Source organism: Neovison vison, chromosome 1, assembly GCF_020171115.1.
Source record: "Neovison vison isolate M4711 chromosome 1, ASM_NN_V1, whole genome shotgun sequence".
Lineage (NCBI taxonomy): Eukaryota > Metazoa > Chordata > Mammalia > Carnivora > Mustelidae > Neogale > Neogale vison.
In genome coordinates this window covers 255,177,641-255,313,019 of record NC_058091.1, presented here as the reverse complement: position 1 = coordinate 255,313,019, position 135,379 = coordinate 255,177,641, and the positions used below count along the sequence as shown (strand labels likewise).

At 48.2% G+C, this 135,379-nt stretch overlaps 1 protein-coding gene across 1 annotated transcript; it reads right to left on the bottom strand.

Annotated features, from left to right (window-relative positions):
• Positions 1–19,695: 19,695 nt before the first annotated feature.
• On the bottom strand, positions 19,696–120,906 carry SH3PXD2B (SH3 and PX domains 2B). Its single transcript, XM_044229480.1, has 13 exons — positions 120,727–120,906; positions 88,918–88,998; positions 78,275–78,350; positions 72,032–72,108; positions 60,694–60,785; positions 56,710–56,735; positions 48,541–48,675; positions 43,108–43,212; positions 38,805–38,922; positions 35,872–36,098; positions 33,944–33,993; positions 32,933–33,058; positions 19,696–25,973 (listed from the first exon to the last, which is right to left on the bottom strand). The coding sequence occupies exons 1-13, from the start codon at positions 120,799–120,801 to the stop codon at positions 24,429–24,431; spliced, it is 2,733 nt and encodes a 910-aa protein (XP_044085415.1). The 5' UTR covers positions 120,802–120,906; the 3' UTR covers positions 19,696–24,428.
• Between the last annotated feature and the right edge of the window lie 14,473 nt (positions 120,907–135,379).

Below are 135,379 nucleotides of genomic sequence, written 5' to 3'. Positions count from 1 at the left end.
ATGCTATATACTACAACATGAATGAACCTTGAAGATACCCTAAGTGAAAACAGCTAGTCAAAAAGACCACCTATTGTATGATTCTTTTATTTGAAATGTATAGAATAGGTAAATCTCTAGAGACAGATAGTAGATTAGTGGTTGTCTAGGGCTTGGGGGAGTGGAGACGTGACTTCTAATGAACATGAGTTTTCTTTTTGGGGGTGATGAAAGCATCTTAAAGTCAGATTATGATGATGATTACACAACTCTGTAAAGCTACTATTAAACGTTGAGTTCTATCTTTTACATGGGTGAATATTATGATATACAGTTGACCCTTGAACAGCATTGGAGTTAAAGTCACTGATCCCTATGTGGTCAAAAATCTACTTATAACTTTTTTTTTTAAGATTTTATTTATTTATTTGACAGACAGAGATCACAAGTAGGCAGAGAGGCAGGCAGAGAGAGAGGAGGAAGCAGGCTCTCTGCTGAGGCTCGATCCCAGGACCCTGGGATCATGACCCGAGCCGAAGGCAGAGGCTTTAACCCACTGAGCCACCCAGGTGCCCCCACTTATAACTTTTGACTCCCCCAAAACTTAACTACTAATAGCCTACTGTTGACAACAAGATTTACTGATAACATAAGCAGTCTATTAACAAATATTTTTAATGTAATGCCTACTGTATTCTTACAATAAAATAAGCAAGAGAAAAAATATTATTAAGAAAATATAAAATTAAGGAGGGGCACCTAGCTGGTTCCGTGGGTGGAGCATGCGACTCTTGATCTCAGGGCTGCAAGTCTGAACCCCACATTAGGTGTAGAGATTACTTTAAAAAAAGAAGAAGAAGAAAATCATCAGAAAGAGAAAACATAGTACAGTTTCGTAAAAATTTGCATGTAAGTGGACCCATGCAGGTAAAGTCAGCTGTATAAATTATCTCTCTGTGAAACAGTTTTTTACAAAAAACACACTGAGGTACTATTTCTCACCCACCAGCCTGACAAAATTTCAACATATTGATAATTCACTCTGTTGGTAAGGGTTTGTGGAAACAGGCACTCTCGTATGTTGTTCGTGGGAATGCAAAACAGTTCGACCACTGTAGAAGAGAATACAGCCATAACTAACAATATCCCATATGCCCTTCCTCTAGAACCCTACACACACACACTCTTGGTGGTTTTCCCTGAAGATGTACCTCCGAGAGTAGTGAAATACGTGCACGGAAGGTTTACCATTGCCACGTTATTTGTAACTGCAAAATACGTAAAATGATCCAAAATTCTACACGTAGGAGATAAGTAAAATAAACTATGAAACATACAGTGGGTTCCCAGCAGCTGCAAAAAAGAATGAAAACAATCTTGTGAATTGATACGGAGTGCTTTCCAAACAACACTGGTCAGTGGGAAAAGCAAAATGCATATATAGAAAGAGGATACATAAGAGAAAGGACATATATCTGGTTATCTTTACTAAAACAAAACAAAAAAAACCCCACAGAGACAACACAACAGAAAGGAGGGAAGTTGGCTATCTAGAATACACTGGGCTGGGATGCCTGGGTGGCTCAGTCAGTTAAGAGGCTGCCTTCAGCTGAGTTTGTGATCCCAGGGTCCCAGGATGGAGCCCTACGTGGGGCTCCTTGCTCAGTGGGGAGCCTGCTTCTCTCTCTGCCTCTACCACCTGTCTGCCTAGTTGTGCTTTCTCTCTCACAAAAATAAATAAATAAAATCTTTAGAATACACTGGGTATGGGAAATGAAGTAGAAGGAATATGGAAAGAGTGATTTTCTTTCACTATACTTTTTGTGTGGTTTTTCTTTGGGAAGGAAATTAATGTTTTATGTACTCAAAGAATGACATTAAGTCAATAAGAATGAGGAGATCACAAACACCTAAAACTGAAAGCAAACCAAAACAAATGAACTCAGTAGCATTTCCAATGAATAATAAAATCACACAAAAAAGAAGAGAAGAACTGATTCAGGTGACTTATGTATACACCATTTGTGTATTTGTCCTCAGTTTTGGTCAAGGTTGTGGAAGAAATTGCAAACAAATCCTGAATTCTTTTTTTATTAGATTTGATTTGAATACTGATATGAGCAAAATAATTCAGAAACTGTCTATTATTTTTTTTTAATATTTTATTTATTTATTTGACAGAGATCACAAGTAGGCAGAGAGAGAGGAGGAAGCAGACTCCCCGCAGAGCAGAAAGCCCGATGTGGGGCTTGATCCCAGGACCCTGGGAGCTAACCCACTGAGCCACCCAGGCGCCCCAGAAACTGTCTTATAAGATTGAGCAAATGAGTAGATGTTTTGATATTGTTGGAGCCATTGCTCTCATTGTGTATAAAGAGAGATAAAATCAGGATGGGGGAAACAGAATGGAATCGAAAGTGTCGGTACAAGATCATGATTTCTTTTTTTTTTTTTTTAAGATTTTATTTATTTATTTGACAGAGATCACAAGTAGGCAGAGAGGCAGGCAGAGAGAGAGGAGGAAGCAGGCTCCCCACTGAGCAGAGAGCCTGATGCTGGGCTCCATCCCAGGACCCTGGGATCATGACCTGAGCTGAAGGCAGAGGCTTTAACCCACTGAGCCACCCAGGCGCCCCCAAGATCATGATTTCTAAAATAGTTATAAGAATGTGTGTGGGGGGGGGTGCCTGGGTGGCTCAGTGGGTTAAATCCTCTGCCTTCGGCTCAGGTCATGATCCAGGGGTCCTGGGATCGAGCCCAGCATCAGGCTCTCTGCTCAGTGGGGAGCCTGCTTCCTCCTGTCGCTCACTGCCTGCTTCTCTGCCTACTTGTAATCTCTGTCAAATAAATAAATAAAATCTTTAAAAAAAAAAAAAACAGAATGTGTAGGGGTGCCTAGGTGGCTCAGTTGGTTAAGCCTCTGCCTTCAGTTCAGGTCATGATCTCAGGATCCTGGGATTGAGCCCTCCATCGAGCTCTCTGCTCAATGGGGAGTCTGCTTCTCCCTTTTCCCCATCCCCCCCCCTTACTGCCACCCCCAGCTTGTGTGCTCTCTCTTGTTCACTCTCTCTCAAATAAATTAATAAATAAATAAAATCTTAAAAAAAGAATCTGTATACATGTATTTTGTACTATTCATGGTTCTCCAGGGGGAAAAAATACATTTGATATGTAATTATCTGCCTATATCTACATATAATCATTATAAAGAATTGGCTCATGTGATTATGGAGGCTGAGAAGTCCCTTGATCTATGGTCTGTAAATTGGAGACTCAGGAAAGCTGGTGGTATTACTCAGTTCAAGTTCAAAAGCCTGGAACACAGAAGCACTGATGGTGTAAATCCCAGTCTGAAGGCCAGAGAAGTGAGATGAGCTGTCCCAGTGAGGCGACAAAAGGGGCAAATTCCTCCTTCCACCGCTTTTTATGCTATTGAGGCTGTCAGTGGATTTTATGGTGTCTGCCCACACTGGAGATGGTCATCTCCATCACTGAGTCCACTGATTTAAATGTTAATCACATCCAGATACACCCTTCACAGACACCCCCAGAAACTGGGGTGCCTGGGTGGCTCAGTCATTAAGCGTCTGCCTTCAACTCAGGTCCTGATCCCAGCGTCCTGGGATCGAGCCCCACATCGGGCTCCCTGCTTGGTGGGAACCCTGCTTCTCCCACTCCTGCTCACGCTCCCCCTGCTTGTGTTCTCTCTCTCGCTGTGTCTCTCTCTGTCAAATAAATAAAATCTTAACAACAAAAAAAGAAAGAATGTTTAATTTGGTCATCCTGTGACCAGTCAAACTGACACATAAAGTTAACCATCACATATGTTTACATATGTATGTTTATATGTGTATGCATATAAGATGTTTTTCAAGTTTCTGTGCATGTGATTATGTATGTGTATGTGGCTAGAAGCAAAATAGTTATTAGCATGTCTCATACACAGATCTTTGGCTCTAATGCCATTCCACACTACCAGGAAGCAGGACTCCTTGCAGAAATGGGGTGTTCCAAGGCTGAAGGAGAAAAAGTATAAAGTGAGCTCAAAACATTTTGTTTTGCCACAAGATTAAAAAGTGCCAAAGAAGGAATGACGAAGACATGTCACAAGAACACAACAGTCAGCCTGAAGGGGCTGTCATTGGCCAACTCTAGGACAATTGGAGCACCAAAATAATTCAGGACAATAATGAATTATAAATCCTTGAAGATAATAGAAATCCATTAATATAAACACATAAGAAATAGACAGATGAGACACGGAGTGGGCTCTTGCTTATAATAGAATGCGGAGTACTGACTGGTGAATGTGAAGGAGGTGTCGGGGCTGGCAAGTCATCAGGGTTCAAGTGCAATGGTAGCAATGGATGAGTGTGTACCCCCCAAATTCATATGCCAGAGCTCCAAGGTGATGGTCTTTTGAAGTAGGACTGTTGGGAAGTTAAGTAGGTCATGCAAGTGAAGTCCCCATGGTGGGGCTAGTGTCCTTATTACAAGAGGAAGAGAGGTAGCCCTCTCTCTGTCTCTGTCAGCTGAGGATACAAAGAGAAGATAGCCATCTGCAAACCAGGAAGTGGGTCTTCACTGGAACCTGACCATACTTGCGCCCAATCTCAGACATCCAGCCTCCAGAACCGTGAGAAAGAGATGTATCTGGTATTTGTTATAGCAGCCTGAGCTAAGACAACAGCAAAGATTGGTTCAGGCAAAAATCATCAATGGATGCTAAATATGTGCAGAAAAATTTGATAAAGAGCTGGACATTTGCACTGTCTTAAAAATACCACCCCACCGATTGCTTACTCATTGCAAGTGGAGAAACAGTAATGATACAGAAGTTAAAAAAAACACACACACACACAATACCTCGACCAACTGATTAAATGGACATCATGTCCTCCACATGGGATTGTCTGAGAATGACAAGATCACTTCTGTGGTACTCTAACTGGAGACGTAGAGCCTGAACAAAATTATGAGAAAGTACTAAACACAAAAGAAAGACATTCTATAATAAAAAGAAGGGAGAGATTGTATTTTTTAAAATGTCAACATTATTACAGTCCAAGAACAGGTAAAAAACTGTTGCAGATTATAGAAAACTAAAGAGACATGATTCTATATAGAGGACATTATTGACTCAATTGATAAAATTGGAATATGAATGGTAGAGTAGGTAGGAATATTGTATCAATGTGAAATTTCCTACAGTTTACGATTGCTCTGTGGCTATGAAAGAGAATGTTCTTATTCTTTTTTTTTTTTTTTTTAGAATGTTCTTATTCTTAAGGAAATCACACTGATGGATTGATGGATTTAGGGATGAAAAGGTATGATACAGAGGTATCAGAATGTGTGCGTGATACAAATATTTCAGAAAAAACTTATATAGAAGGAGAGCAAATGACAAAGCAAATGGGAAAACATGTTAATGACTAGCATATCTAGATAAAGATGTTCTTTGGACTATTCTTGCAATTTTTTTGATATGTTTGAAATTATTTCCAAGTAAGTTGTGCATTTCCATAGGTCTTCAGTTCCGTAGAGGCTGGCTAATATCAGTCAGGGTCAACTGGACTTTGTTCCAGGTGGAGGGTTGAGTCAAGGCCAGCCTCAGATGTAGGTCATTGCTCTTGGAGCCATGTGTTAGACAGGGTATGTTCTTCTCATGGCTAAGGCAGTGGTTCAGGAAGGCACAACCAACTGCGCAAACACAGGCTGAGGTCTCAGCTTGTGGCACATCTGCCAACATCCCATTGGTCAAGGCAAGTTACATGGCCAAGTCTAAAGTCAAGGGGTGGAGAAGTCCACTCTGTCCCTAGTGAGAGAAAGTGAAAAACCCCAGGTGAAAAGAGTGGGTACAGGGAGGGGTGGACACTTGGGGCCAAAAATAATTTAAACTTTCACAGGTGGCCAACATGAATTGGTGGTCACTAGTTAGAAAAATACTTGTTAAAGTATAGCAAGCCAGGATGCAGGATGCTAATTAGTAGGGATGAAAATATTGCTTTTTCCCATGATTTCACCTCTGAAAAGGGCAACGTGACAGCTAACAAGTAGCAAAGAGAGAGGCTGATTGCTCCAGCCTGCTTTACTGACACATCATCACTACTTGTGGAGGCTTCCCTAGTTTAAGTACCTGACTTTTATCTTTCCATCAAGGAAGAAAGCATAGGGACATGACAAGGAATAGATGCCTACAGTGGAACGCCACACATTCATCTATGTCTGGAAAGACAACTATTGCTTATTTGTGCTGGAGTCTCATAGGGTTGCAGGTGGGACCTTTCAAGAGACCCAGTTCAGAAAGTTGCTTGTTAAGCAAATAATTCGAGCAGATGGAGCTGGTTCTTCCTAAGGAATGTTTCTCTTACTTTATGGCTTCTCTTTCTCAAGCCTGCAAATAAGCAGATGTTCTTTTCTCTGGATAATTCTACTAATCTGAAAACCGCAGTGTTCTCTCTATGTTGAAGAGACCCCACAAAGTCTTGACCTCCAACAGTTTTCTACCCCCATACGGAATACTGTATTATAGAGACAACAGACTTACTGCAACAGCTGAAGGAGGGTTAGATTTTAGTTTGTGGACTTTGTGCTTGCCCAGTATTCATGCATCCTTCCTCCAGTAACAGTGCACGGAATTCCCTTTGAAGACCCAATTTCCCCCAGTCATGACTCAGTCCATATGGTTCTCATGGAGCTCATTCCATCCCCTACTCCAGGGTGGTCCTGACACCCAGACTTGAGCCAATCAGTGTATTCCAAACCCATGACTGATTTATAAAGGGCATATGATTCACTTTGGGAGACAACCATAGTCTAGAATAGTCATAGATCCAGGGCTTTTTTTTCCAACAACTGTTTCATAGAAGAAAGAATCTCCTTTTTTTTCTGAACATGCCTGTGGGATGAAGTCAACTTGGAGCTGCTTGGAGTCCCCATTAAGAGAAAAATTGGGACCACTTCCCAATAGGGGAGAGTCTATCCAAGAAGGAAGCCAACATAGAGGGAAATACAGTGGAGAAGAGAAGAAAAAACTGAATCCTGAAAATCATCTGACCTGGATCCAGTGATGCCTAAATTTACTCCCTAGAACTTTCAGTTCTGTTAGCCAATACATTTTAATTTTATTCCCCTGTACATTTCGTTCCCTGTAAATCTATTTGAGTGGGGTTTCTCGTGCTTGAGAGGAGGAGCAGGTTTGATTTGTTTTTGTTTCCCAAGCACCTCAAGCAATCCCTGGCACACTTGGGAAGAGCCTTCCTTGCATGCCAACTTAAAGGGCTTAGACTCTCCTGGGCAGGTGAGGAGTAAGAGACGCAGCAGAGCTACAAGAGGCATTTTGTTTATCTGAGCTTTGGTCGGGGTGGGGGTGGCTGGGGGTAAGCAGAGCTTGGTGTTTTTACTACATTCAAAAGCAAGCAGTAGGAAACACAGTACCATTACCTCATAACACCCTAGCTGAAATCACACACCCTCTGACCACAAGAGGACACAGCCCTAACTGAGTTACATGCTCTGTCCATAGGCATGTGAGGGTTAGGGCTTCTGTTCAGTAATTCCTCATCAAACACCTCCCCCTCACTGTACCGGGACTGCTCTCAGGAGGAGGCTTCTAGGTATCACAAGGCAGGTGGGTCCACATTCGGAGCAGGCATAAAGCACTTCATTCCTGAAGGTAACATGAGGCCCTCGTTAAAGGAATACGCTAGCTGTGGGTGATTAAAAGCTAATTGAAATAGGCATCCTGTGAATGGCTACCAGAACCCAGGCAAGAGAACACTGTTAAATGTCTTCCAATTGTTTTATGGTAAAGTGTCCATACTTCCTTCTCTTCCAGAAAGTCCTATGGCAGAACTGGTCTTCCTCTATTTCCCGTTCTTCTAGGACACTCTCGTAGCCTCTCAGTTACAACATGTATTATGGTAGGACTGTAAAGTTTGTATTCCTTTGTAGCTGTGAACCTTGAAAGCAGGGACAGTCTTATTAATGTTTATGTTCCCTGCTCTCCCACACACCTCACAGTGCCCGTTTGGTGAACCAGATTGGTGAAATTCAATCTCTTAATAAGCCTGAAGCAAAAAAGTGATTGAAGATACACACATTCTCCCTGACTAGTTATGTATATGCAGACTCTTCTGAGACCACGGACAGAAACTCAAACCAACCTAAGCAAAACAAAAAAACAAAAACAAAACCCCAATCATCTGGGGTGCCCAGGTGACTCAGTTGGTGAAGGGTCTGACTTCAGCTGCGATCAGGATCTCTGGGTCCTGAAATGGACTCCCCAATTCAACTCTTTGCTCAGTGGGGAGCCTGCTTCTCCCTCTGCCTGTGACTCCCTTTGCTTGTGCTCTCTCTCTGACAAATATAAAAAGTGAAATCTCAAGAAAAAAACCAAACACCCACTCTTCCATTCACCTTCAGGCACAGCTAGATCCAGAGTTTCAAAGGGTGCCAACCAGTCTCTTTCTCTACCTCTTTTGGCTCTCTGCTTTTCTTTGCTTCGGGCTTCATTCTCAGGTAAACTCTGCACGTGAAGCTGCCAGGTGCGGTCACCAGCATCTGGAGGCTAGATTCTGCCAGTTTAGTAAACCCAGTATATAGGAGTTCCTCTTCTCAAAATCTCCACAAAGATCGAGTCTCATTGGCTTGGCCTGGGTCATGTGCCCATGACTGATTCAGTTGTAGCCAGGAGATTGGTTTCTCTTGATTGACCAGATCTGGGTCATGTGCTCATTCTTGGCCTCAGAACTGCCGCACCCAAATCACGTGGATGGAGAGTAGGGGGAAAATTTGTTCCCGGGAAGAAGATTAGGGTGGTACTACTCGAAGAAATGAAAGTAGATTGTGGGCAGCTAAGAGTCCCCATGTCTGCTCTGTAAAAGCATTTGACAGTTCGTGTGTGTGTGTACGTGCGTGCGTGTGTGCATGTGTAATTACATGAATTACCACAGTAACAATGATAGCTACCATCAGTTGTTTACTATGTACCAGCACTGTTCTAATCACTTTACATCTATTAGCTCATTTAATCCTTACACCAACCATGCTATTATATTTAATGGGCAAGAATTCAGGTCTAAACGAATTAATTACCATGCTACATTGCTTCTCATTAAGAAAACATTGGTCAGAAGCATACTGGAGTATTTGGGTCTTCTCTTCCCATCCCACCATTCTACCTGTGGGGCCAATTCACTCAGCAGACACTGAGGGCTATAATGTCCAAGTCTTCCCCCAAATACTCAGGAGACAGAGAAAAGTAACAGGACATCCCTGCCCAGAAGGATCCCAGTCTGGCTGGGGAGACAGACACATAAACACGGCATTACCGTGCAATATGGTAAGTGTTACAGCAACATTCCCTACAAAGAATTCTCCCTTTTGTTTCCTTCCACATAAAGGGAGTTTTAAAAAATCTTATTATGCTTCAGTAGTGAATGAAGAGAGGATCAAAGACTTCCAGTTAAAATAAAAATGATTTCTACCATGGACCTCATTGAGTGTAATTAGATCCAGAAAAGGTTGATCAGATCAGGGTGGTCCTGTTCAAATTACACTCTGCAATTATGAAAATGTACACACTGTTCCTGCTGCCAGCTTCCACCCTGCCAGGTCCATCCTTTCACATTTCCCCCCACCACCTCTAGTTTGTGTTCTGGTTAAATTGTCCTGTGGCCCCTAGACCTAACCTAATGAAAACATTAAAATTAATCCAGTATATTTTAAAGTGTGAGAAAGGCAATTTGGAGTGGTACTTTACTATGCATGAAACGACGGGAATTACTGTCTGCAAGTTACCACTTTCAGTACTCTTGCCATTCTTTTGTTTCAGTTAAGTATATAATCTCACTTTGGTGTTAGTTTGTCTCTAACACCTCCTTAATATGTGCTGATGTCCTGTTAGCAGAGAGCGAGAGCGAAAGAGAGAGCATGCAGGCCTCAGTGTCAGAACTGTGAATAGGTAACTAACTAGACCTAGTTGGGATTCAGTGACACTGTTTGGCTTTCGTTGTGTTTACTTTTAGAGTTACCTTCTGTTTATGTCCCAGTGTAAAGCGTCCCTTCAAAGAAACATATTTAACCTTTGGGTTGATCAATTTAAAGTAAAATATTAAGTAAATGCTGGTAGAGGTGGGATGTGGACATAGTACCATTTGTGAGTGTGTATTCAGCTCACGTTTTGGAAACATGGCCCTCACCTACTGGGTCCCCTGTTTTTGGCTTTTCAGATAGCTTTTCGTAATTTTTTTTTACCCCCAGGCGGGTTTCCTTTCCCGTTCCGTGCCCCTCAGACATATTGTCCAAAAACTCTCTTACAGTTCTCTCCAGAGTTCCCTGCTGTTGTCTATAGGTCAGTCTTTCCGGCTAGACTCTTCTTGTTCATTTCTCTGTGCCCAGCTCCCAGCACCAGGTCTGGCCCAACGAAGGCCCAGGATTAGGTTGCTTGCTCCTGTGCTTTTATGCATGAAAATGGAGCTTTCAGGACAGTCTTGTACAGGACCTAGGCTCACCTACCTCAAGCCAAGGCATTTCTGCTTCTTGAAGTTCTCTGTTAGAGGCAGAGAGGAGGCGTGGGAAGGAATTTCACCATGGGCACACTGGACTCTCCACTGATGTGGATGGCAAGGGAACCACACAACCCATGGTGTGTTCTTGGCTAATGTTATTGACCCACCATTGGAGGCGAGGGGCAGACTCTCATTCTGAAGGGGACACATCACTGCCATAGGCTGAAAGCAAGCATTTGCAAGAGTTGGCTTGGTTTGTCTTCTCCCTGTTGCCAGAGCCACTTGTTAGCCACCCCCTGAGCCCCTGTCTTTTCTGACATAGCAGGGACACTTTGGATGATGTTAGAACATCCAGCTTTCAATGATGAGTGCTAAGTGCAGAGGGGGCGAGCCCTCGTCCTGTTCATTGCGCTTATGTATGTGTGTGGGAGGAAGGGACAGGGGGTGGGGATGTAGGACATGAACATCCAACCTTGGTCTTGTATGAGTCCCTAGTCCTGATTCTGAATATTCGGGAACTCAGGAGTTCCCTTCCCACCCCATTCCCACCCCAAACTTGTACCCCTTAGCTGAAAACCTACCCAGTATTTTCTTAAGGTAATTAAGTACGGAGAGAACTGAGTAGTGCTCCCCACCATGTGACCAGAAGAATGAAGAGTTTTTAAAAGCAGGAGGTTCTCAGAAGTATTTGCTTTGACAAATAAGCCCTTTCTGCCCACACTCCAGAGCGCTATCACAGGTGTTATTTCTGAGAATCTCTATGGCTCATCCTCCATGGGGTGTCTGGTTTTGATTGATAATGAACCCAGTGAGAAGAGTATACCTGGAAGGAGTCTCCTAATTGGCTTTGCCCTACTTGCCAGTGGCAGGAGTGATAAATCATTTGGTTTCTCAAACTTTACTTACTTAAGTTCCCGCAAGGGATTGTGGCCTGGGGCCTGGCCCAAAGCAGTCCACTGAAGCCTATGTTTCTTTGAAGTCTGCAATTTTATCTTAAAAATGCAGGCAGTTTTTATATTCTACTGCATAACGTATCCTTGTTTGTTTCAATATGAAAATATGTAAAATAACTGACTGATTAAGGTGCTTAAATCTCTAATCCCAACTTTTTTTTTTCTATTACCAATTTTTGGGTAAAAATAAAATTCCAGAAGCAGCTTCGGGTATCTTTGAATACAGTGTTGTGGTGTGCTTTTGGGGAGTCAGCCCCAGTTGTGAAAGGAAGTCACTGGGTGATCCCAGCACTTTCCAAATCTCCAGAACACACACACAGCTTCTGTACACCCTTCTCCATGTGGAGGGTGTTCATGAGGAGTGGAAAGGCTGGTGGTACAAAGACTGTCCAACTGGGGAGTGTCTGTGTGCTCATCCCTAGGGGCTGGCACGGTTAGGGACAGGTTAGCGTTAAGTAGGAAGACCATGTTTCTTCACTCGGGTATAAAACTTCTCCAAAAGAATGCTTAAATTTTTCATTTTCACTTTGATGATTTTTTTAAACGATGGAGAAGCATAGTCTAGATTATCTGAATGTTGGCCTCAACAACTGAGCTCTGTTAGCAAGTAAATTGGGGTCCCAGGTTAGTACTTCCAATTCTGTGGGCTAAGAACCATGAGAAAAGAACCAAGTTTGACTTAATAGGGGCATCTGGGTGGCTCAGTCAGTTAAACATCTGCCTTCAGCTCAGGTCCTGATCCCAGGGTCCTGGGATTGAGCCCCAGATCGGCCTCCCTGATCACTGGGGAGTCTGCTTCTCCCTCCTCCTCTGCCCCTCTCCCTCCACATGTGCTGTCTCTTGCTTTTCCTCTCAAATAAATAAATAAAACCTTTTTTAAAAAATAGAAGAATGGATAAAGAAAATGTGGCATATAAATACAATGGAATATTATTCAGCTATAAAAAGAAGGAAATCTTGCCCTTTGTGACAACAAAAATGGACCCTGAGGGCATTATGCTAAATGAAATGTCAGACAGGAAAATAAATACCATATGATCTCACTTACATGTGGTATCTAAAAAAACAGCAGAACTCATGGATACAGAAAACAGGTAATTGTCAGAGGTAGGTAGTAGAGGGTGGGCAAGATGGGAGAAGAAGGTCAAAAGGTACCAAGATCCAATTATAAAATAAATAGGTCATGAGGATGTAGTAAACAGCATGGTGACTATATTTAATAATACTGCATTCTAGGGGTGCCTGGGTGTCTCAGTGGGTTAAGCCTCTGCCTTCGGCTCAGGTCATGATCTCAGGGTCCTGGGATGGAGCCCCGCATCGGGCTCTCTGCTCAGCAGGGAGCCTGCTTCCCCCTCTCTTGTGGATCTCTCTCTCTTGTGATCTCTCTCTCTCTCGTGATCTCTCTCTCTCTCTGTCAAATAAAAAAATAAAATCTTTTAAAAAATAATACTGCATTCTATATTTGAAATTTGCTAAAAGAGTATGCCTTAGATGTTTTCATCACAAGTAAAAAAAAAAAACCTGTGACTATGTGTGGTAATGGATGTTAAGTACATTGTGGTGATCATTTCACAATCTATATGAATATCAAATCATTATATTAAACCTCTGAAAGTGTTGCATGTCAGTTATATCTCAATTAAAAAAATGTGGTCTGGAAATTAACAAACTGTGAAGGTACAGCCACTACGGAAAAGAGTATGTCAGCTTCTTAAACAATTAAACATAGAATTACATACGCTCCAGCAGTTTTGCTTCTTGGGTATATACCAGAAGAATTGAAAGCAGAGAGTTAAACAGATATTCGTACACTCGTGTACATGGCAACATTTCCTATAGCTGAAAGACAGAAGCAATCCAAGTGTCCATTGACAGATGAATAAATAAAATGTGGTAGAAACATAATGAAATATTATTTAGCCTTAAAAAGGAAGGAAAGTGTCATGTGCTACAGTATAGATGAACTCCGAAGACATTATGTTAACTGAAGTAAACCAGCCACCAAAGGATAAATACTGTATAATTCCCCGTAGATGGGGTACCTAGAAGAGTCAAACTCAGAGGCAGAGAGTAGAATGCTGGTGAGCAGGGAGTCGGGAGAAATGGAAATGGGAGTTTTTTAATGAGTACAGAGTTTCAGTTGGGGAAGATAAAAAAAGTTCTGGAGATGGACCGTGGTGATGATTACACAATAGAGTGAATGTATTTAATACCAGTGAACTGTGCACTTAAAAATGCCAGAAACAATAAATATTGTATGTATCTCATTGCAATAAAAAGAATACATAGTGACAGTAGTTTAGCAAATCCTGGTTGTCAGATCTCCAAGAACACACTGCTGCATACTTCCTAAGGCAGGTGTTCTATCAGTGGTTTGATCCTTCTAAGAGGGACTTCCTTAAGGTTCTCCAAGTGAACAGTGTCGCGGTCCTAAGACAAACACAGGGAGAAAAATCAACAAAATCTATAGTTGATTCAAACTAGATACCAAGTTGGCCTAGTTACTCTGCTGACGATAGTAACTAACACATACGATCCAACTCAGATTCCTCAGATGTATGCATTACAGGGCACAAATTCAACTTAATGCAGTGAAATTCTGCATAATGACTAAATTCTAAGATGTATAGTGGAATTTTCCAAAATATGTTCTATGGGATATTCTTAGCTCTTACATGAGAAAGAGAATTCTGTTATCAGGTACATTTTGGAAATTCTGGCTTAAACCAGGGTAAACAGCTTCTTTACTGCAAGATTTTAAGAGCCTTTAATATGCGAGCGTGTGACACGGATCTCTAAGGAAGAGGCCTGGAGGATCCTTATACAAGTGTCTGCCAAATGGGTTTGGCCACATGATGTTTTTTCATGATCATATGAGGGACTGACGTTCTATAAACACACTTTGGAAAACTTCCATTTAGAGAAAAGTAATAAAATAGAAGATGAATATAGACTAGATCAAGGGTTGGCAGGCTGTGGTCGTTGGGGCTAATCCACTCAGCTTGGTATTTTTTTCACAGAGCTAAGAGTGGTTTGTACGTGTTCAAATGATTACATTTTAAATAGTTATGTAAGTCCTTGCATAACATTCTAGTTTTGACTCTTGGCTCCCAAAGCCTAAAATATTTACTATCGAACTCTTTAAGAAAAGGTTTGCTAACTCCTGTCCTGGGCAATGAAAACATCTGAAGACTGTTCATTCTTTTTACTCTTCATACAAACAATACTACTTAGGATGTGCTATTAGAAGTGCCTACTATGTGCTAGGTGTACTTTGTTTCCATTAATCTTTACAATGGCCTGAGAAAGGCATTGTTGTTCCCATTTTACAGATGAGGATGTTAAGAATCAGAGAGGTCAAGTGCAGATCAGAGCCAGAACTCAAACCTGGGTCTGTTTAACCCCAGAGGCCACGATTGTTCCTTTATTGGTATTTTACAAAATGGGGTCCACCCATCTTAGAAGGTGCTTAAAACAAGTCATTGGGGCATAGCTGTATTCAGAACTCTTCTTTTCTACCTGTGTTTCCTGTGTCTCTTTTTCCTATGTGTTTCCTTTCCTACTCACACAAAACACTTCCCTTCTGACATTTCTGGTCACCAAACGTAGGGGTTCTTTCCCCACACCAAGCAATTCTCTGCAACACCAGCTGGGTGTCCTACAACGTAAGTTGATTTTAACACTATCTATCCGGAGATACTATCAGATACTGCAGGTTAAGGATTCAGTCCCACAAGACTACCCCCACCCCATTCAGAGGCTAACTGCAAGTATTAAGTCCTCAGTTTATCCACAACTTCTGTCTGGTTTGGCTACAAATCAGAGGCTTCCACAACCCCCTCCTCAGGTTGGAACAATTTGCTCAAGAGGCTCCCGGAACAGGGAAGCACTTACATTGAGCAGTTTACTGTAGGATATGATGAAGGCTACAGAGTAACAGTCAGAGGAAGAGACACAGAGGGCGCGAGGTCTGAGTGGGTCCCGAAGGCAGGAGCTCCTGTCCTCTTGGAGTCGGCATGCATTTCCCACTGGGTGTGAGTGTGTTTGCCAACTTCAAAGCTCTCTGAGCCCCATACTATTGGGATTTTCATGGCCGCTATCTCACGTAGGCACGAACGGTCATGGACGCCATTTTGAGCCCCTCTCCCATCTCAAGAGAATGAGGGTGGGCTGGAAATGCCCAGCTTCTGATGGGGGCTTGGTCTTTCTGGTGACCAGCCCCCCCTCCAGGAGCCATCCAGGAGCTCCCCAGAAGCACCTTATTGGAGCAAGAGCTACTCCTGTCACCTAGGAAATTATAGAGGTTTCAGGAGCCTTGTGTCAGGAACTGGGGTCAAAGACCAAATATTAGAACAAAGGATGCTCCTGGAGCTCTTGTCACTCAGGAAATTCTGGACGAGGGTTTCATGAGCTTTGTACTGGGAACTGGGGGCAGAGACTGATATAAATCCTTTATCTCACAGTAGTGAAAAATTACCTTTTTTAATTATGTATGTTTTAGCTTATCTTTCACTTTTAGTTATAGTATATGTTTTATTATAATATATAAAGACTACTATAATAAATTAGTTAAAATTAGCCTAATCAGTAGCCACTAAGCAGTTTTTAAGGAGCCCAACATAGAGCTTGCCTTTCTCCACACCGGAAGTTAGACGTGAGAGAGACAGAAGGACCTGGGAATTGAAAAACACAGTCAGCTTTCCTTTTGAAAGAGCATGGGAGAATCTGGCTTAGGTGAGGTGTGGAGCCGTCATGGATTTCCTAAGCCTGCATCCCAGAATTTGACGTGCTCCCTGAGAAGCACAGGACTCACTCCTTTTGTGGGGCTCCTTTTACAACTAAGCCTCCCGCTGACTGGAGCCAGGTGGAAGAGGTATTCCTTGAGGACATCTGATCCCAAACAGGAGAGAAGGAGGCATGTGCTATGCTCTACGGTCTCTTGCTCCCCTCGATATCAATCATGGGGGAATTGCCTCTTCTCACCTAGGGAGAGAGAAGGCTGGAGTGTTATTCTCGTGGGGTCCCCTTCAAGTGGAAAAGAGCACCAAGCATGGAGGGTAGGCATTTACTACCTAAAAACAGAATACATGATATATTCATTTAGTAATACATATGCTTATATACCACATATATGCTACATTTTTTAAAAGATTTTAAAAATTTATTTGACAGAGATCACAAGTAGACAGAGAGTCAGGCAGAGAGACAGGGGGAAGCAGGCTCCCCGCCGAGCAGAGAGCCCGATGTGGGGCTCGATCCCAGGACACTGAGATCATGACCCAAGAGAAAGGCAGAGGCTTTAGCCCACTGAGCCACCCAGGTGCCCCAATGCTACATTTTTTTATTGACCAAACTCACTGAAAACTGTTTGATGATGACTATTGTAAACTATACTGTATGAGTGTGGCCAAGTTCCATGCAGTTGAAATGAAGCCAGAGAACATAGTTAATGGTAGTATCTGAGTCTGAATTGGAGGAGAACCTAGGCTTTATTAACTTGCACTGGAATGTTCTGAACACTGCTATTAATTTACAGGTCTCTAAAGGAGAATTTGTTTATAAGATAGAAAACAAATTGCATTCTTTCAGGCTATTTTCTGAAGTTTCCTACGTGGGGCAATTTCACTATGGAGAAACCCATTCAGATTGCTTCAGGTTGGACCAATAGCCAGCAGGTAACCTTGACGTTCTTGAGCAGCTCTCCAGTCAAGGAAGTATTTTGTACTGGCGATGCTGTGAAGGTTAGCCTTGAAGACTGGGTTGCAGTGAGGGACAGAGTCACAGCTGGTATCAGGGTAAGGAATCAGCTAAGAATGGTGGCTCAGACACAATTCAAGGGAGAGTTGAATCGTAGACCTTGACATTTTCCAGAGTTTATGACATGAAACACTGTTCTTGCTGGATGATCTGTGAATGGTTTCACCATCAAGTCTGTTTGAGGAACCCACTATAAAAAGCCCCCTCTCAGGTGTTCACACTGCATGTTATTATGTGAAGCTTTGAGATGTCCGGTGTGTCCACAGAACACTTACTTCAGAATATCTATGAATATATGTTCTGGAAAACACATTTTGAAAAATGCTGAATGGCGGGGGAATTATAAATTTGGAAGCTGTGATGGTCTATTAAGGTCACAGTCTTTGGAGTTAGATATCCAAGTTCATCCTCTTACTAGCTGTGACTATAGATAAACTTAATCTCTTAGACTATTAATTTCCATCCATAAAACAGGCATAACAATTCCTACCTGGAAGTGTAGCGAAGGTTGAAGAAAGAATATCTATTAAGTACCCAGCCGATAGCTTGGACTCAACAGAAGTTAGACGTTTTGCCCTAATTATAGAGTTAGGTGTTTGGAAGGGGAATCATTTTTTGAATAAGATTTTGAATCCAGGAGCTAATTATATCAGGATGAGATATAGATTTTGATTAGCATTTGCGAGGGGACATAGTATGGGATAAATGAGTCAGCTTTAGGACCAGACACTATCTGCTGGCTCTGTGACATGTTGGTGTGGTGCTTTCACCTTTCTGAAATGTACATAGTGCCTTCATATATAAAATGCAGGTATCTACCTAGAGCATTCTGAGGATGAAATAGGAGTGTCTGTAGCCTGGAACACAGTAAATGCTCTGAAAAATAATGGTGACATGGCTAATAATAGTATATGAAGCACCATTTTTTAAAGACTTTGCGGGGGCGGGGTGGAGAACATAAGCTGGGGGTTGGGGGCGAGAGGCAGAGGGAGAGGGAGAAATCGAGTCCCTGTTGAGCAGAGAGCCCAATGCAGGGCTTGATCCCAGGACCCTGGGATCAAGACCTGAGCCGAAGGCAGAACACATAACCAAATGAGCCACTCAGGCATCCCATATGAAGTACCATTTTGAACATTTAGACTACCCCAGGCAATGTGCTGAGTCTGGCCATTTCTCAAAAGTTGAATATGCAGACCACTTCCTCACAATGTAGTTTTAAAGGATGCAGATTTTTGCTGATTCTGACTCTCCGGAGTTGCAGCCCGGGAGTGTGGACTCTGACATGCTCGCTGCTAAGTTGTATGGTCACTAAAATTTGAGAGCCGTTGACTGGGAGGCACAGGTTGCAAGATGGTGAGGAACAGCCGGGCCAGATGGATACTAACTAGAGAAGCAATGGACATTAAACACCCTGGGTTTGGAGAAGAGTGGCCCCATGACCTGAGCCTTGGACACACAGATTTACCATGACCCCTTAGAGGGTCATGGTAAGGAGAGTGGGAGGGAATGTGTGTGAAGGGGTGTGTGACAGCTGGATTGTGTTTGGCCTGGCATTTCTGAAGCAGTATAAGGCGAAAGGCGAACATGTCAGTTCCAACTGAGACCTGAAGGTGATGGGTAAGCAGCCCCTGAGAGTAAGTCAGGTTTGGTTCCTGACCGTGGTCCTGTCCCCATCCCATCCCATCCAGTGAGGGGAGGGGTCAGGTGCCCCTGCATGCCTGCCTCACAAATTCCATGCCATGACCAGTTGCATTCTTAAGAATGACCACAGTTAGTTTGGAATATTTGTGAGAAAAGGCTCCCAAGGGATGGGGGGCTGAAGAGCATCATGATTTTTCCTTCTTAGGGGACCAGAGATTAATACAGGAATGACCATTATTCTTAAACAAGGTGGGTCAGCTCGTTGCATTCTTTGAAAGGGAGGGTGAATATTGAATGTAAATTTCCCCTATGTTCTTCTGTCCAGAGCCTCTGCTGGTTCTATTCTTCTCTCCCTAGGCAGGTGGGTGGCACTGTCATTTTGTTTAATGATTCACCTGAGGCCAAGGAGGCTCCACATTGGGGGTTGGTGTGGCCTTGCCTCTGCCCTTGGAAAGGTAATAACACATCAGGCAATGCCCTCTAGCTCCCCGGAGCAGATGGCTTGAGCAGTCCCGGCAGCCCAGCCATGGTTGCCCCCCTCCCCCCAACCACATGCTCTAGCCCAGCAGTAGGTAACACCGAGGAGAGGTTCAAGACACCTTAAATGTGTGAAGTTTTCCTTCTTCCGGCACAGAGCTGAGACTATGTGGGAGACACCCCGTGATCTAAGGACGCTTTCCCGTAGCTTCTGGACACCGCAATTCAAAGAATCAAGATGCACTAGGACCCAGAGAAGTCACCTCTACTCACCCTGGCTTCTGTTCTTTGATGCCCAAACTCAAGCCCAAAACACCAGGGCACAAAGCTATGCGCCTCTTCTTTAGCCAAATGAAATCCATGGACATGGCCTCTTCACAATGAAGCTTGAAACCAGTCAAGCATTTTTATTTAAAAAAAAAAGAAAAGAAAAGAAAAAGTCTAACAGTATATAGTCTATACATGCTACAGCTAATTGTTTGCCACCCCCTCCCCCCTCACATTCTATATCCTCATGTATTTTTGTGTGTTAACAGGAAACAAAAATCACCACCAGAATTTGCCAGTTTGCCGAGAGGGTATGAGGAGGGCCGTGATATTCGGAGGATCTCCAGCGTCACTCTATGAGCAGGCATGAGGAGGTAGGCCTGTCAGAGCCCCACTGTTATTCCTGGAGGGACACACGAAATGGCCTAGTGACTTGGTGGTGCTTGGAAGCAGGAAACGTAGGGATAGCTAAGGTGACCATAGTTTATCATCTCCCCTGTACAAGTGAAAGGGGCACTATTAACAGTTACAGGGGCACAGAGGCATAGACAGGCACACACGGGGAAAAAAAATCTATGGACACCTAGTTGTGTCAGAATTGCTTATTGCTGTAACTAGCCTGGTGGTGGTGGTGGGCGGGGGTACCTCTGTCTGTATGTTGACAGAAGGCCTGAAAGTGAAGGCTACTGGCTGTGGCACTGGGTTTGGCCTCCTTGAGGACAACAGAAGTTGAGTCATTTGTCCTGATTGGCGCTGAGAAGCCTACTTTGGAGTAGACGACAGAGATAGGAAGGAAAGAGGGAATGCCGACACATGATGACGGTAGCACCAGAAACCAGACATTACCCTAAGGAGCTGCATGTTTGAGTCTGTGGGAAGGGTCCTCAGCAGGTGGTCCCCAAGCAGGTGAAGACTGTGGAGCCTCTGGGTTTTAATTCTGGGTCTGTCACAGGCTGTGGTCCATCTGTCAGAACCTCAGCCAAGTTAGGAGCAATTCCTCCAGGCTGACGGAGGGCATCCTAAACCCTCAGGTGTCCATGCAAGCCAAGTTCCCACTCCTCTGGGCCAGAGTTTGACACTAGGTCATCTTTGGTCTATCGTACGGTATGGCTGGTTTGCAGCAAAAACTCCGACAGACGGGCCTGGACAACAAAGGGCGAGTGACAAGACTGCCATGCGTGGTTCAGGCTGTTATGTAGCCACTGCCAGTCCAAAGAGAAGGGCGAGACCTCCCAGGGAGCAGCCTGACCCAACCCTGACAGACTTGAGCACAATAAAAGGATGGGAGCCATGCCAAAAATGTTCCTGTTCTTGATGATGTCGAATTACCAGATGATGTTGAGGGCTGGAGCAACTTCTTTATCCCACTCAGTGCTTTGTTCTTGACACAGTCCATGCCTCAGCCTCAGGACCTTCCAAAACTTGGGGAGATTTGGCCCCTGCCCTTTCACGTGGCAAGTCGGTTTTCCTACACTCCACCTGGTACTGAGATCCCCAGTGGGCTCAGACACGTTTTAAGGCCAAGAACTTTGCCTAAGAAATTGGTGACAAGGGGAGGCCCTGTGGTGAAGCTTAAAGTGATCACTGGAAACTAGCTAAGGGCTCTAGCAATTCCTCAGTGAGGTAGGGCATTAAAAGTGGTTCAAGTCAGAGCCCAGCTCCTCCATCTCAGCCTGGGACAATGATGTAAACTCACCAAAGGGCAGAGATTTTGAGTGAAACATTTTGCGAAGGTCTATTTTGCCCAGTGGTGGATCCTAAAACTCAGATTTTCCAAAGATTTCTTGGCACTATAAGCTGTGGTTTTCACATGCTCGCCTTTTGGACTGGCATTTGGCCTGTGACCTACTGCCCTGGGATCGTGGGGTGAAGGGAGGAGAAAGCTCAGTCATGGCAGGGGGGTCACCTGCTTCCCTGGAAATGCCATGCACATTTTGCTGCCATTGGCAGAAGAAAAAACACAGGCACTGGAGAGAAGGCACCCCTGGGTTCAAGTCTTGGCAGAGTCATGATTTGGATGAGACTGGGCACATGACTTCACCCTGTGAACCTCAACTTTCTCCCCACAGCTCAGGGCTGATCCTAGGCAGCTCAGAGGGTTGTCATCAGGGTTAAGTTAGAGGAGGGAGTTGAAACACCAGGGACCTGCCTGGAGCTTGGCATGGGAGTTATAACTGTGGCCTGGGACATTCTCTGTGGGCATAACCTCAGGGGAGTTTTGTATCGCCTCCATCAGGTTGCTGACAAGATGGCGGCCACAGGGCTGGGTGCTGTGATGCTAAATTATCAGGCCAGGACAGCCAGGGAGAGCCACTGGCCACCAGACACCCGTCCCCCCTTCTGGTCGCTCGTGCAAGTGCCCACCATGTGGCACACAGAGCCCAAAAGAGGAGTCCTCAGGCCATGGATGTGTCCTGAGCAAAGAACGGTGAACAGAGAGGAATGTGGCTTCAGTACCTTCAGTTCACGTCAGGGTAACAATAACAGTAACAATAACAATAATAAAAAGGCAAGTTCTTTCATTTGCAGGAACACTTCTGCCCACAGAAAGGTGGAACTAGTCTATTCCCACGCAGCTGACCTTCAGGAGGAGGGAATGAGGCCAAAGACAAACCCTTTGTGTGGAAGCAGCAAACAAAAACCTCAGCTCGCAGAGCCAGGCAGGGAGCCACACGGGTCCCGGTCTGCCCGGCGCCGAGCACGTGGTAGGTGCTCACAAAATACTTGAAAAGGTCACAGAAAGCAGAGAGTGAATTGGGGGGGAAAATAAAGGCTGAGTTCTGTCTTTTGAATTTGACGCAGAAGTCAAATTCTGCGTAACAGTTTCATAAAAGCTGTTTAAGCCAAAGTGGGTCAAAAAACTTTGGAAAACATGCTATGGGCTTCCTTCCAAATGCGGGGACCTCGAAGACGTGGGTGGCCCTCTCCCAGCCTCCCTTCTTCCCCCAAATGCCATCTTCCCCCACGGTTCTGGGCACAGGGCCAAGGGGCAAGTGGGCACTGCTAGAGGCACCTCAGGGCCCTGCCCCCCCAGGGGCAGCTGAAGGAAGGAATAAAGATGCTCCCGTGAATCAGAGAACGCTCTTTCTCCTGTAGAAGCCTCCAGAGTCCGTGTGGCCGTGGGGGGTAGGAAGAGCAGAAGAGGGCTGTGTGCACTGAAATCTTTGGCACTGCAGGCGGACAGTGGGTGTCCATGGGAAAGCTGGCCCTGCGGTCCCCAAAGCATCATAGCAGATGGACATTGAATCGGAGATCTCCGAGCTGGGTCCTCTTCTGCAGGGCAGGGTGGGATGAAGAAGGGTTCTGCCCTCTCTCCCACCAGGCAGCCTGGTCCATGGGCAAGATCTTTGGGCTGGGAGCCAGAAACCCTGGGTCCTGATTCTAATTCTGCAATGTCGTTGTGCCTCTATGTGCCTCAGTGAACCGTGTCTGTCCAAATGGAAGCAAGAGGACAGACAGGGAGAGAGCATGCACAAAAAGGAAACAGAGAAGAGTACTCTATGAATGCCAGAGAGCAGGAAGCAGCAAGTCTTTGAGCCATCAGGGCCCCTGGAGGCTGGCATGGGAGATCACCTCAGCTTCACAAGTTTTATCCTCCAGAGGGGGCACCTGCACAGCAGCAGGAAACAAGGTCTTGTGGCAACCGCCAGAGCTCTGGGCAAACTCCCCCTCTCCCCACCACCCACCATGGAGGAGAAGCTGTGGAGGGTGCGGGGCAGGCTTCGGTGTGAGCTGCAGTGGGTCGGAGGGGTGGTGGGTGTGGGAGCAGAGACTAATGCCCCCTCACCTACACCACAAGCAAGCCATTTGGCCACCTGCTCTTGGCACTTAGCGTCTTCCCTTTCCCTGCCTGGTTAGCCTGCTACTGGGGGAAGGGCACGGGCATGGAAGTCAGGCCAGCTTCAAGTCCTCTTTCCTCTTCCTCCTAACTAGTGTACCCTTGGGCACAGAGTCCGAGGTTCTCTGTCCATCACAGGTGCAATATCCCAAGAGAGGATTGATGTGAGGATGTAATGTCAAGTACCAAGGACAGAGTCTGGCCCCTACTAGCTACCTAGTGAAGGGGTGGTCCCAAGGGGCGTGGATTGTGAACCGCTCCTTTCAAAGCAACTTTGAGATTCTTGCTCTATGGAGACAAATGTGAAATGGCCCAAGGTGGGGTGGACATTTCTATTCAAAAAGCCCTGTGCAGGACGGTGAAGCATGCTGGGGCTGGAAGCACCCCTTTGGGATCTGTCAGGGTCCCAGAAAATAAGAGGCGGAATGTCTCAGTGGACCTTCAGGCCCACTCCTGGGGCAGAGCTGCATCTGGCGAACCTGAGAGGCTCACAGGTCCAGAGCCTCTCAGGGTCCAGAGGAAAACATCTCTCTGGGACTGGCAATGGAGCCAACTCCCTGGGCAGGAATTCCTTCTGGTACCCACCATTTTGGAAATGGAGTAAATAAAGTCCCTGGACTTTTAGAGACATGGAGACGTTGGAGCCAGCCATCACAGCCTGGGTGGGGAACCAGCAATGAGACTGTTTCTGCAGCTTCCAGACAATGGGTTCTGGTCTTGGAGGCCTTGGAGAGTCACGGTCCTGCTGCTGGGTGGCCTACAGAGGGTGGCAATGCCACTGGCCTTAAGGCAGGGATGCTGACTTGGAGAGGAAGCAGGGGGTGTGGCCTCGGAGCCTCCAGGCCATGCTGCAGTGAGGCGGACTGCTCTCCACCCAAGGGAGGAAGAAACCACAGTGCTCCAGAGTCTTCCTTCCTTTGAAGCTGCATGAAGGGTGATAAATTAAATACGTGGGTAAAGCCAGCAGAGATGCACAGGACTGCCAGGCAGGGAAGGAAGTGGCTATGGCTTCTTTTTGAGATAGTTGGAAGGAATCCATCCTTCCCAGGAAGGGGCCCCGCTCAGGACTTGGCAGAACCACCAGCCACTGCTGTTCTTTTCCCGGACCTCGAACACTGTCCCCTCCTGGAAGCTGCTGGTATCTCCGTCTCCTTCAAAGTTGGCCACCGCAACATATAAAGAGTCCTTTGGGCCATCAGCGTTGGGAAAAGGGGTTGCAGCTAGTTTCTCTCTGTTTTCTCCGATCTTGCCCACCATCCGTGGTCCCAGACCACCTCTGCCTCGCATGTCATCTTGGCTGCCTGAGGAGTTAGAAAGAAAAGGTTTGGCTTTAGGAGGGACCAGCAGGGCCCGGCCTGGGGCAGGAGCTGCCTTGCCTTCACTGGCTTCCCGCTGTGGCCCTCTGACCTCTGGGAGGGGCCTGGAGGCTGAAGAGGTTTTCTTAGGGGGTGGTGGTCTCCGGGGCAGGACCACAGGTCTCTGCGGGGGAGCCTCTTGGACAGGGGTGGGTGCACTCTTTGGCACCGGATCTGTGGTCTTGGCTGGCCTTGGAGGGGCTCTGCAGGACATCTCCTTTGGGCTGAGCCCATCCTGTCTGCCCATCCGGTCCTGGGCATGGCCAGGCCCATCACCTGGGAGGAAACTCCGGCTGAAGGCCACTTCTTGGCCACTGGCAGCCTGGGGGCTGCTCTCTCCATCCAGTGAGGGCTTCTCTTGGGACTTGGCGGGCCTCAGCTTGCTCCTCAGGTTGCAGATATCCAATTGGTCTTCACCCTGAGGTGGCTCTGTCCTCGGGGAAGGAGCTGGCTTGGGCCTAACCTGAGGTTTGGACTTCAAGAAGGGATTCTGGGGAATAACTTCCGGCTTCTCCTCCGGTGGGTCAGCTTTGGACTTGGAGATGGGTCGAAGGTTGGGCTTCTTCACCTCCTTGGCCAAGACCTTGTGGCCACACTCTAGCCCCATCTCATTTTTCAGCTGGAACAACTTGCTTTTGTCAGGTTTGGGCTCTGGTCTCCTGCTGTCCCGGACCGGGGGCGTGTGTTTGGCTGGAATCATTGGCAAAATCATGCCTGGAGGTTTGGGCGAGGAGCCCCTGAGTTGCTCCATCCTCTGCCGCTCCCTCTCCTGCAGCTCCCCTTCTGACTTGATGATGGATTCTTTCCGGGGAGGGAGGCTGGGCTTCTCCTCCAGGTCGGGGCTTGAGATTTCTTCATAGCCGGCGCATGAGGACATGTCGGAAGACGCCTTCCTCAGGGCCTCCTTGCCGCCCTTCCAGTCTTTGGACCATGGCATCCCAGAGTCCACAGCAGCATGCGGTGCATCGGGCAAGGGCCGGGAGGGACCGATGGCCTCACTGCCCGTGTTGTTCTCCAAGGCTGCTGCATCTGCTGGATGGAGCTGGGTTAGCTCGTTGGGCAAGGGAGCCAGAAAGTTGGGTCTTGAGGCATTGCTGGTCTTCTTATACTTGTCAATGAAGGTTGCCGGGGCCCATCCTTCCTTATCTTCAATCTGAATGTACCACCAGCCACTCAAGTTCTTCTCAATCACCTGGAGGGGAGGAAAAAGAACACTTAGTAGCCAAAGCCTCAGGGCCAGCGGACCAGAATACTCGGGGAGAACCAAGAATCTAGAATCCTCCTAGAATCTAGAAGTGGGGATTTTTCACTCAGCAGATTCCCAGACAATGGCTGGAGTAGACCATCTCTGAAGACCTTCCTGTGTATTGGAAACAGCTTACGTGGGGGTAGGTTCTTGTCTAATTTGGGATATCCCCCAAAGCAATCCTGGAGACACAGACTTGGGTACAGGTAATTAATTTGAGAGGTGATTTCAAGAAGCCCAAGTAAGGAAATGGGAAAAGAGAGAGCGAATTCTAAGCTTATTTTTCTGAGCCATGGGGACTTAATCAACGAGGGACCCTTTAGGACCAAGCAGACTCATCCCAACTGAGACATTGGGCCATTTACCTCCTGATTCCTAGTCCCTGCCCCTCCACCCCAGGTCATTAACCCCCCAGCCTTTCTGGGCAGGTGGAAGAGATGGGAGGCTGCTGGATGCAGGGACCTGTAGCTGCAGGTCAGCTTGGGTGGGTCGGGATGCAGGGCAGGCCAGCAGCAGTGTCTGCTGTGTTTCTAAAGAAGTACAAGGCAAAATCCACTTAGCCAAAGCTAGCCTTGATCGTGGCTCTTTTGGTTGAGCACCAGACGACGCATTTGGCTGGTGTTCAGAGGCCATGCGGAATGAAAAATGCATACTTTAAAAAAAAATTTACTTATTTGAGAGAGAGAGAGATAGCAAGAGATAGCAGGAGCAGGGAGAGGGAGAAGCAGACGCCCAGCTAAGCAGTGAGCCCAATGTGGGGTTCGATTCCAGGACCCTGGGATCATGACCTGAGCCAAAAGCAGACCCTTAACCAACTGAGCCACACAGGAGCCCCAAAATGCATACCCTTGAACATGGGAATCACACTCAGCTCATGTTTAGATAGACAGGAACCCCTGCTGATGAAGGCAAAAGAAATTTTCATCTTCTCTCCTTCTCCCTCTGGGATATGCCCATTGAATGAACAGTAGGCAGAATCACCCACAGAATTTAAGGTCTCATGTATCCTGTCTCCTCGTTGTGCCGTACTGTCTGGCTGGGTTAACTGAAAGGTGTGTCTGCTGCGTGTTATGGGCTGAACTGTGTCCTCTTCAAATTCCTGTGTTGAAGCCCTAACACCTATCTTAGAATGTGACAAGATGTGGAGACAGAACCTTTCGAGAGGTAATTAAACCAAAATGAGATCATACAGGTGGGCCCTTAGCTAACACGACTGATGTGCTTGTAAGAGATCAGGAACCAGAGAACACACAGAATAAGAGACGACCACATATAAACACAGCAAGAAGGCAGCTGCCTTTAAGCCAAGGAGAGAGGTTTCTTGAGAAACTGAACCTGCTGCCACTCTGATCTTGGACTTCCAGCCTCTGAAACTGTGAGGAAATAAATCTGTTGTTTAAACCACCCAGCCTGTGATATTTTGTGATGGCAGCTGGAGCAGACTAATACGCTGGGATTCCCTGGCAGGCCCTCTGCGTAGGAGATCTTGATGAATGCTTGCTGCCACCTTATGAGATGGGGATTATCGTTCCATTTTACAGATGCAGAACTGAGTCTCAGGACAACCGAGGAACTGGCAGAGGGTCATGAGGAAAGTTAACAGCAGAGGCTGAGATTCCACAGCCCGGGATGGGGAGGCTGCGAGAACAGTAACACACAGTTGCGGGATTTTCACGATGACCACATAAGCTAATGCAGACAATAGCTCTTGATAAATGCTGCAAGGTAAATGTTCCCTATTATTATATCACAGGGCAGATCATGGACAAGGCAGGTTGCGTGTGATAGGTGTATACTTAATGTGTCTCACTGGTTTCCCAGAAGGGGTGCTGATAAAGGCCAGCCCCTTACATGACGTAACCAGTGTCTCACCAACACTCGGTAGCTCCGGTAACAAAGTGATTCTGGGCATACAAGTTACTGTCAGCACAGCCACAAATTCAACAACGCTGTGTATGTGAGAAAACGAAAATAGGACAATAATCACAGTGAAATATATGAAAGGGGATTTGCTGAGCTTACACCCTATGCAAATACTATGGCAGAAGCTCGAAACATTTGTGTTCTTGATCACAATTTCTGGGAGTTTTCGTTTACTAGAGAGAAGCCAAGAACTGTTATGAATAAGAGCAAATGCCAAATCACAAGAATGGAGGGGAAAGAAAAGAGCTGGGCTTTAAAACCAGAGACCTGGGTTCAAATTCTAGCTCTACCGCTTACCAGCTGTAGAACCCTGGGCAATGGACCTAACTTCTCTTTGTCTCAGGTACATCTGTAAAATGGGCTAAATATATCATAGAAGTCTTGGGGCTTCTATGAAGACCAGTTATCAAGCATGTATGGTCCCAGGCACAGAATTATCATCATTATCATCAACATATGTCTGAAACATACAAAGACCAGGCAAGGAGGACCTAAGCTTTTCAGCAGCTCCACTGCTAGATCACGGCAGATCCATTAATGAACTCCGAAGGCCAAGATGAGATTGAAATGAACCAGGAATCAAAAATGGGAAAGAGGAATATATTAGCAAGTACAGAATAGCTCATGAGAAAAGAATACTTGGTAAAGCCAAAAACTGTAGTGGTAACTACCTCCCATTTGGGTCCCTTGAGCTGCCACTGGCAGAGCCATAGGCTGATGTCATGGAACAATCAGCAGAGAAGTTTCAAGTTTTGGTTAAAAGAATGTTGGGTATGTAAGCTTTTTAATTGGATCAGCTCTAGCGAAGAGAGACAGGACAGAGCTAGAAATAAAAAAGGGACTGGTTCTCATTGAAGCGGGGAGGGGGCCAGGAGGGAGGCTCAGAAAGCCCCAGGGACCCCCTGAACTCCCTGTGGCATGCAGACTCAGTCCACAGCTTCAGGGCATTGTCCATGACATCCTGGGCTGCCTTTGGCTGATTTCAGAACATTCTGAGCCAGGGAGTGGTGATGCCTATCGGCAAATGTTCAGATTGCCAGCATGCATGGAACAATGGTGTGTGTTTGTACAAAATGCTGGAAACTCATTGTCTTAAAGGACAGGGTGGTTTTATCATGTTTTTCAGTGCTCTGAGGGGGTGGAAAAAAACCCCAAACCCTCATACTAAGCAAGCTGGATTTCTGCTTTCAGTGAGAGAGATGGAGTGAACAGCGCCTTCCCCTTTATGCAACACATCCAGGGAAATAAATGAGTACAAAGCCAAGCTCAGAATGGGGAGGTGGGGGGGGGAGTTAGTGGACCAGGAACTGTGAGGACTCACAGAGGGACAGAAGCAGCAGAGGGAGGCTGTGGTCCACGACTGTTGCAGGGGTGCCTGCTACAGAAGGTAGAGGAAGGCTGAGGTCCCCCAGAATCTAAGGTGGTGGAACCCGGGGATAGGGAGATGCAGGACCAAGTGACAGGGAATTAACTGACATACGGCAGCAGAAGCAGCCAGTTGTGGGTGTTCTATGCCCCTTATCCCATTCTTATGGGACAGGCAGAATCAAGAAGGTGATTTGCTCCCAAGGACATGCAGTGAACGTGGGATTATGCATCAGGGACACCCAACCCCGTTCAGTGGCTGGCTTGGATGTCCCCCCACCTGGTCCTGAGACCCATGGCAGGTGTCCAGCACCTACAGTACATACATGCCCTGGCTGGGCTGTCTGACTGCTGCCTCGCCTTGCACAGCCCAAGGCCAAGTACTAACACCATGAGAAGAACCGAAAGGAACACCAGCACCGTGGCAAAGGACATACAGCTGAGGAAGGAGATAATGGACCCTAAGAATAGGAGCTTAAATTCAATGTACTTAGTACAGAAGGTTCAGAAGGGCATTGCGTTCCTAAAAGAACAGCTTATGCTGAAACAAGAACAGGAAACCGGAAGAGGAATCGGTAACTCTCAGAAGTGGAAATTACAATTGCAGAGTTAAAATCGGCAACAGACTGAATGTTAAATGAGCTAGAAGGTGAAGCGGAATGCTCCAGGAATGCAGCACAAAGGCACAAAGATGGAAAATGTGAAAGGAAAGTTAAGAGATGTGGAGCACAGGGCCAGAAGGTCGCATAGCTGTGTAATAATAACCGGCCCGGGAGGAAAGAATAGAGAGAGTGAAGGGATGCAGTGTTTACAGGGTAAAAGTGGGGAATTATCTGGGAAGATCTCCTGAGGCCAGGATCGTAAAGGCTCACCACATCCAAGCAGGGTAAAAAAAAAAAGTCACACCGAGACACACTTCAGTGAAATTCCAGCATATTAAAGATAATGAGGAACTCTTGAGAGAATCGGAGAAAGGACAGGTACCTAGCAAGAGAACAAGGATTAGGTAGGTAGCAGCTTTTCAGCAGTGGCACTAGATGTGAGGGGAGAATAGAGGCTGTTCCAAGCACTGAGGGAAGAGAACTTTCACTTTGGAAGACAAAACCCACAAAGTCACTGAAGAAGGAGGGGAAAACCACACTCACTTCTCATGATGTCAAGAAATCATGTACGGGGGCACCTGGGTGGCTCAGTCGGTTAAGCATCTGCCTTTGGCTTGGGTCATGATCCCACGGTTCTGGGATTAAGCCCCACATCAGGCTTCCTGCTCAGTGGGGGGCCTGCTTCTCCCTCTCCCTCTGCCCTTCCCCTCTATTTGTGCTTTCTCCCTCACTCTCTCTCAAATAAATAAAATCTTATAAAAAAAAAAAAAAAAGAAAGCATATACAGAAGTCAAGGACTGCCCTCAGGTAAAGACTGAGACATATGGCCCCACACAGAAGCCAGACAGGGCAGGGAAGGGAAACCAATGTCAAAGGGGAGGCTTTGTAGAGGAAGCAGGGATTTGAAGAATGAGTTGGATTTTGAGATGCCAAGTTCAGTTCAAAAACTGACCTTGACTGCCTCCTATGAGAAGGCAGGTGGAGTGCTAGGAGCTGGGTTACAGCAAGGTCATTCCTGGCAGGGAGATTAAGAGAGCTGGGGAAAAGCCAGCTTGACCAGCAGGGACTGCAGAAAAGCAATGGGAACAGGCTTTGGAGGAAGCTCTTCGAGATGAAAAGACGTTAAGGAGAAGGCACATGCTTCATGTGAGAATTGGATGTATGAGTTTTACAACAGCAAAATGGGGGACCTGGGTATAGAATGATCTTATAGCATAAGCAAGATGCCTTGTGAGTTTTCTCTGTAGATTTGAAGTTGGGAAGGTCAGAATGGAAGGAAAATAAAAGGACAAGAGAAACAGATAAGAGGCCTTTTAGAACTTTGTGGGTATTTCTGCTCTACCCTCAGTCTGTCTACATAGACTGGGATTTGCATTTTATAGAAATTAGTTTGAGAGATTTTTAGCTCAGGCTCTTTAAACATCCCCACAGACAGCCCTCCTTCAATGGGTTGAAAGACAGTTGGCTTGAGGACAAGCTTCTGGAAAGGCCTGGGCGGAATCAGTGGTGGTGAGGCCCAGGACCCGTCTTTAGAAAGCTACCTTCTGCTGGGCTGACTGCGCTGGTCCTCTGGGGCATGAGGGTAAAGACAGAGAAAGGCAGGAGATGTCAGTGCTTTGCAGATGTGGTAGAGAGTGATTTAAGACCCTCAGGGCACACCACACTCACACACTGACACAACAGTCACCCATTTACTCCTTATTTCCTTCAGTCATCCCAACATTTATTCCTACAGCAACGGTTTGCTGAACGCACTGTGGACCGGCCCCAATGCTAGGGCCACAGTTAAGAATGAAGAGGACACTCCCTGGCCTTCTGAATGTTAAGCAGGAGGCTAGTGGGGAGACAGATTTTCATCAGTTCAACAATATTCTTTCCAAACACTGTGCTAGCTGTAAAGATACAAGAGAGAAAACCAGAAATGATCTCTACCCTCCTGGAGCTCCCAAATATCCAGCAGATAAGTAACAATAGGAATGTGAACATTCCTGGTTCCAAATCTGGAGACAGACATGGGTTCACATCTTGGCTCTGCCATGTTTTAGCTGGGTGATTTCGGACAGCACCTTTCTTCCTGAGCCAAATCTTCCTCATCCGAAAAATGGGGATTGTCAATGGTCCTGCCTCGCATGAGTAAAAGATTAAGAGAGAGGCTGTGTGTGAAGTGCTGAGTTCACCGTTCCTTACAGGCTCTCCAGGAAACACGGGAGACAGCCTCAAGCTCTAACTCTGTGAGGAAAGAAAAGAACTGGAAGGGCAGGAAGGATTTATGTCGGCCTTTGTGCAGGAACAGAGCAGACACGCAAAGGAGTGGGAAAAGAAAAAGAAAAGGAGAGAAAGAAGCACGAAGGGCAGTAGGTGGTGATAAAAACAGAATACGAGGCCGTCACAAAAGATCCCATAGTGTAGGATTCCACTTATATGAAATGTCCCAAACAGGCACAGTACTATAGAGACGGAAAGCAGATTAGCGGTTGCCTAGGGCTTGGGGCAGGGGGATTGGGAGGGACTGAGGGGAAACAGGGAGTGACAGTAAATGTGTACAGGGTTTTTTTTTTTTGGGCGACAAACATGTTCTAACACCGAATGTGGTGATGGTTGCACAACTCTGTAAATGTACCTGAAACCACTGGCTTGTATAAATCAGTGAATTGTATGGGTGTGAATTATACCTCAGTAAAGCTGTCATAAAGAAGGGAGGGAGGGAGGGAGGGAAGGAAAGAAAGAGGAAGAAAGAGAAAGAAATAAATAAATAAAGGGAAAGGAAAGAAAAAGAAGAGCAGAGACGAGCAGAAAGGAGGGAGGGAGGGAAAGAAGGAAACAAGGAAGGAAGGAAGGAAAGAGAGGAAGGAAGCAAGAAAGAAAAAGGAAGAGAAAAGAAAGAAGGGAGGGGAGAGGCGAGAAAAGGAGAGAAGAGGAAGAAAGAAGAGGTCAGAGGAGAGAAATGAGAGAAGCAAGGGATGGTACCACGGCTCGAGAATCACAAGTAGGCAAAGGGACACGAGGTCCACTCACCTCAACCTTCAGACCTGCCTGGAAGCTGATGCCATCAGGGATGGTCGTCTGGAATTCGGCAATGGTGTAATACTCTTCCTCCACTTGGGGTGGAATGGGAGGCTTGGGCAGGTTGAGACCACGAGGCTGGCACAGTTAAACACAGTGCTAAGTCCAAGGTAAATCTGTTACCATTGGCTGAAGGGGGAAGGTGCTAAGGGATTGGGGCACATGAACACCCTTGAGGGGTACTGCTGGACCCATTTGGATTCTAAGGGACAAAACACAGAGGATTGCTCAGATCCTTATCTCCTGGATGGGTCACTGGCCCGTCAGCTTCAGAGTGAGGAGAAACATGGGACATTTACCTATAGTCATGATAATCTGGGGTAGGCCAAGCGAGGGCTATGGAAAGAACACAGCTTTGCAGGTCAGACCCATCTGAGCTGGAAATACTGCTTATGTGTGCTGTGCACATTTGGGCAAATCCCTTCCCTTCCGGAGCCTCATTTTCATCTCCTGTAAAATGGAGAGCTACTTGGTGGGTCCCTGTAAGCGTTCAGTAAGTCAAGATCATGAAGCACCCAGCACATTGCAGGGTGCCCAGCGGGTGCCCAATAAATGGTCAAAGCCTCATTTTTCAATGGTTAGAAAGGTACCCGAAGAATTACAAACGGAGTTTGGCAGTAAATGACCAGCATGGTACTACTCACAATATTTGTGCCTCACCCCAGCTTTGGTTTCAAGTCACCCTCTTTGAGAAGACTGATCAAAGATAAAGCAAAGTGGGCTCAGGAAGCAGAGAGCACATCCTGAGACTTAACTATCCCAAAGCCACAGGTAACTTGTGTCCCTCTCCCCCTCCCCTGGGACCCTAGCCTTTCCCCTGTTGTGGGGACCAGCACGTCTCTGGCCTGCTTCATGAGGCAGCCATGTGGAGGGGAAAGAGAGCATCTCTGGAAAGGGCAAGGTGGGTGTGAGGGTCCCGTTTCAGGTTGGGGGCTGGCTTCCTGGCAGCAACAGTCCACTTACTATGGTCATATCCCGGCGCGGAGGTGGTCTCTGCCTCATCTTAGGTGATCCTACAAAGAGATAAGATTTTATTGCACACACATGCAGAATGCTACAGCTGTGACTCCTGAGGGGGACACCAGGAGAGATCCGTTCTGTCTTGCAGAGAGGACCAGGCATCACGCTCCGGGCAGTATTACTGAGCCACTGAGACCCTTCTCGTGGGAAGGACCAGCCTGACCAGGAAGGGGCGGCTCAGACTCAGCTCAGGACCCGCTTTCCAGGGAGGCAGAAAAGCGTAGGCTTCAGTGTAACATGGGGGTTGACTTCCCACCAGTCATCTGACTGTGACCCACAAGCCCCATTTGTAGAAGGGGGATGATGCCGGCCTCCCAAGGTCTGTGGCGGAGGCGCTCGGCACCCAGAGAGCGTGTGATACCAAAAAATTAAACAAATCTGAACTGATGACATCAAGGGCTCTGGAGTTGGGCTGTCCTCACTGTGGGTCTCTGGGTCAAGAGGATAAATGCAGTGGTCCAGGATCCCGGCTCAAGGCAGAGCATGGGTCACCCCATGAGCTGGCTCAGCATGGGTCCACACAGACGGCTAGTTTCGCAGTTGGGATGTGGAGAGGACTACTAATCTCTTAAATGCCTATCTCCTCTGTCTTCTGTTCGAATTCAATAGCAACAGTTCTAGATGGACACTCCGCTGCCTACAGAAAGACAGCCTTTCTCAGATTCCCTTGCAGCTGGGTATTGCTAGGTGATGACTCAGTTCTGGCCAGTGGGACATGGCAGAGAGCAAAGCGTGTAGCTTCTGGGTCAAGTCCTCTACTTCTCCCTGCCTTCTTCATTGGCTGGATGAGTGGGGTGCCATCTTGGACCAGAAAGATGAGGGCAACACAAGACAGACACCATGTGACAGGACTGCTGCCTCACGGAGCTGCTGGCTCTGCACATAAAGCAGGACCACCACTTCATAAGAAAGACACTAACATCTAAATTATTTGAGCCTCTGTTATTGGGGGAGGGTATGTGTTTGTGGCAGGGGGCAGGGAGTGTCTTTGTCTGAGTATCTGAACCTATATCCTCACCAAGACTTGGGTTTCAGATTCTCCTTTGTTCTAGTGTTAATGGGAATCCTCCTGGGTTCTTGCCCAAGACAGAACCACAGAGAGAAGGGGCTGGCCAAAACCAACCCCTCCACTCCCATGGCATGTCAATGTTTTTCTTCTGAGAAATCAGCTGAGCAAAGGATTGAGAAATTCTTGAGTTTCAAGAATTCACTGACTTCTAGAAGTTTGCTGAGCCACCAGAAATAGCTGGAGAAGCCCAACCAGGGGGAGGTCAGGGGACTTTCCCAGTAGTCAGATTCCTCCTGGCCCCTGTGACCAGGCCAGGGCCACGTGCCTGAGGCTAGGGTCCTGTGCCGGTCACAGACAAAAATAAGGAGCCCACCTCTTATGTGTGTCGGGAACATTAAAGAGAAATGTCAACATGGGAAGTGCTAGAAAGGAAGATGGGTGAAGAACTGCAGTTAGACTGAACTCAACACAAGGTCAACAACTTCTGGCTCCAAAGTGTGGCCATGCAGAGAGGGCATACGTGCTGGAGTCAGGTGGGCCTGGGTTCAAGTCTCGGCCCCACTGTTGACTAGCTGGGTGGCCCTTACGTCTCTGGGGGCTAAGGAGACTAATTTTAAGATTCCTGGCACACAGTAGGGCTTGAGGAACAGTAGCTCCTGCGATCACCACGAGATGGTGGAAAACCATGGTCTAGAATTTCTACCTAAGATGTCTGTGCATGTTTTCCTGTCTACAGGGTGTGGGGCAGCAGGGCTGTTGTGAGGATGAGGGACACCATGTGAAGAGCATGGAGCCTGGCACACAGTAGCCACGCAGCTCCCCGGAGCTTGGCGGGGGTGGGGCGGGGGCGGCAGTCACTCACTCTGTTTGATGTCGCCATCAGGCACTGGGCGGCCTTCAAGCCGGCCGTCCCGTTGGTTGTTGAGCAGCTCCCTGTCCCGGCCCATTGAACTCTGCTGCCGGGAAACGCCATCCAGGTCCAGAACGCCGGTGTGGGCGGATGAACCAGGGCCCAGCTTTGGGGGTAAGGGCTCCCCACTGTTCTTCTTCAGGTAGGAGGCTGGGGCCCAGCCCTCTTTGCCCTGGTACCTGAGAGGAGGAAGCATGCTGGACAGGCTGCTCCACCAGGCCCATGGGAAGAAGCTGTGCTCCAGGTCCCAGATGGCAGGAATGATGGGTCAGAGGCTGGCGCACCCCTTGCTGCCCTCAGCTTGGCATTCAAGGCCTTTCCAACCCGGCCTCTGCTGGCCTCCTTAGCTTCATCCCTCATAGCAACCTCATGTCCTTCCCACCCCAAAAGGCTTGTAGTCTCCCCAATACAATAACATCTTTCGTTCCCGCAGCCTCTGCTCTTGGAAACCCTGTGTTTGGAAAGCACCTTCCCTCTCTCCTCCTACTCTTCTACTTAATTAATGTCATTTCCTTTCTCAAGCCTTTCCTGAGCCTCACAGAGAATGAAGCCCTCCTTCCACGGTGCCCCACTGTCTCCCAAACACAACACCCCCCACCCAGCAGCTACGACACATGACCACACTTCGCTAGGGCCGTTCTGTGTCCCTAGTGACCACACACACACACACTTTGGGCAGAGATGGCACTGGATGGATCACTGTATGGAGAGAGCTTCGGGGCCAGTGAACTGAAGGAAGAAATGAAAGGACGAGTGGACAAAGTCCCCATGGGCCTGGCAAAGGCCAGCAGCCATGAACACCCACTATGCTCACTGTCCAGTTATCGTCACTGCAGTGATGACGATGACGACCATATAACTGGCACGTGGGCACCTCCCACGTGCCAGTCTGTTCTAACCACTTTATAGCTGGAACGAATTTCCTCCATCCAAGCCTGGGGTGCAGCAGAAATGGATGCAGACCTGGTCTGTGCTCCTAACCTCTGCATGTCACTGCCTCTTCCCAGCAGCCCCAGCTTCCAACACAAAGGCTGGCAAGGGCAGGGCGGACTCCGGTCACACTGGTTAACATGGAGGTTAAATGTGTTCCCTTCACAGGGGAGTGAAGCCTGTCAGGGGCAGGTGCCAGGGTCTGCTCAGAATCAGCTGGCGGTCCCTGAACTGCACAGTGACTGAGACCCTGACACAGGGCTCACTGAATTCCAAAAGGGATTCAGTGAGTGAGATGCTCACTTAATTCTCTGCACGACAGAGCTCAGTGTAACAGCATGACCAGAGGGGTTCTTGCCCATGACAAGAACTTGCGATCACCAACTGTGTCCATCTCTCCAAACCCCCAGTTACTGATGCTGCATGGGTGCCCTGAAGTCACCCAATGGGAGCAGTTACACTATAGAAACTGGCAAACACGCAACTCAAGGCTATCATTCCCTTGGTGTTAACTAGTGGTCGGGCCCACAAAACAGGTGCCCACACCTTTGGGGACAGTTAAGAAGACCTAAATGACTAGAGAGGACAAATCTCTTGTCAGGAATCACTTTAAGAACTAAACGACACTGTGTTTTGATAATAAAAGGGTCCTTGATAACTGGACGCCAATTTCTATGAGAGAAATCTGCAGAACTTGGTGTCTTTCAGTCTTAAAATACCCTCTGAGAGGGAATAAATCTTGTCCTTGCTGGAAACTGTCGTGCTACGTCCCATTCAAGCCCTCGGTACAAGACAGCTGACCATCTGCGCTCATGAAGCTGTAAGCAGAGCTAACACATGGAGGGGGAAGGGCTCTGGGGGAGAAAGGTACTAGTTTAAATCCCGGCTCTGTCCCTTTCTAGCTACAGTGGAACCTTCAGATGATGGCACGCCTTGGTAACGCCCTACAGCAACCTCATGAGGGACTGGTGAAGCCACACCTGAACTCTAGAGGCACAGAATTCTGGGATAATTAGTTAAATATCTTATACCATCTATACTTATGTTAGGCGTCACTGTCCCCACTCCTGCTTCAAGCCTCAGTTCCCCAGTCCCCTCTCTCAGGAAGCCTTCCTGACCCCTGGGCTGAGAAGCCCCTCTTCTGGTGTCTGGGTCCCCACACATCCCCATCCTGGAACTGAGCCTGACTTCTGTGCCTCCGCTGTGAATCAGTGTCTTTCTCATCGTTGACTCCCCAACTCCCAGAATATGGCTTGGGTCAAACACATTCTTGGTGTGTGTGTGTTGAGTGAACGGACAAAGTGCCACAGGCTCGGCCCCCGACGAGCAGTCCTAATGCCCTGCCTCACGTTGCTGACCAGATACCAGGTCTCAGGGAGCTCAGGCTTCTTTCCTTGTGTTCATTTCTTGTGGCCTCAGCCTGCCTACTTAGGGTGACCAAGGAGGGGTGCCCAGGACTTTCATTACCAAAATTGGGAAAGCACCATGCAGGCCAGAATGAGTTCGCCACCCTACAAACTTGTGGGGTGCTAATTCATCACAGCAGGCAAAAGTGCTGTGACAGAGAGCTAGAAAGCTGGTCTCTTGAGGGGAGGGCATGTGATCAGCCCAAGGATGAATTATGGTCCCTGTGGTGTTTCACACTGCACTGGTCTCAGAGTGAGGCTGGGGAGGGAAATCACTCACACTGGGCAGCACAGCTTCTCTTTATGAGAATTACGTGGAGGTGGAAACCAGTCTTGGTTAACCAGGTTATGGCCATCTGTGTGTTTGGAGATCTTGCTTATTATAGATTTTTAGAGAAGGATCTGGATAGGGAGGGAGGTCAAAGGACACCAAGAAGCATCTTTTTGTGGCTCAGGCGAAAACCTTACCCCAATCATCAGCAATCACAGACCTCTGGGCACCCAGAGACCGACCATGTGACCTGAAACCCACCCAGCTGCAGCAGGTACCTGATCTTCCACCAGCCTTCCAGGTTTTTCTGAATGACTTCCACCACGGCCCCTCTCTCTAGATTCATTTCATCCTGGTCACGAGCTGTGTATGGGTAGATAACAGTGTACTTCTCCTCTGTGGGAACAAAGGGATGGGGGTTTAAGTCAAGGACAGTGAGAGTCCTGGGATGCTGATGATCCCAAGGCTGTGATCCATGAGATGCCTTGCCCATCGGAGCTGGATTTCCTCCAGAAATTTCTGGGGACCTTCTAGGCCCTCATTTGGATCTGGACTGCCCAGTCCAAACAGAATGGGAAGCAGGACAAAGGTCAGGTCCCAGTCCTTCTGAAATCCCTCAGTGTCACACATTCATCCTCACCTTCCTCAAAGCTGTGTTTCAAAGTCACCTTCCTTGACCCTGCTTTATGCAGTATTCAGACCCATGGCAACCTCATCCCCTTACCTAGGTTTACTCCCCGCCCCCAACCAGGAATTCCCTTCTAACACAGCATATAATTTCTCATTTATTGTTTTGTGTCTGTGTTCCTTGCTAGAATATAAACGCCATGAAGGCAGGGATTTGTGTCTGTCTTGTTCACTCCCCTGCCTCTAGCACTGGGCATGGTCCCAGGAATACTGTGTAAGTTCAGTAAATCAGTTAATGTTTAGTAAATGAAGGGTCTGGTGAGAGCCACCTTGCCCAAGCCAGAGAGGGTCAACTCATCTGTGGCTCCTCTATAGTTTTGCTGATAGAGGGGTCAGGGAGTCAGGGATGAGCTGAATTTTTGGCAGCAGATGGTCTCAGGCTTAAATCACTATCAAGGAAGCAATAGCTGGCAATTTTCTTACTTCCTTCTTTCCTCCCTACCTCCCTCTCTCTTTTAAAAATTTTTAAAAGACTTTATTTATTTGAGAGTGAGAGAGAATGAACAGGGGGAGGAAGAAGCAGACTCCCTGCTGAGCAGGGAGCCTGACATGGGGCTCAATCCCAGGACTCCAAGATCATGACCAGAGATTAAGGCAGATGCTTAACAAACTGAGCCACCCAGGTGCCCCATCTTTATTTTTTAATTTTTAAAGCAATTTTCGTTACCTAGATGGTAACTGATCTTCGTTTTACATTAATTGTTTTCAAGCTCCTGGATCCAACCATGCCTGAAGCTTCAATTTTATTTTTAATGTTTTGGCTTTTTTTTGGTTGAGATACAATTGGCATTTAACACTGTCTTAGTTCTAAGTGTACGTCATCATGATTTTATATATATATGTACACACACACACACACATATGGTACAATCACTGCCTGCTTCGACTTTCATTAATGTAACTGGGGTCCCTTCCACCTCCCTCTTTGCGGTTCCCGACTCTTTCCCCTCAAAGCCACGGGACCACTGCTCAGGCTCTGCTAGGAGACTGCTTATTGTCACACTGTGGTAGGGCCCTCCAGAGAACAAGAGAAGAGCTTCCATGCTCCATGCTGTCAGCGGTGGAGAATGAATGAGTGTCCCAGGGGACCCTGGTGAGGAGAGAGAAGGGCTTTCCTGTTTTGGTTACATTCCGGCCCCTAGGGAGTGACTGAGCCAGCTGTGGGCTGGCGCTGACGGCCAGTGTGTTGGGGCCGACTCTCCCGCTTTGGGAAAACACCATGGGCTGTCTATGGCCTGTCCAACTGGTGTCGAGGGAGGCGGTAGACACACAGGGAGTTTATTTATTGATTGATCTAGCCCACTGACCTGCTCTGTGGGGGCCGAGCTGACTCAAGTTACACAGATCCTATGTATGGCAGTCAGCTGTTTCCCTCACTCATGGTGGCTGTGTGTGTGTGGGGTGGGCACTGTGAGGGGTGCCGGGGGGGTCATTCAAGCCCGCAGATGCACGGAAGTTCTATTTGGTTGGGTAGGAAGGGGTACTGCCTGGATCCAAGACTAAATGCAGGCAGTCCTATGGGCCCTGGACGCCCGTGGGGCCCCATCCTTCATCTGAATTACACAGGGAAAGTCTTTGGCACCAGGAGGCTCTCCCCAGGCTCCATGAAACACTCAGTGATCCCTAACAAAGCTTAAGATGGGGGACCACACAGACTGCTGGCAGGTGCCTGCTGACGCTGTTGTCTTCTCATCCATCTGCTCTTTCCCTGGCCACTGTGGTGGTGGGTTCCAGGAGAGCACGTGACCCAAGCGGGTCAGTCAGCCCCAGTCCTAGGACTTGTGTTGAGGGAGAAGCACTTCCTTGGGTGGGTATCCCTGAATCCCTGAGAGGGGCCCACAACTGCTGTCATGAGAAAACAGTGTCAGCAAAGCAGAGAGCAGAGCAGAGGTGGGGAGAGTGAGTACCAGGTGCCGACAATGTTTTCAAGCCTCTGGATCCAGCCACGCCTGAAGCTAGTCCTTCCCCAGCCTTTTCAGTGACAAGCTGGTGTACTTCCCTTTTTGCTTAAGATAGTCTGACATTGCTTTCTTTCCCTTGTAATGTGTCTGACAAAAGAAACAGGTCACCGGCTCAGCATTAGGCCCCAGGCATGATTTTTTCACCTGGGAGACTTTAGAGCCTCAGGCTGAGAAATACTGCCCAGGCCAACATGCCAACACACATACACAGTACAGGCAAGATCACTGTTTCTCACATGCAACAGGCATGGGCAGTCCCCAAGCAGGAAGGAACATGCAGATGCAAGGAACCGGCTCCAAACCGACCAGGCAAGAAAGCCCCAAGGTAGGCACCTTGACGCCAGCTGGTAGCATACAAGTCCCCCAGAGTCCGGCGGCGACCCACAGGCCGGGGCAAAGACCAGTACCTCCATGAGACTGGACAGGCAGCATGTGGAGGTAAAGGGCAGAAGGCAGAAGTGAGGACAAAGCACTTCCAGTGTTTGGAGGCAAAGGGTACACCGAGTGCAAGTTTCCATTTCGGAGTAATTATTTCTGAGTCTATGCCAAGCCCCTGGTGTCTTAAAAGGACCAAGTTCTTGATTATTAACCTTGGACTTGGGTGTAGAGGCCACCAGTGGACTTAATCCTATTCCTAGCGTGATTTATAAAGAGGCACTAAGAGAAGCCCTTGTGTCAGCGGGAAGAAAAATGTACAGACTCAGGAAAATGTATTTCTTCCACCTTCTAGCTATGTGACCCCAGGCAGGTGTGTCTACCTTTCTGAGCCTATCTCCTCATCTGTAAAATAGGGTTAATAATCAATCCCTTACAGAGAGATGCCTGTAATGATCATCATTAACTGTCTAAGGGAACTAGTTTCCATGTAGTATATCACAACTCCTGAATCTGAGTTTATTCTTTTAGTTGGCCCAGCCCCTAGTGCCTTGGAGGGTCCCCCCAAAACAGAGCAAACCCACAGACATTTTACTCTGAGGGGTGCTGGCCATAATAAAACTAAATGAAAAACCATTTACACATTTGTTAAGTTTTGGGCACAGAAATATCCCCCTTCTTCTCACCCTCTTCTCTGATAAACACAGACAGTAGTTTTGTGCTTTCCCCAAAACAGTCAGCTAAAAGCCCCAAATGTTCAGCTCTGGGTAAGGCATAGCTATTAACTGTTCCTGGTTATTTGTTGCTGAACATTTTGCATGTGGAATCATTTAATTAAGAAAAAAAATTCCATGATAAAGACATCACCATCCCCACTTTCAGAGGAGGGGGCTAAGGCAGGGAGAGGTGAAGCTGCTGGCCCACTCTCCCTGTAATGGTGCAGCTGATCCACGTTTAGGTCTGTCTAGCTCTCAAAGCCTTCTGCTTATTAGCTAAGATGAACTAGTCCCCTGGTTTCAGGAAAGCTCCTCCTGGGGAAATCAGAGTCAGTCGGATGATGGTATTTCTGGCATTGCAGGAACCACCCTTTGGGACACCTGGGGGTAAGTTCTCCTGGTAACGGAAGTAAGTGGAAAAGGTCAGCCCTAATCCTGATGCCTAGTCCGGTCACTGAGAAAGCACAGATGTTTCTAGAAAGCTTCAGATGTCTCACAAATGAGCTGTAAGGAGCCCCAGCATCTTGGCCATCAGAATAGCTCAAGGGAGGAATGGTGAGGTGCTGACAGTGATCAAGCTGGGGCCCTCCTGGGGTCCCATGGAGGTGTTAGGGTCCCAGCTCCAGCCAGGCTCACCTGGGTTGGCTCCCAAAACCCCTAAGAAAGCACAGGCTTGCTGTCAGCCCCAAGCCCATGACCTAGTTTTAGGCCAGTGAGCCATTGAGACTTGGGGGCAGAGGCTGAAGGGCAGGGAGGGGCGGGGTAAGGAGGTCCCCAGGTGGGTGTGCTGGATGACCAGCACACGTGTCTCTGGCAAGGGCAAGGTTCCAGCTCCTTCCTACCTTCTTCGGGCTGTAGGGAAAACTCATCCTGCACACCGTCCTGCCCCTCCAGGCAGGTTGCGGGGACCCAGCCTTGCTCTTCGGCAGTGCTGACAAACCACCAACCTGGGGAAATGAGAGTGCAGACTGAGGTTAGTTGCGCTGGGTGGGAAGTCTGGGGGTCAGAATATAGTAACGTTCAGCCCCTGCATGAGTCATGCTCGGGGTAGGGCGAAAGAGACACCATTTTACCGTGGAACCCAACTCCCCATTTTAGCTGCCTGCTAACTGCTCAGGGCAGCCTAAAAAGAAATCCACTCCTGAGTCTGGGACAGGGGACAGAAAGGTCATCCCGAGTGACCAGAGTAAAGAACGTGGCTATCTGCACTAAGGTATGCGCTAACTCCTTCACTTGCACTATTTTATCTCATCTTCACATCCTCATCCCCATAGCATAGATGAGGAAACCTAGACTCCAAGAAGTGAGCAGCCTTGTCCAAGTACACGGCTTAGGCAGGAGCTGCTAGGTGCACTCAGGGCTGTCTGATGTCTGAGGCCGCCGTTCTCATGACTTAGCCGAGACACTGATCTTGCATTTGCTCGTGACAGGGTCCAGCTGGCTGGAATGTAACTGCCCGAGAAGCCTCTCACCCAGACCCTCAGGCCCTCCTTCTTTAGAGAAAGAGCTCGTACTCCGTGGTAGGCAGAATCATGACTTGCCAAAAATGTCCACGTCCTCATCCTCGGAAACTGTGACCACGGTAAATTCTGTGGCACAGAGGAATTAAGATTGCAGGGAGTGGGATTAAGGTCGTAAAGCAGCCAAGCTAAAATAGGGGGGCTATCTGGGATGATCTGGGCGGGCCCCGTGGAATTACAGGGAGGGCAGAGGAAGAGTCCAGGGAGATGAGGCTGCGGAGGAAAGATAAGAGAGGTGCAGCGCGGCTGGTTCTGAAGACAGAGGCAGGGACCATGAACCAGGGGATGCAGTGGCCTCTTGAAACTGGAAAAGGCAGGGTGCCTGGGTGGCTCAGTGGGTTAAAGCCTCTGCCTTCGGCTCAGGTCGTGATCCCAGGGTCCTGGGATCGAGCCCCACATCGGGCTCTCTGCTCCATGGGGAACCTGCTTCCTCCTCTCTCTCTGCCTGCCTCTCTGCCTATTTGTGATCTCTGTCAAATAAATAAATAAAATAATAATAATAAAAAAAAAACTGGAAAAGGCAAAGAAGCAGATCCTATCCAGAACCCACGGATGGGAACTCAGCCTTGCCAAAGCCTTGATGTTAGCCCAGTGAGGCCCATTTTGGACTCCTGACCTACAGAACTATAGGATAATTAATTTATGCTGTTTGAAGCCACTAAGTTTGTGGTGATTGGTCACAATGGCAAAGATAAATTACCACATGGCTCAATGTGCTCTGCACAGTATCAATGGAAAAACAGGATCTGGGGGCACCTGGGTGGCTCAGTTGGTTCCTTAGGCACCTGACTCTTGGTTCTGGCTTGGATCATGTTCTCAGGGTCCTGGGACTGCACCCCCACAGTGGCCTCCACGCTCAGTGGGGAGTCTGCTTGAGATTCTCTCTCTCCCCCTCTCTGCCTCTCACCCAGCTCTCATGCATGTGTGCTCTCTCTCAAATAAATAAATCTTAAAAAAAAAAAGAGAAAAACAGGATCTGTTCCCCAAAATCACACACCTCCAAGCCCTAGACACCCCAAAAAAGAAGAGAAGAAAGGGGCACACTACTGAACAGCCTTCTTGGTCTTACAGGGAGGCCTTTGCTTTTGACCTCCCTGAGGCAGAAGTCAGCTGCTTTACTCAACTAGATGCTCCTTTGAAATACAAGTTTCGGGAGGGTGCCTGGGGTGGCTCAGCAGGTTAAGCGTCTGACTGTCGGTTTCAGTGCAAGTTGTGATCTCAGGGTTGTGGGATCGAGCCCTGCCCATGCTCAGCAGGGAGTCTGCTTGGGATTCTCTCTCTCTGCTTCTGCCCCGGTCCCCCATTCTCTCTCCTTCAAATAAAAATAAATAAATCTTTAAATAAAATTAAAAAATAAGATACGAGTTTTGGTGGCTGGGCACCATGAGCATGTGTGTGAGTGAGTGAATAGGGCAGACAAATCAGTGCACATCCAGAAACTGGAAGGTATGTCATCTGTCTTCCTAAGAACTCCTCTTTGTAGGTATTTGTGTGGGGGTTAAGCAAACTGTCGCAATACAACAACAATGACAGCAGTGTGTGCCACACCGGGTCAGAGCTTCACCTCTACTACTGATCGGCTGGATCCTCCCATGAGTCCTGGGAGCTGCATGTGACCGCCCCATTTTACGGATGAGGAAGCCGAGGCTCTAAAAGAGGCAGGGACTTGATCAAGGTCACAAAGAAAGCGGCAGAGCTGGGATTCAGTCCGAGGCTGTCTTAGCCTCCAGGGCTTAGCCCTCAACCATCCACACACTAACGCCTCACGTTGCTATGGGGAGGGTTAATTGCCATGGCCAGTTTGAAGCAGGTCATTAGGTAGTGTCTTAAAATTCAAAATATGTGTGCCTATGGTTCAGTACTGTGTGTCATACCTAACCTAAAGGAGGACTCGCCAGTGTGCTCAGATACACTGTTCACACTAGAGAAAAATATGATTTATTCAGATCAAAGAGTATGCAGATATTGAAGGAAGAAGAGCTAAATGTTGACTAAACACGTTGCAGATTGAAATGATCAAAATGTACAGAATGATACCACTGGGGTTAAAAACACTACAGAATCATATCACTACACACAAACTATTGTGTGTGCATATGGTTATATATCTCTGTATGGGCACACATGTGCACACATGTAGACAGGCCACATACAAACACAGACACATGTATACATGCATATGCACGAAGACACATACACACATACATATATGTGCATACATTACTAAGAAGGATCCACAGTAAACTGAAAGAAGGTCTGTCTGGGGTTAGGAAAGGGGACTAAGTTTGAAGCTAGTGGAAAAAATAGATTTTAACTTTATCATTAATGTTTCTTTAAATTTAATTTGTAAAAAAAGATTTTATTTATTTATTTGAGAGAGTACAAGCTGGAGAGAGAGGCAGAGGGAGAGGGAGAAGCAGACTCTCTGCTGAGCAGAGAGCCTGATGTGGGGCTCAATCCCAGGACCCTGGGATCATGACCTGAGCCGAAGGCAGATGTTTAACTGACCGAGCTGCCCAGGCACCCCACCATTAATGTTTTAAGAAGAATGTGCCTACAGGGGCTCCTGGGTGGCTCAGTGGGTTAAGCTGCTGCCTTCAGCTCAGGTCATGATCTCAGGGTCCTAGGGTCGAGTCCTGCATCGGGCTCTCTGCTCAGCAGGGAGCCTGCTTCCCTCTCTCTCTCTCTGCCTGCCTCTCTGCCTACTTGTGATCTCTGTCTGTCAAATAAATAAATAAAATCTTTAAAAAAAATTAAAAAAAAGAATGTGCCTACATATTACTTGGATCAGTAAAATATAATTAAAAAAAATTATTGCCAGTTTGTTGGCCACTGTAAGATGTGACCTCCTGCTGGCCCCCTTCCCCCCACTGCCTCTGGACATACCAGCCTTATTCTCAATAGCCCATCCTGGCTCCTACTCTTCTCCTGGCAATGTATTCTTCTGGACTTCAGGCTCACAGGCTGCTCAGGGCGGTGGGGGTGACTTCCTTACTAGTCCCTGCGGGGCACCCTAGCCACACCCATAATCTGCATATACTCATTCCCAAGATTTATTTATTTATTTATTTATTTATTTATTTTTTAAGATTTTACTTATTTATTTGACAGAGAGAGATCACAAGTAGGCAGAGAGGCAGGCAGAGAGAGAGAGGGAAGCAGGCTCCCTGCTGAGCAGAGAGCCCGATGCGGGACTTGATCCCAGGACCCTGAGATCATGACCTGAGCCGAAGGCAGCGGCTTAACCCACTGAGCCACCCAGGCGCCCCTCATTCCCAAGATTTATCAGCTGCATATACTTATTCCCAGGAATTAGAGAGTCACATGGCCTTGGAGCCAGCGGGAACTGGTTTAGAATTCCAGCTCAGTGGGGCGCCTGGGTGGCTCAGTGGGTTAAAGCCTCTGCCTTCCGCTTGGGTCATGATCCCAGGGTCCTAGGATCGAGCCCCACATCGGGCTCTCTGCTCAGCAGGGAGCCTGCTTCCTCCTCTTTCTCTGCCTGACTCTCAGCCTGCTTGTGATCTGTCAAATAAATAAATAAAATCTTAAAAAAAAAAAAAAAAAAAGAATTCCAGCTCCGTAACTTGTCGTGAGATCTTGGGTGAGCGAGCACGGGACCTGGAGTCTTGTTTCTTCAGCTGTACAGTGGGTATGGCAGTTGCTATATTAAAGAATTTGGCTGGCTAACGCTTATCTCATGACTAACAATACCATGATCCAGATGCTGATGCAAACTACTTGCCACTGGGAAGTCACAGAGACTGGCCTGCTAATGATATTAGGCAATGTCACATTTTAGGCACAACAAAGCCAGTGGGTTTTGCTACCTTTTTCTGGAGAGAATCTGCTCATCCCCTACTCCTTGCCAATGGCTGCTTCATGGCTAAGGAAGGCAAGAGGAAAGGAAACTCACATTCTTGACTACCTACTGTGTGCTGGGCCTAGGTATAGGCACACTCTAGCATCTCATTTAATCCTTGTAACAGCTTTTTGAGGTAGAAGGTTTTTCTATTTCTTTAGAAGATTTATTTATTTATTTTTGAGGGAGGAAGGTGGAGGGGCCAAGGGAGCGGGGGAAAACAGTCCCAAGCAGACTCCAGGCTGAGCGTGGAGCCCGACATAGGGCTTGATCCCACAACCGCCTGAGATCGTTATCTGAGCCCAAACCAGGAGTCAGGCACTCAACCGACGCACCACCCAGGTGTCCTGAAGCTTCTTCTATTTTGCAGACAAGAGAATTGATGGCCAGAGAGAAGCAGCAAGCTGGACTGCTGTGAAATGCAGAGTTCAGATGGAAACACAGGCTAAGTGTCCGCCAATCATACATCTTCCATCCCAGACCTGGCTGGTGTACGTGACCAGGGGTCCCTGTGATGACAGGTGGGCTGAGGAGACAGGCGATGTGTCCGTCCCATCAGAGCCCACAATGACAGAGCCTTCAGGGTTCCATCCAAGGAAATGCTAGATCCCATGTCTCCCAAGGGTTTGGAAACCAGAAGACACGTTCATGCAACGAGACTCTCAGAATAAAGCAGTAACAACGAGCCGGTAGGGTGCCGGTGCGTTGTGACCAAGTGATGTCCAAGCACTGTGATCCAACGGGGGTAGCTTTCTGACAGGGGGTCAGCTGGATCTGTGGAAACTGCCCAGCTCGGATCAGCCATGGCACTTCCAGTGCTTCCACTTTCTTTCTCTCCTGGCCTAGGGGCTCGGGGACCAGGTAGGGCAGGGAGGGAGGCGGGTTGGTTCCCCTACCTGACTCGTTCTTCTCAATGATGTCCACCACCTGCCCCACGCTGAGGCTGATCTCTGAGCTCTCCTGCTTCTGGTAATCAGCCACTACCACATACTGCTCCAGGACCATGGGGTCCACCGAGGTCAGGTCACCCCCTGTGGATACAAAACCTCATCAGATGTCACCTCTAGCCACCACCCACGCGTGAAGGAGCAGGAGGCGGGGGGAGTAGGGTGGGTCAGGAGAACATTTCAAAGACAGAAAGTGTTATTACAGGACTAATCTCAAAGGTCCCCTCATCTACTCACTCTTCCTTAATTTGCCCATGCAGCCACCAAAACTGACCACGTCCCTATTCAATGTAGACACTGTGTGAGCCACTGGGGATTCAGAGTTGGTCGAGATTATGGTCCCTGCCCCGAAGCAGCCAACAGCCTAGTAGGAAAATGTTTTCCCTCTTACCACTCTTCCATCTATCCATTCATTCCTCTGCCATTACTCATCCACCAACCAAACATCCAGCCATCCCAAATCACTCATCTATGAATTCAGGCTGTCATCAGTGATGCTCCAGACACTCTATTAGATGCTGGAGGCACTAAAGTGAACAAAACAGATGACTCCTAGGCTCAAGTAACTTCACCTCCTTGGGGAGAGAGAAACATGAATAATAATAAGTATACAAGATAATGTAAGTATTAGTTTTTGATAGGTGCATTGCTGGAGACAACCAGGATGTTGGACCAAGAATGATCAAGAAAGGGGATGTCACATTCAATGGGGTGGTCAGCAAGATCTCCCTAAGGAGGTGACATGAACAGGAGACATGAGAGAATGGGGAAACAATGATGCAGACCGCCTCTCAGATAGGAAGGGGCCTAGGAGGAGGCCAAGAGGCTGGCGCGAGCGAGGAGAGCAGTCCCATATGAGGACACACAGGCAGGCATGGGTCAGAACAGACAGGTAAGAAGCCTGGATTTTTTTTTTTTAACCCTTGAGTAGAAAGCCACTAGAGGGTGTTAAGAAGGGAATGACAAGTACAGATTTACACCCTCAGAAAGATAATTCTGACCGCCAAATGGAGCGCGGATTAGAGGCTGGCAAGAAAGAAAGCAGGAGACCAGATGCAGGTCATGGGGTTGGCAGGAGGAGATAACGGTGGCTTTGGATCATGGCAGTGGCAGCGGGAAGAGACAGGCATGGACAGGAAAGGCAGTTTCCACGGGATGCGATGTGGATGGTGCCTCCTGGAGTTGTGTGGTCCCAGTAAAACACCAAGACATACCTGATTAATAAAGGAAGATATCCTACAACATGGGTGATGTAAAGGGACATCCAAGTTCAGAAATTCCAAAGAGAAGGAAACAGGCCTTTGAGAGCAGCAGACTGAAGGGGGTAGGAAGGCAGACATTTGTGGCCACAAGGCCCTGGTTTTATGCAAGTCCTGATTCACAGTATTGCCTCCTATTGCTTCCATAAACAACTGCAATATCCAGGAAATCCCACATCTCTGTGTCCAAACACACTCAGTAATGGAGTGGGGTACCAGGGCCACCTCACCCTGAGCCGATTTTGTGGGTCCCTTCCTGGCTCTGTCGGGTGACGCCTTGTTGGTGGCTTGAACCTGGCCACAGTGGGAGTATTTACACCATCAATATTGGCAAATGCTACAAAGCAGTGCTCTTGATCAGAAAGCTGGTTGTAAAGTTATTTACCAGCACACTAGTGCGCCCCAGCCTCTGGCATCCAGAAGCAGCACAAAAGCCCTTTGTTAGAACCATGTGCTCTGAATCTCTGATGTGGAAAACCAGAATAGGGTATTGTAGCAGGGTGAAGTGTCACTGCTTCTTGGCTCTTCCCAGCTGAGGGTAATGGCGGGAAACAGGAGTCGGGGAGGGTCCCAGGGCCACCCTGGGTGCAGAAAGCATGGGAACAGAGAAAGAGAGCAGAGGAGAGAGATGGAGATGTAGACTGAAGGTTCAGGAGCAGGTGGGGAGAGAAGGAGCTTCACATGAAAGCCATCATACATATCTACACGTCGTACAAAAACTATGTAAACACAACCACCCTGGAAGGTGGGTACAGCCACCTCCCTTTTATAGATGAGAAAAGAGAGGCTCCGAGACGTTAAGTGACTTGCCTCGGGTCCCACATCTGGGTGCTGAGAAAGCTGGACGGGACCCAGGTTCACCCGGCTCAGAGGCTCTCCAGTGTGGTGGGGGCATGGTGCAGGCAGATGAGCAAAGAAAAGGTGCTAGGGAAGTAAGGGTCATCTGAGGTCTGCTTTCCTTCCTTCCCTGTGCGTCCCCAGGAGCGTCCCCCCAGGACCAATCAGGCTGGGTCTGATTTCCTTGTGTCGTTCTGGGCTATCTTCTCTCCTCCTCCAGCACCTCCCCCAAGGTCAGGCTGCTAGGCTGACGCCCTCCTGGCCTCCAGCACGACAGTGCACCCTCCAGCCCAACCACCGGAGCCTGTCAGTAGTAGCCTTTGAGCAGGCTTGTTACTGCCTCTCCCACTGCCCCCAGGAGATTGGAAGCTCCCGACAGCAGAAGTCTCGACAGTATCCTGGACCACCGGGCACTCTGCCCACAGAGGTCCTATCAGGTGAGGAAGTGGAGACAGATACTGGCTTGCTGGAGGCTCCTGGCCACTGCAAGATGGGGACAATTTCCCTAGGGGATGCAACAGGTAGAGACCAGAGTCTATAGCTTTTATCCCAGGATACAGCCTGCCTTAGGGATCACAACCCCAGGGATGCAGCTACCCTTCCGACCTGGGGCTCAGGTGTGCTGTATCCAGGCAACTGTGCTTCCCTGGCTCTCAACCTGACAGGAAGAACTGGAGAGATGGGAGAAAAGCAGCCACTACACAGTCAGATTGGAACCTGTGCCCACTGCCCAGGTGAATTCTCAGAGACGTGTCGAAGTCTTCGCCGCAGGAGGTCCAGGAGAGGTTGTGCTCTTGCCTGGGGGTTCTGTGCTGCCACCTGGAGGCAGGTCTGGATTCTTTCTCATCCAGCCATAGGTTTGATGGGAGTGTACTTTCTTTTCAGCACCCGGTCCCCTGACTTGACTCACATCCTCACGGAGCTCCATCCTCTGAACCAGGGTCTGAGAGAGGATTCTTCGGGATGGTGGTGGTGGGGGAACAATGCGTGTAACAGGTCTCTATCCTGCCCCTCTGTTTCTGACTCCATAGTGTAGAGGGCTCACTCCAAAAATGCTACTCTGATTACGCTGCTCACCGCCCAACATCTGCTATGGCTCCCCACTGCCCTCAGGTTCTCTACAATCAACTCTGCTGGCCTTAATGGCCTTGTCTTTTGGCTACCCCATCTCTGCTGTACCTATAAAACCTCATGAAGGTGCCTTTGCATGGGGTGTTTTCCCCGCTCGGGATGCCTTCTTCTCTCCCCTGCATTCAAATGGGAACCACCTATTCCTAGCCTCCTAACTGGTCTCCTGCCCCAGCCTTGACTGCTATAATCTGTTCCTGACACAGCAGCCACAGCGATCCTCTGAAAAGATGTGCTGGATCACGTTCCTCAAAGCTCACAACTCTGTAATGGCCTCCACCTCACTCAGGAAAAACCTAGTGGTCTAGGGGGTCCTGCCAATCCCTCTGATCATTTCTTTTCCATGCTCCCCCGTGTGACACAGGTAAATGCATGGTTCCTGCTCAAACGGCATCTCATCAAGATCTTCTCTGATCACCTTGCACTGCCTCACCTAGTTGTGTTTTTAAAAGACTCACATACGTTTAATGTATATAAAGGTAAGGAAAGGACAATCCCTAATTCAGGAGTAATATTCTGTACAACTCATATGGTGGGGCTGAGTGCCTCACCTAGTTTTATTTCAACACAGTGTTTAAAAAAATAATAGATTCTGTGTATTTACTTGTTTCCTTTTTGTCTGTTTTTCCACTCTAGAACATAAGCCCCATGAATGCAGGGACTCAGTCTCCTGTTTACTGTTGGATTCCCTGTCTAAAGGCTCACAGGCCCACGGTCTGCTTCAGTGCAAGGGGAATTAGGAAAAGATTTTTTTTTTTTTCAGTAGGCTCTACGACCAGTGTGGAGCCCAATGCGGGACTTGAACTCATGACCCTGAGATCAAGAGTTGGATACCTAAATGACTGACCCATCCAGGCACTCCAGGAAAGCATCTGTATTTTTAAAAGGGTTGTAAAGAAGAGAGGCAGAGGAAAAATTATTATTATTGACAGGGCCCGCAGACCCTGAAATATTTACTATCTGGCGTATAAGAGAAAATGTTTGCCAACCCCTGGCCTAGAATGTCATGGTACCTACTAGATTTGATAAATACCTGAAGGAAAAAAAAAAAAAAGAATATTCTAAAACTCACCTTCAAAGGACTTCCTACCCCAGAAATAAACTAAAATGCCTTCCTGTAGAGCACTTACAACATTTTATTTTGTTTATCCATCTATTTCTCCTACCAGACTATAGGGATACTTGCTACATCTTGTTCACCTTTGTATTCCCCAGGGGCTTAGAGAGAGCACTGTCGGGCATACAGGAGGTACTTAATAAACACTTAATAACTGTGTCTGCCTTGTTCACTCAGCACTTAGTATGCACTCAATGGCTATTTGTGGAGTGAACAGACAAAGGACAAAGGGAAACTTCTAGAAACTCTTCTGCTTTGCACGGCTTCAGGCCTCCTCCTAAGAGCACACAATGCTGACAGTTATGACAGGCCTGGCCGTCTCACCGGCAACTGAAGATGACTCCTTCTTGCCTCTAAGCAGGGACAGAGCTTTGATGGAGTCAGGGTCCAGTTAAGTCCGGTGACTCGGTCCAGAAAGCTCACTGTTGCCATGCAGTCTGAACAACACTGAAGGCAGTACATTTGGACCACAACCAATTTTCAGGATTTTGATCAATGGACTGATCTATTCATTTCTGTGCCAACTCTCCCAACCAGGCCGCCAAGGGGATGTGGGAGAATGAAGAGCAGTGAAAGAATCAGAAAATCACAGGACTCACGGCAAACGAGACACCAATCCAGGCAAACGTGGAGGTAATGGAGCAAGGTTTAGCACTCTGGGCCGGCAGGAGCAGATCTGCTACTGGGCACAGGGCTCCGGCTGGCACTTTCTCCAAGACTTGGTAGGCCACGCCTGCATCTAACCTCTCCTCCTTGTTTTTCTAGGACAGCAGCTTTTACACTGGAGTTCCTGTAGTTAAGTGGTTTGGAGAGAGTGCTTGGGGCTGCTTTCCCAGCACCAGTTCTTCTGCCTTCATTTTTCCCAGAGCCCTCAGTTTATGAAAATGTCATTCCTTTGATTGACCAGGATTCTCAAACTAGCTTCAGGCCAGTTAGGTGCTAGGTGGAGACACCTACTGGTGGACTGTGGTATTGCGCCCAAGCTCTACAATGCAGAGTAATAGCAAAGCTTAGAAGTTGACACAGGTAGCTAAGTACTAGGAGCTGTAAGCTTGAAATCTAAGTATTCCTCTGTAAGGAACGTCATCCTTGTGGTCCAGCAGGAAGGAGAGAAGGAACAGGTCAGCAGAGAGGTCTGACAGTGGAAGGGTGATGTCAATACCAAGGAAGTGCCGTAAAATATTCTCATGAGGTACACTGCCTGAGACACCATAGAACTTTCTAACTGGAATGTTTTGATTCATGGTGACATGTCTTGAATTTTAATGGTAACTGCCATACACTGCATTTTGTCCCTCCAAAATTCATATGTTGAAGACTTAACTCTCATAGGATGGCATTTGGAGGCAGGCCTCTGGGAGGTAATTAGGTTCAGATGAGGTCAGGAGGGTGGGACCCCCATGATGGGGACAGCGCCCTTACTAGAAAAGACACCAGAGAGCTTGTTCTTGCTCTCTCTCTCTCTGCCATGGGAGGACACGGTGAGAAGGCAGCAGTCGAGGGCTCTTGGCAGAACCTGATGGTGCTGGCCCTTGATCTCAGACATCCAGGCTCTGTATTTGTGAGGAAGTAAGTTTCTGTTGTTTAAGCCACTCAGTCAATAGTATTTTCCTTATGGCAGCCCAAGCCAGACTAATACAGTGAGTAATGGTAAAGTGGGATTTTCTTTCCAGAAATTCACTATACTGCTAGTTCTGCTGAAAAAGCCAGTAAATCAGAGAATATTGCAATAAGGGTAGGAAAATCAAGAAGAAGGATGCTCTTTAATGCTCTTAATGGGAGGTGGGAGATTTTTTTTCCTGCCAGATGAACAGAAGTTGATTCCACATTAGCCAAAGTCTGCAGAGGCCAGCCAGCCGGCCATGACTAGCAAATTCTGGAAAGAGATGAGCCTTCTCCAATTCAGAGTTCTGGCACAGAAATCTCAGGGTTTGGACTGTCAATCTGAAATCCCTTTCACAGTCAACCAAGAAGGCTAGTTCTAACATAAAGGAAGTGTTCAAAGGTCAGATAAGAAACTAAGGCTAATCCCAGCATGGGTCGTTAGCCTAAATGAAGAAAGATGCTATTTTCCATTCAGCTGAACTATAAATAAATCCATCCCCATCATCGCAGGTGAATGATGTAACAGCCGTCACCACAAATTAGAGCCTCTTCTCTTTTCCAGACCAGTCCCCTCATCAAGCCTGTTCTGACCAGACATTTTGGTTTTTGCAAACCAGAGCTGTCTCTCTCCTCTCCTCCTTTAGCCGTTCCCTTCAGGAATGTCTCTGCACACTCAAAGCCAGAAACTCTGTGACCAGCCCAAGAGTGGCTGTTACTCTTCTCCTCTCTGTTCTTTTCTAAGAAACATATCATTACGCTCAGAGCTCAAGGACCATCTGCAGCTCTAACAGGATGCCGTGGCTCTGGTCAGTACCTATTAAACCCAGAAGTGGAGCTATAAACAGACTGGTTGGGGAACGGCGGGCATTCGGTCCAGACGCCAGACCTTGAGGGAAAGAGAACCAGTTTCTCTCCACTCTTCCTTGCAAGAGCGGCCTGGGCCCTGTAAAGCTGACCACAGCCCTGTACCCAGGGGGCAGTAAAGGGACCAGAGCCGTTGAATTTGGACAGGGACACCCATGTGCTTTGAATTAATGGTGGCAGTATAGAGACAGCAGTATACCTGGAGCACTGAAAATATGCGAAGCATTGTTCCAAATGCTTTATACATATTACTATAAATCCTATGATGACCCGCCAGGACAGGTTACTATTATTATCCCCATTTTACAGATAAGGGAACTGAGGGACCATGAGACTCCTCTCATTCTTTTTCACATCCGGAATCTCTGCTTGGCTCCTCTCTCCCTACATGGTTATCAACGCCCTCAATCTTCCTGGATGCATAAAAGAACTTAGACTTCTGGAAACTCGGAAGATCATGCTGGCTCCAGGTGTGGGGGTCGTGGGCAGGGGACTCTGCAGATATCGGGGCAGGGGTGGGGGAGGGCAGATAATCCTGGGTCAATAGAAGAAACAGTCAGACTGTTGTGAATCTAAAGTTATCAACCCCAGGCCTGCAAGGACTGAGTCACTCCTTTGTGCACACCCGAATCCCCACCTTCTCTTTCTGTAGAGGGAAGAACTGTGGCTTCCAGGGAGGAGAAGGGAGGCTGGAAAGGGAGGGAACTGAAGCTCGGGAGAAGGGAGTGAACGCCAGAGGTGCTGGGAAGAGCGGCCATTTCTGCCCAGAACAGTGTCCGAGTAACAGAAAAACAGAGGCTAGGCCACCTGCCTGTGTGGCTCTCCTCGACCCCCAACCGCCCTTCTCTCTGGGGAAAGCTCCCGCTCACTGTGCAAGACCCAGCATCCCTTCTTTTTTGACCCCTTCCACACCTGGGAAGAATGCTCTCAGGTGTGAGGCACCACATTTCTGTACTTAACCCCCTATAGGCAGTTGGGGGTGTCGGGCTCCCCTACTCCTCTGAGGCAGTCGCAGGGAAAGATAGCAGGTCTTATCCATCTGTAACCCTTTGGTATAGGATGTAGCAACCTCCAATTCTTTCTTTCTTTCTTTCTTTTTTTTTTTGTGTTGGGGGGGTAGGGGGTGGGGTGGGGTGGGTAAGCAGGGTGGAGTGTCAACCAATCAATCAGGCATCAACCCATCCATCCATCCATCCACCCACCAGTCACATGCTGTGGCCCTTGGGCAGTGCCCAGGGCCCGGCGATCACAGGTACTCAGCAGGGGTATGTTGAACATTGAATGAATGAAAATGGAAAATATTCTTACCAGATTTCTTTTTCCCAACATGCTCCCTGCACAGGAAAGAAGGGGATGGGAGAGAATGATGAGTTAGCACCGACCTGAGTTACTCCATGAGGAACAGGAGATTCTCCATCCCAGAACATCACCAGTGAATACAATCAGAGGCAGCCTCAGGGACCCAGACTCTTTGAAAAAGGAAGAATTCCTCCTCATTTGCTCCCTTTGTCCTGTAAGTGTTCTGGAGCCCAGGAGACCAGGCTCTCTACTCTTATTTGCAGAGTAGGGGTCCCTAGGGAGGGGCTGATGTTGGGGATGCAGTACGAAAACAACGTTAGGCCCCATGTGGCACTGAGCCAGATGCCACCTCATCAGGCCCAGCAGAGGCCCTGCCCTGCTTCTTAGGGCTGCCCTGCGCCATACTCATGGAGCAGAAAGCTTTTGGGGTAGGTACGTGGTAGGCAGAATGCAGGAAAACTGGGTAGAATTCTGGAAATCAATAAAAAATAAACACATTTCTCTTGCGGTGACATAGAGAACACTGCTGTGGGCTAGAATTCATACAGAATAATGAGTAATGACTCCTTTGTATTTGTCAATCACATTGGAATTTATACATGCAACTGCATTACCAATACAATATTACAGATCAAGGATTACAGAATACTTTTACGTAAATTATCCCATTAGTAAAAAGGTTTCCCATATTATAAAGGGAAAGGAGAGGCGACAGGATGGTTGGGTTGAGACAGATGTCGTGGCAGCAGTAACATTAGCTAATAATTACTAAATGTTATTACCCCGTGCCAGTAACTTGCTAGGTACTTTTAGTTCACTCATTTAATAGTCATAATAACCCTTGGAAATAAGTAGTCTTTTAATGCCCATTTTCTAGATGAGGAAAATGAGGCCCAGAGAGGTTAGGTAACTTGCCTAAGGCCACACAGCTAGCAAGTAGCAAGCTGAACCCAGATTCCACCTAATTTTTTAAAAATTGAGCTATAATTCACACACCATAAAATTCATTCTTCTAAAGTGTAGAGTTCACTGGTTTTTAGGATATTCACAAGGTTGTATAATCATCACCATCATCTATTTCCAGAAAATATTCATCATTCCAAAGAGAAACCCTGGACCTATAAACAGTCACTCGCTGTTCCCACTCCTCCCAACTGCTGGCAAATACTAATTGGTGCTTGCTGTCTCTAGTGATTTGTCTATGCTGGACATTTTATATGAATGGGATCATACAGTACGAGGCTTTTTGTGACTGGCTTTTTTCAGGTGGCCTGTTTTCAAGGGCCCGACACCTTGTACCGTGGATGAGTATTTTATTCCTTCTCACGGCAAATAAAATCCTGTTGTGTGGGTAAACCACACTTCGCTGATGTGTTCATCAGCTGACAGGCCCTGGGTTGTTTCCATGTTTTGGCTCTTACGAATCATGCTTCTGGGAACATTTGTACACAGCTTTCTGTATGGACGTATATTTTCATTTCTCTTGGCTCTATGCTGGAATGGAAAGCCAGGTCACATGGTAACTCTAGGTCTCGCCGTTTGAGGATCCACCAGGCCGACCCCCACAGCAGCCGCACCGTTGTACGGGCCCGCCTGCAGCGCACGCGGATGCCAGTTCCTTCACGTCTTCCACAGCCCTTTCTGCTATCTGCTTTTAGCAGAGTGGCTTTGGTTTCTAGCGGCTGTGGTTTGGATTTGCATTTCCTGGTGACTAAGGATGCTGGGCCACTTCTCCTGTTCTCTACTTATTGGCCATTTGTGTATCTTCTTTGGAGAAGCGTCGAATTCAGTCTGATTTTCAAGTCTGGCTTTTTCGCCACCGGGTAATGACCCTGTCTCTGTCACTGCGGGCCTTGAAGGAGAGGGTGAGGAGGCTAAGCCAATCCCTGAGAAAGGGGCCGCACTCCCGTGCATCTGGGAGGAACAGCAGGGCCTGGCCCCGGAGCTGGGCTGCACTGCTCCATCGTGCTGTCCCTGGGCCATGCGTGTTACCTCTGTGGGGCTAAACTTCATTGCCCCTGTGGGGGGTGGGGAAGAGCAACAGTTTAAGAATCTAGCTCACGTTTACCTGCACTTGCTGGGTGCAGGGTGCTGGTCGGAGTGCTGTATCTGCACCCACCTGAAGAACCTTCACTATAATCCTTAAGGGTCACTCCATGTCACAGATAGAGACACGGAGGCCCATAGAGGTGAAGCACCCCACCCAACATCAGAACCTATGAAGCCTGGCTGGGGCCCATGCTCCTGACTAAACCCTGGCCTGGACTGTAGGTGAAGTCTCCCTCTTAGTGCCCGGCTCCAAGACACACCCACAGAGGTCCCTGCTACCTCTGCATAAAGCTCCATCTGCCTGAGTTGCCATCAAGGCCTGTGACCTAAGCCACAGTCTGGGATCCTTGAAGTCCTGGGCTCCTGCCTGCCCTATATTCCTGCTGCTTGTCTTGCTGTCCTGGCCAGAGCCATGGGTCAGGGGAAGCAGGGGGCTCCTGGGTTCAAGCAGCGGCAGCACGTGTGGGTTCACACAGGCACATTATGTATGTATCTGTATGATATGCTTGGGGTGGTCCCAAGTTTTCCTATGCATGGCAGCAAAAACCCTTCCTTTAACAGCACCAAGTGGAATCCATCTTCTGTCTCCCTAAAGACTGCTGGGAAGGAGCCCCAGTTTCCATTTTAGACCCTAACTTGGTATTAGCTTCAGGAGCCTGACCCAGGGACCAGCTGTTTCGCTGCGATTTCACTCCTCCCTCAACCCACAACCAAGGCCCACCTGAGTGAGACTCACTGCCCGCTGTGGCCCCAGAGCCATCCCCTGGGTCCTCGGCATCTATCCCACTTTCCTTCCCTGTCAAAGGCTGGCTTAAAGACAGGAAGGCATCACCAGCTAAGGACTCGTTATGGGCAGGATGGTGTTGAATCCTCACAACCAAGACAGGATCGAAGTTTTAGCCAAGACCACTTTACGGATGAGGAAACAGAAGCTCAGAGAAGTCACAACACCTGTTGAAGGTCATCATATAGCAGGGAAGGGACAGAGAGATTGGAAACTCTTCCTTCTTCACAGAAAGCCTCTTGCAACTAGATAATACACTCCAGCAGGATGCTGTCAGCTTATCATGGCTGGCCCACTGTGCTTTCTCTGCTGTAGTCTAGGCTATGATTTTTAGTTTCAGTGACTGTTCTATTTGTGCATATGTGTGCATGCATGTGCATCTGCACCTGCTCTCTCTCTCTGGTCAAAGAGCCTGGCTGGCACTTCTCAGCCCTTCCAGACAGGTGCGTGACCCATGACCACCCCCCACTTGTGGGCTGGCCTCCTCTCCCGTCCTGTGACCACTCCACTAGAGAGAACACTTCTTTCTGCAGATACACACGGTGGTTTCCTCAATTAAACTTATTAAAAAGCACGATGCACATGTCAGTGTTTCGGGCTGGCAAGGCCATGGGTGCCATCAACTCCTAGTGTGTAAAGCCAGCAGGCAGGGGGTGAGAGTCTCTGTAGTGTGCCTGGGCCGCCCGGCCCACTGGGCACGCACTGACAGGCACCCGGAGGTGTTTTCTGCTCTGCTGCAGGGGCTGGGGTGAACATTTTGGACAGTGTTAGACCCTGGATGCTCAGGACCAAATCCTGGCCCTAGCCCGGTTGCTCACAAGTGCTGAGACCTCGAGTAGGTAGTGTCACTCATTCATTCATATCTTTCAAGAGCAACTTTACCTTTGTGGGCAAGGCCCCACCCCAAGGGCGCCCAGGCTCCTGCTTTTAGCCCTCTCCAGGCATGCCTGGGAGGTGGAGGCATGTAAGGGATTCCAGTAGTGACCCTGGACCAGCTTCCTTCCTCGGTGAGGGCCACATGGAGCAAGACCCCACAAGGGCTCAATCAGGATGGTCAAGTTTAATTTTTACTTTGCTCTACTCCAATTCCTCTTGGCACTGGCCCGGGAGCAGGGACGGCTGTGAGGGCACGCTCTGGGGAAGTCCACACACCAACTTACTCTTTGGGCGGATTCAGGTCCTCGGGTCTTGTCTCAAAGAACTGCAGCACCTCATCACACTGAGAGATGTAGGGGGGCAGCTGGATCAGGGCCTGGAGAAGAGACACGAATGAATCCAAAGGAAGGAAAGGGGTATCAGGAATGGCATGAGTCAGGACTGCTCAAACCTGGGTATGATCAGAATCACGTGGGGGGCTTGTGAAACCAGACAGTTGGGTCCTACCCCCAGATGCTCTGATTCAGTAGATCTGGGGTAGGGTCTGAGAATGTGCTGCTTTGGGGACCACACACACATGCATGTGTGCACACACACTGTGTATACACACACATGCACATACATGTTATGGGCATAGCTGAGCAAATAACATGTATACATTTATCTAAAACATGAAACTGGGGACTTCATGCATGTCGTCATTCTGCTATGACTGACTTCACGTCTACTAGATGCTGAGTGTGTCTACTGCCCAGATGCGTCATACATTCTGGTGCCTACTGGTGAACACTAAGCTGGTTTCCAACACGCCTGCATGCGTGTCTTAAGTCACAGATTTGCCGTGTTACAGTGAGGGTGCTGCTTTATGATTTGGGTAGAGGTTGGAAGTTCCAGGTTATTGGACATCTGGCATCTGTCACTGCCCCAGTCCATATTAATTTGCCACCCTAGCTCATCAGTTAAAGGAGCCTCAAAATCTGCCAGCAGGTTGGATAAGGAGCGGGTGGAGGGCACAAAGGGCATTCGTTGTGCCCATTCAGCTCCCAAGGGGTAGCCATTCAGTGATTCAACAGACACGATCTCTGGGTAGACGTGTCCAGTATGAAAGGATGGGACACACCCCCAACCTGAAAGGATAAAAAACTGTGGTGACGCTCCATCGTGAATAAAGAGCTCAGTGTAACCGATCTTTATTTAAGCCCCTTCTGGCCCAGGTCCCAAGGATACAGATTGCGGGGCAGGAGAGCTGCGTCACGCACACGTGCACGGATGTAAACAGCACGTGCAATTCTGCCAGCCATTTCAGCCCACCAGGGTATGCTCCTGAGGGACGCAGGACTCTGCTCCTCTCCACAGAAGGCCTCGTTCCTGGGTGCCTCTCATGTGCCTCCTGCAGGTGCTGAGTGAGTTGGGAGTGGAGATAAATACGTCCTCTATTTTCTATAACAAGGCCCTAAAAGCTCACCTCCCATTCATCCTCTGCAAAGTGATACTCCATCCCTGATACGAGGCTGGGCTGGACTAACGAAGAGACGGATGGGTGTCTCCATTGGTACCTTCCTCTGGGCTTCAGGGGTATTTTGATTTATTTTTCTGATTTTTGAAAAGTTTTTTTTTTTTTAAAGATTTTATTTATTTATTTGACAGAGAGAAATCACAAGTAGACGGAGAGGCAGGCAGAGAGAGAGAGAAAGAAGCAGGCTCCCTGCTGAGCAGAGAGACCGATGCGGGCCTCAATCCCAGGACCCTGAGATCATGACCTGAGCCGAAGGCAGCGGCTTAACCCACTGAGCCTCCCAGGCGCCCTGAAAAGTTTTAATTGTGGTAAAATACACAATCTGCCATCTTGACCATTCTTTTTAAGTAGGCTCTCATGACCTGGAGACCCAGAGTCCTATGCTCTACCAACTGAGCCAGCTAGATGCCCCATCATCTTAAGTATTTTTAAGCACACCATTCAGTGGCATTAAGTACATTCGCCTGGTTATGCAACCATCCCCATCTTCCATCCCCAGAATGCTTTGTTTTGCAGAACTGAAGCCCTGTACCTATTAAATAGTTCCCCCTTCCTCCAGCTCCTGGCAACCATTCTGCTTTCTGTCTGTATGATTCTGACGACTCTAAGCGCCTTGTCTAAGTGGTATCATACAATATTTGTCCTTTTGTGCTGGGCTGCTTTTATTTAGCTAATGGTCTCAAGGTTCATCTATGTCGTAGCAGGTGCTGGACTTTCCTCCCTTTTCAAGGCTGAATAATATTCCACTGCATGGATAGGCCACGTTCTGTTTACTCATTCACCCATTGATGGTCACCTGGGTAGCTGACCCTATATAGCCTTTGAGTCCGGCTCAGGCTTTCAGCCAAATGCCTAGGTTCGAGCTGTCTCAGATCTAAAGAAGAAGATGTGAGGTGGGTGGACATGTTTTAGTAGGGTGACCTCCCTAGTCACTGTCCAAGCTCTACCTTCTGGGGTGAAGGGCCTGCTATTTTGTGGCTCACTGATTTTATTAGCCTTGACCTAGCTCCTGTTCTGCAGCCAATCCCCAGCGACTGATCTTTTCCAGGCTGGAGGCAGAGAGCCCAAAAGGGGAGAGAGCAGGTGCTTCCCTCTCCCACCTCTGGCTTCTGACCTCCTTCTCTTTCTGGTTTGGAGGATTCATTCTGCTTGGGATGAGCTGCTGTGTTGGGGGGCCCCTTGGGTCTCTCCTTCCTCTGAAATCCCGCAGCTCATACAGTCAGAACTACATAATGAAAGAGCTGATTATATGCTGGACTGTGGTGCGTCCTGGCTGCTTTGTGTGCAGAAATCTTGCGGCTGCCCCCAGACTGCAGTAACACCATTCCCTTATGTCAGCTCAGCACTCGACGGCTCCCAAAATGCCCTCGTCTGTGTCATTCCATGTAATGCTGGGAGGGCTGGCCCGTTTCAGAGATGGGGAAATGGAAGCTCTGGTGAAGTAGGTAGGATCGAAGAGCCCAGGGCTGGCCGACTCCAGCTCCTCGACCCCAAATGCACGGAGAGCATAGCTATGCGGCTCTTCCCCTGCACCTTCCCTATAGGTCTAGAAAGTGCTGGGGATTCTCTGATAACCTGTTTAGTGTATTCACTGGATCAGTGCCACGAGGGAAAGGCTAGGTGTGGCCGCATGGCCCTTTCTGGGGGGAGAAGGGTAGGCCCTGAGGTGGCCACGGCCTCCACCTATGGGGGGGGTCTCCCAGGGTGATCCCTGCTGAAATGAGCAGAGGCTCTGAAAGGACCAGTGAGGGAAGGGACAAGGAGGCCTACGGAAACCTCCTGACAATGCCAAGCTCCCTTTTGGTCTTGAGCAATTCCTAGGAAGTAAAAGCCAAACCCCCAAACCATCAAATACAGCCAAGCTCCTAATAAAAGGCGGCACCCAACACTTTGATGTTTGCCCCTTTCATTTTGGAAGGACAGGCTAACAGTAAAAACATGACCTGGGGCAGAGAAATAATTCTGCTTCTGAAATACTCCAGAATTGTCTTGTGTTCGGTCAGTGAAAACAAAGAACCACAGTTCCAGGAAAACTCGTTTCTACCCTGGATAGGATCCTGGCCCTGTGGATAGATGTGGCTGGTCAATGGCAGGGACGAGAGGAGAGGTGAGCAGAACAAGTCCCGTTTGCTGAGAGTCAATGATAATAGGTCAGATGGACCCAGCTCTTGATTCTGGCTCTGGCCGTGTCCCATCACCTCTCTGAGCCTCAGTTTGCTCATCTGTAAAATGGAAATCACAAACACCCCCTTGGAAGGTCGTGCTACCGAATGAGTGAGGAAGTGGCTTTAAGATTTCCATCATACACTAGCTGCTTGACAACATTAACTGTATGCCTCTCGGTACTGTATCAATTAAGTATGGTTGAGTGGTGGTTCCCGGTGGTGATTCTAGAGCTAGCAAGACAGCCCTGTTAGATAAAATGCCTCGCCTAGTGAGGAGGTTGAGTTTTCTCAGTTCTTTCAGTCCCCTTGAACTTCAAAATGAATGTCCCAGAGAATGACCACTTCTCTCTCTCTCTCTTTTTAAAATTTTATTTTGGTGTGATAAGAACACTCACGAGATCTATCCTCGTGACAAATTTTAAGTACGCGATACCGTATGGCTGGGTGTCATCCTGGGAATCTCTAGAGCTTACTCCTCTTGCTTGACCAAAACTTCACGCCCATCGGTTAGTAGCTCTGCATTTTTCTGTCCCTCCAGCGCCCGGCAACTACCAATTTGCTCTGTGCTTCTGAGTTGGACGATCACGGAAGTGTAGGATTTTAACTTTCTGCGACTGGCTTATTTCACTTCCCACAGCATCTTTAGGTTCACCCATACTGTGATGTATGTCTGAATATCCTTTCTGAAGGCGGACTAGTATTCTGTCCTATGTATATATCACCTTAGGTTGTTTCCACCACTAGGTTCCCACACCATACTACGTTAATTACTGGAACTTTGTAACAGGTCTAGTGAAGCAGAAAGTTTCTTCCCGGTGCTGCCACCAGCACGGGAGTGCTAATCTCTCTTCCAGATCCCTGACTTCAATTTCTTTGGCTGTATACCCAGAAGTGGGATTGCCGGATCATATGACAGCACTATTTTTAATTTTTTAACTTCCATACTGTTTTTCATAGCGGCTGCATTTCGCATTCCCACCAACAGTGCGCAAGTGTTCCAATTTCTCCATATCCTTACCAATACTTGTTTTTTGTTTTTGTGTTTTGTAATAGCCATCCTGATGTTGTAGTTCTGATACGCATTTCCCTGATGATGAGTGACATTAAGCAGTTTTTCATATACCAGTTGATTATTTGTGTATCTTCTTTGGAGAAATGTCTATTAAAGGTCTTAGCCCATTTTAAAATCAGGTTAAGATATATATATGAGATATATGGGTTGAGATATATGGGTTCTTTATATATTTTGAAGATTGACCCCTTGACAGATAGATGACTTGCAAATATTTTCTCCCATTTCTCCCATTTTGTTGCTTTTTTTACTCTGTTGATTATTTCCTTTGTTTTGTAGCCTTTTAGTTTGATGTAGTCCGACTTATTTATTTTTATTTTTGTTGCCTCTGCTTTTGGTATTATATCCACAAAATCACTGCCAAGAGCCCTCAAATAAATCCACACATATGGGCAACTGGTCTTTGAAGAAGGCTCCCAGAACATACAATGAGGAAGGGGGAGTCTCTTCAACAGATGGTGTTGGGAGAACAACATCCACATGCAAAAGAATGACACTGGGTCCTTATCTTACACCACACGCAAGAATCCACTCCAAATGGATTAAAGAGTTTAACATAAGACCTAAAACTGGGAAATTCTTGGAAGAAAAAACTTCCTAACTTGCCTCTTAAGAGCTGGATGAGGTTGGGGGGCCTGGGGGGGGCCTGGGTGGCTCAGTCAGTTGAGCATCCAACTCCTGGTTTTGGCTCAGGTCATGACTTTATGGGTGATGGGATGGAGCCCCGTGGGGTCCGTGCTCAGAAAGGGATCTGCTTGAAGATTCTCTCCCTCTGCCCCTCCCCCAGCCCTCACTAGCATATGCTCTCTTTAAAATAAGTAAGTAAGTAAATAAATAAATAAATAAGCAAGCCTTTAAAAAGAAAAAAGAAAAAAAAGAGCAGGACCAGGCAATGAGGGGCCTTGGGTAGGCAGACAGCAGCAGCTGGCTAGATTTAAAGACATATCCTTTGTTGCTATTGTTTCATTGCTCTCTCTTTTATTTTTATGGCAATTTTTAGCAATTTTATATTATGGTGTATTGTAAAATTTCCTCCAAAGAGTATATTTTTAAGAAGTTAAAAAAGTGAGTTAATAATAATAATAATGATAATGATAGTAATAATAATAACAACAATACAGGTGGTAGTATACAGTAAAAATCTTGATAGGAGGTGTCTGGTAAACTCTGCCATTAGACTGCCTGTCATTTACTTTAAAATACTACAGTATGGGCAAACACACTCATGTGTGTCTGTCTGTGTGTTTATGTGTGTATGTTAGATTTAAGTTACACCGCAATAATGGTTAGTAAAACTCTGAATCTTCATCAAAAATGAACACTTCGGCAAGTAAAGACCTCTACTCACAAGTCCTCACTCTAGAAAAGGCTACTTCATGGCTTCCATTTTCTTGACCTTTGACCAACACCACAGCCTTTATTTACCATTACGACAGTTGTTAGAAATGATACTCTTTACTGGCGCAATGAGGGATGCTCTAGAAATATTCTCAGCTACTCTGGTCCTTGCATGAAAAGAATGTGGCAAATCCATCCTCCAAAATGGTGCACTGGGTCTAGGATTCTGAGTCCTCTGTGTTCTGTCTCTTCTAGGGGATTTTACTGTCAGACCAGGGTGGGATTAGCTGATCCTGGCACTGGGCTATCATTCCATTTGTCTCGAGGAAATGTCCATGCAAAGTGGTGTCAGACCGACAGCTGGTATTTCAGTAAGCTTACAGAAAAACTTGAGAGGCTGTTTAGGGAGCTGCTTGATAATAAATGCTTGTATATGTGGCAGAATTTGGCCAAGTCCTGTTTTCACTGTGTTCTTCAATGAACAGAGTCTTAAATTTAATGTAGTCAAATAAATCTGTCTTTTTATAAAAGGTTGGTACTTTGTGTCTTTAAAAATCTCTCTAGGGGTGCCTGGGTGGCTCAGTGGGTTAAGCTGCTGCCTTTGGCTCGGGTTATGATCTCAGGGTCCTGGGATCGAGTCCCACATCGGGCTCTCTGCTCAGCAGGGAGCCTGCTTTCCTCCCTCTCTCTCTGCCTGCCTCTCTGTCTACTCGTGATCTCTTCAAATAAATAAATAAAAATCTTAAAAAAAAATCTCTCTATACTTGGGAGATTATAAAGTGCCCCCTTCTACCCCTCCCCCGTTTTTATCTTCTAAAACCTTTTATACTATTGCCTCTTACATTTAGGTCTTTAATTTCCTTGGAAATGATTACATGTGTGGTGTGAGGCAGGGGTTAGATACAGTTTTTTTTTGTTTTTTCCCATAAGGATTCCCACTTACTGAGGAATCCAACCCTTCCCCAATGACCTGCAAGGCTGCTTTTGCCAATATTAAAGTGTCCAAAAACACACAGGTCTGTTTCTGGCTTCTCTATTTTGTTCTAATGGTCTGCCTATCCTTGTGCCAACACCATATTATGTTAATTACTGTAACTTTATAACAGATCTAATAGAGCAGAAAGCTTCTTCCTAGTTGGAATTAGATTTGGGATACCCACAACCTTTGTCTATCTTTACCTATTGGAGATTACCAATTTCTCCTAAAGTAAAGCTAATAGTTATAGATTAAATTGCCTTAAGTCAGCTCACAACAATGTTAATAACAGATACTCAAATGTTAAGTAAATCTGTGTAGTCTGTAAAAGATTTTGCAGACTTTGTGAATAGACGGTTTCATCTCCTTCCCGGAGGGCAGTTCCCTTGAAGCCAGGCTAGGGAATTTGGCCAACCCAAACCCCAAAATATCTGTTCTGCTCCTTATGATGCATTAATAGTAGGGAGTGGTAACTTCCACATGGCTCACACGACATAAGCCATTTCTTCCCTATGGCAAATCCAGGATCCAGGTGAATTCACGATCTCTATACCATTTCAAGCACCAGCCAGATGCAGGCAGCTGCTATCTCTTTTTATTCCAGGATTTTTAAAAAAACATTTATTTATTCATTTTGGGCACAGGGAAAGAGAGAGAACTTTGTTGGGCCTCTGTTTCATCGTCTACACAATGGGAATAATAAAACCTATTAAGGCTGTTGGAGGGGTGAAATGAGGTCATGTCTGGCAAGGAGAAACAGGAGTGATCAGGAGTGATTTTCTGCCCATGTGATGTCTCCTGCCAAGACAAGGGTCATCTATCCTCACACCGCATGCCCCCCTTTATATTTTTTTTAAAGATGTATTGAAGTATAATTTATGTATCATAAAACCCACCCATTAGAAGGATACAATTCAATGACATTTAGTAAATTATAGAGTTGTGCAGCCATCACCACAATCTAGTTTTAGAACTTTTCCATCACCTCAAAAATTTCCCTCGCCTAATGTGTGGTCCATCTCTGCCTGCACTGTCCTCAGGCCTCTGAAACCACTGATTTGCTCTCCGTCTCTTATAAAGTTGCCTTTTCTGCACATTTCATGTAGATAGAATCATGCAACATGTTGTCTTTTGTATCTGGCTTCTTTTAGCATCATGGGTTTGAGATTCATCCAACCTGCAGCATTTAACAGGATTTCACTGCATTTTATTGTTGAAAAATATTTCATTGTATGGATAGTCCACATTTTCTTTATCTATGTTCCTGACGATGACATTTGGATTGCTTCCAGTTTTTGGCTATTATGAACTGGTACTACTACACACATATACATCCAAGTCTTTGTGTGGACATGTTTTCAATTCTCTGGATACCTAAGAGTGGCCACATGGTCAATTTCACTTGTGGACGAAAGTGCTGAAGTTTTCCCAAGAGGTTTCCTATCATGTGTCCCCACCAGAATGTCCTATTATGTGTCCAGGTTGTCCATATCCTCACCAGCTCTTGGTTTTGCTGTCTTGTGGATTATAGCCATTCCCATGGCTCTGCAAATTTCTCATTGCTTAATGATTAATGAAGCTTGAACACCTTTTCACAGCCTTAATAACCATCATGCATCTTCTTGGGTGAAATTTCTACTCAAATCTTTTTTGTCTATTTTTATTTTTATTTATTTATTTTTAAAGATTTTATTTACTTATTTGACAGAGAAAGACACAGTGAGAGAGGGAACAGAAATGGGGATGGGGGAGAGGGGAAAGCGGGCTTCCTGCTGAGCAGGGAGCCTGATGTGGGGCTTGATCCCAGGACCCTGGGATCATGACCTGAGCTGAAGGCAGATGCTTAACCGACTGAGCCACCCAGGCACCCCTTCTGTCTGTTTTTAAACTAGGTCATCTTTATGGTTGATTTTTAAGAGTTCTTTATATAGGTTCAATACAAGTCCCTTGTGAGAGATATGATTTACAAATATTTTCTCCTCATCTATGACGTGTTTTTTCATTTTCTTCATAGGCGATGTTTTTGAAGTACAGAGTTCGGAAGTTTAATGAAGCCCAATTTATCAATTTTTCTCTTATGGTGTCCTGTCTAGGAATTCTCTGCCTAAATCATGATCATCAAGATTTTCGTCTATGTTTTTTTCTAGAAGTTTTATAATTTTAGCTCTTACGTTTAGGTCTGTGATCCATTTTGAGTTGATTTTTGAGCACGGTATGAGGTAGGGATCCAACTTAATTTTTTTCCTTTTGGCATATGGATGTTCTATTATCCCACACTGTTAAAAAGATTATCCTTTTCTTACTGAATTTCTTGGCACTACTGCTGAAAATCAATTGACCGTAAGTTTCACAAAAGTTTATTTCAAGGATCTCACTTCCATCCCACTGATTTATGTGCCTGCGAGGATCTCACTTCCGTCCCACTGATTTATGTGCCTGCCCTTATGCCAGTACCACACTGTCTTGATTACCGTAGCTTTTGTAGAAGTTCTGAAATGGGTACTACAAGCTTCTAATTTTATTCTTCTTTTTCATAATTGTTTTGGCTATTTTGGGTTCCTTGCATTTCCACACAGTTTAGGATCAGCTTGTTAATTTCTACAAAAAAGCTTACTAGGATTTTGACAGAGATATATATATAGAGATCAACTGGGGAAAAATTGCCATTTTATTTTATTTTATATCTTTTTTGTATTGCTTGTCATTGGGCTTTTTTGTTTGTTTTTGTTTTTTCTTTTTATATTTCCAACCCTTTCCTTTGCCCATTTTCCCTGTATGGTTTTTTGTCTTTTTCACATCAATTTCTACAAATTCCAAGTATATATAATACACACACACACACACATTGTTCTCATTAAGAAATTCATCCTGACCCCCAAATTCTAATTTATTCTCCTAGATTTTTTAAAGTTTTTCTTTTAAGTTCCAGTTAGTGAACATTCAGTGTCATATTAATTATAGGGTATGATATGGTGATGCAGCACTTCCATAAATCACCCGGTGCTCACTGCAGCAAGTGTGTTCCTTAACCCCCATCACATTTCACCCATCCCCAACCTCTTTGCCTCTGGTAACCATCAGTTTGTTCTCTGTAGTTAAGAGTCTGTTTCTTGGTTTGCCTCTCTGTCTCCCCCTCCATTGCTCGTTTGTTTTGTTTTCTTAAATTCCACATATGAGTGAAATCATATGGTATTTGTCTTTCTCTGACTGACTTGTTTCACTTAGTGTAATACCCTCCAGTTCCATCCATGTCATTGAAAATGGCAAGATTTCATTCTTTTTGATGGCTGAGTAGTAATAAGAATCGCCATTTTAACACTGTTGAGTCTTTTAGTCCATGGGTATGGAATGTCCCTCCATTACTTCAGAGCTGGTTTAATTTCTTTCAACAGTGTATTGTAGTTTCAATGTATAAACCTTGTACTTCTTAAATTCATTCCTAAGTATTTTACTCTTTTTGATGTTATTGTGAGTAGAATGATTAATTTCATTTTTGGATTGTTCATGCTTAGTCTTTAGAGGTTCAACTGATTGTTTTTTATAAGGAAAGAGTTTTACTTATTTATTTATTCAAGTAGGCTCCATGCCCAGTATGGGGCTTGAACTCACAACCCTGAGATCAAGAGTCTCACATTCCACCAAAGAAGCCAGACAGGTGCCTCCACAATTGATTTTTTTATATCGATCTTTTAGCCTGTGATGTTACTAAACTTGTTTATTAGTTCTAGTATTTTTTTTTCTAGTGGATCCCTTATGATTTTCTACAACAGCATCATATCATCTGTGAATCAAGGCAGTTTTATTTCTTCCTTTCCAAACTGTATGCCTTTTATTTTCTTTTTTGCTTGCTTACGCTGGTTAGAACCTCCAGGAAAATGTAAGACAGAAGTGAGAAAAACAAATATACTTGCTCTGTTTCCAGTCTCTGGGAGAGAGAGCACTGGTTGCCCCACTGTGAGGGCATTTCTTGCTATTTCCACCCTTCTCAATCAGAACTGCTAGTGATTTTAAGTTCGAGAAATAAATACTTAAGATAAGGGAACCTAAACAAAGGAAAAGCATGCTTCTTTCCCAACCACAGCCACAAATCCAAGGAGATCTAAGCAAAAGGCAGGCCCCTTGTGGTTTATAACATTCAAGCGATTGGAAGCCAGCTGCCCCCGTCCAATGACAGGGACTGAGTAACTTCTGGAATATTAACACTCAGTGGAACACTGTGCAGTCATTTAAAGTAGGCTCAAGAAGATGATTTTATACCATTGGAAAATTCTTATATCACAATATTAAAAAAGAAAGAGCCACAAAAACAACACATATGGGGTGATGTCAACACCATGAAGAAATGCACATAGAAAAACTAGAAAGGAAATGTAGAAACCTTAATAATTTTTGCCTCTGAGGACTCATAGGTGGTTGATTTTCTGATTTTACATTTCTTTTAGCTGCGAATTGCTCACAATGACTATTTCTGTAGCCAGAAAGGGAAAAGAAGAAAAGAAACAACTCAAAGAGAAGACATGAGACACAGGGAAGTGTTAGCATTTCTTAGACTTACCTTACAGTACTCATCAATCGGTATGAGGCGTTTGACGGCCACATCCCGGATATGGCTCCGTCGGAAGAGAATTTTGCCTGCAGAGGAGGAGAGCACACATTATATTGTAAGGGGGTGATGATAAGTTCTCAGCAAACCTGGAGGGTGTGGATGTGGCTGCATGTGGTAAGTCTGAGTGGTACCCAAATTCCTGGCTTCCATTAATATCCCCTGCTGGATGGCCACAGGGCCTGGAGGACCCCATGCATGGTCCTCCAAGGACCTGTTCACAGCTCAAGTGCAAGGGCCTGAGGGAGTGGGGCCCAGGAGGCAAATTTTGGTGAGATGAGAGAGGCTGGATAAATCCCGGGAAAGGAGGGGGCTCCTACCAGTCGAAGAAGAAAGGCTAGATCTGATGATGGAACTCTTGGGTTCTCAGATGGAGTAAGTAGTAGAGAGGACAATAATATGTTCCACCTAACAGCTCAACCTCCTTTTCTCCTCTGTCCTCCTCTGCCTAGTCTGGTCTTACGTTCCGCAAATACCCCACACTCTTTCATTATTCTGTGCCTTTTCCTCTATCTGGATTACCTTCTTATCCAGCTTCACCCGCCATCCCAGTTGAGAAACTTTGACTTACTTCAAATGGATTAAGAGTTCCTGTCTCTTTCTGATCCCACACACTGTCGATTTAGAGCTTCCTCTTTCCTCCTAGTCCGGGGGCTCTGTACACACAGAATTTGACCGGACCTTGATCAATTTCGTACTCTCACCACATGGCACTCATACCTGATGAATGTATGAAGGTGGATTTCACTTGCCAAGATGATAAATCCTTCCAATCTCATCCTCAAATCAGCTGTTTGTAACATAAGGGTTCCAAACCTGCCTCCCTCACTGAGAATTAACCAAGACTCCATCTACTGCTTGCTTGGTGATATCCTGAGCACTGAATGTGGTACCAGAGCTTCCAGTGGAATGTGTGGGCGGGTCACACGCAAAGACAAGTATAAAAACGATGCCACTGATGATCCAAGATGCTAAAATGCTCTTGGTGAGGTTTGTTTAAAGCAGATTGGTAAGCTCCCATGAGTCTAACAGGGAAGAGTCATGGGCAGATGGTGGCCAGGTGGATGCAACCAATAAGATGGCTTGGCCTCACTGTTCTGGACCTGTGGCACAGGCAGGGGGCAGGCAAAGTCAGAAATAAGACACGGCGGTGGCGGGGGGCAAGGAGGTGGGGGATGGAGGCAAGCCCGTCTGCCAAGCTTATGCAGAGTGCAGGAGGTCTCCAGGGGTGGGTCAAAGAGGAGGGCACAGGGAGACCACAGCTTTTCCAATAGCAGAGCATGGAGAGCTATGAAGAGCTTCCTCTACTTCTGCTCCGAGGAGGCAGGTCAAGAAGAATTCGGGTCACAAGCCTGGCAGGGCAAGGAGAGGTCAACCAGTGCTCTTGCATGGCTCTGGGGGGGGCTGCAATGTCCACAGATAGAGCTTGGGTGAGCAGGAACAGAATGGCAGGAAAGGTCCAAAGGAGTTTGTATAAGATAGAATTGAAAGGGATGATGGGAAACAGCCTATTGACTCCAAGATTTGCAATGCAAGCTGGTAAGGGAGATTTGCACCCAAAAAGCCAAAGGGGTTAACCTAACATTTAAAATAATCTGACCACGGGCTCTTGGGCAAAAGGGCACAATTAGGAATTTAGGTAGATATGGTCAACCTAATGTTGAAGGTTTTTTTTTTCTTCCTTAACTTCTACCACTTAAAAGAAAACAATAACCCACTGTGAGATAAAATGCATATTCCTCTTTAATAACAGGGAGTCTCCTTTGTTTATTATCGTGATTGTTTTAATTTTGCTTATGAGTCAGTCAAATTTCTGACACACCATGTTTATTAGAAAAGAAAAATCTAGAACAAAACGCATCACAGGTTTCAAAGTGCTTGTCTCCAAGGGGTGGAAGACAGAGCCTTTTTGTTTTCTTCTTTGACTTTCCCCAAATTTTCTACCATAAACATATATTGCTTCTGAAATCAGAAAATGTTCATGCTGTTTCCCATAAAAAAAGCAAATTACACAACCTAGTGGGGAGGGTTTACAACCTGGTGTCCCTGCTTTTATTCAGTCGACAGGTGCGGTCTCTCCATGAGCCCTCAATGGGCCAGTGCAGGGGGCCTGCCCTCTAGGCACAGACAGTCTGTGTTTTCCAACAGGGAGGGACCCTGTTGACATTCTGGGTGGGGCAGTCCTTCCCTGCTTGGGAGTGTCCCCCACCCTGCAGGATGCTTAGCATCCCTGGCCCATCTCTATCCCACCCCCAGTCATTGTGATCATCAAATTACCACCCTCCTGGGTGGAACCATTAGCAGTTCAGAACCCCAGAGGAGAATCCCGAGGCTTTAAGAAAAATAAGGAATGCCTGCTTGAAGGGAAACCTCCCACAGTAGATGCTTCCTGCCTCTAATCTGTTTCTCAGATCTGGAGAGGAGTCCCTACCAAAACCATTTTGGTCCCATTATAATATAATGTCCCCTTCTCTAAATCAGAGGAAGGGTGGGGAGTGGGGTGTTCAGGCTTCTTACTGGGGAGGTTGTGACCCCACTCTAACAATTCACAATAGGCACCATGCAGGCACCCGCCCGTGGGAAAAGCACAGGCTAGTCCTGGAGTCACCACTGACGGAGAGAATTTTCTCAAGGCCCAGCCTGCAAGGGCTGAGAGTGAAGGATGGAGAACTCCCGCACCTTCAAGGTCTCCTGGGGGTGTGACAGGTGACAGGACAACAAAAGCACCACTCTTCTCCCAGCAGGGCCCCAGTGGGAAAGGAGTCTCTGGGCATACGGCAGTTGCCCTCCCAGCAAGGGGGACAGGAAGACTCGTGGTGGCATCTGCTGGGGAGGTCACAGGCGCTGAATTCAGCCAATCTAGGGTGACTGTGCTGCCTTGAGAAATGTATACCTCCCAGAGCCTTGGTCTCCTCATCTGTAAAATGGGGTAACAGCCCGTATCTGTTAGAAGTAACTTCCATGACTCACCCAGCACAGGGCTTGGCCCTTCCTAGGTGCTCAAAAAAGAATAATCACTTAATTTTTTTTTTAAAGGTTTTATTTATTTATTTGACAGACAGAGACCACAAGTAGGCAGAGAGGCAGGCAGAGAGAGGAAGGAAAGCAGGCTCCCTGCCGAGCGGAGAGCCCGATGTGGGGCTCGATCCCAGGAATCTGGGATCATGACCGGAGCTGAAGGCAGAGGCTCCAACCCACTGAGCCACCCAGGTGCCCCTAATCACTTAATTTTTGAAACCAGTTAGATGATACGCCTCATACTCCTCAGTTAAGGGCCGGTAATCTTTCATCGGCCTGGCTGGTTTCTTAAGACCTGCCTCTGATAGGCTAATTCATCAACCATCACAGCAGATCTGGAAGCCAGCTCAGGCCCTAGGCTGTTGGGTAGAACTATGCGGCCAGTACCTCCTTGGTGGGGGGCTCTGAGTCCAATGCCAATGGGGGTAATGGTCCCTTATCGGCGCCTGATGAGTTTCTGTGTGAGTTGTGGGGAAGGAGGGTGAGCTCCAGCCTTCCTGGAGCAGAAAGGGTGCTTGGTGGAGTGCACAGGCTTTGGTGGGAACGGGCAGGCTTTTGTTTTCCACAGTGGTGGAAGGCCAAACTGTAAGTCTTATTTTTCAAGCCGCATCCTCTGCCAAGTTGGCTTCCCCAGCTCTCGCTGGGATGGAAAATTGTACAGGACTGTTCCCCCCTCCCCCTGCCTTTGTGCTAACAAGAGACTTGCTTTTGTTCTGCTGACGTGGCAGTCTTGGCAGAAAACGGACCCCTAGGAGAGGGGACATGCCGCCTGTGTATCCCTGCCCTTGGCCTTGGCCTCAAGGAAAAGTGAAGTGGTGAGCCACGAAGGGACGCTCTAGGGGTCCTGGGGCCCGACCACACCTCTCTGAGCAGCAAGTGGGTGCCCTGAGCAGGAAAAAACGGACTGAGTCTCTGAGAACAGCATTTTCATAAATTTGTGGGTGGAAAAAGGATTCTGTAACGACGAAAGCATTCAGGGCCTTGGGAGAGGGTCAGCTCAAGTTCTTCCCTGTCCTGGGAAGTTTTTTCACAGCTGGTTGTTGCCTTTCATCCAGTAAAGAGTTATAACTCACTGCTTTCCTTTCCTTCCTTGAAGAAAAAAGCCTACATTTGGAGTCCAGTTCAACTTGAATATTCAGACAGATCATTTATTTAAGTAGGACTCTAAAATATGAATACCAAGAAATTCCCAAGGGACGTCCCAGGATCCTGTTTCTGATTTTTGCAGAGAACCTACTATGCACCAGGGAGAGAAGCTTTGTAAAGCAGGAGTCATTGTCCCATTTACAGATGGAGAAACTGAGGCTTGGGGGCAGAGGGCTATCATCTGTGTGAGGTCACGGAACTGGGTCCGTTTGACTTCAAACCCCATGCTCTGGAGCACTACGAGTTGGCTGCTGCGTTGGCACACTGGGTTTTCTCCAACTGGAGACAAAAATTCCAGTCTGATTGCACACTTTCTCCGTGGAAGAACTAAAAACATCAGCTTTTTTAGGCAAATGATTCTCCCAGTAGATGAGGCCTGGCAAACACATCTACCCTGTCTCTAAGTCCACTCTGTGATGCTAATATCTGGAAGAACCACTTGACGTGCTGACTGCAGAACCCTGGAGTAGGGAGGGGAGGGTGGGCTCCTGGGGGAGGTACCCAGGGAGTCTCCCTCCTCTCTGGCCTGCTCCCTTGTCTGCAAGATGGAAAAGATCTAAAGGGCCCTTCTAGCTCTAAATATTTGTGGTTTTGGGTGACTGTCAATTTGCTGATTATCTGTAGATAAAAATAATAGTAAGTGCTTGATTGCTGCTAGTTATGTGTCACTTAGCACTTAGCTAATCCTCACAACAACTTTATTATTTAAGTATCACTATTATCTCCAATTTGTAAATGAAGAAGGAAACTCTGTGCTTAAATAATTCACAGAAGGTAGCAGTGGATGAGTGGAGGCATTGGCATTTGAACTGGGGCCATTTGAATTCAGGCATGAATTTTGGAGCCAGCCAAAGCTGTGTTTGAAGCCCAGCTCTGCTATTTGTGCAAATGATCATAATTTCTCTGAGCCTCAATTTCCTCATCTGCAAAATGGGCACAGGGTTATTCTGAAGCCTAAACAAGGTAATGAAGATAAAGCACTTAGCCCCATGACTGGCCTACAGGAGATATACTTAATACTATTCCTAAAGGAATTTTTTTTTGGGGGGAAAGGAACACTTCATGTCTAAGGGCAGGGATTAACCATGAGTGTGTTAACTCCTACACAGCGACTGGAGCTCAGCAGGTGCTTGGTTACTGTGGCAGACAGGTAGGCAGAATTTCTAAAATGGGCTCCCAAAGATGTCCATCCTCATCCCCAGAGCCCCAGAGCCCCAGAGCCCCACAGCCTGTGCATATGATGAGATCTCACTCCTAGGCTCTTGTTACAGCATATGCTACAGTTCACTTTAAGAGAGGGAAATTATCCTGGATTAGCTAGGTAGGTATAACATAATGCATGAGTCCTTAAAAGCCAATAGCTTTCTCCAACAGGTGGCAGAAGGGGAAGTCAGAGAGATATCAAAGCATGGGAAAGGTTCAATGCCCCAGTGCCAGCTAGAAGATGGATAAGGAATGTAGGCAGCTTCTGGAAGCTGAGGGGTCCCTGGCTGAGAGCAAGCAAGGAAACCCGTATTCTATTTCCATAACTGCAAGGAATTGAATTCTGCCAACAACCTGAATGAGGCTGGAAGTGGATTTTTCTCTAATCCTCTAGATAAGAGCCCAGCCTGGCCAAGACGATGACTTCTGCCTTAGGAGACTAACCAGAGAACCCAGCAGCACCTGCCTGGACTTCCTGTGAGATAATAAATGAGGGTAGTTTTAAGTTGCCAAATTGGTGTGAATTCATGCCATGGCAATAGCAAAGTCACACTGTAGCCAAACAAAGATGCCACACACTACAAAAGCTTTATGAGCTCTAATTATTCCCACTGTGGAGACAGAAAAACTGAGGATCCTGGAGCTGAAGTATCTTGCCGCAGTAGACGGTGTAGCATCTAACCCCACAGCCCTTATCCTTAGACACTAATTTCTACAAATGACTGGGACTCTGGTCATTAGGACACTGTCCCAGGAAGCTAAGCTGAGAGATGTGGGGGTTGTCCTGGATCCCCCAGAGCCCCTTCTGACAGCATGTGTCTCACCCACCTGGTAGAAAGGGAATGATCCGCTGTTTGGGATCCTTCTGTCCTCCTTCCATGGGAAATTTGTCCAACATCTGCATCTAAACAGGGGGAGAATAGCAAAAATAGAAGCCTTTAATATGATAAATGCATCTCTGACATTTTAAGGGAATTATGTGAAATACGTGACTTGATATACAAAGGCTTGCTGTGTCCAGCTTTTCAGAAACCCAGACTAATGGGGAAGGCAATGTCAGTGGGATGAAGGATCTCCGTGAAAACAATTCTCCGTCCACAGCCGCCGTATCAGTGAAGGCTCAGAGCTGGGAGAGGCCATTCTCAGTTTTCCTGGGGGTCTCCAGCCACAGGACCGGAAACAGGAACAACAACCCCAGAGCCACCAGAATTCCACTGACAATAGGTCAATCTGTTTCCTAAGAATTGCAGGTTTTGTTGGGTAACAAACCACTGAGACTCAGGCTGGTTAGATCGAGGTCTGTGAGCTGATTACACTTCCCTACCATACTAAAATTCTGCAGTTGGCCCAAAAGATAGATCTGGGCCCCGCTCTGTGCTAGGCACATGGGGTTTGGAGATGAAAAGACTGTAGTTCAGAGAGACTGAAAAGGAAACTGATTCTTACAGGGTGGTGTAGGAAGCACCTTCAGAGGTAGGTGTAGGCTGCTGCGGGAGTGGGAAAGGACAGGGGCAGAGTCCCCAGACTGGAAACCTTTCACTAGTGTGATAAACACCTCTCTGATTTGATAGACAAAATCCCAAGGACCTGTTGTTTGTGGTCCTGGGGAATTGACAGGCCTTGGGTGGGTCTCATCTCTAAGTAGGCCCTAATGAGACTGACGTGCAGTGTTACTTTATGGATTAAAGCAGGGCCGTGGCAGTGATGGAGGCTGTCATCAGATAACTGGCTCTTTTCCTGAGCACACTGTAGATCAGTACTTCCCCACCTCCTGGCGGTGGGATGTGGCCAGTTACATGTGAGCAGAAGAGATACGTGTGACTTTGGGGTGGGAGAGTCATGAGTTGTGTGTGATTCATTACCTCCACTTCTCTCTGCCGTGTGACTGGCCACGGCAGACAGTGGTGTGTCTCTGTGTGTGTGAAAGTGTGTGTTCTCTGCCCCTGCGGGTCCAGAGCCCCCAACAAGCTCCGACGGACATGCAACCCGAGTGAGAGATGGGCCCTTGTTGTACAGAGAGGCTCTCTGTCATGGCAGCATAACCACCCTACGGGCACCTGGGCCCGGGATTCCAGCAGAGGGAAAGGGACCCTTGAGCCCCCCACATGATGGCTGGAATGTGACAAGCCCGCTCATCATTTCTCCTCCAGGACATAGACATTCAAGATGCCCCTCTGGTAAAAGGAAAGAAAGTCTGAAGAAGCATGGCTTGTGAGCAGGGAGGGGGAGGAGAGGCTGGAGGGGCAAGAGAAATATGTTATCCGTGCCAGGCACGGACCAGATTCTTTAGGCACATACTCTCACTAAATCTTCTGAATACTCCTTCAAGGTGGACATGATTAGCCAGGAAACTGGAGCCCAGAGAGGGAAGAAATCTGCCATGGGCTTGCAGCCAGCAGGCGATGTGGCCAGGGGTGGAAGCCCGTGGCTTCCCTGCCGTCACATCACCAGCCTTGACGACACAGCAGAGACAACGAACATGGATCACTCTGTGGGCCTGGGAAGCGAGTTGGGGCTCCTTGCCCCACTGGTGCTGTCCTCTGTGATGCCCCTGGGTAGACTGGTCTGCCTTGGCCTTCCCAGCACCCTGCAGAGCAGCCCAGAGGTCATGGTCTGATCTGTGGTTTCCCATTGGCCCTACTCTGTGCGGTGTGGCGATGGGACAAGTTTGGGACATCATGGGACATGTTTGGTCCACCATCATGCAGCAACTGGAGAGCCCATAGCAGGCCCATGGGCAAAGGCAGGCTGCTTTCTTTGCATCCAGGAGCTTTCTGATGCCGGCACAAAGTAGACATTCAGCAAAAACAGAGGCGACGAATGGAACACTGTGGGGGACAGCTTCACCTGTTTGCTAAGTGCCCTAGCTAATACTATTTGTATTATTAAACTATTTGTAATATTAAACACTAATTGTACTATTTGTAATATTAAACACTAATTAGTCACCACGACTAACAGCTGTTTGGCAGTTTACGGTTAGTAAACTTTTCCACTCATGACTTGATCTGACCTTCCCAGTAACTCTATGATACAAATATTTGATCCCCATGTCCCAGATAGGAGAAACTGGGGAGCAGAGATGGACAGCTGCCTGACGCTGCCCAGCTAAGTGGTGGTCCGGCTAGTTCAGGTACCTTAATTGAAATCCCACTCTCTTGCCCTAATATCACTCTCAAGGGTGGCTTTGGAGTGTTACGCAAGTGTGAAAAATCAGCCTGAGATAAAGTAAGTTGAATATTTTGTGCGCAGGTGAACAGCATGCTTTCTTTAGAAAAGTGGGGTGATCGTTTGGTCTCAGCTACAGAGTCTTTCAGAAATGACAGGTTTTGCCTAACGCCATCTTTTTTGGTCCTTCTCAGTTTTGTCAGGATGATGCTGGAACACCGATAAAGGGAACTCTGGAGAAAAGAACGGCATGCGCCAATAATCCATCCACCTGTTCCCCTTCCTGGCTTCCTTCTGTGCCTGTCAGAAGGAGGTCAGAGGAACAGGCCTCCCCAGGGCTGCCTGTGGTCTCCGACAGCACGCCTTAGGAAGTTACTCTCTAGTGCTTTGTCCTGACTTGCTTTTACCCAGACGAGCATGGCCTAAAGAGCTGAAGTGTCCCCCGCCAAATGTCATTTATTAATTTGAGGCGGCAGATCTGGGTTTCATGCTGTGAAGTCTAAGCACAGATTGTACCCTGGGGACCAGACAGTCCTGGAATTACATTCTGATGCTTCCTCGGGCCCGTTGCATGTCAGGGGCCAGCCTCCCGGCCCAGGGAGCCCGAGTCAGCATCTGGGGAAGGAGGACCGCAGTCTGCTTTACCATTTTGACCCTTCTGACCACACAACGAGTGGCATGAAGCACATCCACACTGCTGTGCGACCATCACCACCAACCACCTCCAGAACCTCCTCATCCAAAACTGAAACAGTCCCCATTAAATACGAACCCCTTATTCTCCACCCCAAGCCCCTGGCAACCACCGCTGCCCTTTCCATCTGTACAGATCTCCCTGTTCTCGGTGCTGCGTGTCACGGAATCGCGCCGTGTCCGTCCTTCGGTGTCTGGCTTATTTCGCTCAGTACCATGTCCTCGAGTTTCAGCCACGTTGGAGCAGGGGTCAGAATGTCCTTTCTTTTTAAGGCTGAATAACATTCCATCACAAGGCTGTGTTTCCAGGTTAGCAACGTCCTCAGACTATCCAAGTGCCCTCGGGAGCCAGAGCTTGGCTATCCAACAGAACTTTCTGCAGTAATGGCAGAGCTCTATGTCTGTATGGCCCTTACTGCAGCCACTAGCCCTAGATGGAGCTCCAAGGCTGAGCGCTTGAAACATGGCTCCAGAGACTGGAGAATCAAACTTTTAATTTCATTTAATTCCTATGCATTTAAATAGCCTCACATGACCGGTGCCATCATCACAGACGGTGCAGGGCTGGACTAGAACACCCACCCTCCTCATGTAGCCATATCCAATTTTAGTTCGCTTTATCACCCTGCCAATGGGAACGACAATCTAAGAGGACTATGGGCAAGCAGAGATCAGAGCCTGTGAGCTAGTTTGCTCTTGGTCTTAGTGTGTCCAGGCTCATAGGCCACAAACTGCTTCTATCCAGAGAGCTGTTGTACTTAGCACCCACAGGCCACATTCCAGACACTCCACGGGAACCCCCAGACCCAGGCAGTCTGCAGCAACAGGACCAGAGGCATGCCGGGCTGAGGCCCAGGGTAGACTGCTCTCCTGGGAAACTAGAAAATCCATGCCCTGCCGCCCAGATAACAAAAGGAAGGTGCTCGGGGTGAGGAGGACTGGAAACCGAGGAGGAAAGTGAGTCAGTCTGGGGGATGGGAAGGGAGAGGAAGCCACGTCAAGTGGCCACACTGCAGGCCTCCAAGGGGGAAGAGAGAACACTCCATCAGCAGTTTTCAACACATCAGCTTGTGGCGGGGAGAAAGGAGACACGCTGTCCAAGGAAAACAGTGTGGAAGCTGGCGTGGAGGGCCACACGTGGTTTGTGTTAGTGGCAGGCTGGACTTGGAGGGGTTTACTCCCTCAGGATCACAAAGCCTCCTGTCCCAGAAGAGCCAGAGCAGGCCGTGGAGACCGCCGTGCGCAGGGTCGCTGGGAAGCCACGTGGTCCTCGGAACAGCACACAATGACATACCTGGACCTGCTGGACATGGCTCGCTGTCTTTGGAGACTTTGTCCCCTCGAGGAGCTGGTCTGGCTAAATATCAGCACGGTCTGGCGTCCTGGCGGACATGCCACGTGGGGCCCACCTCCCCACCTCGCTCTTCTTCCTGCAGCCCCTTCGGTCCAGGTCAGCGTTTTCTCAGTCTGACTTCCTTATCAGTCTGCCTGCCCTCCGGCCTGCCCCAGGACCTCCTCACTGGTAGGTGCTGGGACCCTGGCATACAACCGTGCAAAGAAAGAATGAATGAATGAGTTTAAAAAAAAAAAAAGTGGTTATCTGGTTTGGTTAGCCATGGAAAGCCCTCCCTTATTCTGTGGTCTAGGAGAGAAGACATTAGGAGAAAGGTTCTAGGTGGCAGCGACAGGACCCCTGGACTGGGAATCAGAGCCAACTGACCAACACAATGTTGATCCTTTCCATTTCAGAAATCAAGAACTGCTGACCATGCGGGAAAGGGCTGTCTCAGCTACTCGCCACCGAGATGGCCACAGCTTTTCAGACGGCAGGGAAGGATGACTCCATGAAGCGTGTACAACACGTGGGAGGCCCTGCAATTTCAGAAGACAGTGTCTGTGTGTCTGAGGACCCAGCCTTCGCTATCCAGTACTTCAGATAAATACGGCTGGTGGATTCTGAGGCCAGCTTTTGCCTAGGATCTTGCTGGGCAGCCTTCCCAGCTAGGCCAGGTCCGCCTGGGGAGTGGGAGCCCTTCAGTTCTGCCATCCCTTGTACCTGCCCCCAGAGAAGATGAGGAGACACTCCCTTTCCTTTGGCCTCTGGGGTGGAGCATGGGGGCTTCTGGGCAGACATTCGCCAAAGCTCAAAAGGGCAGTTGGGGCCATCAAACTCCTGGAGAGGGGACAGGTCGGTCACGTCTCAACCCTTGTGAGAAACAAATGACTTCTGCTGTGTGCCCTGGGACAGCCGCTCCCAACTCTGGGATGAGCTGTGCCTCAGAAACAACTCTCCCAGCAAGCCCCTGTCCCTAGGAACAGCCCTCTCTGGGTCCTCACAGATGGAATGTTCTCCCACTTCTCCCCTGAGCTCCGTGCTAGGCAGAGTGACCCAGCCGGCTCTGTGTTCCCCACCACGGGAATTCTGCCAGATGCCCAGCTAGAAATCCTGCCTCTATACCTTTGCACATGTGGCTTCCTCTTCAGGTAAAGCCCTCCTCTATCCTGCCAGCAGGTCGGCTCCTTACTTTTGGTAAAGGCCCTGTTCAGATGTCAGCTCCTCCAGGAAGTAAGCTCTGCCTAAGGCCCCCGGGCTGGGACAGAGGTCCCTCTCTGCACACGGGTCTGGCTCAGGTCTGGCTCAGCACATAGCTAACTGTGCCTTATGTGAGGGCTGCCCCAGCTCTGCTGAAGACCATGACGCTGGCCTGGGGGACACACTGGACCCCTGGGAAAACTCAGAGGGCAAAGGTCGCATGGCATGGTGTAGAGTGGACCCCTCTCCCATCTGAGGCCTGTTTGTGCCGGGCCTGTGTTGTGCTGGGAGCAGCCCTCTGCAGGACAGGTTCTGGCAGCATCTTAGTGGGAGTGCCAGATGGGCCCCTGAAGGCCAGCTCTAGGCAGAACTCAGAGGCAAACCCAGCTTTGAAAAGACAGATATAAAGGCAATGCTGGGCCTCAAGGAGGCTGGGGGGCTCAGTGGTTAGGAGCACTGGTTTCAGACTCAGCCACACCTGGGCCTGAATCACAGCCATGCTGCTTCTGGGCATAGGACTCTGCCTCTCCGAGCTTCTGCTTCCTTGTCTGTGGGACTAAATGAGATGGCACAGAAAGTGCACACATGGCGCATTTCAGCAAATGCTCACTGACCCCGTCACAGTGTCACTGTACCAAACCCCATTTCCGCCAGGCACTGCCCTCCGTGCTCTGCGTGTTCTGGCCGTCCCCGTGCCTTGCTCATATGCCAGCTCTCTCTGGCACGCTGTGATGGACTCTCCAGCATGGGCCCCGGCTAGGGCAGAAAGGGAGGTTCAGAGAGGCTGAGTGGCCTGCCCAAGGCCACACAGCTGGTAACACAGTGCTGGGACCAGATACCAGGTCTTGCCATTCCAAGCCCAGGGCTCTATAGCCTGCACCCTAGAATGAATGAGATACAAGGTCAGAGATCCACTGGAAAGTGGCAGGAATGACGATTAGGGTCTGGCTGTTCTAAGCAAAGAGGGTCAGGAAATCACACTGGAAGGTGGACTGTCATAAAGGGGACCTTCTTGCTGGTGACCGTGAGTCTCTTTTCCCACAAAGGAGCCTGAGTCATGCTCTTCCTTTCTACCCCAGGCAGTCTCTCTGTAGACTGTTTCCTCTGCCGGAATGTCCTGCCCCGACCAGGAGGAGCATATGTTGTTTTCTGTCATGTACCGGCTATCCCCCCTCTGTGGCAGCTGTCTGATTCCTTCAGGGGAATCTTCTACTCCTCAGTTAGTCTACGCACATTCTACTCCAGTCCCTAGGGTGGCCCTGACTGGTCCAGCCACTGGCCTAAGATGAACCAATGAGACTTTTGCTTAAAGTGTTGGGGGTGTTCTTTTTCCTGAAGCCACTGAGCTGACCTGTGGGATACAGCTTGGAGCTGTGACCACCTCTGAATTACCCATCACCCTGCTTGGGCACGAAGAACGAGGAGAACTGGAGGAAGGCAGGTCCTCACTGACACTTTTGATCCTAGATCCAGCCACACCTGAAGCCAAGAACACTTAGATGTCTCAGTTACATTCAGCTAATCAATGTTCTTTTTGAGTAACCCATTTTGACTGGGTTTCTGTCATCTGCAACTAAAACAGTACTGACTAAACCAAGATCTCACAGCCAGTAAGTGGCAGCATTTGGATCGAAGCCCAGGATCTTAACCACTCTATTAAACTGGCACCGTCTCTTCCTCTAATCTTTACACCAGTTCCCAGCAGCAACCCACGCCCATCAATAATCCCAACAGCTGACATTTGTTCAGGGCTCGACAGCCCAGAAACTGCTCACACATATCATCACTGTTTTTAAAAAAAAGCAACTGAGATATACCTAAATACCATAAAATTCACCCTTTTAAAGTGTACAATCCAGTGGTTTTTAGTATATTCACAAGGCTATGCAACTATGACCATCAATTCCAGAACATTTTCATCACCCCTAAAAGATACCCAGTACTGACAAAGAGCCTCTTTCCCTTTCCCCCTCCCCCAGCTCCTGGCAACCACTAATCTGCTGTCTCTGTGCTCTACTCCTTCTGGACACACATCACCTCCCTTAAGGCCACATAAACCTTGTGAAGGAGCCACTAGAGAGAGGGCACTAGAAGCACAGTGGCTAAGAGTGTGGTATCTGGTATCACCCGCCTAGTTTTAAATCCAAGTTCTGATATTCACTAGCTGTGTGACCTTCCGCAAATGACTTAACTTCTCTGAGCCTAAGATTCTTCATCTATGTAATTTAATAAGTTTAACATGAGGATTAAAGGAGTCAATATATTGAGATGCTGAGCAGTCAATGGTCCAGAAATGCTGTTTCTATTGTCATTACCTCACGTTCCTGATGAGGATAGTAAGGCAACAAAGGGGTTAAGGGGTGTGCCAAAGGCCACACAGCACAGGTGGCTGGGCCCCAAGTCTCCTGACTGAGTCCTCTGCATTTTCCATTACGCCACACTGGCCTAGCTGTTCCTCCACGAAAGTTTGGCCCTCCCCATACTCTTCTGTGCCAAGATACTTTTGAAAAAGCCAAGGCTACTCGCCAGATAGGAGGAAGGGGAGGGTGGGATCATGAAATCATCTTACTTCAGGGGGTCACAGCCCCATACGGGCGGGCCTCCCTGACTCGTCCTTGGGAACAGCTGACTTTGGTTGGTGGGGTCTGCCCTACTCTCTGCCAGATACCCCCTCTGGGATGTAGGGGGTGGGCAGCTGGCCATTTCTAGGACAGCAGGACCCTCTGGAATTCCATGACTTTCCCACTCCAGCCACCCATCTGGGACTCTTTAAAGCTGGCTGAACCACTGCCTTTAGACTAGCAGGGAGGGGAGCCTGAGGCAGCTGTTTCTGTGATAGCAAACCCCCAATTATCGCCCATTATGCTGAGTGGGGAAGAAAACCTCACTTTTAAGTTCTGGTAGAAATAAGAAAGTTGAGTCAGAACAGGAGAGTTGAGGGAGGACAGGCTTTGGGCCAGGGAGACTCGTGAACATACGCTGGCTCAAACAGTTCCAAATGATGTCACCTCGAGCAAGTCTCATCTGAACAGAGGGACAGCTAATGACAGCTAATGTGCTTACTGAGCGAGGCCCATATCAATTAACTATCACCATGAATGCACAAGAAAGTGTTTTCACTTTTAACATGCAGATGGGGAGACCAAGTCTCAGAAACACAAAGAGAAGACACCAAGCAGAGATCTGAAAGGCAAGATGAGGTTTGAGCCCAGTCTGTCTAGGTCTAAAGCCCTGGATATGCTGCCTCATGGGCTGCAGAATAGCAATTAACATTTCCATATGTGCTTCCAGAAGCTCCTCCCCACCCCGTCCTCATCCAGCCTCCTCCTCCAGATGACGCTATACCAAACGCCCCGACCTCTCTGGCCACAGCTGACAGGCTCGGAGGTGGACCCAATACCCTTGGGACAATCAGATTTTCTCCTCTAGAGACTGGACCCAGCACCTAGAAACGCTGGTGTGTTGACGACAGGGAAGGACATTTCAACTTGGGGACTGCAGTGCTGTCCGGGGTATATAGGCTAATGGGTCCGGGGAGGAAGCTGGTCTGGAGAGGCTAGCAGGAAAACAAAGTAGGCTCAGTGGGAGACCCTGGGGCCACAGTGATAGATGGCTGGGGAGCTGCTGGGCCTCTGAGGGCTATTCAGTTGCTAGTTCCGTGGCCCCCATGAGGCCGGCTGCCTTTCCTGCTCTGGGCTCTGTGGGGCAAAGCTGCCTCCTCCCATAAATCTCCCCTACCCCTCTCTTCCTCCCTAAGCTGCTCAGGGGGTTTTTGCTGTGTGGGTGTCCATAATCTGCAGGCTAGCAATCCTGACTGTAGCAGTTTCACTGTTCTCTGCCCCCTGTTATCTTCTGGAGGTAAGAGGCAGACAAGAGGCTTCTGGAAGCAAGATATAGGCAATCCTCACTACACAGACATGCTGTGTGTGAAAAGTCAGTCTAGTAACTTGTAGAAGTGTTTACCCAACATTCAATCTCTGAACTGAAGACCTGCTATAAAAGCTCTGCACAGAGGTAGGAGGGTAAGTGGGCATCTAGGTAAGAGGGTGTCTTGGTCATTCTCAGACAGGGCTATACCTCCTGTTCATGTCATTTAAGGGCATTGGGAGTCATCTTCCTTGCCCTTCCCCTAGGGTTCAGCCCCTTCCTGGCCCCTAGGCTGCTCCTGCCAGTCTGTTTTAGATAGTATCTTAGCATCTTTAACATACAGCCTTTCTGTGTATTTACATGTTTGCTGTGGACCAGAAGGAAAATGTAATTTACATATGGTACTGTTTGATTTTGTTGCATTTTGTGAACACAAAATACCACTAACAAGTTCAGCGCATTTTAATAATTAGGTAACTGGTGTTTCAGTTGGTTTCCATTATGCAATAACTCTTGGCAGCTTGTTACGTAGGCGTTTGAGATTGTTTTAGTGATATTGGGGAAACTGGTTAAGAGCATGTTATTATCTCGCCTCCCCCTTTAAAATAATGAAATACAGATTCTGGAAATTCTTTATGCAGCATTTTTAGGAATGGATTAGGTCCATACGAACAAGGCTGCCTGTGGTTAATATCACCTAACCTTCCAAGAGAATATGTGAGGTCAAGACATGGGATGGTATGCAGAGGACACTGTGTTCACTGGGACTTCTGGGAAGTGACCTTTCACTCCTTCCTGCTGAGTATAAGCCCAGAGCATTCTGTAACCCCGTGGGATCTGAGGATAAAGCTAATACTGTGAACATAGGAATGCAGGATGAGTGGAAGGAGCTGGGTGCAGTGGTACTGTGAAAAACCTGGATCAAGCTAAGCCTGAAGCCAGGAAGGTTTTTTCCCTCCTGGAATAGTCAAGCGTGTGTTCCACAGTTTTGTGTCATTCTTGCACAGGGATCATGTTAATTTCTACATCATTCTGATTTCAGTACCCGGGCGGCTGAAGTGAGCACACGGACATTTTCAAGTCTAAGAAATAAAAAAGAATACTATGTGTCTGCTACAGATGAGGGTCTAGGTTCTGATGTCAAAATGGAAAGTTAGCACAATTAAACTTCTTCCTACACCATGGCTCACCAGACACTCCAAATCCTTACCTGGAGGTCGAAGAACTTGCTGTAGCGCCGGTAAATGGCCTCCGTGGAGCCGCTGGACCAGGTAACCCGAATGATATAGACCTACAGAGGGGGACAGAGGAGATAGGCATTAACACCCAAGGGAGCCCTCCATTTCCAGGGCTCTGGAGCAAGACACAGTGTTGAGTAAGAAAGACCTGGGTACCAGCCGAATGGCTTTGGACAAGTCACTCACTCTCTCTGGGTCTTAGCTTCCTCCCTAATAATGTGGGTATAACCGCCACCTCTGAGAGCTATGCAAAGGATTAAGTGAAATCAAGAATGGGAAAGCACTAGCACCCAGCTCATCTCAGGGGATGGTGTTCTTTTTTTTTTTTTTTTTTAAAGATTTTATTTATTTTTTGACAGAGAGAAATCACAAGTAGGCAGAGAGGCAGAGAGAGAGAGGAGGAAGCAGGCTCCCTGCTGAGCAGAGAGCCCGATGAGGGACTCGATCCCAGGACCCCGAGATCATGACCTGAGCCGAAGGCAGCGGCTTAACCCACTGAGCCACCCAGGCGCCCCAGGAGATGGTGTTCTTTGTAGCACTGTAGACTTCTTGCTTTCCACTCAATCCAGAGAGCCCTGGGGCTGGCTCTTTTTCTAGTCATTCTTAGAACTCTGCCTTTTGTCAGAAGTCACTGAGACCGGCGGCTCTTGGGCCTCTTCTACTTTTCATAAGCGAAGCCACCATGCCCCTTCACCAAGCAGGCCCTGGGCCAGGTCCCTTCTCTCTCCAAGTGCCAGTTTCTGCATCTGTGAATTGGGCTGACGGCACTTGCTTCACGTGACAGTGTGAGGACTTCACGTGGCTGAGAACAGTGAAGCACTTTATAAGCAACGGGGCCATGTTTCCAGCCTTTGTCGCAGGTCACGGCCCACACAGAACACAATGTACGATAACAAATTTGGGCAAAGTGAGGTGGCAGGAGGTCAGAGGCAGGGTCTAGTGACCCTGCACACCACCTGGACACTGGGGATAAGAAATCAGCACGTGCATAACCCTTTCCTGACTTGCACAAATGATCTGTGGCTGCAGGGTAGTTGACAATGAAAAAGTAAGTATGTGAAAGCTCTCTGGAGGGGCGCCTGGGTGGCTCAGTGGGTTAAAGCCTCTGCCTTTGCTCAGGTTATGGTCGCAGGGTCATGGGATAGAGCCCTGCATCGGGCTCTCTGCTCGGCGGGGATCCTATTTCCCTCTCTTTCTCTGCCTACTTGTGATTTCTGTCTGTCAAATAAATAAATAAAACCTTAAAAAAAAAAAAAAGCTCTCTGGAAATACAGAAATGCCGTATAAACACGAGGGGCTCAGTGTTGTCAGAGGCCATGAGCTGAGGGTTGGCTGGAAGGACAGGGGCATACATGGATGAAGAAAACCTCCTTCCCCACAGCTCCTTAGATACAGAGGTGGGTGCCACTCATTATCCACGGTGATTGGTTGAGAAATGAGCATGTGACCTGTGCTGAACCAATCAGAGTCAGTAAAAGTCAGCTCTGGGGCTTTTGCTCCAACCCCTGAGAAAGTCAAGCTCTCTTCTTTGAAGTGGCTGGGCTATTAGGACGGGGACCTGGAGCTGCTGGGGGATCATCTCATCATCGCTTGGAAGGAGCTTGCCCTAGAAGGAGGCCAGCATCAGTAGATTCCTGTAACACGGTCTGACCCTGAGATCCAGCTCTGCCTGCAGCTCAATCTACTCCTGGTCTGTCACATTTCCCGAGCTAGTACATCTTGGGCCGAACCTGCCTTCTCAAATTATTCTTGAAGCCAGCTTACTTTGGGTTTCTGACACATGTACTCTGGTCCTGACTGCTGTGGGATGGGAGGTAAGAGAGAGCTCTCTGAAGCCTAGGGTCATCATGGTACACTTCAAAGGACCTGGAAACTTAATCAGGAAACTTTCCTCAAAGTTGTTCCCTGTGGGGGCTGGGGCCAGAGACCAGGGTGACAGTTAGGGACTTGCGGAAGAAGGTTCTCCAGGTGAGAAGAGATGAATAAGGGGAAGAGAATTCTGGCTAAGATGGGAAGTGCCCTTGAGTGCCAAGCTATGTCCACCAGGAATGACCTCTCCAAATCCAACATGCATTTTATTTCCGAGAAGCATGACAGAGAGGAAGAAACGTGGGCTCTAGAGTCAAGAAGCTCTAGACTCACACAATTTCCTAACCCTCAAAGCCACAACTTCCTTAACTGTAAAATGGGGTCAGCAAGTCCATCTCACACAGAGTTGTAAATATTATTAGAGGCCAAGCTCTGAGCTCTTTGCCTGGAAGAAAGGAAAAGATCAAGAACTTTCAGTATCCTGTACTCTGATTCTCCCATGCCTGCCCCACCCCCGTTCATCCAAACAGGCTAATTTAATGTCAGGGATTTGGGCATCTCAGGCCCCACCCCCGCCCTTGTTTGTGTTCCCAGGACCTGGGGCTCTCATGGAGCCAGAGAACAGGTCAAGGCATCCTTTGGGAATCACCTTGGAAAAGTATTTTTCTGACAAAGAAAAGAACTCTGTCTCTAAAGTCACCTGAGTAGTTATCAGTTTTATTAAAAAGACTTCTGTTCTGCTTCAGCAATACTCCGGCACAGGGATTTTGACTGGCTCCCATCTGTCATTCATTCATTCACTGTACAACATTTATTAAGTACCTGTTGCGTGCCAGGCACCTTGCTGGGTGCTGGGACACAATGAGGAGCAAAAGCGAACTAGACCTTGCCCTTGGAGATGGGAAGATGGGCAAAAGACCAGCAGACAAGCAAGTATGTACATAACTGGAAGTGACATTCAGTGCTTAGGAAGGCCCCCAGCGTCTGCTGTGAGCATGAGATGGGGGAAGGTGGGGCAGCTGGGTGTCCTTGGAAGGGGAGGCCTATCCGAGGAAGCAAGCACTGAGCCGAGACCTGAAGGACGAGGAGCTGGCCAGAAGAGTGGAGAACAGAGTATTCAGGCAAAGAAAGGACGAGTAAGGATATGGAGGCCAGGAAAGGCCAGACATGTCTGAGGTACAGGAAGACTGTCACAGCAAGCAGAGCTGGGGGAGGAGGGAGGCAGGGGCTGGGAGGCAGGCAGCGGTGGCATTACAAGGGGCTTGTAGGCCACAGGGAGGAGATGGGATTTTGTTCTATTAAAGAGTTTCAAGGGGTAGGGGTGTGTGGCATGATTTAATGTATGTGTTTAAAAATTTTTCCTATATATCCTTCTGGCCACTGTATGAAAAATGGTTTGACGAGGAGCAGGGACATCACTCAGGAGGCTTTTCTATCACTGAAAGGGACTCAGCCAATCCAATGGCCCCACGTTCCGGATGGGTAAATTGAGGCCCAGAGAAGACCATACCAATAGTCCTGTCACTGGGGGATGCTTACGCGAAGTCTGGATAACTATCTGTCAAGAATAATGTTAACATGGATTAAAAGACAAAGGAAAAAAAAAAACTGATCACCAAGTGTCATGGTTTTCCTAAAGCGAACAAAAAAAGCTTTCCCATAAATGGAAAACAAAATCCTGCTTACACAATTCATTCTAGATCTCTTGTTTATAGTTTTTAAAGTTCTGTACATGTGGTACAAGGACTCTGCAGCAGTCCTAATTGGTTTATTGGAATCAAGCTCTGAACACAATTTGGTGCCTGCATTTTTAGGCACAGATCTAACTTTTAATGAGAATTGTCCCAATGCAGGGCTTTGGCCTTCCCCAGGGTTTAGGGGCGGGTGAAAGGGCACACCCACCGGGTTCTGACACCCGCCCTGCTGCTGGGGGAGACTCAGAGGCACCAACCTCTCTGGCCACAGTGTTCTTGTCTCTAAAACAGGGTGAGTAATTTCCCTTGAGGATTCTCTGCAATCACTGATGCACGTGGGGCCTTGCCCAACGCCTGGCGCAGAAGAGGTATGCGGAGCCAGTTCCTCCCTCAGAGGAGCTGATCAATATGCCTGCTTTTCTGATATTCCCTTTCTTGCCTTGGTGACAGCGCCTAATTTCCTTTGGAATGTCATCCCTCTCCCTTCCCTAGTCTTTGTGATAGGAAGTGGTGTCGTGGCTCTGGCCAACCAGACTGTTGCCTATCCCCGGCCATAACAATGGGTCAGGGACCCGCACATGACCCAAGCCAGGACAATGAGACTCAACTCTGGGACTTTTTTTTTTTTTAAAGATTTTATTTATTTATTTGACAGACAGAGATCACAAGTAGCAGAGAGGCAGGCAGAGAGAGAGGGGAAAGCAGGCTCCCTGCCGAGCAGAGAGCCCGACGCGGGGCTCGATCCCAGGACCCTGGGATCATGACCTGAGCTGAAGGCAGAGGCTTTAACCCACTGAGCCACCCAGGCGCCCCAACTCTGGGACTTTTGATGGCATGGTCAGGGAAGAGCCGCCTTTCCCTACCGCGATGGCTGACTGGGGGGAGAACTGTGTGGAAAGCATCTGTCACACAGAAGCAAGCAGCCAAGAGGGAGAGAAAGAGCCCAAGTCCTGTGACATCATTTGGACCCCTAGATCCAGAATCCTGGACATTTCATGGCCCCAAGTCAAAACCTTCCCTCTCTGGTTTAAGCCAGTTTTTGTGTCTGTTACTTGCCACCAAAGCAGTCTGAACACATCTGACCTTGACTTTTTTTTTTTAATTTTTAAAAAGATTTATTTATTTATTTGTCAGGGAGAGAAATAGAGAGCACATAAGCAGGGGGAGCAGCAGGCAGAGGGAAAAGCAGACTCCCAGCTAAGCAGGGAGCCTGATGTGGGGCTCCATCCCAGGACCCCACGTTCACGACCTGAGTCAAAGGCAGACGCTTAACGACTGAGCCGCTCAGGAGTCCCAGGGTGAATGTACTTAATGCCACTGACCTGAACACTTAAAAATGGCTACAATGGTAACATTTATGTTACTATATATATGTTATATGTATTTTATCACATTTAAAATAACTTTAAACAAAAGTAGATTTCCTGCAGAGGTCTCTGTAGTCCATGTCATGTTACCCTGGAAATGACATTGAACCTTTCTCCATGGAATAGCCCTCAAAACATGTGAATGTCCAAGGAAAATTTATGTACAGAATGTATTTCTTAAAAAAAACGACTCAAAACTCAACAGTAAGGAAACAACCGACATGATCACAAGATGGACAAGAGATCTGAACAGACCCTTCATCAAAAAGGATACACAGATGGCAAATAAGTACATGAGAAGATGTTCTACATCATTAGCCATTAGAGAAAGACAGACTGAAACCATGATGAGGTATCACTGTGCATCTATTAGAATGGCTGGAATAAAAAATACCGACAAACCAACAAAAACTGGTGCTGACCAAAATGTGTTGTCTCCGGAACTCTTAGCCATTGGTGTGAAAACAAGATGGCACCGCACCGCACTCCCTGGAGGGATGCGGAACTACTGGGTGAAAGGTCATTGATAAGGAGAGCCACCCAGTGTGAGAGTATCACCCCATGGATTACTTCCTCAGCAAAGGAAAAAATGCACCTTTTCAATGCCGATCTCGTGGTTAAACTGTAATGAGGTGATCGCAAGTGGACACCCCGAGGTGATGCAATATGAAACATACAAAATCTTCTGTTGAGTATTGTCGCCTAAACATTTAACCTGAATCTTAAGCCTCTTGACCTATGTTCCAACTTATAAGAAAGTAAAGGAGAAAGAGGAACAAGCTAAATGACACTATAAGGAAACAATCAGGCGAATTCAAAATGTGGGATATTCCGTAAGTCTAAAAACAGGGCATAGTTTGAATGTTCCCTCTTCCAGAGAGTCCTGACTGCTCCCTTCCTGTTAGGTTGGGTCTCCTTGGCACCCACTTCCCAATCACAAAGTCAGTTATACTTTACTGCCATCGCTAGGTGTCTGCTTTCCCACTGGGTTCTAAGTTTTGTGAGAGGAGAGACAGTGCCTATAAGTCTTCGCTGACTGCTGTATGTCCAGTGAAGAGCATGATGGAAAAAAATCTATGCTTTGTGGAAAAATCAGAAAGGAAATGAGATGCCAGAAGGTCAAGCTCTCACAGATGGCAATGCCTATCCGAGGCAGGCCTGAGGTCGGCAGGAGGGGTGCCTAGCTCAGCTGTGTCTCTCGGATAGTCCCACAGGCTTGCCTCTCCTCTCTGCTCTGTGCCCTGCTTTGCAACCCCTCCCACTGGCATGTGTGCTTGAAGCAGAGAGTCTCAGGGAGCAGCAGGGACTCCCTCCCTCTGGGAAAGAAGGAACAAAGCCCACACTGTGATGTCTGAAGGCTCTGGAAGATTTCCTGCTGCTCCCTCACAGGAGGCCCTGAATCGCAATTAGCCATCATGGAATCCCTTCTTACTCAACCTCAGCAGCCAGGCCTGCGTGATTTACAAAGCCCAGACTCCCCAGGCCTGGCATCCCCTGTGACTGTGTCATCAGGGCCAGAAGTACTGGGTTTCCTCACTTCCTCTAAGTCAGTCCAGAGATGAATGGCTGGATGGAAGGGCTGAGGGGTGGGCTCTGCTATGACCAGGGTGCTTAGAGTAGAGGTGGGCAGATGGCGGGGCTGCGGCGTCTCCCGTTTCCAGGGGCCTGCAGGCTAGGCGAACACCTCTCACAATCTCCTAGCCAGGCATGTTGGCGTACAAGTGCAGTGGCCCGGCTGAGGTCACAAGGTAGGAAGTTCAGAAGGAGGACTGTGAGCCAGGCTCCTTCTAACCCCGAAGGCCTTGCTGCAGTGAGGACCCTACAGCTGGACTGTGGTCTGTAGGAGGATGCAAGCTCGCTTTCTTCTGTCTTTGAGAGCCCACCAGGAGGCTGTGGAGTCCAGGGATTAAGACAGCCTTGAGTCACCTCTGCTTTTGTCTCAACTAGCTGCGTGGTCTTGGGAAAGTGGTTTAAACTCTCTGTGACTCAGCTTCCTCCTTGTGAAAAACAGGGATCATAATAGTATCAACCTCAGAGTTGGGGTGATGATTCCGTGAGAATGTGACTACAGAGTGCCTCGCATGGGAACTGCATGAGGTAAAAGCGATCAATACCCTCCTCACTGTGAGCCAAACATGGGTGTAAAGCTGTGCTCGCTGCCTCTTGGACACTTCTCCCATAACCCACTCAATTTGCCCCATTCCTCCATCCCCAGGGCCCTGCCTCTTTTGTGGTCTTCTTCAGGCCCCAAGGGAGTCAGAGGGACTGCCCTGCCTGGCCTGGGAACAGAGGCCCAGCTCACCTGAGCCAGGGGGGCACATTTCTGATCTGTCAGAGGAGTCAGGGCCCTGCCACCTCCCACATCCCTGGGCCTCAGCCTCAGTGGAGGGGAGCTCTGTGTCTAGCTCAAATGCAGTGTTGCCACATAGCCGTGAGCCTGCCTGGGGCCAGGCCTTCGTCTACTCTGGCCTCTCCTCTACCAAGGCTTGAAGACTGTTCCAGAGTCCTAGGTCAGTATGACCTTGCAGGAGGTGCCCCACAAAGGACAAAGAACCCATCAAGTCATGGACAGTGGAAGGTGTGGCCGGGGCCACAGTGACCCCTTGTCCTCTGACAACTACCCTGTCCCGAAGTCTCCAAAAGCTACTTTTCTCAACTTGGACTGGTTTCACACGATAGAAAAGGGAAAAAGGAAAAAAAAAAGTTCTCTGGCAGATGCTGAGAGTCCTTCTCGGACCCCGTACTTGAGAAGTGTCACCTGTCCTGCCCATCTCACGGCCACAATGACTGCTCTGGGCGGGCCAGTTGGCTTCTCTCAGGAACCCGGAATCAGACCAGATGTTAGCTCCAGCCACAGCCGCCTCCACACTTGGTGACAGACATCTGGTGCGCAGACAGAGACAAATGAAGGAGAGGAGCAGAGAGGAGAGGCAGGGAGAGCCCTGCCCGGCCCCTGCCCGCCCAAGGTTTTCATGACGCGTGACAGGGACCTGGGTCTTCCTGTTAATTCCCCTTTTGGCATAAAGAGAGTTTTTATGCAACTGAAAGGATACTATGACATGGAGAGGAAAGTTAGGGCACTATCTTAGGTGAAAAGAATAGGGAAAAAAAAGGTAATGTCAATCGCTCTACGTGTGTGTGTGTGTGTGTGTGTGTGTGTGAGAGAGAGAGAGAGAGAGAGAGAGAGAGAGCGAGCATGTACATACATCATTTCTGGTAGTTATGCTCTTATGCTCTAGTAAGTCTTTATGAACACTGATTTAGCAAATGCAGAACCACTGTTCCTGGAGGAAACACAAGGTTAGGGTCCTGCAAATCCCCGGTCACAAGATTTTCATGAACGGACCCGTAGATAGCTTGGCTGTTCATTCATAAAGCCACCTTGTTCAATGTGTATTGTTAATGCATTAACATCCAGCTCCGGCCTGCAACACTGTACCTCACACTTAAACTCCTCTAACACATGTCTTCCCCATGACAAGGTTTTCCTGAGTTCAGGAACGCCACACAGCACTTGAGCACAAGGCGTGGGGTCATTTCAAACAGTGAAATAACCAAAAGAGAGTACCAAAAAAAAAGAAGAAGAAGAAGAAGAAGAAAAAAAGAGAAAAGTAGCACTGAAGGGATCATGAGAAAGACTTATTTCGAGTGTCAGAACTGAAAGCAGAAGGCAGAGTGTCGCCTTGCTGGGCCTCAGCTGGGCACATGCACAGGGGGTGACACAGCACGTTTTGCTGCTCTGCACACCCCCATGTACACGAGTGGCCATGAAGTGCTTCGAGTATTGAAGTTGGATCACAAATAAATCTTAGCAAGCAGGCAAATCCCCAAATATGGAATTTACAAATGTAGCAGATTCACTGTACAGTACATAAACGTGTGTGTGTGTTGCGTGTAGAAACCAGTGAGATATATAGAATATACACCAGATATAGGGTTTGTAGACATATGTAGGACTTTTTAAATTCTGTTTTTGATGCTTTCTTGTATTTTTCAGATTTTCAGAAAAAAAAGATGCTGTTATCCCAGGAGGACAGAAGAAAAGGGTCTGTGGCCCACTTTCTTGTCTTGAGCCCCAGGACGGCATCTTTTCTGGGTCCAGATACAGCTGATGGCCCAGGTGGGGGTGTGGGGGTGGGAGGAAGCTCGGAGTTGGCAGATGAGGCCCTAGCTCTGTGATTTCGGGTAAGCCCTCTGCATCTTTGAGCCTTTGTTCTCTGAAAAATGGGGATAAAAATAGATGTTTTCCAACCTTATGGGCACTGTAAGAGCAAATGAGTAATTTTTTTTAAAGCTCCAGAAATGGAATCTATGTTGGTTGGAATCTCAGCTGTGGCCAGCGCCTGAGGAAGAGTGCTCGAAGGAGGATGTTTGATGTGTGCTTCCTAAGTCCTCCGCCCTCACCTCCCTTGGCACCTCCGGCCCATGGCGGTGGAGGCTGCTCCCAGGGCCTGGAGAACCCCCATTAACCATGCAGGAATTTAGGCCTCAGTTCCAAGTGAAAACAGCCAAGGGGTCAGTTGGTCCATGAATAAAGATTTACATCAGAACAAAGCTGAGAGTCCCTTAAAACATACCAGGAGCTGGGTCTGGGCAAAGCTAAGTGGTGGGCCGGAAACAGGCCAAGTGCCTCTGTAGCTCCCAGTGCCCCAATAAACTGACATCCCTATCCCTCCAGACCCACAGGCCAGATCTCCGCCCAGAGCTGCAGCTCTTGCAAGGGCCTCAGCGTTCCCTCTGTAACAGCTGCGGCCCCGCCTCGCGAGAGCTGTGATCTCATGCATTCTCTTCATATGAGCCTGAAAGCACAAGAAGGTGTTTCTGCCCTGTGAATAAAATCTCTGAGGCTCGGGGGAATGTCCTCCAATATCACTTTGCTTTGCAAACCTATTTAGTGGGGTTTTCTAGCATTGGCAGAGCTCAGCTCAGAGTCCCAGCCGACACTACGTAGGAGGGGTGAGGCTGCTGCCCTAGTCAAGACAGAGCGATTACAACTTGGTTTGGGTTGCAACAGCCAGAGCTTTAATTTTGGGGGAAAGATTGTGGGTGTAGGTGGGGAAGGATCTGGTCCAAGGGCTTTTCAAAGTAACAGTGTTTCCCAAGGTCACTGTGTCTCAAGGTATGCAGGAACTCGGGCTCCACTGGGGCTGGTATGAGCTGACACCCGATCTCAGCACTAATCTCAGGGAATCCCAGAGAGAGACAGTTTGTCTCTGCCATTCCCTTCCCTCTGGAATTTTGGCGATAATGGCTTTTGAACACTCTCTCCAACATGTGCTGGTCTCTTTTCTTGAAGAGGAGACAGAAGACCTCAGGACAGGCAACACTAGCTAGGAAGAACTTGAACACATTGATTCTCCTCTTCCTTTCTATTTAGTTTCCTTCTATTTCTAGCAAGTGCTACTGGTTTTCCATTTATGGGAGACAGCGGAAGCGTCACCTTTAAAAATAATGTAAGTTAAAAAATGGAGTCAATCCGAAGAAGAATACTGAGTTAAGAACATGTAGCACAGGGAGTGGTGGATGCGGGAGGATGGAGAATGAGGGCAGTACTGTTCCAGTGGAATCCCTCGCCATTCTCACGCTGTCTGGACTTCTGTTGTTTGCTGGCCAAGGAGCCTACAATACTTCTCAAGTGGGAAGCCCTCTCCTGACTCTACAATGCAGGTGGGCTGTCTGGAATGGCCAGGGAGATGGAAGAAAATATCTAAAGAGAGGGCACCAGTGGGGCAGAGGAGACTAAGGCTGAGCCCACAGAGGCTGTGAGAAAGGCACATTAGCCAGACAGATCTGTGATCCGTTAGCAATGTCTGCCATGGCACAGGAATTGTAGGATATGTGCTGAATACTCAGCATCCCTAATCTGGATCAACCTCTCCATTTACAAATGGGGATATGGATGGGCCAAGAGGCACAGCAACCTGCCAAGGGTTACACTCTCAGCCATGGACTCTTCCCACCAAGGCATTGTTCAAATTTCTGCGCAAGATCCTCTGGCCCCTCTGGGCCTCCTGCACAATGACTTATTCAGAGAACTTTAGAACTGATGAAGCCAGTGGTCAGACCGGCCTGCAAGAAGTCCCTGGATCCGGGGCGCCTGGGTGGCTCAGTGTGTTAAGCCGCTGCCTTCGGCTCAGGTCATGATCTCAGGGTCCTGGGATCGAGTCCCGCATCGGGCTCTCTGCTCAGCAGGGAGCCTGCTTCCCTTCCTCTCTCTCTGCCTGCCTCTCTGCCTACTTGTGATCTCTCTCTGTCAAATAAATAAATAAAATCTTTAAAAAAAAAAAAAAAAAAAAGAAGTCCCTGGATCCTGGTGTGGTTGCTGGGACTCCTGGCTCCCCACCCTAGTTTCCATTAGGCAGCACCACTTCAGGTTCTCCTATATAGAGAGGAACCCAGCAGCCACTGGCCTAACCACCAGATCCTGGGAACCCATGCTGCCACCAGCAACATCAGTGTGGGTTCCAACGGGGCCTGGGCTCTTCCGCTGCCCACAGGCCCCCTTTGCCTGCTTCAGGCTGACAGCAGGGGGTTCTAAAACTTGCAAATATTTGAAAACCCTGCTCCAGACCATCCCTTACTTTATAGTTGGGGTATGAGGTCAGAGAGGGGAAGGGACTTGCCCAAGCCATGCAGAGAGCAGACAAGAGGGTTGGAACCAAACCGGGGGTCCTCCTGGGAGGTACTAAGGATGAAGGAGTTTTGTTCCAAAACGCAATTCCTCAGGGACGCCTGGGTGGCTCAGTTGGTTGGGCAGCTGCCTTCGGCTCAGGTCATGATCCCAGCATCCTGGGATCGAGTCCCACATCGGGCTCCTTGCTCAGCAGGGAGCCTGCTTCTCCCTCTGCCTTTGCCTGCCATTCTGTCTGCCTGTGCTCGCTCTCTCTCCCTCTCTCTCTCTGACAAATAAATAAAATCTTTAAAAAAAAAACAAAAAAAAACCCCGCAATTCCTCAGATCTGAGGAGTTGCAGAGCCCTTTTTAGACGGAGGGTGGAAAACCCTCCTCTTATGCAGCACACTGAGGGGCTCAGGCTTCTGTTCATGGGCCACAGAGCTTCTGCAGTGAGGCCTGAGCCCGGGATAACATAAGCGGTCCTGTGCCACAGCCTTAAATACAAAAACACGTGCAGCCCTCAAATCAGGCAGTGGCGCTAGTTCAAGTCCCAGATGAGGCTACTTCCTGCCGAGAAGGCTCCCAGGAATATGTCTAAGGACGCAGACCTTGGTTCAAGAAACCAACTTTAAAAGATGGTGCTACCCCCTCCCGCCTTAGGTTCCCATACTAACTGGGTCTCAGGGCTGGCGGATCCTGGGGACAGTCTGGCACTGCCTGGCTGCACTCCAGAGCCAGCTCTCTGGCAGTACGCTGCCCTGGTCTGAGCTGGAGGAGCCCAGGGTGAGGGGGGTGGGAGGCAGGGAGGGAGAAAAGGAGAGAAGGGTGGAGGAGAGAGGGAGGGAACAGAGGCACTTGGATGGACTCCGAGGGCTTAACTAATGGGAAACATGATTCTGCTGTTCCCCGTGGAGACCACGAGTTCCCTCCGGTTCCGATCTGTCCGCTCTCCCCAGCTGTCTGCCCAACATCTGGCCTATGTAGGTCAGCACTCCCAACCTCCTTTTGCAATTGCAACACCCTGCACTTTGTCCGTATTGCCTAACACCCCAGAGCAGCATCGCAGGCCACCGGAAGGGCTGAAGACTGGGTATTTATCTTTTCAGAGAGAGTACATTAAGTTTATTCCTGCAGAAATGCTGCTAAAGTGTCGCAAAGGTTTGGAGACCCTGGAGCTGATAGCAGGGTGTCACAGTGGGGCAGGACCTGGGTGAGTGGGGGCCCTGCCTTGCAAACACAGTGTGCAATCCTTGGCAGCGACCTGCTGGGAAGGTGGGGCCGCCTCCTGGGCAGAGGAGGAAACCCCAGCCCAGAGGTGACCTGGCCTGCAGATGGGAAGAGCAGGTGACATCAGATCGAATCCCAGGCCCCTCAGCCTCTGAGGTCACACGTCCTCCTCTCTTCCCAAGGCCAGGCCTCAGGTGTTCTGGACCTGAGGCCAGAACTTTCCAGTCTTTACATCAGTGTCAGGAAGCACCAAGCCCAGGTTTCGCAGCTAAGTGGCACACTGGGGGTGGCTGGCTGCCGATTTTCCTTTTCTTCCCCCCTTCAATATTTTCAATTAAGTGAATGCCTGGAAAGGGGCCCAAATACAAGAGCTGGAGGCTCTGGCTGCAGGTAGGATGCTCTGGTTTAGGACTGTGTTCCCACCGCTGCTTGTCCATAGGGCACGCGGTAAGCCTGCAGGGGGAGCTGAGGACCTCTGACTCCCCGCGGGCAGAGGGGTGCCAGGCTGGCGTGAGAATCTCATTGTGTCTCTCTCCCCTGCTTCCAACACTTCAGTCCATTCATCCACTCATGCATTCCACAAATAGGACAGAGTGCCCACTGTGGACCAGGTTCCCTTCCAAGGGCTGGGCTCTGGCCATGGAGGAGACAGAAGCCCCTGCCATTCTGGAGCTTTCCGCCTTGTCAAGGAAGGCAACAACAGCATGCTAGGGGGCTTAGGGGACTGCCTCCTGCTCTGACCCAGCAAGGTTCTCCCTTGCCTCCTAGCCCTGCATGTGCCATGGCCTTCATCAGGGACATCTCTCCCTCTGCTTGGCTAGCAGCTCTATTTCTCAGACATCAGCTTAGGAAGCCTTTGGAGACCCTGGATCCAGCTCTGTTCCCATTCTGTGGGTTCCCACAGCCGCTGGGGCTGCCCTCTCTCAGTACACGTGCCTCTGAGTGTGCTGTTCTGTCATTCCCGCTCCCCCGGGAGGACTGAGGGGGCAGGGGTCATGTCCCTCCGGGGCACCACGCTTCTGCCAGTGCCTGCTGACATTAGGCTCCTGGGAAATGTCTGGTGAAAGACAAAAAGGCAGAAGGACAGACAGGCAGGCACGCAAAGAGACAAAAAGCCAAGACAGGGTGACACAGTCATAAATCAAGGTGACCTCACTCAAGGCTCTCCGTGTCTGGAGAGTAACAATGCTCTTGAAATGGCTGAATGGACAGCTCAACTGCCGAGGGTACTAGAAACAGAACAAGCTTTGTGACAGAGGAGACTGCAGGCATGGGGCCCGACCCTGGAAGAGAAGTCCACATCTCACCCCCAGGCTTCTCGCAACAGGCGACAGAGAGAAACAACATCACAGGAGAGCAGTTCAACTACAAGTGGAGGCATCGTCCCATTGCCTTCAAGAGCCAGGACAGCCTGAGGGAATTCTCTGGAGGGGGCGGGGGATGATGGAAGTGTTCTGTATCCTGTCTGTGGTGGTGGTCCCAAGAACCCACACATGCATAAAAACTCAGAATGCTATACCAAAAAAAAGGGAATTTTACTGCAGACAACTAAAATGTAAAAAAACAATAAACACGCACACACCAATAACTCCTTCATGTTATTAAAAAACAGATGGGCCCTGGCTTTAGAGTACCGGGCATGAATCTTGGCTCTATAGCTTGAAGCTGTTGTGTGACTTTGTAAGTCAATGCAGGGCTCCGAGCCTCCACTTTCTCATCCATAAAATGGAGAGAACAGTGCCTACTTTTTTTTTTTTTTTTCAGTACCTACTTTTTAAGGTTGCCCAAGGATTATAGGAACTAATGCACGACAGGTGCTTGGCACACTGCCTGACTGGAGGCAGCTTCTAGCACCATCACTGATAACCCCATTAAACAGATGAGGCACGGGAAGCTCAGACAGCCTGTCTCCCCTGGGCCAACTCAAATCTTTCAAGGTGAGCCATGTTGAAAGGAAAAGTCTGGAAGATCATGCTGTGCCCACACAGAGCTGCCCACCCTTGGAGCCTGTCTTTTTGTCACTGCCAGAGTCTCATCCAGATGGGTGGGCAGCAGGAGCCATTTCCAAGCTGGCCGGGCTACCTCAATTCTTCTAGACCGAGACACAGAACTGGTGGAAATGCTCGTTGGTCCGGGTGTGCGGCTCCAGCCGGGGCCTCGGCTGCCAACACACGTCCTCGCACACATCTGGCCTGAAGCAGCATGGGGATCTTTCCAATGGCAAGCAGAGGTGCTGGCAGCTGGAGCCCCAGCTTGCTGAAACCAACCTGAAGGCTGGCTTTCTAGGAAAGCCTCCAGGGCAGGCACTTAGGGCTTCTGGGGCTCTCCACGGCTGCCAGGCCTCAGAGGAGCCCGGGGCCGTGCAGGAAACAGCTGAGAGATTTCAAGTTGGGGCCTCTCCTGCAGGGACAGGGCTGCCTAAAGAGAACTGGGCAGTCAACATGAGCACCCACTATGTGCGAGGCAGAGGGACAGGAGGGATAAAACCCAAGTAATGAAAAACAATCAAAATGGGCCACACTTACTGGGCTGATCAGGGACTAGGCCTAGTACTTAATTTATGTTATGTTGTGAGATCTGGAGACTCGGAAGGGGTCAAATGCTTACCTCCACTCTGTGACACAGTCAAGATCTAAACCCTGGCTGTGTGACATGGGAGGAAATCTCAGGATGTGTGCTCAGAGGGGTCTCAGCTCTTACCTAATGGGTCCAGCACAGTGCCTGACACATAGGGGATCTTGATAGAGAAGACATTAGTAGAATCCTCTCATGGCCACAGATCCCCTAAGAAGCACTCTCTAGTCACTGTGGGGGCACAGAGGGGACGAGGGATCATTCTGCAGGGGGAGCTCAGAGAGGCTCTCCAGATGAAAGAAACGATTGCTCTGGATCTCAAGGGACAAATTATTTTCTGAATGAGGACCAACACCTAATGACCACTTCCTAAACCCGCAGCCCTCTGCTCTCAGGAAACCCTGCAGAGCAAACCCAACTATCCACCCAATTTCACAGTGGAGAAAACTGACATTCAGACAGGCTAGACCACCAGCCCCAAACCATGCAGCTTTGGTTACGGAGGAGACCAGAATTTGCACCCAAATTTGTTTTTACTTCAGAATGCCCAATCCTAACCAAGAAGACCAGGTGAAAAGTGAGTGTTGCAAACCAGAAGCAAGTGTGTTCACGTCCCCTGGCTCCCAGGAACAGCAGAGCTGAGAATCCTGCCTCAACCTCTTACCAGCCAGGGGACTTTGGGCAACAACTCTCTGTTTGGAAAAGTAAATGAGGCCACACGTGGGAAGCCAAAGACAGCACTGCCAGCAGTAGGTGCTCTCTGATGCTCAGGAGAAATGAATTCACAAACGTGTGTGCGGCCCCGACCACCCTTACTGTCCCTGACATGTTCTCAAACCCGGCTGTGGCATTTGGGGTGCTTGTTAAAACTTCAGAGTTTGACCCTAGCCAGCCCCTCCCACTGTCTGGGCTTGAACCCTGGCCCTGTGACTTCCTAGCTGCATGGGCCAGGGCAGGTCCTATCTCAGCCCGTTTCTCCATCTATAAAACGTGGGTAATCAAAGTGCCTACCTCACGGGGTAATGGGAAGAATCAGATGATTCAGTGCATGCAAAGCTCCAAGCACAGCACCAGGTACATAGCAGCCTCTCAATAAAGAACGGTCCTTGTTCCTTTTCCCCCAGCCTGGAGTCAATGGGTACAAAGATAATGTATGCAGAAGCCTGGCTATTCTTGATCCTAACAGGCAGAGATCAGAAGATCCCAAAAGTCTGGGATCTTCTAAAACAAGGTCAAATGGACGTGGGACCTCCAAGATAGGAGGGAGCTCAGTGGAGAAGGAGGTAGGAGCCAGGGTGGCCGGAAAGGTATAGGGGAGAAGCCAGAGCAAGGAGTCCAGCAGCCGTTCTCGTCCTGGGTTCTCCCTTCCCCGCTGGTTGTGCTCCCTTCTTCTTAGCTATCTCCTCCACCACACGGCCTCAGCTCAGGCCTGGGCCGCTGCACTTTGGATGCCAGTGGCTGTTCCTGCAAGTCCTCTTGCCCCTCTGCTCACCCTAACAGGGATATTTCTAGAACACAGATTCTGACTGGATTCCCTTCCTCCTTGGTCTCTTGGTCGTTCCCTCTTAATGAAAAACAACAAAACAACAACGCTGATTCACATTTAATGAGCACTTCCTCACTCCTGGCAATGCTACTGGTCCTTATTCCCTATGGGGTGGGACTTGTCACCCCCATTTTATGGATGGGATAATTGGGTCTGGAGAAGCCGATGGCCTTATTTAGTTCAGGCCAACACAGTCACCAGCCCGGGTTTCTACAACAGTTCCTTCTCTGGCCTCCTGCCTCTAGTGGCCACCTTGGCTCTGCCTTGGTGGGGCTGTGGACAAGGACTGGACCAGGAGACACTGGGCCTGGATCAAGAGCCTAGATGCCAGCACCCGGATTTAACAAGTAAACAGGAGGACTTAGGAAGAACACTCCCAAACTTTAGAAAGATAACTGACACAAATCCTTCCTGTCACCCTCCAGTCCCCCAACCAAAGCTAAAGATACTGTAGCAGAAAACTGTAGAAGCTGAGACTGTCCAAAGAGGGTCAGAAATGTGGGGTTCCAAAGAGCCTCTCAGGCAGTCTCAGTCTATAGCTGCCAGCTGGTGGCCCAGGGGGCCCCAGGGAATGCTGGGAGCTCTTCCTGCCTTGAGGCGAGGCCAAGCCACATGGAACAGGCAGCCCGGCCTCAAGACAGCAACAGTGCCAACTGCACAGACTCTGAGTCTGACAGACATGTGTTCCAATCCTGACCACACCATGTCCTCAACCAAGCTACTCAGGAGCCTCAGTTTCCCCATCTGTGAGACAGGGATGCTATAATATTTCCTGTCTCTCCGGGCAGGTGTAATGTATAAATGGGACAATGTCTGTAAGACGCCTGGTCTTGTGGTAGACATTAACCCCCTTCCATGTAAGCAGACTATGTGCCTTAGGCCCAAATCAAATCCAGATCATTAGAGTGAACCAAGTGAAACTTTTATTTGTGTGGGTAAAAAGTTGACAATTTCGTATGGTTCAACCTACTAGCATCCCAGAGGGCTGGAGGATTCCTTCTGCTTCCAGTGGACTAGACTAAGAATTACAGTTACTTTTCTTGTGAGTGTTTACTCGGTGTCATGTATGGAACGAGGCCTCCATTTATAGATGAAGAAGATCTGGAGGTTCTGAGAGGTTAATTAACCCACCCAGAATTGCATAACTAGAAAGTGACACATCTAGGATTCGCATCCAGGTCCGGCTGCCTCCAAAGCGTGTGCCTTAACAATTATGACACAATGCTCAGTCTGATGCCAACAGGAGTCATCACGAGGAATCTGACCATCTCAGCTGATCGATGTCAGCATCTATCACCCTAGAATCACGGGAACTTAGAACTGAGGGGCCAGGCAGTCATGGCTTCATTCAAGGAACACACTTGGCATCTGTTCCGATTCAGGTCCTGGACTGAGGGATTTGGGCCTGGTGGGAGAAAAGAAGACAAGCCAGCAGACGACTAGTCCAAATGTGTAGGCACTGCTATGCGGCTGGTCCACTGGGAGGCTCTGTATCAAAGCTGGGTGCTTGGCAGGGTGCCAGCAAACTAACCTAAGATACACCCCAAACAATCGCCCCCTACAGCAAAGTCCAGCCTCATCTTGTCCTATGGGGCACGGGAACACAGAGGAGAAAAGAACTTGAGAATGTGGAGCGACTGAGCTCTCAGACCTCAGGGTGGCCACCTAGGAGAGGTGTCCTAAGGGGAGAGGGAATCCTGCGCCAGATAAAGTAGGGCAATGGCAGAAGCGGGTTCCAGCTTTGTACAGCCAAGGAGCACCTTTTCCTGCAGAACCTGTATGCTGTTCCTAATGGTCAGGTTCGGAGAGTATCCTTGGCCAGGTCTGGGCCCACGCCCTCCTGGGCCCCGCATCTATGGGAGGAGACCATTCTGCCCAGTCTCAATTTGAGTTCCTATGTGGACTTTTCTGCCAGCTTCTCGTGCTTCCCATACAAGTCATTGAGAGAGGGAAAAACAGAGCAGGGGAAGCAGGCTCCCCTCCTTCTCCCTCCCTCCTGGAACCTCTCCTGCCTCTACCATACTATACTGTACTCTCCTCTCTAGAGAATCAAAGAGGGGTAATACACAAAAATGTAATGCAACATGAAGCGGAATAAAATTCCTCATAGCACCCAACAGTCCAGGTGTACTTCCTACGAGGCTGCACTGTATCACTGTTTCCATTCTGCAGCGCAGCAGGTAAGGCCGAGGGAGGTCACGGGGCTAGTTCAGCACAGCTGGCACTAAGCCGTCTGACAGCAAAGTCTGAGGTCTTAAAATTGTCCACGTTTCCACCACCAGAAACGATGTGTGGGGCTCTTCCCTAGACCCCTTTCTACACACTCAAGTACTTTCTGAAAACAAGATCACATTGTATACATAATTTGTCTTTTTCACTTGCATTATATGGTGAGCATTTCTCATTCATTAACAATTCTTTGAAAAAACCATTTTGAGAGGACCCTTAGCGGTCCACTGAAGGCCATGTATCATTTATCTAATCATACCTCCAATGAGAAACATCAAAGTTATTTTCAATGTTGTTTTAATTACTGCACTGCTAAATATCCAAACATTTAAATCTTCTGGGAAAAGTGCTTTAAAATCACAGGGAATGCATCCCGGGCTGGTCCATTTAGAGGATGTTTCTCAATATGTGGTCATACCAGACCACCTGAGTCCTATCATTTGAGATGTTTATCCCCGCAAGTAATGGTGATAGAGATGATGATAAAGATAATACTAATGGAGAACTATCTAGCATCTTCATATGCCAGGCACTGCTCTAAAGCCTTTGTGAAATAATCCACAGTGGGTACTATTCTTACTCTCATTTTTTTTTTAAAGATTTTATTTATTTATTGTCGGATAGAGATCACAAGTAGGCAGAGGGACAGGCAGAGCGAGAGGGAAGCAGGCTCCCCGCCGAGCAGAGAGCCTGACGTGGGGCTCCATCCCAGGACTCCGGGATCATGACCTGAGCCAAAGGCAGAGGCTTTAACCCACTGAGCCACCCAGGTGCCCCTCTTACTCTCATTTTTATAGAGGAAGAAACTGAGGCACAGAGAAGTTAAGATGCTCACTCCAGGTTATACAGCTGGTAACCCGGCAGAGCTGGTCAAACCCATGCCACCTGCCTTCCAAACCCGAAGTTGGAAACTTCTACCCAGAAGTCTTTCTCTCTCTGTTTTTTTGTTTCTTTTTATTTATTTATTTTTTTTTTTTGGTGCCACAGACCCCTTTGACAATCTCACAAAACCTACAGACCACTTTTTTTTTTTTGACAGGGAGAGAGATCACAAGTACGCAGAGAGAGAGGGGGAAGCAGGCTCCCTGCTGAACAGAGAGCCCGATGCGGGGCTCGATCCCAGGACCTGAGATCACGACCTGAGCTCACAGCAGAGGCTTAACCCACTGAGCCACTCAGGCGCCTTTACAGACCACTTCTCAGAATGATTTAAAATTAATAAAATAAAGCATACAGGGTTCCAAAGGAAACAGTATACTGAATTATAATAAAAAGGTTTCAAAACACAAAATGGTTAATATACGTACCCCTTTATTTATGCAATAATTGAAATCTAGTGGTAGAATGAGTAACACTACAATTCTGAACTAGCAAATCATCTACTTACTACCAGCAGATGATAAATGATCTTTGGGGACCACACAACAGCTGTAAGGTGATATGAAAATAGAGTGGAATTTTTTTTTTTTTAATTCTATTTCGGTAACACTTAGTGTAGTATTAGTTTCAGGGGTAGAGTTTAGCGAATCATTAGTTGCATAGAACACCCAGAGCTCATCACACCAAGTGCTCTCCTTAATGCCCGTCACCTACCCCCCTCCCCTCCAGCAACAGGGGAATTTCTACTGGTGACGGAGTCCAGGTATTGCTACTATCATTGAGGGTTGGTGCTGTCACTCACTATAGAAGGCAGTGCTAGATAGGGTCAGAGGATGATGAAAATAAAGATGAACTTTTCCCCTTCCAAGTTCAGGGCCCTCTGAATTCTACCTGTGTTGAGAACTCCTCTGCTAGTCAGTCTTCTCCCTCCAGACCACACCTCTCTGTCCCAATGAGGAAGGGGCCACCCAGGCCTCAGACCCTCTCCTGGCCCCACACCAGGCTCCATCATGGCCCTAAGGCTGTGAGGATGTGTTCCAAACAGATGGTGACCTCCATGGGGACAAAAGCTGTCTGGCTATCTTAGCTTCTCTCCGGCTCCGGGCCAGGCTTGGCCCAGGGCAGACAATAAACCCACATCTGTGCAGCGGACTGCCAGCCAAGGGTGGCCCGAAGCCAAAGGCTGCTGATTCACACCTTGGCTGGGAAGGAGGAAATGGTGACGCCACTGCGTGGGTTTCTAGCTTTCTTTGCCAATGCAGTGGGCAGGGGGTCCGTGCAATTCTGCTTAATTAAGCAGACTAGAAAATATTATCCTTGTGTACTTTAAGGCAATGTTTCCCTTCATCTGTGGGGAGAGAACTGACTATACCCTTATATAGTCAATGACAGGCACAGAGCTGAGTGTGATCCTAGGCAAATTATTCCACCTTCCCAAGCCTCAGTTTCCGCATTTGTGAAATGGGCTAATATAGTATCCATGTAGTAGACATCAACTGTTCCCACCTGCCCCTTTTTCTAGCAACAGTACCTTGAATCTGCTCCAATGACTCTCTGACTGCTACTTGCAATTCAGGGGGACTCCGTATCCCAATATCCAGCCGTTGCCTGGCCAAAGGATGGTCAGGTGATCTGGCTGGGCCAGTCGGACTCTCTCTTTCTGGAACGGGACTCTTGGGTGGCCAAAGGTCTGAGGGATGGAGCAGCTGCCCGCCTCTGGTGATGCTCTGATGCCCCCTGGCAGCTCCTCCTCCCCGGGGGGCCCCAGCTGGCCAGGTCCTTTCCCTACCACACGTTCTGCCGGAGCCATCTTTCCATACATTCCTGACAGCCTAAGTTAGCCAGGTTCATTTCTGCCATTTGCATCTCACAGAGGTGCCGAGTGGATTCAGTGACATAAAGTATGAAAAGCCTTGGGCACCTAAGAAGCACTCAGATAAATGATACCCATTCTATAAAAAGAATAAAAAATTATTATTGAGTCTTGAAAACAAAACAAGTCTGGAATTATTTAATCCTTCCCAAACTTTGGAATCCCTACTGGCTCTTGCAACCCCCTCTAATATTTCCCTCCCCACCCTCCTGCCAGACTTCATTTTCATGATGTGCAGAGCCGCCCTGTCACAGGTGTTCTCTCTCCCTGCCACCTCCCATGTTTTGTTTGTGCTCTGCCCCCTCCATTCTCCAGTACAGGGCCTTTCTACCCACCCAGCCAGCAGAAGGGCCCCTGAGTATCAGCTCCCCAGCTATTCCAGTGATTTCCTCTTGGACACCTCCGAGCCCGAGCCCTGGCCCCCCACCCATGTGTCCTGGGGCTGTGCCCATCTTGAGGGTGGGGTTTGTGCCTTCTATTCTTTTGTGGTTATTAGCCCACTCAGGAGTCCCTGGGTCCTTCCGGCCCCCACCTGCCAAGCTTCATCTGCATCACTCAAATCTCTTCTGCTTCTTTCAAACGCACCACATAACGCACCACATACCGGGGTTTCCACTTCTTTGCTTTCCTGTCCTCTGCCTGAAATTCCCTTCCCTTTCTCCACTTGCGGCATCCCTCCCCAGCTTTGTGATCAGCCCTGGGTCACCTCCGCCATGCTGCCTTGTCCAAGTTCAAGTTTCCCAGAACCCAAGTGTACAGGCCTCTGCTTATTCCCCCAAGTACCAGACTAGCTCTGAAACACCCTGTCTGCCTGTCTCTCTCAGGACACTGACCTCCTTCAAGTTTGAATTCCTGGTTTGTGTATCTGTAGATCATCCCTGCACTTCAAAGTGCCTGGACCCTGGAGGGAACTGTATTTGTTCAGTGCATTCTCAAGAAACATTATCACTATTACAAAGTCCAAAGGTTCTTAGCCTTTTTTTTTTTTTTTTTTGAAAGCGGTGGTTTTTGTAGATTTGCCCAAGTATAGGGTGCCTGGTAAAATCTGAATTTCAAATAAACAAGGAACAATTTTGTAGTTTAAGTATGTCCCAAATATCACATATGTATCAAATTTAACTGGGCATCCTGTTCAATTTGGTAAATCAGCCCTGGGACAGCCTGACATAGGCCCGCAGAAGCAGGCAGCAGAGCTCTGCCCCTCTGCACACAAAAGATGCACCACTAGTCCCTTCTCCCTTCACCTCCTGAAGAAGGCCCTGGGCTTGGGCTCACAGCCCACCTGAAGCTTTGCATCTGAGCCAGCAAGTATGGGAGTACGGGAGGAAAACACCCCATGGTTTGGAGAAGGGGTGGAGGAATGATGGACATGTGACAAAGGCTGGACCTGTTAGCTCCCGGGAGAGTCCCAGAGAAGTGAGCCACACTAGCCCCTGCCCACTGGCCTGCTGTGAGATGCTGAGCTTCCTGAGTCTATCACATCAGCCAGTCCCCATGTCATGGCAGGGGGCAGTGAGGCCAGCTCCACCCAGCATCTGGCTAACCCCACTGACAAGGGCTCTGGGGAGGGTCCACAGGGCCCCAGTTTCTGGGCATTACCCCGGGACCAGGAAGCTCCAAGGACAACTGTCCCAGCAGCACTGTCCTCAGGCATTCTGCATCAAAGCTCATTTAATTTGCAAAGCCACCAAAGCTACGTACTTCCCAGAGGAGAAGGTTCAGGGCCAATAGTGAGTGAATGACAGAATCAGACTAGAACCGGGCCTCCAAGTGCAGAAGCCACACTCACAACCCCGCAGCCACATGGCTTTCTTAATAAGCCTCATCTTCTCTCCTTTGGCCAGGGACGGGTGCCCACGACTCACTGCTGCGCCCACCAGGCTGACATGGTACTCAGCCAGTGGCTCTCCTTCCTGCAGCTGCAGTGACCCACACAGCTGGCCTTCATCTCCAAAAGGAGGGAAAAAACCGAGTCACACCAAGCAAGACCGCTTCCCCTTCCACAGTCCTTTCTTCCAGGGAGAGAGCATGTGCCATTTGCGGTCAGGATATGAGTGTCCTAGATGTTCAGAAGTACCATGAATAGTGCCGTGGGTCCCCTAGTACTTTTCCAGCAGTGTGATAGCCAACTGGCCTTCAGCTGATCCCCATGTACCTCAGGGTAGGTTAACAGTGACTGCCTGAACACCCAGGGAGCAGGGCGCATGGCGAACCTCTCATCTGGATGTCCTTTCTTGTGCCCTGTGACCTCGGAGCCCACCGCAGAACTCCGACCCACAATTCCTTCCAACCCTCTTCTGCAGCAGGCAGGCGTTAGGGGAGGGGGACCTGGACCCGCTGAGCAAGCAGCATTTTAACTCAGAAAGCATCTCATCCGGCCTTCCCTTGAGGTATTTTAAACTCATTTCTTTCCACTTCTTGGGCGCTCATGCTGGAAAGCCCACATCAGAGACTTCCCTCTGCAGCGGGAGTGGGAGAAGAGGCTTGGAGGCCAACGCCTACCTCGCGAGGACAGGCTCTCTGAGGAGCTGGAGAATCCCACTGCTTTGGGACGGGACAGGGCAGCAGGATGTGGGAACCTGGCTGGAGCCACCCACAGCTTGGCACGGCTTCTTTTTGAAAACGAGCATTTGTTGTTTTGTTTTTTTTTTTAAATTTTCACTAAAAACAGGAATCTGTGTTCACTGCAGAACATTTGGAAAACAGAAAAGCACAGATGAGCAAAAAAAAAAAAAAAAAAAGACCATATTTTATCAGCTATATTTCTGTGCTTACACAGACACATATTTTCCTCCTTCATTTGTAATCAGGTGGGAATCAGCCTGAGCATGTTATTCTGCAAACAGCTTTTACTATTTAATATTCCCATGACAGAAGACAGAAGACATTTTTACCATCTTGATAGTACCCTCGTATGTGGTTAGAGTACATTTCATTTATCTTGTTCTCCACTGAAGGGTGTTTAAGTGGTTACAGACTTCTTACTATCATAAACGATACTATGTTTGTATGTTCCTAATATAGCTCGTAATGATGGAGCCCTGTCTATATGCTGGGCCCATTTAATCCCCCCAATAGTCCTATGAAATTGGAACTGTTACTATTCCCGTTTTATAGAGGCGCAGAGAGGATAGATAAGCCACTTCTCTGAAGTCACACTGCTGGTTGGTGGCAGAGTAGGGATTTGAACCCACACCGTCTGGTGTGCTTTCTTTGCTCATCAGAAGCATGGAATGACACAGATTCAAAGTCGAAACTACAGTGACCCGTACGTAACCGGAAGCTATGATAGCTTCATCTGCCTTTATCCTGAGCCTGTGTGGGAGCCCAGAGCATAAGGAGCAGGCTGCGATCTCCTGCTGAGGATGACCCATCTGGCTCCTTGCATCCAAAGGCCAGAGCCATAAGGGTGGTACCTGATGAGGTCCACTGCTTTTCAGTCAGAAGAAAGCAACAGTCCTTAAAAAAACCCAACCTACCCCTTGGTACCTAATGCACTATTTTTCTTTCTGGGACGTAGATGGGGTGTGCGACAAGAACCCATCTGCAGAGGAGACAGGAAGTCTCCATCGTGCTGGAGGGCCCATGCCCGAGGCTGCTGGGTGTCCAGCCTGGGGCTGGCAGCCCAAGCGTGTCACTTGAACAAAGCAATTTGGAGAACACATAGCATGGCCTCACAGCAGCAGGTAGGGAAGAGGCACAGATTTGGATCATGGCTATTATTATTGTCCATGTTATTTTTCATGACTACTACCATTGATTAAGTGCCTTAAATACACGATGCATCAGGCTGAATATTGTGCGACAAGAGTTCATCTTTACAATCGCCCTACACTCGTCCGTAAGTTCTAGTACACATTCCTGCCCTCATTTTATAGAACTTCAGGTAGTTCGCCAACAAGGTCGCCCAGCTCAAAAGTGCTTCAGCAGGCCTCAAAGTCGGGAATTTTCAGCACAAAAGAAGTGTGCTAGTAGCTGGCGTCTATCCCTCCAGCAGAAGGCACTGAGTGTCTACACTATCTGTAAACCACACAACAACACTTCCTCTCAGATGGAAGATGCTGTACTCGTTCTACAGATGCAGAAACTAAGGTTAGCAGTGGCATTGGCCAAGGCCATGTGTATCCCCAACATCCAAGTTTGCTGCCCTGCCCTGTATGTTCCTACCAAAGAAGGGGGGCCAGGTAACCAGGGGCTAGACACAGAATGCAGCTAATTTGGGCAGCAGATGCACGCTTTGTGCCAGACCACTGAGCCTGCCTGCCAGAGGCCTCCTATAGACTGAGATGAGAATGCTGGTCACACCTAATAAGGGTGTGATCTACCCGGCGAAATCCAACAGCTCAGAATGGTGACCCTGGGCTTCTAGCGCCTGGCAAATGGAGAAAGGTTTCAAGGCTGGTGGCATGGCATTTGCCACCCCATCACTCCAGGGGTGCAATTAACTTAGAGATCCGTGGGGTGAGAATGATGAGGGGTATGGCTGCCTGCATCCAGACTGAGGGAGCAGTGAGATGAGGGCAGGGCCAAGAGGGGGGAACTGGGGTCCAGAAGGCAAGTGACACGCCCGAGGTTGCCTGGCACAGGGGTGGGATCATAGGGTTACCGGGCTGCCACCTGTCCTACACCACATATGCATCTGGATCAGTCCCCATGTGGTCGCTCCTTGCTGTGTGACCTCAGGTAAAAGCCTTCCCCTCTCTGAGCCTCCAGTCGCAAGAGAAGAATGGGAACGCCACGGATTAGGATTAGGATCTTGCCCATATAAAATCACCCCATTTACTAGAAGACAAATAACTCAATATATTGAGAAAGGGGCAAAAGATCAAACAGGCAATTCACAGAAGAGGAAATGTAAATGGTCGACGGAGGCAGGAGATGCTCGACTTGCCGGTGAGCAGGGAATAGCGCCGTGCGATCCTATTCTGCGCCAAGCGGATTGGCTTAAGCTATAAAGTTAGACCATGTGGCATGCTGGAAAGGACACACAGCAAAGGGGTGCACAGACAGACACTGCTCTGGGGGATGTAAGTGTCCCAGTGACCCCACCTCGGGTGCACAAGCAGGAAGCAGCTGCGTGGACCTGCATTGCTGGGACACCCTAGGAGTCCCCACCAGGAGCTAGTCAAACGGAATATTAAACAGCAGTTAAAATCAACTGGGGCCACATGTATCAGCATCGATCTCAAAAGGGCAATGTTTTTATGTAGTTCTAAAACATTCATGCAAAAAAGGGAAAAACATTAAAAGATGCACAGGGCTGGGGGGCAGGAAGGGGAATGATTGCACAAATCCCAGGGACCTTTTTGGGGGTGATGCAAACGTTATAAAACCACATTACAGTAGTGGCTTCATGGCTCTATAAATTCACTAAAACAATCAGCAAACCATACACTTCAAACGAGTGAATTCTATGGCTTATAAATTATACCTCAATAAAGCTGTGAGAGGAAAAAAAAATCCTATCTAACAGACCTAATAGTCTATTGTTTTAATAAGATTTGAGAAAGAGAGAGAGAGAGCTGGAGAGAGAGAGAGCACAAGCAGGGGGAGGAGCAGAGGGAGAGGGAGAAGCAGACTCCCCACTGAGCAAGGAGCCCCACTGATGAAGGATTCGATCCCATGACCCTGGATCATGAACCTGAGCCAAAGGCAAGACGCTTCACTGACTAAGCCACCCAGGCGCTCCACTAATAGTCTATTTTTTAAACGGACACAGGAATGATAAATACCAACTACAGGACACCAGTTCATTTTGGGGAGAGGGAGAGTTAGGGAGGGTACATAAGGGTTTTGTTTCTGCTACATTTCTTAAAAACCAAAAATAACAATCTGAAACAGCCAAATATGAAGATCTGACAGAGCTGCCCGGTGGACTTATTTCATCTTATGTATTTGTATATTTGAAATAGTGTATTTAAAAGTACCTATTTTTTTTTTAAAGATTTCATTTATTTATTTGACAGAGATCACAAGTAGGCAGAGAGACAGAGAAGCAGGCTCCCTGCTGAGCAGACAGCCCGATGTGGGGCCTGATCCCAGGACCCTGGGATCATGAACCTGAGCCAAAGGCAGAGGCTTTAACCCACTGAGCCACCCAGGTGCCCCCAAAAGTACCTATTTTTAAAGGACTGTTGTGAGGACTCACTATACAGAGTTTCATCCAGTGCCTGGCCCACAAGAGGTGATCAGATTTCAGCTATTATGACTGCTGCTTTAATTACTACTACCACCATCTTACTCCTCTTAACATCTAAAGATCTCAAGGCAGAGCAAGCCAGCACCTCCTGGCTCTTGCAGACAAGGACTCTCTTCTGAATCCAAAGCTTCTGTATATCCCACTCCAGTGCAAGAAATGGGGTGATCCTGCAAAACCTCCAAGGAACACTTCCTCCTCCTCTCAGGAGGAGTCAGAAGATAACCCAGCCAGGGAGGGTCTCCCCAGGGCATCACCCTAAAAAGCCCCCTTTCCATTCATTCCGAAAGCCCTGGGCTCCAGGCAAGGAGATTTCCTAGCACAGAAGGGGAGCAGCTCCCTAAGACTTCATTCTCCCAGCCTCTGACAGAGGGAGGTGGCTCTAGGGGAGCCTCTCTGAATCACAGTGTCATTGATATTATCATCCACAACAATCCCTACCTAACGGTTGGGATCTCAGAGGTCCTGGGGGTTTCTGTCCCTACATTCTCCAGACCAGGCCTGTGGCTCTGCCCTGGGCCCACTGATGACATCTGTGCTCACAGGTAAAGGAGGGTAGGGTGGGGGATGGCTGATCACAGAGCACTTCGTGTCATTTCAGGTGGAACTGGTGACCCAGCCCTGGGCTCAGGGGCAGTTCTCCACGACATCAACAGTACCTGTGACCAATTCCTTCCAAGGCAACTGGGTGGCAAACAGGTGGCCAAGGTAGCTGCAAATGGGGGAGGAGGTGGTGGAAAATTAGGGGGTGTGGCTAACAGAATTCTCTGTAACTGATTTATATATTCTAACACAGAGTTAGGTTGAGGCAGGGGGTGGTGGTGGGGGGGTGTGATTTTAAACTCCTACGAGACATGTCAGGAGATGTTTTTGGTTGTCACAATTTGGGAGGGGGACACTACTGGCACCTAGTGGGTAGAAGACAAAGAGATGTTGCCAAACCTCCAACAATGCTCAGGACAGGCCCCCCACAACAAAGAAGGTTCTGGCTCAAACTGTCAACAGTGTTGAGATTGAGAAATTCTGTCCCAGAGAGAAGGAACAGTATTTACAACTTGCAGATTGTTGAAGATGGAGTTCGGAGAGTTGGATCAACCAGCCTAAGATCACACACACAGCAAAGCTCAGGACTGTCCAACTCCCCTTGCCATGCTTTCTCTCCAGGGTGGCTGGGTCAGGTTCAGAGAGGAGGACACCAAATGGGATGAAAGTCTAGGCCCACACCAACAGCAGCCTCTGTGCCCATTTATTCCAGAGTGGTGGGGTGGCCATGTCTCGAGAACAGGAGAGGGAGGCGCTGGTACTTTCCGCCGGGTTCGCATCCCCTGCCATCACGCCACTACATCTGCCCTGTTTCTGTGGACGACTCAGGCTTCACTTTAGCTCATTGCCCCTCTTCATCTGGTGAGCCAAAAGCTTGGTTACCAGAGAGGGAGCCACCTTGAGTCACAAGAGTGACTAAACCCACATGCAGAAAAACAAGTTTTTGGTGAAATCCCTCTACACATGACTTTGGCACATTCCCAGTCAGAGTGACATGGACACCACAGAGCAGGGAGGCAGGCTCACAAAGCTATGGCACACCAGCCCAGATGTCACATGGTTCTTTCCTTTAGGAAATGGGCACCATCACTCCCCGGTACAGATGAGAAAACTGAGTCTCAGAGAAGCTACATGGCCACCATGTGGAGACCAAGATTTGAACCCAAATCCATATTTTTAACTTGTCTCAAGGAGCCCTTAAAAAAGTGATGGAAAGCTAAGCAAGATGTCCCTTAAAGCCGCAGAAACTTCAAAAACTGCCGGGGATGGATCTGACTGAGCAGAGGATGAAAAGCTTAGTCAAGGGTATCACCAATGATGGCTGGTTCTTAAGGGGACTCTACTTAAGGAAATTAGGAAATTAGGAAGGTATGGATCCAGGAAGGGGTGTGCTCCAGTGGAACACCATTTTTGGGGATCCAACAGACTTGGATTGACGTCCCTTGCTCTGCCCGTGACTGTGACCTCAGGTATAGGACCTCACCCTTTTGAGCCTCAGTCTCCTCATCTGTCAAACGGGCTCAAGAACTTCATGCATATGAACCTCATATGCATGTGCTGGGAGCAGAGAGGAGAGAGTGACTGGATGCTGATGCCTGGTTTGTGGTGGCTGTGTCTATTCTGGTTCTGCCAGCTCACAGATTGGGTGGGAGGCAGCATGGAGAATTTTAGACTTTCTCTTGTTGCCATGTTGGTGAAAACTGTCTTCATACCCAAAAGGCAACTCAGTTACACACTCAACAAGCTCAAACAAGAAACCAAGATTTGGCAGCAATTGAAGCAGTTAACCAAAAAAAAGGAAGAAAAAAAAAGACAATTCAGCTCCGCTCTGGAATCAAGGGAAACTTCACTCTATTTAAAGATGCCACAGGTCCAGGAAATAGCTTCCCACCGCCTGGCTGAGGGCTGAGTAACTGGCTGCCTCAGCCAATAACAATACCGACTCACACAGCACACCCTTTCTCGTGGAGAGTGCAGAGTGGATTCCAGCTATCTCCTTTCAGGATTTTATAGGCTATTCACGGAGGGCATGTAGATCTGCTTTATAAGAACGAGCCTCTTAAGAAAATAGATCCAGAGAAGACTTGCGAGGGAGGCCAAGGAGCTGAATTTAGCCAGCCAACGCCCTTTGCTAGTCATTGTTCTACACTTCTTTGTTAGGATTTTTTCCCTCCCTCTTGCTCTTTTTTCCTTCCTGGTTAACTTCTCTGCAGCTAGGCGCTGCCACTGCCCACCTCTCACCACCACAGACACCACAGCTCCCCCCTTCCCTTCAGGAAGAAGGCCTCCCCAAGGCCTCACTCGGGCCCAATATCCCACAGACGCAGAAACCCTCCACCCAAAACCTCTGAGGTGATCCCATGGCCCCTTGAGCCCAGATTCAGGTACCTAGACTGCTGCAGAGTCCATTTCCCATCTGGGGGTCACCGCCTGCCCTGGCACACCTTCCAGAGGCAGGGAAGGCCTGAATGCAGCTCCACGTTCTAGAACCTGCAGGTTCCTTGAGCCTCAGGCTTCCCATCTGCAAAATGAGGCTGCTGGCCCATTTTCACCAGCTCTAAACAAGATTCTCATTTTACACTGGGAGGTACCAGGAGAAAACTTTCTTACATTTTTAAACAGTAGTTATTGGAGAAAAAGGGCAGGGACTTTTTTTTTTTTTTTTAAACCTTTTCACGGTGCAGGCACTCAAAGGAGCCATTCTCGGAGATGGCTCCGGCTGGATCCTCCGAAAGAACAGAGCCAAACTTGGCGATCCCCAGAGGGGCTACCTGTAGCTAGGCACTGCGGGTCTGAGTGCCTCTGGACAAGGAGGAACCCGGCAGGCACCCTGAGAACAGGAGCTTCTCTCTGTGTCTCTCCTCCCCCTCCCCCCCCTTTCTGTCTCTCTGTCCCCTACATTGGCTGGGGCGAGACTTTTCCACAGACGGGCAGGAGGACTTGGGGGGAGGATAAGGGGGAGACGGAAAGGAGGAGAGGAGCTGCAGAGGGGCGAGCGGGGGCGCGAGGCGGGAGGACGGGAAGGAGGGGAGGAGAACCGGGCAAAAGAGAGGAGGGGGAGGGGGAGGAGCTGGGAGAGACCCGGGCACGCAGCAGTAGGGCCAAGCGGGGAGAGAAGGGGAGGGTGGGGGAAGAGCAGACGGTTCGGAAGTTTTCAGAACCCAGGGGCTCTCGGTCGCCCCCGGCGGGGCACCGACTCGAGGGGGCGTGGGGGCCGCGCGGCACTCACATAATGCTTGTTGGGCACCCGCCGCTTCTGCACGTCCAGCACCTTCACCTCCACGATGCTGCGCCGCGGCGGCATGGCCGTCCTCCGCGGAGCCGAGCGCGGGTACGGGGGGCGCGCTGCAGCTGGCGGAAAGCGGGGGGGCCGAGCGCTCTCGGGAGCCCCGGCAGATCACGGGCCGAGCACGAGCCGCCGCCGCCGCCGCCGCCCTTCGCTCCGCGCGCCCTCGGGCCGGGCCCGCTGCCGTCGCCCGCCCCCGGCCCGCCCCCGGGCCCGCCCCCCGCGCCGCCGCTCCGCCCCCTTAAAGGGCCCGGCCCCGTTCCCGCCTCCGGCGCGCGGACCCGGCTGGCCCACGTCCGGCCTCCGCCGCGCCTTTGTCCCGGCGCCCTGCCCCGGCGTCCGGGGGAGGGGACGGGCGCGCATCCGCTGGCCAGTCACTGATTGATCGGTGGATTCATTCCCGCACTCGTTCAGCTCAGGAGCCGCTGTCCAGCGCCGGATCTCAGGGCCGGGCTCCCGGGTTCAAATTCCGACTCTGCCTCTATCTATTCCGCAGCTTTGGGCAAGTTGCTTAACCTCTCCGGGCTCAGTTCCTTCATCAGTACAACAGGTCTTGTACGACCACCTGCCAACCAGGACTGTCCTCCCCATGTGAAGATGCATGTGAAGCCATTGGCAATGTCTGCCCACTGTATAAAATGTTGGCAGTTTTAAACTCAGTTCCAAGCCTTGGGGATTCAGGGAGTAGCCAGAGGCCAGGAGCTTCCTTTGCTAGGTGTACACTCTGAGATGGGGTGAGAGGAAAATAAAAATTGCAACAAATGCAAGTACAATATAATTGCAACGACGGTAGCAGGGCACCATAATAGGGCGGTGGATGGGAGCATGGGGCAGAGGTGTGCTTGGAACAGAGGCCACTGATTCCCAAACGTGGAGCTCTTCCTCCACACCGAGGTACTGCCTTCTGCTTTTCTGAAATGTTCCTTTTGAACGGTCAAGACAACTCTGGGACGAAAAGGTGGTTGGCCCATACTACAGACTCACAGAACTGGTGGAAAGAACCCATCCCTGTGTGGCTCTGGGCATATTTCACCAGCTAAGGTGGCTGGGGCTGTTTCACATTTCTTGATCTAGTGCCTCCTAGCCCTGGCTTAGCCCTGGCTTGGCTCAGAATCATTTTCAGGTGGCCGCTGAACAAATGTCTGAACAAATGTACACATCAATGCATGGATAGGAGCCTGGCCAATGCAGTCACACTAGGAAGAACACTAGTCATTTGTCCAACAAACTGCATCACTCCCCTCCAGGCCGGAAAGAGCCGAGGCTCCTTCCCACCCTGGATCCCAGGTCATCCTTTGAAAGACCATAAGGGTCCTCCAGGGGAGGGTGCTTCCCAGCAGCCCTGGCCAGGTTCCTGGATAGCAGGGTGCCGACCACTTTGGAGCCACCCATCCATTTGGCCCTCCAACTTCGTTGCCAGGTTTTACCGCCCTGCTCTGGCTCCAGAGGACGGCCTGTGTGGATTTCACCGATGGGCTCCCTGTACTCAGCTTCCTGTTGGGCTTGGCCCATGGGAGGCCCCAGCAGGAGACTGAGGGCAGAAGAAGAGAGAGGTCTCAGTCTAATTTCCTGAGTTCTCTTTCTGCAGGGTTGTGTTTACCAAAGGTGGCCTTCCACATACCTTCTCCCTCAGGGTTCCTGGAACCACCTTTTTTCCACTAAGTCCTGCTGTTGCAAAGCCTGGGTACTGCATCATTCCCCCCGCCCGGGGTTCCCTAAGGCCTGCTCACACCTTTGTAAGTGGATTCTAGTAAACTTCCCTGGTGTCCTGGTTTGAGAGAGGCATCTGTTTTATACCAGGACACTCACTGATAATGTTTCTGTAAGGCACGTTCTTCTGAAGAACCACTGTAAGTCAGGTTACTTGGAAATGTCCAGTATGTGGAAGGCCTGGGTTTTCTGTTCCTTTTACCTCGTCTTCTGAATGAGCCAAGCCTTCCTAATAAGGCAGAACCACAGAAGGCCGACACTAGAGGAAATCTGTGAATCAGCCAGCTTCCTCGGTTTTCCCAGAAAGGCTATGCAACCTGGCCGAGTTGTACACGGAGTGGCCAAATTGGGGCTTCAGCCGTCCTGGGCTCGCCTCTTCTGTGGCAGGTCTGGCCCGGGGAGACAGACTTTCCTCTCATCTGCCTGTAGCAGAAGATGCAATGCTTGCATCTTTCCATGCTTTTCCTTTATCTTTCTCTGTCTTCCTTTTTACTGTAATAAAACACATGACATAAAACTCACCATTTTAACCATTTGTAAGCGTACAGTTCTGGGGCATGAAGTACATTTGTGTTGTTGTGAAATCATCACCAACATCCATCTACAGGACTTTTAATCCTTCCATATTGAAACTCTGTATCCTTTAAGCGATAACTCCCCATACCTCCTTCCCATGGCTGGCAACCACCATTTACCAAGTATGTGACCTTGGGCAAGTCATGTGACTTCTATGTACCCTATCTCCTGATGTATAAGATGGGAAAGGAATAGTCACTGACCTCATTGGCTTGTTCTAGAATCTAAATGAGATAATACACATAAAGTACATGTATTTTTTTTATTTGCCTATTAGCTGATCTGAGACAGCTAAACATCTCCCTTTAAGTGCATCCAAATCTCAAACCTACTTTTAATACTGATTCTCCATGACTTAGTATCAAATATCTACTCCTTCCCAGTCCTGATCCTCTCTTTTAGCCCCTGATTTTGTGTCCAGTCACAGCTCCCACCAGTTGCCTCTGTTTTCCCCACATCCCCAAAATAGATATGACTTGTGATCTCTAGAAGGATGTATATTCTGTTTTTTTCCTATGGGTATACCTTAGTGTAAGTGATTCATTTCCCCACCTTGCCAGTGACCTCTTATTCAACCTTCAAAGCCCAGCTTGGATGTCACTTCCTCCAGGAAGCCCTGCATCCCAGATATATAATTGCTTCTCCATCCCCCCTCCTGCTATCACTGTGTCTTGTCACAGCCATTATTGACTTCATATAGAGCTGATTCCTTTGCCAGACTCTGAGCCTCCAAGGAGTTGGAATGGGTCTTATTTGTCTCAAGTCCCCCAGCATCTGGCACAGACTATCATTGAGAGGCAGCGAGGAAATGCCTATGGGAATGAATGAATCCATCTCCATCTCCTTAACTTGAACCTAAGTTCTCTCCAGGGCTGGGCTTGCTTTTGTCCCTACCCACTCCCTAGAGACCTCTTCACACCAAGCTTCACTGTGTTCACACTCGTGGGAGCACTGGCATATCCCCTGATTGGGCTGTGAAGAGAACAGGGCAGAGGAAAAGGTAAATTTGCTGCCTTAGCTGATTTTATTCTTCTAAATTTCTGTCTTAGAAGTGCATTCTGCAAGCTTGAGAGCTGCAGACCATAGAAAATCAATGCCAAAGCTGATGGACCGCAGAATTCCATATGGCTGGTTTATATGGGAGGAGGGCTACCCATCCAAGGGGCACTGAGTCCATCATCCTGTATTCAGGTTCTGGTCTTTTTGTGATTTTTGATGTCTGTCTGACTGTCAGGCTGTACTTCTCCCAAATCCCATGTCCGCAGGATGGACAGCCAGGCCCAGAGAGCTGAGGCCCTGATCTTTTTCTTCTTCTCTTCATCAGCTGTCTGAGATGGAATCAGGCCTCTTACAGAACAAAGGCAGGGAGGGGACTTTGAAAGAGATTCTTCCCTCCAAGGCTGTTGCCTGCCTGACTGACACAGCAAGATGTTCACAATGAACACAGCCGAACCTACAAATGCTCAGCAGCAAGGCACTTGTGGTCCTGTGAAACAGATCATAGGCTATAAGTGGGCCTTAGAGCAAAGTTCCAGGGGCCCAGGCTGCAGGGCAGAGCTTTGGGGGTGGGGAGGAGCTTGAGTAAAGTTACATTTTAGGAGCTGGAAGAAGGAAAGCACAGCTTCTTTGCATCTTCTCCCTTTTCCTGGCTGCCATAATTATCTTCCTCCTAAAAGGAGGCTCTGTCCACAATCCTCCCCTGCTCAGAAACCCTCACTGGCTCCCACTGCTCATTGATATTCATGTGCTAGAGATCGGCATTCAAGTCCTCAGCGACCTGGGTCCTTTAGTGCTGCTTTCAGTCCTACATACTCCGTGCTTCTAAATTGTGCCTATACCTGTCCTTCCCTCACTTTGTAAAGGGATGTGTGTAAAGGGACGGATGTGTGTCTGATCAACTACCAGGAGCTATGTACAGCACCAGACATTCCACACCCATTTCTCTATCTAATTTATCCAAGAAACCCACAGTGTGTGTTATTTTTCCCATTTTCAAGTGAGAAAAGCAAAGTTCAGAGAAGTTGCCTAGTAGCATAGCACAGAAAAGTGAGGAAGCTTGGATCTGAACTCAGACCTGCTGGGTGCCTGACCCATGTTCCTTCCAGAAGCAGGATGCCACTTGAGGACAGGACTGATGTTTTCTTAATGTTTGTATCCACTCTTCATCATTAAGCAGATGCTTTTCTGCTACAGATGGAATGTTTGTGTCCCCAGATCCGTGTTGAACTCTAATTCCCAATTTGAGGTTGTTTGGAGGTGGGAGTCTCTAGGATTGATTAGGTCATAAGGGTGAGGGTTCATGAATGAGCCCTTATGAAAGAGGTTCCAGAGAACTCCCTCACCTCTTCTGCCATGTGGGGACACAGTGAGAAGGCAGCTATTTGTGAACCAGGAAGTGGGCTCTCACCAGACTCCAAATCAGCACCTTGGGCTTGGAATTCCTAGCTCCCAGAACTGTGAGAAATAACTTCCTGTTTTTATAAGCCAGCCAGTCTATAATATTGTTATTGTAGCCCATACGGACTGACACTTTCCATTCTCTGTCTCCAGCTAGATGGGTCTTTAGAAATGGCAAGTTAGGGGCGCGTGGGTGGCTCAGTGGGTTGGGCTCCTGCCTTTGGCTCTGATCATGGTCTCAGGGTCCTGGGATCGAGCCCTGCATTGGGCTCTCTGCTCAGTGGGGAGCCTGCTTCCTCCTCTCTCTCTGCCTGCCTCTCTGCCTACTTGTGATTTCTCTGTCTCTCTCTGTCAAATAAATAAATAAAATCTTAAAAAAAAAAAAAAAGATATGACAAGTTCGATAATATCTATAAAGGCCAAGGCCATGCAATAGCCAAGCCCCAGCAGGGTCTGACTTCTGCTGCCCTCTGGGCCTCATGAGGCCCAGTAGGCCTCTAGCCACTCCTCTCCAGTCACTCTGGCCTTCTCTCCATTTCTAGAATGTCCACCATATTGCACATGCTGTTCCCTCTTCCTGGAAGTCTTTCCCCTCAACTGGTCCATTCCTGTCCTTCAGGCTTTAGTTTAAATATCCTCTCTTCTGAGACCTTCCCTAAAGCAGCCCCCCTTATTTGTCTCCCATGTGCATTTCCTTCACAGCACTTATAACTGTTGCATGCTTATACTGATCTGTCAATAGAACACGGGTGTCCTGAGGTCAGTTCAGTCTGTCTCCTTAGCTCTCCTCTGCAACGCAGCACAGCGCTCGTGGGCTTGCAGTAAGTAAACACCTGTTGAATAAATGGATGGCTTTCCTCTCCATGAGAAAGGCAGGGCCTCTTCTTCCCCACCGCGTCTGGACCCCTGGCACGGCTCAGCAAATGTTTGTTGAAGGCATGAATGGATGAACAAACGGACGTGTGTGAAAGATCACGTTGATTGCTAAAAGGCGTTGGGCCACATTTTAGGTTAATAGGCACTGACTTCAGAGACCTCAAAGGGAACCAAGTCCGGTGACTCTCATCTTGTTCACAGAGCCTAGAGAAACTCGCAGAAAGGAATTAAAACGTAGAGGTCAACCTGTCCTCTAAGAGCTTCCCCAGATCAGACTGGGTGCATTTCCTCATTCAGCCACTGGGTGGCAACCAGCTTGTCACTGCAGCCAGGGCGCCCCCACACTCTGGCCCCAGGAGCAAAAATTACCTTTGATCATCCTCAATGCTTCTCACACCCCACATCGCCATCTGAGTCTAACTGCTTGGTTACCCTATAAGTTTGTTGCGCTGAATATGAAGGTTGCGGTTCAGCCTTTTAAAGTGTGTGGGAGCATGATCCCAAAGTACAGGTAGCCTGGGGAGCCTAGTTATGTATTCACTCATATTTATTTATTGCTTGTACACAAGTATTTATCACTTGCATACATAGTACTTAATGGGTTCCTAATATGTGCCAGGTATTGCCTAAGCTGCTTGGGACTATACAGGTAAAGATCCTTTTTCTTGTGACACTCATGTTCTAGCAGTAAACATAAGAAGTAGGATAATTGTATTGCAAGTTAGAAGGCATAAAGTGTTAGGAGCAAAATAAAAGTAGTGCAGGCTAATGAGGATTCGGAGAGTGGGGATCAAGAGAGCAGGAAACAATTTTCAATAGGGTGCAATCTGTAGACTTTATTGAGGAGGTGACTTTGTGTACAAACTTGAAGGTGAGGCAGTGAGCCATGCCTGTGCCTGGGGGAAGAACTTGCCAGAAGGAGGAAACAGCCAGTGCTAAGGCGGGAGCATGGCTGGCATGTCTAAGAACAGAATGGAAGTCAGTGTGGTTGGAGGGGAGCAGGGAAAGGGAAGAGAAACAGGACATATGGGGTCACAGAGGTAATGGGGTACTGACTTCCAGAGGGCCTTATAGGGACCATGGAATGCTGGCTTTGACCCTGAGGGGAGCATGATCTGACGTATGTCTTACAGAGATCACTCTGTTGCTAGCACGAGAATAGATTCTAGCTCTCCTGGACGCGTGCTTGGATTGCGGTCTTCCACCCGCTATTCAGGGTGGGTTATGTGTCTTGCTTGGCCATTGACATGTGAACAGAAGCAAAGTGTTATCGCTTCCAGGCAGAAGGGCCAATAGGCAAGTTCACCCTTACTCTATGCCTGGCAACACTCCAGAGGGTGGGTGCTCTGTCAGCTTGGATCCTGGAGAGACCAAGATGATGCTATGGTCTGAATGTGACCCCCGCCCCGCACATTCACAGGTGAAAAACTAGCCCCCAAGGTGATGATATTAGGAAGGGGGGCCTTTGAGAGGCAGAACTTTCATGAATGGGATTAGTGCCCTTGTAAAAGAGACCCAAGAGCGCTCCCTTGTCCCTTCCACCATGTGAAGTCACAACAGAAGACTCCAACTGTGCTGGCACCCTGATCTCAGATATCTCAGCCTCCAGAACTGTGAGAAATCAATTTGTTGTTTATAAACCTCCCTATCGATTGTATTTTGTTACAGTAGCCCAACTGGGCCAAGACAGATGAACAGAATCCTTCTCCAGATCTGTTCTGAATGTGAGTGTGGAGCAAAACCATTGTTGGTTAAGTGGCTGGGCTGTTTGGTGTTCTTTGTTACTGCAGCATAACCTGGTCTATCCTGACTGCCGCTAGGAGCCAGGGGTGATGGGAAAGACTTGCTAGGAGGTCACTGTAATTATCCAGGTGAGAGATGATGGTGGCCCAGTCTGGAGCACTGGCAGTGGAGATGTTGAGGATGGTGGATTCTGAATATGGTGAATCTTATCCCACTGGGTGCTGGATATTTTTATGTTCCTATAAATATTGTTGAACTTTGTTCTGGGATGCAGTAAAGTTATATGGAAATAGTCTGATCTTTTCAGAGCTTTATAAGGAAATAGCAGAGCTGCACTTAATCTAGGGTTAAGTTTTCCCCCACTACTGGCAAGATCCTTCTCAGATACCTAAATGATGCCCAGAGGTCATTTGGAAACAGTCAACAAAATCAAAAGACAACTGACTGAATGGGAGAAGATATTGCAAATAGCATATCCGATAAAGGGCTAGTATCCAAAATCTATAAAGAACTTATCAAACTCAAAACCCAAAAAATAATCCAATCAAGAAATAAGCAGAAGACATGAACATTTCTCCAAAGAAGACATACAAATGGCCAACAGACACATGAGAAAGTGCTCAACATCATTCAGCATCAGGGAAATACAACTCAAAACCACAATAAGATACTACTTCACACCAGTCAGAATGACTAAAATTAACAAGTCAGGAAACGACAGATGTTGGCGAGGATGCGGAGAAAGGGGAACCCTCCTACACTATTGTTGGGAATGCAAGCTGGTGCAGCCACTCTGGAAAACAGCATGGAGGTTCCTCAAAAAGTTGAAAATAGAGCTACCCTACAACCCAGCAATTGCACTACTGGGTATACCCTAAAGATACAAATGTAGTGATCCAAAGGGGCATGTGCACCCGAATGTTTATAGCAGCAATGCCCACTAAAACCAAACTATGGAAAGAACCTAGATGTCCATCAACAGGTGAATGGATAAAGAAGATGTGGTATTTATATACAATGGAATGCTATGCAGCCATCAAAAAAACCTGAAATCTTGCCATTTGCTATGGAGTGGATGGAACTAGAGGGTACTACGCTAAGTGAAATAAGTCAATCGAGAAAGACAATTATCATATGATTTCTCTGACATGAGGAATTTGAGAAACAAGACAGAGGATCATAGGGAAAAGGAGGGAAAAATGAAAAAAGATGAAACCAGAGGAGGAGATAAACCATAAGAGACTTTTAAACTCTGGAAACAAACTGAGGGTTTCTGGAGGAGAAGGGGGTTGAAGGGATGCAGTAGCTGGATGATGGACATTGGGGAAGGTATGTGCTATGGTGAGTGCTGTGAATTGTGTAAGGCTGATGAATCACAGATCTGTACCCCTAAAGCAAATAATACATTATATGTTTAAAAAAAAATAAAGAAATGGGTGGGAAACTCACTGTGAGGTTTTCTGCTCTTACTGTTAGAGGAAGGCCCTACTCCTACCTACGTGAGCTCTGGGTACCTTTTCCTCTAACCTTTGAAGCTAGTGCTTCGCCCGGCCTTGGGTAGTTTCCTCACAGGCATGTGCTGATAAACTATCAACTGAAGACTCAAAGTGGACCATCTGGATCTCTGGAGAATTCTCTTTGAGAATCTTCCTTCTCTCCAATACTTTGCCCTAAAAACTCTAGCTGCCTTGGCTTCCCTATCATCCCAACTTCTCTGCAACTCATGGAGGCTGCCAAGGTTTCTCCTCCTTGAGCTGTGGTTGGGGCATCATGGGGCTTTCCTCAATTGTTCCTTGCCTCCCCAGAGTCACTGTCCTTTGTTGCTGATGGCCAATATCTCGACTGCCATTGTTTCATACATCTTATCCCACTTTTGAGTTATTGCAGATGGGAAGCTAAATCTGGTCTCTGTTTGTTCATCTTGACCGGAAGCCCTGTTTTGCATTTTGATACTGAAACCATGCAAAGGATTGCCCATCATTCATGAAACAATGCTACAGAAGGCAGGAGAAATTGGCTGATCTCTTCACATGTTGAAATCAATTTCAAAGCAATGAGAGATGCATATGACCTATTGGCAGCCTAACTTTCTTCTTTTGGTAGGACATCAAATGATGCAGTCTGTAGTAATTAAAGGCATTTTGGAGTTGATAAAACATTACATTTCACCGTCTGTGTCTGAGGATTCCAGCATATGGAATCCTATGGGACCATTTCTGTGGTTTGTTGTTTCTGTTGTTTCTAGTTTATTTTTGACTTGTCTTCTCATATCTTCATTTTTTTCCCTAGACGTTTTATCTGAGAAAGTATCTGTAGAAATAGTCTGAGGCCTAACATGATATTAGCTTCATTCACAAAGGACTTTAGGGTTCCAGGCTTAGTCCTGCAAAGTCAGGCTGTAGTCTATTCCATGGCTGGCTTCCTTCTGATCCATGCTTATTCCTAGAAGGGAGCCTATCAGAATTCCAGCCCAAAGGTGTTTTACGAAGATCCCTACCTTTGTCAGGGATTCTAAGTTGTGCCTACATAGCACCCTGGCTATGACGAGAGTGCGGTTTAACCTCTCGATTGGTCACATGGCAAATACCTCCAGAATAAAACTAGCCCTGATTTCTTTGGTCACCAACTTGGGTTCCTGACCCGGGACACATATATTTATTACATCTTTGATGCCTTTTGGGAGATTTAAGAATATTTCAAACTTAAAAAAACTTTTATTACTATTAACCTGCCATGTATATCACATTTGCATTTTGTTAATTTGCTTATTTATACAAAGATTATATTGCCCTTGCCTTGGGCCAGGTTTTTTTTTTTTATTAACACATAATGTATTATTTGCCCCAGGAGTACAGGTCTGTGAATCGTCAGGCTTACACACCTCACAGCACACAAAATAGCACATGCCCTCCCCAATGTCCATAATCCAACCACCCTCTCCACACCCCCGCATCCCCCAGGAACCCTCAGTTTGTTTCCTGAGATTAAGAGTCTCTTATGGTTTATCTCCCTCCCTGGTTCCATCTTGTTTCATTTTTTTCCCTCTCTACCTCCCACGACCCCTCTCCCTGCCTCTCAAATTCCTCATATCAGAGAGAGCATACAATATTTGTCTTTCTTTGATTGACTTATTTCACTCAGCGTAATACACTCTAGTTTCATCCATGTCGTTGCAAATGGCAAGATTTCGGTTTTCTGATGGCTGCATAGTATTCCATTGTATATATGAACCACATCTTCTTTATCTATTCATCTGTTGATGGGCTTCTATGTTCTTTGCATAGTTTGGCTACTGTGGTCATTGCTGCTGTAAGCATTTGGGTGCACGTGCCCCTTCAGATCACTACATTTGTGACTTTAGGGTAAATACCCAATAGTGCGATTGCTGGGTTGTAGGGTAGCTCTATTTTCAAGTTTTCGAGGAACCTTCATGCTGTTTTCCAGAGTGGCTGCACCAGCTTGCATTCCCAGGAACAGTGTAGGAGGGTTCCCCTTTTTCTGCATCCTTGCCAACATCTGTCATTTCTTGACTTGTTAATTTTAGCCATTCTGACTGGTGTGAAGTGGTATCTCACTGTGGTTTTGAGTTGTATTTCCCTGATGCTGAGTGATGTGGAGCACTTTTTTGTGTGTCTGTGGGCCAGGCACCTCTAAGCAATTTCTATATACAAGTCAATCCTCACAGCAGGACTGTGGGGTAGACACTGTTTTTGTTCCCATTTTGCAAACAAAGAAACTGAACTACAGAAAGATTTGATGACTTAAGGTCTCACAGTTGATGAGTGGCAGACCCAGAATTTGAACCGAAGCTGTCTGTCTGCAGAGTTCCTGTGATCATGTCCATGGCTGGATGTGACTTTGTGGCTACCAAGGTGACTAGTGTATGAAGGGACCAGCTGACTACTGGCTGCCCCGAGAAGGTCATGTTTAAATGGAGAACTGACAGATAAGCAGGACTTAGCTAATCAGAGGATTGGGTGGCAGACCACAGGTCCAGAGATGGAACTTTCAACGGTGGGAAGGCATTTGAGATGCTTTCCCTCCCTTCTCTCAGAAGGATGACTCCTCCCTTGGGTCTGGGGGATCAAGCAGCCAGTCACCTAAAGCTCTGAGCACTTGGTGATGCATCTTTGAATGGCTCCCTTCCTGCCCCTCCCTCCTGCTCCCTGAATCCAGGTCTCCAGCGAAGTGCCTCCCTTGGCCTCAAGCTCTGCTTGAGGACCCCAGGCTGGATGAAGGGGTCCATTCTGGAACTGGGAGGCGTCATCTCTGACTGGGACACTGAATGGTGGCTGATCATGTGAAATGAAAGAAAAGGGTCAGACAGACCTCCAGAAAGAAGCAGCAATGGGAGGTGAACACAGAGTTCTGGCTTCCTTTCAGGCCTGGCTTCAGAGTCTTCTGGAAGCCTGACTTATCTCTATCCTGTAGTTAATCAAGACACCTGGTGTTCCCTTAGTCCCCCTTTGTACTTAATCCAATGCAGTAGGTACAAAACTCAGGCCACAGATGCTGGGTATCCAAGAAAGACCTAATTTCTTAATTTTCTGAAATCAACTAATTATTGATGGTCTCTAACTTGGTGGGGGTTGGGTGAATTAATCTCAGCCACTCTCGAGGCAACCCCTTCCCTAGGCTCTAATGGGCAGCTTCTTCTCAGCCGTCATATCCAGCCATTCTTGTGAAGCTGCTCATGGCTCTAGCCCACTTGATCCTTTCATGTCCCCTGCTTAGCACGTCCACACTCTGCTGGGGGTATAGGATCTCTGGGGGCCCTTAGAGGATACTGCAGGCCAGGGTCCACCCTCTCTGGAGTCTCTTGAGTCTAATCCCCAGTGTCTCTGCAGAACACCCATCTCTCCTCAAGGTGGAGCTCAAGAGGAGACACAGATTCCTTTCACAGACCCTCTTGTTCCTCCCAAGCCGGGGAGGGGGGATAGGAGTGGGTGGGAAGGAGGGCTCCGTTTGCCCTGGGGGAAATCCCTTGGTGATGCCCACCAGCCAGAGAGCCCTGGCACATACCTGTGGGCAAACAGAGTTGGCTGTATCACCTGTTGCATCAAGCGGGACACACACCATGGGGAGCTGTGGCACCCGGGTAAGAGAGGTTGGGGGGCTTATTAGAGAGCCAGGGTCTATATTTGGGGACGTGGGGGTTTGTTTTGGATCAGGTGCTGTTGGGAAGTGGGCTCATTAGGTGGTTGGGTAATACTTTACTCCTAGGAGGTGGTAGTCACTCAGGTGAGGTGGGAGGGGATGATTTCTCACTTAAGGGATTGCTTGAGAGTCTCTGTTTTTATCTCTGCTTGGGTGTGGCCTTTCTGGTTCCATTCTGTCACCATCACAGAACATTCTTATGTGACACTGGTGTTCTGAGAGGCTCTGTGTGTTCAGGATGGACCAGCACACCTTGGCTGGGAGCAGGGGACCAGCAGAACCGCTTCTTTCTTTTTCATCCTCTTCTTCAAATCTGCTCTCATTAGGGGAACTCTGTTCTTCCTTGGGTTTGGCAAGGAAACAGCCCTGCTTCAAATCTCCTAAGAGGCAGGGAAGTCCAGAGCCTACTGTCTGCTTGAATTGGAGAGAGGAAGCATGTTTATATGTAGGAAGGAGGAATTCATTTGTAGACATGTGTTTCTGGCCTCATGGGCTTGAGGTTTCTTCTGAGTCAAACCAAGGTCCTAATGGCAGGAAGGGGGTTCGTGCTTTATAGAACCAAAGTTCAGAGAAGGAAAATGTGGGGTCTGAGGTATATAGCCAGCAGGGCTTAGTAAGCCTGGATTCTCAAAAATAGTTATTCAGTTGTAGACAGTCATTTGATATTGAGAAAGTGGTAGAATTTGCATTGATGATATGAGTCCTAGGCCTTGATGTGCTGGAAAACATTGCAGCAAAATAGATAAAGCGAAATAGAAAGACAGAGAAAGAAACCCAGGACAGGAGGGTCATGTGACAACATCTATCTCTACCTTTGATGGCTCAAATAGACAAAAAATACGCAGACACAGAACAGTGATTCTTGACCTTTTTGGAGCATCTAATGAGCTCAACAAACCCTTGCTTCAGAAAAATGCACTTCTGTAGGTACACTGGTATTTTTCATGTGACATTGGGGGAGGGGTTCTTTACATCTCCCAGGAGTTCCCTGAGTCCCTGATAGGGAAGACTTCAATCATAAAACAGCCTGAGTTTAGCAATCAAACTTAAATTGAATCTCAGCTCCACACCTCTCATTGTGTGACCTTAAACAAGGTATTGAACCCCTCTAAGACCTAGTTTTCCCATCAGGAAGTGAGGATCACAATAGACATTTCTTGCAGGGGGGTTTTACATGAGCAAACAGATGCAAGGGCGTGGCACAGAGCCTGGCACATGGCAAGCGCTCCATGAAGGATGGCTCTTACTACTGGTAGCATGGACATACATGGAACTTTTTACTTTGCAAATGAAGAATATATCTTCTTTACGTTGCCATGCACCAACTACAAAAATGGATCCTACCTGAAGCCACTAAGAACTGTTAAATTAGGGGGTGCCTGGGTAGCTCAGTTGGTTAAGCAACTGACTTCGGCTCAGGTCACGATCCTGGAATCCTGGGATCGAGTTGCTGCATCAGGCTCTCTGCTCTGTAAGGAGTCTGGTTCTCCCTCTGACGCTCCCCCATCTCATGTGCTCTCTCTCTCTCTCAAACAAAGTCTTTAAAATAAAAAAGAACAGTTAAATTAAACACAAAAGGCAGAAACCATATTGTCCATATTGTTTGCCCACAAGGCAATAAAACAAAGACATAAAGAACACTAATTTAAACTAAAAGAAAAAAACGGAAACTACTTAGAAATAGGAAAAACAATAACAGAGACCATTCTCCTGAATAGATCTTGGACCCAGAAAAACATGAACTAAATGTGCCCTTATCATGACTGAGAAGCTGTCAGCTTTTCTATGGGAAGGTAACTCAGTTTCCTGGTGTCTGGCGGCCTCTGGGCCACGTTCCTTTCTCAGCAGAGCTAGACGCAGGCAGTGGAGGTTCCTGCAGGCACGGAGAGGTGTGGGAAGACCTGTGAACCAAGGCCAAGGTAGATGAGCTGCCTGGGAGGGAAGCCAGGACCCACGATGACTTTGACTGTGGCGGTGGCCCTGGGTGTGAAGTTAATCACAAGGGAAATGGATTCAGGAAGATAGAAGATTTACAAATGGATGCATCAAATGGCGCTAGGGACAACTGGGAAGTACCACACAGAATGGAGATGAGTATTTGTTGCTTTAAACTAAACAGGCAAGGAAGCTGAAATGC

Coding starts and splice junctions, on each gene's coding strand:
- SH3PXD2B (XM_044229480.1), bottom strand. CDS start 120,801: ATGCCGCCGCGGCGCAGCATCGTGGAGGTGAAGGTGCTGGACGTGCAG. Junction 72,109..78,274: donor GATCATTCCCTTTCTACCAG/GTGGGTGAGACA, acceptor CCTCCTCTGCAG/GCAAAATTCTCTTCCGACGG. Junction 25,974..32,932: donor AGGCAGGTCTGAAGGTTGAG/GTGAGTGGACCT, acceptor CCTCCCCTCCAG/GTGATTGAGAAGAACTTGAG.